This window comes from Xenopus tropicalis, chromosome 4 (assembly GCF_000004195.4).
Source record: "Xenopus tropicalis strain Nigerian chromosome 4, UCB_Xtro_10.0, whole genome shotgun sequence".
Classification (NCBI taxonomy): domain Eukaryota; kingdom Metazoa; phylum Chordata; class Amphibia; order Anura; family Pipidae; genus Xenopus; species Xenopus tropicalis.
Window position 1 is genome coordinate 86,257,601 of NC_030680.2, and position 117,472 is coordinate 86,375,072.

A 117,472-nucleotide genomic window follows, 5' to 3' on the forward strand; every position below is an offset into this window, starting at 1 on the left:
CTATAAATAATTATTAGAAATTTGTCATAGAACTGCAAATTTAGGGCATACTATAGAGCGCCTGTAGTATTGATTGACTAGGGAAACTCTACCCAGGGGCAGCTGTCTGCACAAAATTCATATCATTTCAGGGGTTTAGTCTATAGGTACAAAGAAACCTGCGGCAATGCAGGAAGGCAATGTGCAAAGTGCAAAAACTAGATGCACCGCCACTCTTGAGATTTTAAAAGAAATTGATTAATGATGTCCTGCCCAGTCAGAAAATTATACACATTAGAGTTTAGGCCTAGATAGATTTAAAACCTTTTAAAAAGAGCCCTTTAAACAGTGGCCAACAAGGGCACAGGGCAGGTAGTCTCAGCAATACATTTCATTGGTTAGGAACATTTAGTTGTTCAAAATTGTGGTTTAATATTTATATAAACCTAAAAAAGTTAAAATGAAATCCCTTAAGTCAGTCAGTAAATGTAATACTACCATATGTCACTAGAACTAAGCAGATTTTATTTGGTCCCTAATAAAAACAAATTAAGTATTTGTACCAAAACAAAATAGTAAACAACTTATATGTATTACTGAGCTTCAAAAGCTATTCATCTAAAAGTATTTTGTTACACTTGGGTAAATGTTATTATTGTAAAAGTTAAATGCTGAAGGATGGGCCAAAATATCTTAATGTTTGGGAAGAGAGTCCATAACTGACTGATCATTTTACTGAACTATTTTACAAGTTCCAGTGATGTCAGGCAATGTCCTTATAGTCTTATGAACCGGTACCTAAGGCCAAACCTTCTAGATTAACAAAAACAAGTTTTAACTATATGAATTACATCATGCATCAGTAACGCTTACATAGTGTTTGAATTCGGCCAAATACTGAATCCTCCACAAAATATTTGCCTGAATACAGTACCAAGTCCAAGACCTAACTTGTATATAAAAATTTTACACCAATAAAAAAAGCATCATCCATGAACAAATTTTGTTGTATCTAGTTGTCCAGAGTTTAAAGTTCTGGTAATATGATGAAAAGATGTAAGAGGTCTTTCTCGCATCTTTGCATCAATTGATTTTTTTGGGGGGAAAAAGACTCTTTTTGGGGGAAAAAAGCTCTAAACTCACATTTTGATAAATCTGGCCTTTAGAGTCTAATACATAAAAACTTATCCCAATTCTATACATTCCTATGGGATTTCTAGGAGTGTATTTATCAAGTTACAACTCACTATTTGATTAATGCCCTACTAAAAATCCCATAGGAATGAATAGAACATGGGTGAGTTTTTATGTATTAAGCTCTAAACTCACATATTGATAAATCCGTTCTTAATTGTCCAAAAATAAACTTAATTTAATTGTCTTAATGGACCCAAAAACAAACAATAACCACATACAAACCCGGCAAAAAAGTAGTGCTTTCCTAGCTAATATTTATATTATCACAATAATCATTTTCCCATGATGTGTTTAATTCATTACAAATATGTAATGGTTTTTGAGTTATTTGTGTATATAACTGCTATTAAAAGTAGTGTTTGTCTGTCCTTTTCTATTCTCTGCCCTGGTGGCTCCGGCTGTTAAAACGTTCAGCAAATGCTGCTTTCAATAGTAATTACATTGACAAATAACTTTTAAAGCCCTACAAATGTTTTTAAATAAATGTATATTGAAAAATTGCTTAGATTATGCTTTCTTTTATTAGACAAAAATTATTTTTTGACTTCACATGTCCTTTATAGAGATTCTGTCACACAAAAAGGAAGGTTTTTTAATGCAATCAGTTAATAGTTCTGCAATATAGCCGGGGCTTTACATATGCTTAGTTTCCCAGTTGCCGTTAGCCATGTGACTTGTGCCCTAATAAACTTCAGTCTCCCTGACAACTCCATTCCTAAAAATGCTCCCATGCCCAACTCGTAGATATAAGAATAGCACTCAATGATATACAAATCCACAATATACAAAGCAAATATACCTGATCAGTGTCTCAGGGCTGTCTGAGTGAAATAGACACTGAGTGAGGTCTGGGAACTGGATGCATAAAGATCTATATGTCTGACCACACACACACACTACTGTCACTGTGTTATTTTTGATGTTGCATTACTATTGAAAGTTATTTTTTGTTGTTCTTGGAAAAAAAAACTGGCTTAATTTTTATATGTTGCTGCTGGCTGAATAAAAGCCAACAGAATTTTTTGTTGTCCTGGCATTAACTCTGTGTGAACCTGCCACAGTGAACTATTTATTATGTCTTGTATTTGTATCCCTTAGGCTAAGGGCACACGTGGCACAGCTTTGGCTTCTTTCTGTTTGCTTTTTTGCAGGCAGAGAGAAGCCAATGCACTTTCATCTGCTCTGCTGACAGTTTGTAAGACTGAGGGTCATTCTAATAATGTTTCTCTTTTTCCCTGTCATATATACTTTACTGTGTTATACAACTTGACTTTTCTGTTAGTAAAACCTAGGTGATTCTTATCATCTCACAGATTGTAGGCTGTACAGGACAGGGACTTTCTTTCTCCAAGGTCTTAGGTGGAGACATTGGCCTGTTTTAAATGGAATAAAAACATTTTGATTTTTAATTTAAAAATGTTCCTGGTATACATACTTTAAACCCATCTCTCTTCCAAATCTACTAGGCTGAGTACTACAGCAGTATCAGATCAAAAGTACACAGGGAGCAACACAAATCTTTTCATGACCTCGGAATTCATGAATGAGTGTACTTCACTGAATACAGACTCAGACTTAGTGAAAAACTAAAAACATGTCCATTCTTTGTGGATCTAATAAAGTCAAGCAGCATTACCACCAATCACTTGTTGACAAAAACCCATAAGCATACCTGGTTTATTGAACAATTTGCTTTTCTGCTCACTTTCTGTCACAGTTTTTTATCCTTTTCTTTAAGGTATGCGATACAAGTTCTTCCTCTGTTCTGTATCTGGTTTAAGTTTCCTTGACCAGATAAACTATGAAAGAAATTTAGAGTGCACAATAACTTGCAGTTAACTTTTCCTTAGAGTGTTCAAATTTATTTTGTTAGTTTTACTACAATGCAAAAGCTTTTCTGGCAACAAAAGACAGATTTCGTAATATAAATAGGATTAGTTTCCCACAGGCAAGCTGAAATATAAAATTCACATACAGTAGCCATCATCCCTATATTTACCTTACTTACATGCACAACCATATCTAAAATGAATACTAATTCACAAGCAAATACAATTTCTTTTGACAATCTTCTTGTGCAATTCTCTGTTTGTAACTGCAATTTAATAATATCCAACCTCCCATGTAAATGTACAGCTCTGTAGGTAAAGTGGAACCTTTAACTTAAGCTACAAATTCCCTTCTGCAGACACTTGGGTTAGAATGCATAACTAATTGCCATAGATTACATTTGCAATTCTCACTTGGAATGTTATTTTGGAAGCTTGGAATTGTTATCTGCCTGAATCAGTAACATCTGTAACTCCAGGGCAGTCTGAGTGGGAATAGTTAGAGGGTTAGACACATTTCCTGCATTTATGGCTCTTCCTTCTAAAGATGTTTAAAGGAAATTACACCTAATGTGTTCGGCTCTTTAAACTGCCTCATGCTTGTATATGTAGCCAATATAAAGAACTCTACTGGTGTTTTAACCTTCCAAGCACGAGGACGAGTCTGCAGGGAGAAACAGCAAATCTTCTGCCAGGTATGTGTGTTATACTTTGAGTCTAATTTAACTTAGAAATAGTACGGTGATATGCATGTCTGTGACTTGTATAAAGACTTGTATTGCTGAGATCTGATTCTGTGCCCTGCTGCAAGTGTGTAGGATTCAACCCTTTAGGTCTGTGTGGGACACCAATATTTGCAGATATTTTTTGCATGCTTTAACTCTTTCACAACACACACAACTAACACTACAGAATTTCCCCTACAGCTGATCTCTATGTATTCATTGATATTGCATTGTTTTTGTATAAAACAACAGGACATTGAATGATACCTTTAAAATATAAACTATACATAAAAGCAAGAGCTATGAATGTTTTCATACAATGCAGCAGTTAGTGACCCCGGAACACCTTCTATACACAAAACACATTGCCTAGCATGGTTATAATGGCTGTTAATTTTGTGTACAAAATATAACATGGAAGTTAGAAGGATTGAAATACTGTGTGGGTTTGTTAGAATGAATCAAAATAGCAGTAATAACACTTTCTTAAGCATTTTGGCATCCGACAAAACTATCAACATTTTTTGTAATAAGGCCAAAGAGTTAAAGGTTAGTTAGTTACTAAAACAACTCCCTTTGATAAATCTGCCCCTTGTCTAGGAGATAAATACCTCTTACCAACCTCTAAAAATTATAGGAATGGTATGTGAATGAAATTCTCATTTCAAGCATCCACTTATTGTTTTGCCATTTAAAAAGACAGTTATAAGCTGAATTATTTGAATGACACATTGTACAATTCAATATATAAGTACAAATATTGCAAGCTTGCTTTTAAACAGAAGCTACTGTATTAAACAGGATAGCAATAACAAGGGGAAATGCAGAACTTGAATTCTATAAATATAAATGAACAGTTATGGCAAACAGTTCATTTCCATAAAAAAATATAAATGCATATAAGAAGCCCATTATTTGGCTTTATTGAATTTATCATTCTAAATACTGTATTTTTTTTCCAGAATTCAACTTTTCTTTATCAAATCAAATGGACTAAAAATTACAAAAAAAGCAAGAACATTTGAAATAATAAAAATATGTAACCTCTGGGTTATTCCTGCTGTTGCAAAGATAGCAATATACTTTATAGTCCAATGAAGCATCTAGGGAAGCCAGACTAATGTACTTTTTTTTTAAATACAAATCACAGTTTGAACAAACTTTTGGCACAAAAGAAAAAAGGTTGAACATTTGATCCATGTTTTTTGTTATCGTTGCTAAGGGAATTGCTTCTATTTTGTGTGGCGCTGGCTTAGCAATGCATTCAGTAGCAGTAATGATGATGGGAATAACCAAATCTGCTAATACAGCCTCTGACAAGAAAGACTGTGTACTCCTTTATTTCCAGCATGATCTTCTATCTGGTTTCCGCACACCTGCATGCTCCAGGCAGTCAGGTGCTGAAGAATTTGAGGCATGCTGCATACACGCAGAGCTTATCTCTGGCATCCCGAGCCTATTAACATATAATATTTACAAGTACTTAGAAGAAAAAATGTGATTCTCTCTCAAATCAGTGAAATGCAGTGTTAAGTTTTATTAAAGGATCAGTGCGCAGATGGAGTTCTGTGACGGCTGCCAACTGCACACTGCGTAAATTTACAATTTTCTGACATTTTGCAGCTGTGATTTGCCTAGCTCTAATAAGGAGAAAAAAACGATCAAATAAAGTCTGTTTTTATCTCTATTTTATATAACTGCAAAAAAATAGGATTTAGCATATTGGATATTAGAATCTATTACTGAAACTTTCAGTCAACAACGTATCTGAGAATATCAAAGAAACTTAATAACTGCAGAAAGGTAAATAGGTGGAGATTTACAGTAACATTTACTTGCCAGATCACATTTTTCCATTGCCTTAAGAAGCTTAGGGATGGGCAGCTCACTAAGGCAGGAATTACAGTGAAACTGTTAAAGCTGAGCTGCTACAGAACATCTTAGGAATCAAAGCTGCCAATGAATAGACTCTTCATTAATTCATTTCCTTCTGTGACCTTTAAAAATAATTAAGAATAACTACCTCTAGGTTTTCTGGCAGAGACCAGAAAATAATAAATATCCTCGAAGAGGGCATTCTACTATAGTAGAATACTTGTTCCACAACACTAATGCTTGCTCAAATGAACCATGCATTACCAAATAAAATTCAAACTGAGCAAAGACTTTTACAAGAGTTTTTAAAGGGCCAGTAACACATGGAAATGAAGACTCCCTAAAGGTATATGCATAAAAAAAATGGCAGAACACAGCAGTACCTTTAGCAAATGTGCTGCAATAAAAAATTAAATTTCAAAGAAAAGATGTTTACATGCACAGGATAAAAATAAATAGTACGTCTGGTCAAACTACTTGTTTTCAGCTTTGGTGTTACTGGTCTTTAAACTAATTAAAAGGATTAATTATCTGACATAAACATAAACATATTTTCTAAACAGTCAGAACTGTTTGTGTTATTTTTAAGATAGCACGGAATATTAAACTTGGTAATCTGGTTGCATGGGTCATTGTGTGTGATTCAGAAACTTTAGAATGATAGCACACCACAATACCCTTAAAAATGTTTCAACAATACAATGTTCAGAATTACATTCCATTTTCTTGCCAATTAGGGCTTATTTACAATTCCCAGATGCAAAGCTAGGTGCTAAAAAGAGAGAAGAAAAGACCATCATATTGCCATCCACTAACATGTGCCTATCTACGGCCCTCTATACTTGTACTGTACAAGTGCCTGCTTTGATACTAAAGCTCAAGGTTAAGCACTTTTGTGCAAAGAAGCCCTTTAATTTAACCTGCCTTAAGCGGGCAATAGCTACAGGGATCCCTTTGCATGCTGTGCCCATGTGGGAATTTAGTAATTAGTAATGCCTATAAAAATGTAATGATAGACAGCAGTAGTGAAGTGGCCCTCAGATGCCTATATGGTAACTAAAAACACCCCTTCCCTGCTGCCAAATACTTTCCTATCAGATCTGGAAGCAGAAGTGGGGGTAGGGGGGGTTCCTTGGTGACGCTGGAGCAGAAGTGATGCATGCACTTCTAGTGATGTCACTGCACATGCACCAATAGGGCAATCACTGGTTCCGTGTCTAGGGCAGCACCAAACCAGAATATGCTACTGGTTCAGGGCTTTTACTGGCCATAAAATAAGAGTTATTTAAAAATATATGCACAATTAGCAGCTGCTAATAGGTATGCATTTATAATAGGTGTTTTGTTTTTAAAAATAACCCCACCTAACATATTATTGGAGTATGCACTAGTGCACTTAGCATACCTTAAAATATTCTGTATATGTTTTCTGTTAAATCTATCCCTAGCGCTCTTAGACATCCATGTTTTTCCTGAAGGTAGTTGTTGGCAATTCTACTTTCTACCTATGAATACTGCAATTTCAAACCATTCATACAAAGCCAGATATATAAACTCACTTGCTGCATGGGTAACTAGCACAAAAATGTTAGATGCATGATACAGACTACAGTGGTTTCTATTCTACCAAACTGAGTACCCCTAAATAAATTGCAAGATGTTGGATCCTTTTAAAAGGATGAGATAATTACCCTACTCCCAGACTCCTGGGTTACTATAAAACCACTGTTTTTTTAACTTTTATTTTATGTTAAATGACATTGTATTGATACATACAGTAAGTAACCAAAAATGGCTAGTTGCATGGAATGTCACAGAAGATATACTTGCAAGATATATTTAGGCAGTTGTGGTGATTACGATATAAATGTCTGGTTAAGATGAACCTTACTGCAGTAAGAAAAAGGAGAAGAAAAATAACACATAATTAAAACATTAAAAACATGAGCCTGGGTTCAAAACTTATATCTGCTACACCTTGATAATAAAAATATTAAATCTAATGAGATACTCTGTAAGAGGTTATTCTGTTGAAACTGGTCATCCGGTAGGGGGATGCCATTGTGCCCACACAATTGTGCCCATTGTGCCCAGACTTTATCGAATCCCCTGAATTTTTTTAGAGAATGAATGGAGGCCTATGGGTTGAATCTTAGTTGAATGGCTGCCAGTCTGCTTAACAGCACAGCTCTATATTTTTCACCAAAAAGTTAAAACCTAATGGGGCATCCCATTCCCCCACTCTCTCACACAGTTAAAGCTTTCAGATTTCATACCATTTTCATAGACTGGTTCCAAGCTGTCACAATGGAGATATTTACCCTATGCCTATATGTAACATCAGTAGTGAATCTGGATAGTGGATGTAAGGGAATAAATCAATAGCATCGCAAAGTGTTAAATCTGCTTAGTGATAGCAGGTACCATAAAAATGTGTGAATATGGGTACATTGTGCTAAGCCACTGCACAGCTATGCCCTGTAACTACCACAAGCTATGAACTTCCAGGCATGTCAGATATTATTTCTCCCTATGAGAAACAAGTGGCATCCTTTTATATATCTGTATTAATGCAGCAATAGATGAGAATATTGATGTTGCTGTACGGTACTTACTGCATGTTTTTCCATTGTGGATTATACTAGAAGTGCAATAGGTGCAATGACACTGACATACCTACTTTCCTACAGCTGTCCAGGGTCTTTAGTGACCCACAGGAGAGTTCTTAAAATGCTATTGGCAGCACCCAGTAGGTTGTTCCCAGAATGTTTTTTTATTCCCAAGAAACAGCTGAAGCTTGACTTTCACAATGAGATTTTTATAGTCTGCATAATGGCTCGTTTTAAGTTAATGCCTTGATCAGTCTGAAAGTATGAGGCAAGTAAAAATTACAAATAATAGGCTATTCAATTTAGCCTAATCATTTCAGACAGCACGGCACTTATGCTCTAAAACAAGCTGGTGAGTCCAAGGCAGGTTTTTCAGTGGGACAGAAAGAGACCTTTTACCAATTAAGCAATTAGCTGACAAGCAATTAACCCCACTACATACCAAAAGAATGGTGCACAAAGTAAGAACAATATACATCACAGGTGGATATTAAATTGCTAGCCTTGACTTTTTGCTATATTTATCACTTATTCAACCTATATAACAAATTCAAATTAAGCAAATAAGCAGTCACATAAAAAAAAAAAGTCCCGGTCAAATAAAAAAAAGACACGTGTCAAAAAAGTTGTGTTTTCCCTCATCACTACTACGGAACCATGTGTTAGGGCTCATACTCTCGAGCATTACTTCCTGCACTTCCTTGTGGTGGCGTTCTCCTGTGTTCTACCACAGGGGGGCGCAGGACGAAATGCATCCCATTCTTACTTATGGGGCTGTAAGCATGTAAGTGCCGAATGTAGATGTAAAATAAGACAACACTCTATGTTATGCTGCTATTCACTTTAAAAAAAACATCAGATAGGGCTTTGCTTGTGTGTCTCACAATGCCTGTTTCACACTAATTTCTTTTATCTGTTTTTGAAGACAAGATCCCAAGGATGACTATAACCTTTAAAGGGGTGGTTCACCTTTAATTTAACTTTTAGTAGGTTATAGAATGGCCAATTCATAGCAATTTTTCAACTGATCTTTATTATTTATTTCTTATAGTTTTTGAATAATTTTCCTTCTTATTTCCTTCTTTGCAGCTTTCAAATGGGGGTCACTGACCAGCAGCAAAAAACCAATTGCTCTTTAAGGCTACAGTTTTATTGTTATTGTTACTTTTTATAACTTTTTTTCTGTTCAGGTCATCTCCTATTCACGTATCAGTCTCTCATTCAAACCACTCCATGGTTGCTAAGGTAATTTGAACCTTTGTAACCAGATAGCTGTTGAAAATCAGAACCAAGACCAACTGGAAATTGTTTTAGAATATTACTCTTTACCACTGGCCCACAGGGATACCAGGAATATTCCCGGTTGGCCCAGGTGTCAGTGGGCCCTCTTGCCTCTAGCCATTTGGCCTAATTCATGGTCATTATTTATTTATTTATTTTTTCTATGGGAACTAGGCAACTAAATATTTAGAAAAATAGATTACAGTATGTAAAGATAAAAAACTAGAAAAATATAGAGACTGAGTAAGAAGTGGATGAAAAATAGTTTGGAGAGTGGGCCCATGGTATAAGGTTTTCTGTTGGCCCCTGGGTCCCAGTCCAACGCTGCTCTCTACATCATACTAAAAGTTAAGTCAAAGATGATCAACCCCTTTAAAGGAAAACTATACACCCAAAGATGTAGTTCTCTATAAAAATATAAATTGCATAAACAAGCTCATATGTAAAACTTCATCTAAATAAACCATTTTCATAAAAATATACTATTTTAGTAGTATATGACATCCTAAACAGTTAGGGCTGCAGTATTTCCTGTCATGTGATCTCTGAGGGAGCACACAGCCCATCACTAAATGGTGGATCAAGGGAAAGTATTTAAAAGGGAGATATTTACTGATATATACACTGTATATTCCATTTTGGCGAGATTCTTTAATAGGTCACTTAACTTAATATAAACTATCTGTTGGTTAAGTAGTCATTCTAGGGGTAAGGTTTTCCTTTAAGTTAGATTTTAGTATGTTATAAAATGTCTTTTCCATTTTAAGTCAGATAGGGGTGTTCGGGGCCCACCAGGACTGCCACCTTGGCGGCCCACCACCCCAGTCACGGACTTCTCAACATGAAGGGGCCTCTCACAGCTGGGGGTCACTGACCACAACAGCCAAAAATATATTGCTCTGTGAGGCTACTATGTTATTGATATTGCTACTTTTTATTATTTCAATTTCTATTCAGTCCACCTATTCATATTTCACTCTCTTATTCAAGTTACTACTTGGTCACTATTGGACCTTAGCAAACAGATAGTTGCTAAAAAAAGCTGCTAAAAGCTGCTAAATAAAAAGTGAAATAATTAAAAATCACAGTAAATGAAAAATGAAGACCAATTGCAAACTAAACTGTTTTAGAATATCACAGTCGATTTTTCTCATAAATAAAATTAGGAGAGGGGGTGTAGACGAATTACATTACAATAACTGAAAAACATATGTTATATTATTTTAATGCAGTCCTTAAACTTACCTATATATGAATGGAATTTATTGATCCATTTTTTTTTCATTAATTAAAGAAACAATAATAAACATAACATACATTGTAATGTTTTGGATAATGGGATTCTATATAATAGATCCCATACCTGTACAGTTTTTGATGGTTTAGTTGTTGCAAAAGTAATTACATTATTAATATAGTGTTCGTACACAGCCTTACAGTTGTGACTGCTATCTACTGCAATTAAGCAAAACCATGAAGAGAATGATGAAGTGTAAGTGATTTCTCAATACACTGTTTGCTTTAAAAGAAATCCTTTTTATAGTGTTGAGGACAGTGCTCGACTAAGGAAATAGGTTAACGTAAATTATTCATTTGTTCTGTGTTCAATAAACAGGCTTGGGGGTTCGGGAGATCAATTACTAACACTACACCAAACTTCAGAAAAAGAATAACACGGAAAACAAAATCAGGGATCCAGGGTACAGACTTGTGATAAATAAATAATTAGTTCATATATCCACTGAAATTCCATGCTAGGGAAGTGGACTGCCAGTGAGTGCCAATGAGCAATGCACATCTTTTCCATTCCAGCTGATAATGTAACTTTGTGTCTGAATTATTTCCAGAATTGCTTGCACCCAGGGTGCACAGGGAGAAGTTAAGCCAACATTTCATGTCAGACAATTAACACAGTGGAAGCTGGTACTACCAGCTATGTTTAACTCAAAGATGTATGTATGCATATTTTTGTTCAAATAGCGCTACTGTGTACATAGCACTGTACAGCAGAACAATAAATAAACAGAACAAACAGGGGTCAATACAATATTAAATACACATAAATACAAAGTACAGTTACATTAAAGAAACCTATACCCCTAGAATGAATACTTAATCAACATGTAATTTATATTATATTTAGTGGCTTATTAAAGAATCTTACCAAACTGAAATTTAAATATACAGGTATGGGATCTGTTATCTGGAAACCCATTATCCAGAAAACTCAAAATATCCAGAAAGACTCCATATTAATCAATTCAAATACATTTTTAAATATTATTTTCTAATAAAACAGTACCTTGTACTTGATCCCATCTTATGCATAATTAATCCTTATTGAAAGCAGAACAGTCCTGTTCGGTGTATTTAATGTTTAAATAATTTTTTTGTAGACCCCTTATCTGGAAAACCCCAGGTCCAGAGCATTCTGGATAACAGGTCTCATACCCATATTAGTAAGTATTGCCCTTTTTACATCTTTTACCTTTTTTTTTACATCTTTTATCTTCTTAAGAACTAAATGCCAAAGAGACAAGAGGAATGAGGTCCCTGTCCTGTAGGGCTTACAGTCTAAGTGGGTGATTAAATTACAAAAGAACTAGAACTGAGCCAGAACTGGGTCAGGTGTTATGCACATGCTCCAAGGAGAAGTTTTTTAAGTTTTTTTTATGTTTCTTGTTGACTTCAACCACTTGGTTGCACAACCCCCCCTTCACACCTTAAACCCTTCAGAACTAAACTCAAAGTCTACCTCTTGGAGCCCTTGTATAGTGCCTGGGAACTGGCACTTATTTTGCAGTGTCACCCACTTACCCAGTCATTTAGATTGTAAGATCTATGGGACAGGGACAGTCCTCCTTTTGTTTCTTTGTCCCTTAAATCTGTGGAATCTTTAATGCAAAACTGTACTTTTATTTATTTGTATTTATTATCGTACTTTGGATTTATTTATCCATTATTGTAATAACCACTGCTTGTTCCAGTGCCGCTTGCCTAAGTAGCCATATATATATATTACAAATATATCTACATACATACAAGTCACTAAGGGAGGATTCTTTCCAGAGGAGTTTAGGGATACCATTCCAAATATAAGATTAAGGTACAACCAAGTGCTAGCTCTGAGAGGGGTGGAGGGACAGCCAGGGATGTATAGAGACATAAGAAAAGAGATGTAGTGAGGGGCAGAGGAATGAAGGGCTTGGTGGCACTTGCACTTCTACTCATGGCAGGCAAAAACTGTGCTCTGTGTCATGTACCAGATTGACAAGGCAATACTATTAAGGGCTCCCTTGTGCTATGTGTCTGTTGCTGACTTTTGGGTCTTGAATGATGCGCAAGATACAGGTGTGCCAGATGATGCCTCTTGACCTACCTATTCCCTGTGCAGTTTCATTAATTTTTCACATATTTTCCCCCATTAATTTGTTACTGGTATGGGATCCCCTATCTGGAAACCCACTATTCACAAAGCTCTAAATTATAGGAAGGCTTTATTTAATGTTTACAAGATTTTTAGTAGACTTAGGGGCAGATTTATCAAAATGAGAATAGAGTTTACCACAGAAAATTTTCCCCACTTTCTATTCATTCCTATGGGATTTTTAGAAGTGTATTTATTAAATGGCGAACTCTAACTTTCACCCATAAAAACACTTCTAAATATCAAATAGGGATAAATGGAAAGCAAGTGAATTTTTCTGTAGTAAACTCTTGGCTCACAGTTTCATAGATATGTCCCTTATGGGAGATAGCTCTTAGTACAAGTTAATCCAGGTACCGGTCCAATTGCCATCTTGTCAGGATGGAATTTTTTTTCCCTCTGCAGCATCGGATGGGGTTTTTTGCCTTTCTCTGGATTAACTAGCAGTTAGACAGGTTATATATAAGCATTAAGGTTGAACTTGATGGACAGAACTGGATGTCTTTTTTCAACCTAATTTACTATGCTACTATGTTAAGGTATGGTGATATAAATTACAGAACAATCAGGTCCCAAGCATTCAGGATAATAGAACCTACTGTATATCTGTATTTTTATTTTATTTTTTTGAAAGTTTACTTATTTATTCAAATATTTGAATACAAAAAAACTCAATGGAATTAAACCTTGAGAAAAACTAGAAATGCATTTTCTATGGCAATTTTAATTCTTAGCCAGTTTGCTCATACAGTATGACTTTCTATTCATTGCAGAAAGAAACAGACTGGATATGCTCGGATATACATAATGCCATCTAAACCACCCAGTGCCAAAGGGACTTTTCAGTGAGACATACTGAATGGAACTTACATCAATGCAAACTCAACATATACCTGAAGATATTCTGCAATTGAGTAATAAAATTTAAGTATAAACTATAGTTATAAAGCAAAATTGTATATGGATTGCATTTATGCATCTTAACAGACCCTTAAATATCAATTATATTGTTAAAATATGGGTACTTGTTGCTACTTTTTGAAGATCTTCCTACTTGTTTACATTCCATTGTATGGTTTTGTAAAAGCTTCAACGCTGATCATAAGAAATACAGACATAAAGGTTGGAAGAGGACAACATGTTTATATTAGTGAGAATGAATTACTCTTCAACTTACCCCATAATAAAAACACATGCAAAGTTGAAGTTGTTCTGAGTGAGCCAACAACACAAATAGTGGGAAGACTTTCTCCACAGGTAGGTGTCTTTATTAAGATTTTTCTCTATATGTATGTATATTTTTAAACAAAACTATAGATTAATAGAACAAATGGGTCAATACAATAATAAATACAAAGTACCTAAATAAATGGGCCTATTTACTAAACAATTTTGAGATATATTCATATTTTTTCTAAATTATAGAACATTTCGGAATGTATGGGAAAATTTCGTTAAAATTCCACGAGTTTTTCGTGATTTTCTGAAAATTTCCATGAAAAAATTAGTAGTAATTTGCGCAAAGAATATGAACATTTCGGAATTCGTTAATGCTTTGGTTACACTTTCATCGGGACTATATTTTTGCCAGGTTTGATCTGTCGAGTGCTATTGTTTCCTATGGAAGGCTTCCAAAGCCAGACATGGTTTTTGTGGCGTTTACAAACTTCGGGCCGAAAACGTTGTGATTTTCGGAACGCAATTGCGATATTTTCCTACGAACGATAAAAGCATTGTCGAGACATTTTAGAACTATAGAAATGATCATGGTTACTTCTAAATTATACCATGTTGCGGCCATAGGCCAGAAAAAAACACATCTAAGTAAATGTGCCCCTGAGTGTATAGAGACAAAAGGAAGGAAATCCCTATCCTGTAGAGCTTACAATCTAAGTGGGTCTGTATCTATAAAAGCAGCATAATTAATGTAAACAATTTTAACTGTGTCTTTACATAAGTAGCGTGATGTTTTAAAGCACTGATGTACATGATTTGTATAAATGGAATAAATGTTTTTTTTTCTCTTAAAAATAACAAAAAAAAGCTAAAATTCCCCTCTTAAAGCTTCCAGAATGTTTTATCACAGAAAACAGGTAAAAGTTATCATGTTAAAAGGTCTTCTGGCTAGATCTGACATGAAAATATTTCCTGCAATTTTTTGGCACCACTACTAAAAATTTCCCATGCTTTGTGCCATTGATGGGTCCAAAAGTATGCAAAATAACATGAAGGAAAATAAGCCTTATAAAAATTCTTATCACGGTGTATCTGCTTACAGGTATTTGATTGCCACTTTTTGTCAGAGGAAATCAAATATTCTCACAATGGCTCACCATTGCTGGCTGAGGATTCTGTCATGCTCAGAATTTACAGGTAAAATGCTATTCTGCTTCATCCATCTTATAAAAACATATACACAAAAATGCCTTCTCTTTATAGTATCTTATCTTTTAAATAAAGTAGGAACTACCATGTTGCTTGGCAATTTTCATTGACCAAAATACATATTGTAGGGCGCTATTTATAAATTTACTCATGCATGCTTATATTTGCTGAGAGAAGCCATGTTACAGATGCTACTGAGAAGGAATGGTCAATAATATTCTAGGCTAGTGTTGGTTTGTTTAAAGAAAAATATATTTAAGATAAACCTATAGTGTGAGTTTCCTTTTGATGCTTTCATTAATTATACAGTTATTTAGATTATTTCCTTCTAAGAGACACGAGCTCGAGTTATGGAATGTTCCAAGACTATAACAAAATATATTGGGTAAAATCACTTTTCTTGAGATTCAAGTCCAGCATTTTTTGTTTGTCTAGGTATATACTGTAAGTGGTTCTGTATTGGGTCCACTTTTATTTTCATTTTAAGCTGTTTATAATGACCTATGGAGAAATTTTTACTTACATTCAAGATCGCTGTAAAAAATGTGTTCTTGAATATATGCTCAGTCTTAGCAAGATGCTATAAAAGTCAGTGGGAGGTATATCTTCAGAATTCAAGTGAATAAAAAAGGGTATCACAGAGGAACTGAAGAAGTGATTAATCTTCTAAGTAGTATGGAATGTTTGTTATTTGGGGATTATTAATACTTGAGATAAAGTCATTAAGGAATATATAGTTATCAGAGCTGCTTCTCCCACAAGGCAAGGTTCCCTAAAGTGGCAGTGTGTGTCAGGTTAGTAGGTCATATAACAAAGTCTGATGCTTTAAGGTCAGAAAAGGGTTATTTTACAATGAGACCAGTGACACTGTGAAGTCTATGCCTGAACTGGCTGTATTGGCAGATGTATTACATCTTTTTGAGAAAGGGCTGTATGCCTCTTCTAGCAAGTGAGAAAATACAAGATTACTGTATTAAAATTAATTCTTAGAACAAAGTTGATTCATGGAGAAGCCCTTGACCTTTTATACTCAGGAAGGATTTTTCAGAGAGGATTTATATGGAGTGTACTGCTTGCCTTCCTATGCATCAGCTAGAAGATGACAGATTTCATTGGGCCATAAGGTTGATCTTGATGGTTGTCTTTTTTCTATCTTCTATATAAGTATGTATGTTTTGTATTGATCATGTAAATAAAAGAAAATTACACACTACTATATAATGATATTACAATGGCAGATTTGCTTTCTAACTTTTCTTGATTCCATAGGCTGAAGCTGCAGTGAAAACATAGCAGCCAGTCACTTACAAAAGGACCACCGTTTTGCCTTGTATTTGGTTATATGACAAACATACCTGGAACAATTTTTCTGGCAATAGCCATATATCTAGTTCCCTGTCAGACTGCATTCAATGTGCAGATGAATCTGTGGAATAGAATTACCTGGCATCAGTGCAGGGTCAGTCCATGGGATCACTGGCAATCTGGTCAACCCCCTATGTCACCAAATGGTCTACAATTCATTTTGACCCAAGGGAAACTGCAAGGTTTGAGTTGTTTGTGGCCATTTTCATTGGGAGAGAAGTACAAATTTTGCTTTTCTTCAAAGCTATTTCAGTGATTGATTTTTTTAAATAGCAATCTAATTAACTAAACTCTGCACATTATTTAATGTTATAAATGAAACACTTTTCTATTGATGATGGTACAGTCATCTCAGTAAATGTAGCTACTGGCAGTATAAAATGTTTTTATTACTATTACATTGTACACTCATTTTAATCTCCAATAATTATGTAAAAATCAGTTTCTCAAAAGCCAAAAAATAGGGAATTATTTATATAGCCGCGCAAGCCCATCTGAGTTAAAAGAAATTCCAGGATGTTTAAATAAAGGAATTTCCGTTCTATCAAAGCTGTTTAATTTCCTCCAGGCATATGCCCTAGAGACTCCCTCTGAATTGCTATACTTGTGATGCAGGTATTTTATGTTCAGTTCTAAATCTGCAGTTAAAGAGAAGCTTTTATGAGCCACTAATGTAAGGTTTTTCAGAAATAGGCAAAAGTGTTTTTGATGAATAGGAAACATATATTAGGAAATAAAAGCAATTATGCTAAGTCCAGTGTAAGAATTATCATGTCTGCTTGGTAAGATATGTTTATGTGTGTATGCTTCTTTTTTTCCTCAAGGAGCCCTTAAGACACTGCTGAAGAAAACCAAGAACAAAGTTAAGCGTAGATTGAGAGGTTCTTACTGCAGTAAGACCTCTTTGACAAACCAAGATACCTTTTGACTAGTAATGGCCAAAATAAATCGTCAGGCATGGATTTGCAGCAAATTTCCACATTCCGCCATTGACAGTTTTTTTTTTGCGACACAGGTGCCAAAATTTGCAGAGGAAACATTTGTTGCGCATCAAAAAAAATTGGGCATACGTAAAAAAATAAGACGCATCAAAAAAAAATAGTTGTGCGCAACATTTTTGCCGTTTCGCAAATTTTTTGCCATTTCATTAATTCATTCTCTGGCGAAGCTAAATGGGGCAGATTCGCTCATCACTACTTTTGACTTAAAGGACATATAAACCCTTCATTTTCCTACCATGTAAATGAGCTGGAAAGATCTCCCCCACCCAAACTACACCTTTTATACTGCATATATCCCTTCCATTTGCCAGCACCACCACATTTTCCTAAAACAAATAGCAGCTTTCATCCGAGGACCATTTTTCCTCTGATACATAATCAGTTACATTTAAATCTGTTTAAATGTTCATGCAGTGAAGAATGCAGGCTTACCCAGGCAGAATTTACTTTGATAAAAAATAATGCTTAGATTCAGCACTGTAATAGTTAAGCTGAGCTTAGGAGAGGAGATGAAAAAAAACATGTTTCTCCAGCAGAGTGCACAGCTAGAGCAGAGTTTCTATGCAAACCAGCATTGCCATCTCCTCATTGGCTGCTAGACTGGAGGGCGTGTTTAGCAATCTGAAGAACTGAGCATGCTCAGTAGCCAACACTCAAGTCAATTCCTAAGGGAGGGGGCCGAGTGGGTTGGAGGAGGAGAAGGAAACCTAACTGATTAATAGGAAGCTGCAGCCTTACTAATAAACTTTTAACAACCAGAGTGACAGGTATATAACAATGTTTTGTGTGGGTGGTTTACAATACATCGTGTTCTTCCTATACAAGATGTTCCATTAAAGGCTGTTCCATCCAAACATAATAATATGTTTAAAAATGAAATATTGTTGGTTGCTGCAGTGGTCAATTCAGATAAAATGCTTCTTTTGTTATTCACTTTTGTCCTTTTGAATGTGCTTCATTGGCCATTGCTGAAGATTGGGCTAATATACTTAGGGAAATCTGAGGCATCTATTATTATTACTGATGTATTTATATTTAGGCTATTACGGAAAATTGCATTTTTTGTTAATTTTGTTTTCATATTTTATTCTCTCTGGTATCCAGACTGTTTTTGTTGTTATTATTAATTGGGATTTAATTTTACTGCAGGTTTTCTGAATTAGAGACAATTGTAGAAAATGTTCTGATTAAAATACACATCACTGATCCAGTGGGTGGCATTGTTCATCTTGGGCCTGAATCTTTAGAAGTCCCTGAGTTTTATGGAATATCAACTAAACCAGTGGATAAAAATATATTGACATTCAAACCTTTCTGGGAAAAGCCAGGGACAAGCTGTGTGGTCCGAACACTCTTGTCTGAAGTACTGCTTCCCGCTCACGGCCAGGTTGTCATCGAGGATACAAGAAGCGCTGGTACAGATGTGCGTGGGCCTTCACTCCCACACAGAGTGAGAAATTGTGAGTCTAACTTGATCACTAGTGCATAATTACCTGCATGAATTAAGCAGATCATCATGGCTGCAGAGGATGTAGCAAAATATCCATATATCCCATTTCAGAAAAATTACATGTAAATTAGGGAAATACTGCATCTAGTACTTTAATAGTGACTGGTGGCCTTCCAAACAGTTAATCCATAATATAAATAATAAAATTGCATATTAAAACACGGGATAGTCGAAGCAACACCACTGAATATTTCTTCTAAATGTATTTTATTGTTTCTATCAGACAGGCAAGAAAAAATGCCATGCCTGGGTAACAAGGCATGCTATCCCAGACTGAAGGAAATGAGACTTATAAAAGCCAACTGCAAAGACTTTATGGAAATGGGAGTAAAGTATCAGCATCTTAGCCCTCCATCACCTAACACTGATTACATTCCACTTCAAGTAGCATTACAGGGAGGTGAGAACCGAAAACAATTACAGGTTAGTAAAGGCAAAGTTAATTGTCCAGAAATGAGGGGATTATCTGTGCACTGATACTCTTATTATCTACCTCACAAGGAACAAACACGGAGTAGCTTCAGTTTTGTTTCTGTTTGCCCTGTTTAGCTCAAGAAATAACAAAAACCAATAGGCAAAAAATATGTTCAGCACAAGCCCTGTTCATTGTATTTATGTTGAAAATGGGTGTATACTGTATAATCTATCTAATTAATGAGTTCTAGTGATTTTTTGCCAGTTTCTAGTGATGAGTGAAATTTTTTGCAGTGGTAAAAAAAACTTATAGATGCCAATGACTCGGAAAAAAGTTGCGTTGTAACATGGTGACGTTCTGTGAATTTTTGCCGTTTTGCAGATTTTTCAGCTAAATGGAACAGATTTGCTCATTACTATTTTTAAAAATGATTGTGAAAAGCTACTTTAGGCTGAGCCGTTAATATATTATACAGGTATGGGACCTGTTATCCAGAATGCTTGGGACCTAGGGTTTTCTGGATAAGGGGCATTTCTGTCATTTGGATCTCCATATAATAAGTCTTCTAAAAAAATAATTTTAACATTAAATAAACCCAATAGGATTGCTTAGCCTCTAATATGAATTAATTATTTATTAGTTGGGATCAAGTACAGCAGGGGTCTCAAACTCGCGGCCCGCGGGCCATTTGCGGCCCTCGGTACAATATTTTGTGGCCCGCACCAACGCCTTCTCAAAAGCAATGAATGGATCGCGATTTTTATTGCGATTCAAGGGATAATGCAAGGCACAGCGGGCGGGAGCTGCTGATTGCGGAAATGACGTTATGCCATCATAACAGTTATTATGGGAAGACGTTCTCTGTGCACAATTAGCTGCTAAGGCAGGGGTGGGCAAACTACGGCCCGTGGGCCACATCCGGCCCCTTGGCCTTTTTAATCCGGCCCGCTGACGACGCCAAGTCTCATCACGCGAGACTTAGTGTCATTGGCGGGCCGGAATTAAAGAGACGAAGGGGGCGTAATGCTGGCCTGGCCCGGGGGTGAGTAAATGTGGCCCGTGAGCCAAAAAGTTTGCCCACCCCTGTGCTAAGGAGCTAATTGTGCACACAGAACATCTTCCCATAATAACTGTTATAATGGCATAACGTCATTTCCGCAATCAGCAGCTCCCGCCCGCCGTGCCTTGCATTATCCCTTGAAAGCCAATTTTTTGTGAAATCCCTTATGCGGCCCAGCCTCATCCTGACTTTGCCTCCTGCGGCCCCCAGGTAAATTGAGTTTGAGCCCCCTGAAGTACAGGGTACTTCTTTATTGTTACAGAGGTTTATTGAACCTGATCAGGAAACTTTCCTTGAGTTTTCTTGTTAAAGGGGCTTATTCATCAGATAATACCCATGCATTTTTAATTTCACTAATATTATTTACAGCCTGAGATTTTATACATTTAAATTAAGTGCTCACGGGCCATTTTGTTGGTCCTAGGAAAACCCTATGCCAGAGGGCAGCCAAATGCTAGGAAATACTTTGTACTAGATGCATTTAAAACGATCTGCCACAGCCCTTAGGCATTTAAAAGTTTTGCCATTTTGTCTGCTCTGCCTCAGCTTATCATTCTTATCACTTTTACTCTGCTAACTCAGTCAGTAACAGCCATCTTAACCATAGTGCTGTAAATGGATAACATATAGTGCAACTGAGATTTATTTTTTGTAAGGCTATAGTGACGTGCAAAGCAGGGTCCAATCACAATAAAGGGCAAAATCCACCATGTTTTTTGTATTTTGCAACCTGCCCTGCACAATAAATATACAGTATTGCCACAGGTCTTTTTGCTCAAAAACGGAGCATGGAGACCTGCATCTGCTCCCTTAAATACAGAACTACCTGGATTCAGCAGGTAGATGTATCATCCTTTTACTCCCTGCCCATCCACTCCCTGCCACTACCCACCCCTAACTTGCATTCAGTATCCATGAAATATCCAATTTCAGGTTAATTGAAACCAGTAAGGTTGGGATGGTGAGATAATGGAGTAAAAATTATTTAAAAGCAATCAAAACTGAAGGTGTTTATGTGCCTTATTCTAAATACATAGCCATGGTTTAAAAATTAAAATGATTTAATACTTAAGGAATAATTTGTACAAACATAGATATAGGAATATGCTAATAATATGTTGTTTGGCATCTGAAGATGTTAAAATCAATGGTATTTACTAAGACTACAATGAACCTTTCTGTTAAATGAAATCGGAGAAATGGGAATCAGAAAAAAACAGTACAGTGTAAATGTATTACTTTTAGCATTAGTAAATGGTGACATCAACTATTCTGTTTTCTTAGACACAGAATATTTGGATTCCTGTAGTAATCGCAGGTGCTATTCCAAACACTCCTCCTCGAGCAGCATTTATGCCCATGTTTATACTGGAAGTGGACCAGTTTATTCTTACCCCAATCACCACAGCAACTGTAGATGCAGAAGATGATGAAACACCAAAAAACAAGCTGGTATTCAAAATAAGCAAGCCGCCACCAGCAGGATATATAACACATGTTGATGACCACACCAAAGCTGTTACGTCTTTTACATGGCAGGATCTGCATGATATGAAAATTGCTTACCAACCACCCGGTACTTCACATAATGAGAGACAGAATTATGAGGTAAGAATCCAAATAAAGCAAACATCCAGGAAAACATCTCACATGTACTATAAACATCCCATTTATATCTATGTTTTTATATGTGAATTTATAATTTTAAAAGCTGCGTATATCTCAATGTTATGCCCAAAGGTGGAGCCATTTCATTTGCACTAGGATTCACAGCTATAGTGCAACAGCTAAAGTGCTGACAAATTTGATATTTTTACATTTTCCTTGAATTTGGGCCAAAACAATATTGTTGTAATATTTTAGGTGTAGTGGAGCTGGTTTATGCCTACCTTTATTTAAAAACAGTGTTGCAGATTCATAGGGTGTTGTCTTGAACAAAGGCCACTCTAAGGCTTATGGTACACGGAGAGATTTGTTGCCCGAGGTTAAATCTGAACTTGAGCAGGTGACAAATCACCCAAGAATGCTTTCCCAAGTGGATCACCAGTGGGAAAACATATATCAAGTTTGTTTTCTCACGTTGCCTGAAGTTTTCTGGTGGGGAAACTTTGGGTGAACACGAAGTACTGCATATGATTTACTTTATTGCTGTTGGGAAACCATTTTGAGGAGATCCGTCTCCAGCGGTAGCCCAGATTACGTGCCATTGACCTAAAAGTTCAGTAACTGTAGACCATATTTACTACAGTAGATAACAATGAGGTGTGCTTATAGTGCAATCAGTTTATCATGCCTAATGCTAATTAATAAGATATTTCTTCTGAGTTATAAAATGTTACCCCTAGATTTTTGCGGGTTAAATATTAAATAAAAATCTGACAGTGATATGTGTTCCAATGTACATATGAAAGTAGAAATAGTTGTTCCTGTAAGAAGCCAATCCTTTGATTTTTAAAAAAAAATAGTATATGATATGATCAAATTGGTCTAAATAATAACAGTGCGAGAATACTGGCTGTGCACTCATGTAACTGCCACATGTTATGTGACTCAGGCCTGTGAAATGTAAGTAGGGGGTCAGCTGTGCTCTGCAATGTAGCCATCAGATCATGTGAGAGCTCAGCAATACAACTGCAGGAACAATGGGATCCAGCAACCACTAGTTATGCCCATGTAAGAAAAAGAGTGCTAGCGAATATTCTAGGAAAATGTCACTTTTGCATTTATGCTTTATGTTGCCTACTAACACTGTAAAATTTAAAGGGGTTGTTCACCTTTGAATTAAAGGGGCAGTTTACCTTTAAATTAACTTTTAGTATGACATAGACAATGCTCTAGTAAGACAATTTGTGGGTAATTTAAACTTACCTTCAGCACATCAAGGGAGGGAGACAGGGGGCTCGGCGGGGATCGCATCAGGGCCAGCGGGGCCCACCAGGTTTTTTTCCTGTTGCCCCAGCAACCCAGTCCAACCCTGAAATCATTTAAAAACTATACAAAATAAATAAGGAAGGCAAAATGCAAAGTTGCTAGGAATAGGACATGCTATAACATACTACAAGTTAATATAAAGGTGAACATTATAGAATGCTATAAAATGGCTTTGTAAAAATGAATCATACATACTTTTTTAGCAAATAAAAAATGAATTCCTGCTTTCTTTTTCAGGTTGAATTTCAAGCAATAGACAGTTTTTTCTTGGTCAGTGCTCCAATAATGGTCCATATCTCAATCAGGACATCAGAAACAAATGCTCCCAGGGTAGCATGGAACATGGGTAGGCGTACCTTCCTTTGTATATTACATTGCTAATAACAAGTAAATTGATTATGTTTCTTTAAAAATAGTGCTTCTATTTTGTCACTATGCTGCACAGAGAAATATTCCCACAGAGCTTTCTATGTAAAAGTGACTTGTCTAAGGAAGTTACACAGGATTTGATCCCAGGCTTTTCTGTATCTGTTTGTACCACAAAGGCTTACTTACTGAGCCATTTCTTCTTAGTCTGAATGAACATTAAGCATAGTGTTATGTGTCACTTGTCATATTTGCTATCCGTATGCCAGACAGTTATGCAGAAACTGAATACAATAAACAATGCAATATGGTATTATTTAAATCAATGTGTCACTTGGACCGTATTGCTTTGTTTAAAGGAAAACATTCACATAAAATAACTTGGCTTTAACACATGCAATATGGTCTAGTGTGCATTTCATTTTTTTTAATCATTTGTGCTAGTCCTTGCTAATTTATAAAGCATTTACTATTTTGAGATTTTTGATTCAGCGGATTTTGAAACAATCTGATATATAAAATAAGTAAGACTAAAGACCAAACAGATTAAAGAATTTTATATGTGTGGTTTGAATCTGCCATTAAATAGTTGGGTTGCAATAAAATTCAAAAAGTTCAATTAGTAAAGTTCAATCATACAGTTTTATTAATTTTCTAGATAATCTAAAGAAAATAAAAAATCAGAAATGCTATTCCTTTAGAATGAAAAATCAGTCCTGAAAAGTGTTTTTCTTACCAATGCCTTATATGTTGCCTATATCTCTCTAAGCACCCAAGCTTGGTCATAGACTCCACAGTATTTTTTGTATGAATTCAGCATTTCATTGGTATACATTACTACCTCCTGACATATGGCCACTGTATTTTAATAGCACTGCCTTGTGCACTACCATGTGGGATGTGACCATGTGATGTAGCTTGCACCAAGGTGAAATAAGATGTGTTACAGAGAAATAGAGTAGGCAGTTTTGGAGTCAGGGTAAAGCTGGTAGACAAGTTATTAAGAATTTCCTCAGTAGACTGAATAGATCAGCTTTATTCAGAAATGCACATGTGAGATTCAGTGTTTCCAAAGTGATATGGTGATGGTTATAGTGAAAAGAATAAGATTCATAGTTGAGTATGTTGGTTGGAACACATTTATCATATAGTGCAAGCAGCAAGTTAGGATTCAGGTGATATGAGTGATATTGGCAAAGACTATTTAGCCCATCCATCATCTTGTCTGTCAACAGTATTATTCTTGTCAAATGCATTTCCATCAATATTGCTATGTTACTTTAACACAACATATAACCTTTTACTGTTAGTGTAGATCTAAATGATAACCGCCAAAGTCTTCAAGCTGTTATTGCAACTCACCTTTAAGCACCAATGTTTTGAATTTGTAGGTCTGAACTTATTGGAAGGACAGTCCCGTCCTATCTCATGGGAAGTTTTTCAGATAGTAGACAATGATAATCTTCATGCAGTGCGCCTTGTCACTGTGGATGGTTTGCTTCATGGACGCCTTACAATTAGAGGTAAAGTGTTATTATAAAATATGTTTAATATGTAGTAATATTTAGATATCCAAATTATTTCCAGTTCCTATCCTTGAAAATAGATACAGGTATGAGCTCTTGTCTAGAAACCTGATATCCAGAGAGATGAGAATTATGGGAACATCATCTCCCACAGAGCTCATTTTTTTTTTTTCAATTTCTTTTATTGTGCAGATATATCAGGAAAAATAAACATTGTTAATGTATTGTTACAATTCCCCGTTGCATTGTTGTTATACATTTTTTCATTTAAATTTTTCCACAGAGCTCATTTTGAGCAAATAATCCTATTTTTTGTAATGATTATCTTTTTCTCTGTAGAAATAATAATACCTGTACCTTCTACTTAATGGTAACTAAGCTGCATAAATCCATTTTAGCAGCAAAACAATCCTTCTTGTGTATTTAATGTTTACATTTTTTAAATGTAACACTTGCTACTCCCTAGTGTGTCTATAATAACGCAGGAAGCTATTAATTAGTATCAATTCCTCTGTAGAAATAGAATTAAAAAGAAACATTTGCTTGCTTGGAGTTACTATTTCATACATGTATAACTCTGTATAAAGAAATACTTAGACCAGGTAAAATTATCTGAAATCAGGATATTTTAAAATCCTATAAAAAGATAGTTTGGAGTTGCTTCATATTTTCTGGCAAAGGGGAGAGTTACATTCCTGCACAGTAAAACAGCCATATAATGTTAAGATATATTTTGTCTTTATGAACAAAGTTAAGACTCAATTTTGCCTTTATAAGTCAATTTTTCCCCACAATTGATTTTTAGTTCATAGCACCATTTATCTCATATGTTTCAATAAAATTAATCAAACTCAGTTTAGCTTTTTGTAATTCTTACTGTTATTATTTCTATCACTGTGGTCCTCGGCAGAGCTGTAAAGAAAGGGGAAAAGTAATGATAATATACTTACAAAGGTTTTCTAATCATGAGAGCTTATGTAAGAATTATAAAGTTCAACGCTTCCTTAAGATTTGTTTCCTGTAAACAGGAAACAGGACTGCATTTTCCAAGAGCACTTCCTGCTCTGCTACTGCAGAGGGAACCAAAGTGCACAGCTGAGGTAGGAACTTTTACTTGATGCACCAGCTCTGTTACATACAAACTAATTTTTTTAAATGATTTGTACTTGTACAATTTGTATTTGTACTTGATCCCAACTAAGATATAATTAATCCTTATTGGAGGCAAAACAATCCTGTTGGATTTATTCAATACTTAAATGGTTTTTACCAGACTTAAGTTATGGAGATCCAAATTACGGAAAGATCCCTTATCTGGAAAATCCCAGGTCCCTGGCATTCTAATAGGTCTCATACCTGTATTTGCTTTTAAAGTGCAATGTATTGTCATCGTCATATTGTCATATTCTGAGCATTGCAGTCCGTCTTTCCGGCATCAAATACAAGAGTATAAAAGAAACCACAACCACACCATACATACTACTATTTGGGCTACTAATTGTGTTGCCATGCAACATTTTCTATTATGCACATATAAAGTCCTTATACAGGTATAGGATTTATTATATGGAATGCTCTGGACCTAAATTTTCTGTGATTTGGATCACAGAAAAATATACCCCCAATATATCTATAAAAATATACTGCATAAACAAGCTCTTATGTAAAACCCTGCTTCATCTAAATAAACCATTTTTTATAAAAATATACTTCTTTAGTAGTATTTGCTATTGGGTAAATTTTAATAGAAAACTGACATTTTAAGAATTAAGGGCCACCTCCTGGGATCATAGGATTCACAATGCACACAAACAAGCCAAGGCACACATACATGCTAGGCCACATCAGCCAATTAATGGACAAAGTTCTGCCTTGTGCTCCCACACTGCTTCCTGTTACAGTTAGAGCTGCATTATTCCTGGTCATGGGATCTCTGAGGGAGCACACAGCCCATCACCAAATGGTGGATCAAGGGAAAGGATGTAAAGGGCAATATTTACTAATATATATATTCCAGTTTGGCGAGATTCTTTAATAGGTTACATTATATAAACTATCTGTTGGTTAAGTATTCATTCTGGGGATATAGTTTTCCTTCAAGTGTACAAATACATTTCAATATTTAATAAACCCAAAAGGGATGACTTTAGATTTGCAGGCCACATTTTGGGGCACTATTTTTGCCTACTAATATTATTTTACCTGTGTTGCTACAGGTCTCAAAGCATTTGTATTTACTGTAAAGGATATCAAAGATGAAGTTGTTCGTTACCATCATGATGACAGTGACACTACCAAGGATTACATTGTTTTTAGAATTTTTGATGGAAAGCACAGTATTCGGCATAAGTTTCCAATAAATATTCTTCCTAAGGATGACAGCCCACCATTTCTAGTGAACAACATTGGTTTTGAATTAGTAGAAGGGGCAACCATCCTTATTGAGGGGCACATGTTAATGGCTTCTGATCTTGATTCAAGTGATGATTATATTCTATACAATATCACAAAGCCACCAAAAGCTGGAGAGCTGGTAAAGAAATTTTCCACAGAAAGCTCAGGTAAGATAAATATTACTTAAAAGTCTTATTATTTGTATCTAAAATGTATTTGAATGGTGCTAGTGGTTGTACATCAGATATCTTGACAGTGCTGTTAGAGAGTAAAAGCTAAGAAGCCGGAAAGTTATACTTTATGAGTATACAGTACATGGATAATTTTAAAGATGAATGCAAGAGGTTTACAGCTGGGTATAAGGTATAACATTATTAATGATTTTATAGCTGTTCTTATTCCATTTAGGTATCCCAATTTCAACTTATTTGCAGAGGGATCTGTTCCGTGGTCTCATTTATTACAAACATTTTGGTGGGGAGGTCTTTCAAGACTCCTTTGAATTTGTCTTGTCTGATAGTCATGATCCTCCAAACTATTCTGAAGAACAAGTAAGTACATTTAAGTAGATAGATAGTGTTCTAATACAAAGTGTCACCTCTCACTAGATTCTGCCTCATATATATATATATATATATATATATATATATATATATATATATATATATATATACACATATATCAGTATCTTTCATGTCATAGCAAAAACGCTTGGATGATAACACCAAGGAGGACTTGGTTCTGATATGACAAGTAAAACTTTCCTTTTTTCTGTGTATTTTTTTCATTAGGATTAAGTAAGTATGCAATGTATTGTAAAGTCCTTTGAGAGTGCTGAAGCTGAAATAGATACTCACTTTTTTCTACTACATCTTACTGTTTTCTGAAAATATTTTTTAAATCAGGTGAGAGTTGTTACTAATGATCACAGTCAAAAATAAGTCCAATGAATGCCATCAATTTTTAGATTGTGACAATTCATGTTACTCCAGTCAAAGACCAACTTCCCAAAGAAGCAGAAGGAACAAGACGGCATCTTGTGGTAAAGGAAACTGAGATTACCAGAATAACAAAGGAACATTTGCATTTTATAGACACTGAAAGTCCTGACAATCATCTCATTTATACTGTAACCAAGGCATGTTTTGCACCAGAGAATCCACGGTGAGTTTACAAAAATAAACTGGAAACTGTAATCATTATATACATGTCATAGATAATAATCAAACATTTTTTAAATCTTTATATTACTAGCCTTCTTGATGCAGGAAGACTTATTTTTGTTGATACCACAAATACTCTAGAAAAGGACCCATCTATCCCTACCCTAAACTCTTTCAGTCAGGTAACTATTTTTTTTACTTATGTTATTTGTTTTACTTACTTATTTACTTTAATGCGCCATAAAGCTTTTATTGGTTCACAATTCACTTTGGGTATCTCTCAGTAATACTGTATTACTTGTGAAGTTAGCACCAAATTAGTTTACTTATTTCTTATTAGATTTCATGATTTTAACAATTTTTTACACCGCAAATATTATAGAGATTTTACTGCAGGAGGAAGCATCTCTTGATTTTCACTGTTTCTGTTCCATTCATCCTGTAGCTACTTATAAAGTTTCTTAATTCCACTCTCATCTGAGTGGCTTCTTCCAAATTGTCCATCCCCTCATATTCCTGTACCAATTATAGGGTATCCTCCCTAAAATGAGTAGCAATATATCTATGTAGATGGAAGAAGCCACTCAGATGAGGGGTGAAATGTTTTCAGGAAAAGTCCAGTTGTTTTAGACTTAATTCTACTAGATACTGTGTATATCATGACCTGGATGAATGAGAATCTTCATAGACATACTGTTAAAGCTCAAACTAAAACATTAGTTTAAGAAATCAACAAAATATTTATGGAATCAACCATCCCTAAGCCATTAATCTGTCTACCCTTTCACCTACACAGTGACAATTATTTTCTTCTTATTGTGGCCCTCTCTAGCATGCAGTCACTCATCTAAAAGCTGCCTATATGCCACCACAGAGAGATATTGGGCCTGCTCCAATACTTGTACAGTTTGCATTTTCTGTAAATGACCAACATGGAGGACAGCTGTCTGGACTAAACTTTAATATCACAGTAATGCCAGTGGATGACAAACCTCCCGAGGTAAGTAAGATAAGTTTTATCTCTCGTTGACATATTTTTCCTCTTTTTCCATCCTTCACTGGGGTTTATTATAAATACTGGGCAAATGTGCTTCTGGGCAGTAACCCATGGTGACCAGATGTTGCTTTCATTGTTCTAACTGCAGCTGGCTGAAAAATGTGAATCTGTGACTCATTGCAATAGGTTATTGGACCAGGTGCAAATTTGCCAGTATTTATATATGAGCCCCCTATTGTTTTTTACCCTATTCCACCTTCCAACTTGCATAGGGTAGGAGCACCCCTGTGGATATCTGGGGCAGTAAAAAGCAGCTCCCAGTAACTTATTAAACCAGAAATTTGGCTCCTCTAGCATAGAAAGCTCAATTGTGTTTTCTGCACTAGCGATGGAGTCCCTCTTGGCCCCCTGCAGTAAAGTAAAGGTAAGCGCTGAGGGGTGAGGGGAGTTGGTATTTAAGGAGCTGCCTCTGTGTGGCTCATGTCATAGAATCACCCATATACAGTATAAGTATGTTTTATTTGGTTAATCTTGAGTTATTATAAACCCATAATGTAGTACAACTTTAACTATGTTGATATTTATACAAATGTATCTCTGTTTTTTTTAGATTTTCACAAATGCTATAAAGGCAGAGGAAGGTTCAAGTTGTTTTATTACTGGAGAGAATTTGCAAATTGCCGATATAGACACAAAAATAGAGCATCTGAAAATTGTACTAAAAACACGTCCACTGCATGGGAGTGTAGAGGTTCATGGTGTTGCCATGTCAGAAGGAGATGTTTTTAGCATGGAAGAGCTGACTTCCTTTAAAGTCAGGTGATACTTAAATGTCATTGTAACTGAGCCCAAAATTATTGTAACTTTTGGTATTTCAACTGTTAACTGAACCCCCACATTCCTGTTTGTTTCTGTATAAAAAGATAGCAGTATAGTGTATATAAAATTACAGCGAATGAAAGGTATAAAATCCTGAAAACTTGTAGTCCTGAAAGTTGTTGATTTCTAAAAATGTGGTACACTTGCATGAGCTAACTACAACTCCTGAGACTCCTGAGAGTCACACACCATGTTGGATTCTTACAGATGTACAATTCCTTTATATCTGCATCGAAATACTATAACTTTATACCTTTTTCACAGTAGAAGATCTTTTTCATGTGATTAATGAGTCTTGGTTTTATGATGACAGATGCAGAATAAAGTGATAGCATGGCATCAAAAAGCTGCAGTGGATTATTATAGAGGGAGATGGTATTGGTATGAAACCTGCTGATATTCAGATGTCCTTGGCATGAATTAACTAACCTTAGAACATTTCAGGTTACAAAGTTGGGCACTAGACTAGCATCTCTATTGGTTTGTAAATTATGAAATAGGTCATTGGTCATTGGCTCAGATGCACATTCCTAAGGGGGGGAGGGAGTTCTTAGCATTTTTGAGGGAGGGGGGAGCAGGAGAGGGGAGAGAGGAGAGAGCTGCGTGTCTCTGGCAGATGAAACCAGACACAACAAATCTTTTGACAGAACTCAGTGCAGCGTTTCTGTGAGTGCTTATGGCTGTATTTACATAGACCTTTCTGATAAAGCTTACTTAGTTTTTACCTTTCTTTCTCCTTTAATCACACTAGTGCAGGCTAGAAGGCTATATTTACTGTATATTATGCAGAATGATTTACCATACCTGAGTAAAAAGCCCTAGGAGCTACAGTATCTCTGCTTGTTTAGGATAGCAGCTGTCATTTTACTTTTCCCTGACATCACTTCCCTGCCGGCATTTCTCCTGCTGCCTGTAACTTTCGCTGCTGAGTGGTGAAGGGAGGAGGTAAGGAGAGAGTAAGCTGCGCAGGCTCACGCCATGCCCTGAAGGCTTTTGCTGAGATCAGGAAGTCTGACACAGAAGGTATATAGAAGTGAAGGAAAGAAATAGGGTGTTATTTCACATAGGACTCTGTGAGGAGCAGCAGTTCTGTATTTACCTTTCAAATAAAACTTAGTTTTTACCTTTCTTTCTCCTGTAAAGACAATAAATAAGCACATAAAATTAGGTTAAAAATGTATTTAAACATTTCTATATAAATAATTAACAATGTCTACTGCTTCACAAGCATTTATAAATAAAGGGCTGTGCTAAACTGTGACATCAGGTTGTTAACAGGTGCACATTGCTTGCACCACATATATTTCCAGGGATCATAAAATGGGTGGTTTCTTGGGCACAGAAGGATTGTTAGCAGTTCACACACCTCAAAGCTCCACTGAAATTATGCCCCACATGTGGTACCTAATCAGGGGACGTTTGTGAGGAGGATGATAGACCCAAGGGTATAGATTGCCATTATGATAAATCTCAAGTGGGAAATAAAAAAATATCCCCAAAGGACAAAAATTAATGTACTATGTGTATAATTTGTTGACATGCTGCAACTGTGCAAATATCCTTCAGCTTAAAAACACTTGTCAATATGTTAAACTGTTTTGATTAAATTCAAATGACCTTTGACAGCTAAGCTATGTTTAATTATAGTATATAATCTAGAGCAGGGGTGTCAAACTCAATCACATAAGGGGGCCGAAATCTAAAACACAGGCTAAGTCGCGGGCCAAATTTTTTTTAAGATACTTAGTTACTATGTAGCTTCTATGTGAGAAAAATGGAAATCGATCATGCTGGATGGTCAGGTACACTGAGCAAGGGCCACATAAAACAGCCAGGTGGGCCGGATTCGGCCCGCAGGCCTTGTGTTTGACATATATGATCTAGGGTATGCAAGGATACAATGCAATGCACAGCAACAATTAATCAAACAATACATATTTTGCCTTGTGACACATAAGAGCAGGAAAAGCAGTAAGCAAAGTGGCAAAGTCAACATGTATATATACTGATATGCCCTCCAAACTAGGCTTAGATGGCAAACAGAGCTGTCAGATACAGCTAACCCACCCCAGGGAATCAACAAATTATAGAGCAATTTCCAATATGTATCCTTCTTACAATCTCAAAAGACCACAGTTTTCATTAGTTGCTTACATATCTATTAAATATTGTGTTTATTTTACATTTTAAGGTATCAGCATGATGATTCGGAATCATTTGAAGATACAGTTGCCTTTACAGTAACAGATGGATATAACACTGCAGATGGAGTGCTGAAAGTGCAGGTGATTTTAGCATTTTAACCAGATTGGAATAAAATTAAAGTATCATCACAAATAGAACATTTTTATGTTTTTTTCTCTGGAAATGCACAGTAAACAGAAGAAGATACTTACTTTAATTAACCTTCAAGACAGTCCAATTATTGTTTTTAAAGTTCTTAGTTGATTGCAGTTACAAGTACTGTATGTTGTAGTATAACCAAAGGTCTATTTTTAATTCATTGTTTTTTTTACAGATACTGTATATTTAGAAATAAGCCTTTTTTGTCTTCTGTTAAAGATAATGCCAGTGAATGATGAGCCTCCAGAGCTGAAGGAAGGACTTAAAACTTACATTAAGTGTCAAGAAGGAAGCTCTGTTACCATAACCAGTGAGAACCTCTATGCCAATGATCCTGACAGTGAAGACACAAAACTTACATATATTATTGCTCGTATTCCAATGTTTGGATTGATACAGAGAGGAGGTGTCATGGTGGAAAAATTCACACAGCTTGATATTACTCAAGGATTAATCTCTTACATACATACTGGTAAGTACAAGTTTCATACAACATCAATAAATAGCTAGAAACCAAATCTTGACAAAGCAATCCATTAGCAAACTATTACACAGACTTTTCCTGGCAATTGGATGACTATTATTTATATAAGATGTCCATTAAACATCTAGACATAGTTGGGTGGCATAAAAATCTGTTTTCTCTCGGGCTTGTAGTTACACAGGTCAAACTTGTACAAACACAATTTGTAGACAATCTGCATCCTATATATAAATAACAAATTCCATTCAACCTGCACGGCATAAACTTGTCGTTAGAACTAGATATTGTTTCATTTAATGTAATGAACCAAAATATAATAAATTATTTACTTAATTAGTGGTATATCTATACCACTAATTAAGTATATCATTTATTATATTTTGGTTCATTATTTGGATCTATGCTGGGATTGAATATGTAGTAGTGATGCTTTGTACATTTGTGACCTGGGTATGCAGAAGTCATGTTTTGGAAGTATTTTTTAGGGTGACAGGTCCCCTTTAAATAGCTGAAAAGAGTGCAAAGATGTACAACTAAACTGGTAAAATTAATGGAAAAAAAACAAGCAAAGTGAAGTTTATGGAGATACTGAAGGGCTGAATCTGGTAGTTGTCTTATTTCAACCCAAATTAACTATTTAACAATATTAATTAAAAAAAAAAAGGGTCTACATGACCTCAACAGCTTTTAAATGGCGAAGTTTTGTAAAAGTGTTTTTCATGGTTTTTATACTTAACAGATTACTCATTTTTGTGCCTTTGAGTAATTAGCATAATCCCCAATTTTTAGTTCTAAAAATGATTTGTGAAAATGAAAAAAATATAAATGTTAGTAAATGGGAGCCCAAGTGTCAATACATTTCATATTTTTTTCCTCCAAGGTGGTGAGATTGGCCCAAGTCCTTGTATGGACACAGTTACATTGATTGTCTCTGATGGTGAAGCTGGAGCTGCTGGCACCTGCTGTTCTGTAGATTCTCTCCCCCCACCAGTTCCATTACATTCCAGCCTTCCTGTCTATGATCTAAATATCACTGTCACACCTATTAATAATCAGCAACCCGTTTTATATATTGGTAAGTATCAACAAATGAATATAAGATGCACTGAAAAGCATTACAATAGTATTTATACAACAAACATAGAAGTTAATGCATGGATATCAGTAGGCATGATCATTACCAACCAGTGCAGATATGGTTAGATGCTCCCATTAGCAGCAATGTTGCTAGCCACTATCCCACCACCTATGTGTGACGTTACCTGCTTAATTACACTTTATGGTAACAGCCCTTACATCATTAGCAATATGCTAGGGAATGAAAGTCACTCTTTATAACGTATGACAATGTCTTCACATATTAACTCTGGTATACACTAAAATAATTGCTGAAAAAGTGTTGTATTGGGGTTGGCAGGGGCCCTAAGACCTAGAATACTGAAAACCACTAATTTAGTACGTAAATTGGCTAATATATAATATTAAATACAGATATGCTTTATATCCATAGGGGAATTGTTCACTGTTTATGAGGGATCATCATCTGCTATTAATTTAAACTATCTAAACGCATCTGACAAAGACACATTTTTGGAAGAGTTATATTTTAATATAGAGACACAACCAAAGTATGGGTACCTTGAGAGCACGGTACCACTGGATGGCTCAGAAAAGGCTACATCCAACAAAAACATAAGTAAGTTTCAAACCAGTGATTGTCTGTTTTAACTATATTTTGTATGGCTTTACTTAACTGTATCAGCAGGCAAAGCAAATTTCTTAAGGCTTTTCTCTGCATGATGTCCTACCTCTAACAAGGATACCTTTGTTGTAGTTTAAAAGTATTAATACAAGGTACAGCACTAAAACAGAATTATTTTGCATGCAATCTTTTTTAAAGGTTTCTTCAGTCTCTGGAATGTAAGTTCTGGATATATCAGATATGTCCAGTCACAGCATGAACACAAAGAGCCCACAGCAGATGTCTTCAAGGTTTCTGTCAGTGATGGTGTTCAGAAATCAATGCCAATGCCTTTCTACATTCTTATTAAGCCAACAAATGATGAGATGCCTCAATTACATGTCAAGAATATTACGGTAACCTTAAAGACTATTTGAGTTTTGGTAAACAATGCTGTACCTTATAGATAATACAATATACTGTATTTGTTTTACTTATTTGCTTTTATGAATTTGGGATGCTTTTTACTGGACCAAATAGGATATTCAAAGAGAAATTAAAAAAGATTTTTAGTCTGATAGGTTTTATTACTTATACCATGAAATTAGTAATTTAAATCATTTTGTTATTTCACATTTATAATGTGTTGACAGCCATGTAGAATGAGGGGCAGATTCATCAACATTCAACATTGAGTTTTTATCACAGTTTTGAATTTCTTTCATTAATAAGCTAATAAATGAGCTTATGATTTGTTTTAAATTTGAAAATACTCAAAGCTAAATTTTAATACATCTGCCTCCTCCAGTAGGACATATGCAAAACTATATTGCTTATATAGAGAGTCCAGTGCAAGGGGAAAAGAATGCATGTTCATTACAGGTTAAAGCAGGGTTTGCCAAACGCTTGAAGTTTTACTATTGGCTAGAACTTCTTTCAAGTCCAACTAGTGGTTAGGGTACCCCTTGGCTCATGAAATGGGCATAGATGTAGAAAAGTAAAGGCTTATCAGTCATTCAGACATAGTTCAGCAAATACCTATTCACCCCAAAACCCCACCTTCCCACTAATCTGACCTTTAAGCAGCTGCATTAAGAAGATAAATGTAATTTCTCCCCAAAAAAACTCGAATATGTGGATCCCCACTCTGACAACTGTCCTAAATGCAAATCATATTGTATTTCCTGATTCCATAACCAGTCAGATTAGCATCCACATCAGGGTGGCCAGTAAAGCTGGCCATAGACGCACCGATAATATCGTACGAAACCCCATTTCGTACGATATTCGGTGCGTGTATGGCAAGTCGGCAGGAGGCTGCTGATATCAGTAGACTCGCCAATCGCCCAGGTTAAAAGATTTTGATTGGGCGCCATAGAAGGCGCCTGATCAAAATTTGCCTTCAGGGCTGAATCGGCAGAAGGAGGTAGAAATCCTATTGTTTCTACCTCCTTATCTGCCGTTTCAGCCCTGAACGGTTAGTGGCCGATTGTACGATCTTTCGTGCGACCGATGGTTGCACGAAAGATCGGAGATTGCCACGTGTGTGGCCACCTTAAGGGTCAGATTTGAGGGCAATTCACCTGTTAAGGTGAGATTTGGGGTGAACATGTATTGGGTGTCTTAGATATATCTACATTTATTGCAAGATAAATTATAAAAATGTTTTTGCAAATCTTTAGCTTTTATGCTCAACTGAATATTGGTGATGGACAACTAGCAACAATAAAAATAATACTGAAACGTCTATATTGCTTCTATACAAGAACATACGAGCTTCTCTTGCTGAATATATTCTTGGTTTTCTATTCTTTTTGCTGAGTATGTATATATTGTGTGCTTAGCTTCTTATATAAACTGTTTGGTGTGGCTTCCTCTGAGAGCACCTGCTGAGCAGGGATTGGCTTATTTATTCAAGACATACATGCCTCGAGACAGCTGCTAATGATTATCTGCATTGATTTATAATACTTTTTTCTTTGGACCATTTGTCCATGTCACTAAGGTTTTACCCGGTGCTGACTTTAATATGAGACTCATACTTTTATCTGCCTAGTTATAGGTCTTTTTGTACCCCAAGTAAATTGTACAGATCACCTTTGTACCTTGCTAGGAGGTTTCCTTTACTGGAATAGACAGGCCCAAAAACAAATATGAGATCATGGGCTATACATGAATCCTTAATACATTTTCCTTAGACCTCTTGTCCATGTCACTGTATCATTGTCACTGTAAGATGTTGGGGTCTGCAATAGCTAGAATAATGTTATCTGCATGTAAAGTTTATATTTCTTGCATTGTATCTTGCAATTCTGGTTATTTTAGATCAGTAGAGCTGCTTCCCCTATTGAGCTACTTTATTTCTGTCTGAATCTAGGTGTTGGGGGCTTCAAACAAGCCTGGCATACAATTAAATTAGGGATGCACTGACAAGATTTGGCCTTTTTTAGCAGGATTCGGATCCAGCCAAATCCACGTGCCTGGCTGAACTGAATCCAAATCCTTAAAACCATGTGACTTTTTATCACATGAACACGGATGTGTTTTTAACTGAGTGTGTAGTTCTTTTTAACCCTTCTGTAGCCAAATTTGCATATGCAAATTCAGATTCGGTTCAGTATTTGGCTGAATCTTTTACAAAGGATTCAATATTTAGCCGAATCCCAAAATATTGGATTAAGTGCATCTCTAAATTCAAGGTTTCTAAATATCCTAACACACATTATAATAATAATAATCAGCAAAAGACCATTTGCACAGAACATATAAATTAATGATAAATGTATATTATTTTTGTGTTTTGCTATTAGCAGGTAAATTCTTTAAGGTTAACTGTGATACCTTAAAACGTACGCCCATACTGTGGCTAACACTATGTAACATATAATAAATATAGATAACACTATGTAACATTACGGCATTATTTATCATAATGATAGTCTTCCTTTAAAATCAGAAAACAAGTTATGCCTCTAAGGCAGCGGTTCTCAACCTGTGGGTCAGGACCCCTTGGGGGGTCGAACGACCCTTTCACAGGGGTCGCCTAAGACCATTGTAAAACACACATTTCCGACGGTCTTAGGAATAATTTTATGGTTGTGAGTCACCACAACATGAGGAACTGTATTAAAGGGTCGCAGCATTAGGAAGGTTGAGAACCACTGCTCTAAGGGGATATATCCATTCAATCCCACCGGTCTGGACATCAACAGTAGCCACAGAGGGTATGCGGCACTGAGAGAATATTTAGCATTATATTTTTATGCAGATAATGAGTGTGTGACCTGTCATACTGCTTGATCTGACAATATGAATGCCATCAATAAAAATGAATTTAAAAGTGTCATGAAAGACCACATTTTATGGGAAGAATCTAGAATGAACACATTGTAATAACTGTTGAAAGCTGAATTTCTCAGAGATGAAATAAAGCACAAATATAATTATAAATGTAGAGATGAAGGGAGTGCAGCAGATTAGAAGCAGGATCACGCTCCTGAGGTGAGAGAGGAATCCTGTGTAAGGGCCTCTTGTGGAATGTATAATATTTAAAATAATAAATAGAATAATTTATTATTAGGACAGATGGAAAAAGAAGAGGGAGTTTAAGACTGAAAAACTGAATGAACTAAAATGAACTAAATTTCTGCTTTTGTGATGATTCATGGCCTTCAAATCACACTTTTTTTTTGCATCAGCGCACAGATGTTTCATGGTTTGGGTAAAAAGAACATGAATTCAGTCTCTGACATATTGCATTTAATAGGCTGTTGTAAAACTAGGATGATCCTGTAAAACTAGGATGATTTTCTGCTGTAGACTAGTGTGAGTGTATGAGGCTGGGCGCAAAGGGGGGAATGTAACAGAAAAAACATTCACAATGCAAAAAATGATTCCTTTGCACAAACAACTTTTACTTTGTGCAAATTTACAACTTGCTGAGATCAGGTAGACGTCAATGGCAGATTTCCCTTCTCTGGAGGATCCTTTTGCTACGAAACTATAGAGGTTTCAGATTTTTAATGCTGTTTTTTTTGTGTGACAATTACTTTTATGACTTTTCTGCGAGCCAAAAGTCTTGAGCAATCATAAATCTGGCCTTAATTGTTTAAATGATTTTTGGCAGACTTAAGGTATAGAGATACAAATTACAGAACTACCCCTTATACCATACAAACAAGGTCCAGAGCATTCTGTATAATGGGTCCCATACCTGTACAGGTGAATGAAAATTGCCAAAAAAAGCAAATGAGGGGCTAGAGCGGTGATCCCCAACCAGTGGCTCAGGGGCAACATGTTGCTCACCAACCCCTTGGATGTTGCTCTCAGTGCCCCCAAACCAGGGAGTTATTTTTGAAATCCTGACTTGGGGGCAAGTTTTGGTTGAATAAAAACAAGATTTCCTACCAAATAAAGCCCCTGTAAGCTGATAGTGTGCATAGAGGCTGCCTAATAGCCAATCTTAGCCCTTATTTGGCACCTCCATGAACTGTTATGATGCTTGTGTTGCTCTCTGAGTCTTTTTACATTTGACTGTGGCTCACGAGTAAGAAAGGTTGGGGATCCCTGGGCTAGAGGTTTTGAAAGAGGAGGAAGAAGACAAGGAGTTAACAATTATTGGCTTTTTAAAATGCTTTTATTATTAGAGTTAATTAATTAATTAATATTACAGTTTTTATGGAGGTTAGGGAAGTTAATCAACACATGATTAATATATATTTTATGTTATTATGTAAAAAATGCTGATGCTAACCAGGAAAATTTCATCAAAAAAAGATACTTATTTTATTTATTATGTTATTATAGTAGATACAGTTAGATGGGATGAATATTAGAATAGGGAGGTAGCCCCAGACATTAAAATAGAGTTTACATTAGCTTACAGTTAAATTGAGTATGCTGTTGCCAAACTCTAAAATGATCAAATTCCTTAGTCTTATCACATAAAATTACCCCCAAGTACAGGATGAGAAAAAAATACTATTTTTTCTTTATCTGCTGATATAATTTTATGAGGCAAAATATTTATTTTCATTTTGTTTAGAAGCCAGAGAAATAACCGCTATTCTTTGCAGCTGCAAAGTATGAGTGAATATAATCTAATACACTGCCATGCTTGGAGATGAATTAAGTGTGTGAAATCGAGATGAGGCGTCTCCATTGGCAAGTTTGGAGATGGGATTGCATTTGATCATCATTGGTCCCCTGTGAAATGTGTAGACCACAAAGTGTAAACACAGCACATTAAAATAGAACATGTCTTATTCCAGATTTTCATGGCACAGGATAAAGGCATGCTAAATCTGAGCTTCCATATGTGGTTCTCAGCTGGTGCAAATCCCAGAATCAATGGCAAATGAATAAAATAGAATCTGCCAATGCCACACACATAGAGTCTAAATTTAGGATAAAAATGTTTATAAGGCAACAGAGATCGAAGCACAGGGAGACTTGAATTACCAGAAATGATTCTTTAACATATGCTGTTTTTCTTTCCCTTGGTAACATTGGTGAGCTGACAATGGTTGCTTTGTCATTAAAGGTCTTGCGTAATAAAGCTTGAGTAATAACTTGCACAACCACTTTACTTCAAATTTTCAAGTAATTGGTAATTTATTTCTGCTTCTTTCTAGTAACCCCTATGTATATTAAAGGGGCACACAACGGTATTGCTAAGCACCATAGAGCACTCTCTAGCATATGCATATTAGTCATGCTGTTGTCTTATTCTGGACAGTTTTTTTTTTCAACTATAATTAATTATGTAACTATGTTACTGTATATCTGTTGCAGTCTCCTAAGTCCATCTTGGTCCATTAAATATAATCACACTTTACTAAACACTTTACTTTTCCATTTTATTAAATATTTGGAGACACTCTAAACCAAGGGTGGAAAATATAGTCTAGCTTGTGATGAAATTTAGGAAAAGAATTGCCAGTTGAAGAACTGTCAGTTGACAGTGCCATCACACTGCTGCTGGAAGGTTCACCTCCTGCATGTAGACATAGTTTCTTCTGATTGACACATGCTTCCAAGACTTAAGGCATGACATGAGTAACGTTGGATCCTGACCCACCCTTCTCCCAACCAACACCCCCCTTTTACTTCTTTACTTACCATCCCCAATAAACACACAAACACCAATTATTGGGATAAAATGGCCGCAGAGAATTTATTAACAACAAAGTTTTAATTTAAAACATAACATAAATAACAAATGTGAAACAAAACATCTCAAACATAACACAAATGTTTGTATAACAAACAAACCAACTTTTAAATAACCAAACACTGTAACAATCCAATAACTGCGCAGCGCAACTGGCGCTGCCAGCTGCCCTTCTAGCCCGGAACCAACTACCCAACAAACTCACCTCCTAATCCACTTTCTTAGCCCTGAGGTTCCAAGCATGCCAGCCCCAATTAACTATAACTCCCCTCCTAACCCAACCATTGTTTTCCCCCAAGTCAATCACCCCGCCCACAACACTCCGCTATCTCCATCTCTATAGGGAGGGAGGGTGGGCGTTTTGCTATGCTGACTAAAATGGATTGAGAAGCGGGAACGGTTCCCCAGCATTTATACCCCTTATGAATCAGCGAATCACCTGCAACTGGGAGTGGCTAAGTCTGTCCAACGTATCTGTCATGCCCCTGCTTCCCTACATTTCACTACGGGTCATTGGGTTACTGGAGGATGATTTTCTAGAGGCAGCATGATGATGATACCAGCTAATACAGTTATTTTCATGAATGCTATCAAGGTCACGGTAATCTAAGGAATGTAGGGAATAGGCCCAGTTCTTATAATAGGGGTGGGACAAAAGGTTGCATTTTTGCTAAAACCACAAAGCCTCCTGATAGGGACCTCACTGCCCATTCTGAAATATTGTATATAACAAATAAAATGATCCATGAAACCTTGGTCATTATGATGTCTTTAAAAATCTATTTGTGTTTCTTTTCATGACATTTCTAATCAATGTCTTTGCTCACACCAGTCCCCATTTACCACAATTACAATTTTGTTGCCTTTGTAAATTTGCATTTTCTTAATCAGATAATTGAAGGTGGAATTTGTGAGATTGGTCCAGGAACACTAAATGCAGCTGATCTGGATATCCCTCCTGATGTACTGCAGTTCTCCATAGTAATCGCTCCATCTCATGGGCTAATATTAAATGGGGAGTATGGAAGAAATATCAGTCAGTTTAAACACCTGAGTCCTACTGCACTTCACAAAGACCTACAAATTCGCAGCTTTACCCTGGATGAACTGAAGCAAGGTTTGTTTTAAAATGTGCTTGTTTGACTCCTTTATTGCCTCCGCTGTCTCCCTAAAATATGCACTGTGCATGTTCCATGTCACTGGCTCTCTGCTATATCAATCTTTTGCTTTGCCATTTTAAGGCCTGAAGTTAGAGCAGTCTTTCCACATCCTGCTGTGCTTTGAGTGGCCTTTTTTTTGTCTGTTGCCAGATGAGACTCTTGGGGCACTGGGATCTGGTCTGTGTCTCTGCTTGTTTTCAAAATTCTACTTGCCTGCTAACCATCACTAACACACCTTCACTCTGCTTAATGATATATGGACTGTGAATGTCCTCTGCTGGTGACCATAGGCTACTGCAGGCAACCATCTGAAAGCAGATCACTTCTTGGCTAAGGCTAAAACTTTAGTGCAAATGAAAAGGAAAGAGTGGTTGATTGTTCATTTAAAATGTTCAGTAAATATTATTCTGAAATGAAAAAAGAGTTTATTTTATTTCTGGAGGTCAAATAAAAGTTTATAATCATGATAATATTCTGTATGTAAAGTATACAGGCATGCAATTTCATAAGTGCAGATTATCAGTTGCATGCAGTTTTCAGCAGTCAAGCAGAGTTTGCTATATGCTACAGCAAGAGAGCAAAATTATACCTGCAGATCTAAAAATGTTTAAACAGAGACAAATGTTTAAATAATAAGATAACAGTGATGTTGCAGTGTCTTAGCAGTTGTAGTTATATAGAGAATATACAGAGAGAATATTCCAAAGCTTATTTAAAGTTACGGCACTGAAAGATAATGTATTCTTTAACAAAGGTGATAAACTTTAAGATATGCAGTAAGCTTAAGTATGGGTATTGGCTCTGTTAAATAGGTGGAGAGATAATAGAAAATGCCATATAAAAGAAACTTAAGAGTCTACATAGTATAAATTGGTGAAGATTAAAGACAAAAGTAAGCACAAGTGAAGCATATAAATACATTCTTAACTTCCAAGAAGTCATATGATAACTAAAGCTACTACTTCATCCCTGAGCCCACTGAACTCAAGGGATTGTACCATTTTAATCAATGTTCTCTGTTAAATTGGTGTGTAATTAAAGCTTTCTTTGCATATCCTGTCTGCATTTATAAGAGTGAAGCTGCAGGTGGTGTGTAACAGAAACATGCACCTACAATGCCTTTTCATTGGTGTAGAAAGGAGTAATACAAACTACTATACTGCTTTTTAGAAAAAATAATTTTTTTAAAGTGCAATAGTTAAGGGACAAAGGGTATTTATCAGTGTCTGCACTGTGTTCAGACTTCTGAAACCTACAATTGCAACTCACAGTTGGACTAAACAAACTTGTGGCAGTAAATACAAGCATGTTGTTTTCCAGTCTTTAGGGCAACATTTTTGACAATTACATACATATTTATTCTTTGCAGTAGCAGGTTTATTGTCTTTGATAATTTGTTCTCACATCAGATCATTACCAGGTTCCAGGGTTAGGACTACCTTACTGCATCATTTTCAGTATGTCTTACCTTAAAGATTGTTTCTTACTGTATTCTGTGATAGTAACTTAATAAGTACAGTTTAAGAAAATGTCTCTGTATATAAGAGACACCCCAAAGAAATATAGAATGGAGGAGATAAATAGAGCATTTTAATTAATCTATAAGTTATTTGGACATTTATATCTGCCTTTATTTATTTATATTGCATTTCCCAGTCATTGTTTTATTGCTGAACCAAAGCATTGCTCAGAAGCATAAACAAAAAGCATTGCTCAGAAGCATAAAGGAAACAAACACAAAATAGCTGGCAAAATGATTGCATCATCAATGGCAATTCTTTTAATTGGCAATAAAAGTACAACAACTTATTTTCTCTCTCTTAAAATAAAGAGTGGTCATTATTAATTAGATACAAAAAATGTACAGAACAACAACATTCTGAAGCTGATTAAATTACATGGCTTCTACATTTTATCAGTGTAGGAACCACACTACAACTTGGAAAATGAAAAAAATATCTTGTCTGCTATGAATAACTACAATAGTGCAGTTTAGCAACTGTACTAATAAATCAACACACACTTTCTATTTGATACGTCTTTAAGAACCATTCTTGATTCTTGCAGCAATGAGAGTCAGCAAGACATATCTTGTGAGATTGTATGTCTGTCGCTGTTAATAGTCATGCACAGCAGCTTTTTAGTCTCAGACTAAATCATTCTATATTCTGCATTCTGAGGCATGTAAGATGTATATGTATTGGACCTATAATCTTAAACAATTAGGACCTGTGGTTTTCTGGCCATTTACAGTAATTTGTATCACCATACTCTTAAGTCTATAATAAATATAAATAATAAAATGTTTCAACATTACATAAACCCAGTTTTGCCTCTAATAAGGATTAATTATATTATAGTAAGGATCAAGTACAATGTATTGTTTTATTATAACAGAGAAAACTCATTTTTAAAAATGTGAATTATTTGATTATAATGAGGTCTATGTGAGATTATCTGTTATTACTGTCCCTTGACTATCTACTGGGAACATACAACTGAATGGAAGTGCTATTATTTTGGAGAGTTGATAATGAATGTGATGACTTATATTGGTGGAATAGCACTGAGACCTTATCTAGTATAAAAATCCCTAATCTACATGTATTAATATATAGAAGTGCATTTACTATACTTGGATGCCATATATAAAGCAATATCTTCATTGTGTGTGTGTGTTCATTGTTTATTTTGCCGTTGTTGATTTATTTTTGACATTTGAGTGCCCTCAAATGTCAAGAACACATTGAGTGCCCTTGTGTTCTTTCTTTGGTCTTTTTATATTGCAGATTAAACATGCTGCAATCATATTTGATGAAGGAAAGTGTGAGAAAATGGATTGGCTTGTAGTTTAATATACAAAACTTCTATCAAGGCTTAATATCCATGAGCTTCACCTATTCCTTATGTGCCACCGATCTACCATCTGCTTTTTCTGTAGCATATTGTGCTATTATTAAATAGATCAATAATGTACAGTTTTTTTTCCTTTTTCACTTGCCCTTTCCTTCTTTTGTTGAGTTTATGCCACCCATGTGCTATTTATGCTACCCATATGCTGTCTGGTTCCCATGCTCTGTGCAACAGCTCCTGCACAAGTCTGCCTTACATTATGTGCCATTGCATACACAGGACATATTTATAAACTTGTGAAAAAAGGAGGTGTTAAAAATTAAAATTAATGTTAATTAATGTTGCCACTTTGATGCCATGATACACCATGTAAAACCACATGTATTTATTAAGCGGTGTAATGACTTCAATGTCAATTGTCAATATGAAGACAAGTGTAAAATTCTGGCATAAAAACAGGTGCTAAAAATACCTGCTTAAAATCTGGCACTGAGACACAGCAATTTACACCACCTGAAAGGCTTTGTCACTCAAGTTCAAAATGTTAGCTTTAATGGATTATGTCATGTCTGAGGTTTACTCATAATATAATATGTAAATAATATTTACATATAATAAATCTCACATATGATGGCCATATAAGGCTGATGCCACACGTGGCGTTTTTACGCTGCGTATTTTCTCAGCCTAAAAACGCCGCACAAGCCACACATCCCCTGACTATGGCGTTTTTCAGCCTAGAACTGGTGACGTAAGCAAATACAACAAGTTTATTTATTACACATATTACACACTAAGTTAAAGTGCATTTTAACCAATAACATGGAATATACATGTTATACCCCCATCAGGTTGCTGGCCAACTAAGAAACAATCAGCCATGGCCACCTTATGCAGCAACGTCAGGAGGGCAAGTAATAACCTCCTTCCTGGGACCCTTGTCTAAGTAGGTTACTATCCACCTTTTACACCCATGTGCAAAACACTGGCACCTAGTCCCCACCCAATAGCAACCTTTTTTGTACAAGCTGTGACAACATAGTGGTGCTCCTCATTCTGTCACCGATCTCACTCAAAGGAAAGGTGGGAAAGACAATGCTCCTTGCCTCCAGCAGGTAAAGAGACCTCCTCTTCCTTTTCCCCACTAATATCTTTCCCTATCCTGACCTCACTTCCTTTATGACTCCCCCTCTCCTACCAATGCTAATCTACTCCTTGTAAACCCTTTTTTTCTGACTGCTCTTCCTAGCACCATCAAGGCTCATGCCGTTAAAGGTACAGAGCCCCCCTTCTGCATGGTTGCAGCCATTCTGATGCTTCTGATGCTGTGTTTATATGGCAACCCCCAGCACTTTATGCATTTGGCTCTAACAAAGGAACAGTGTATAATATCAAATCTAATAAAAAATTATCAGTAATGCATGACATACAGAGCCCTATTTGTTGCACATTGTTATTGGATATAAATTAAGCAATTGATATAAACAAACTTTTACAGATTTTTCCATCTTCAAGCTTTCTACATCATTTCTCTGTCCATTACTATGTGTGAGGACTTAAACCAGTGGGTTGCTGTATGTTTGCTGTCATTCATCACCTACAATTTATGGTATTTTTAGAAGTTTATGGATTACAGATATCCCAGAGATGGCAGGTTTTGTTGTCTGCAATGACTAAAAATAACAGTTTCAATAACAAGGGCCTAAGCTTATCATTTTAGCTATGTATATAGTGCACTGATAATAGTGACATAATTTAGAATGCATTCAATGTATATCTGTGAATATTCAGAGCCTAATTAATCCTGGAGAGGATAGACAGTAAAGGCATTCAGACTTAATTCTATGTAAGAGTGTACAATTCGAGAAAGCTCAGGGTTGGAGAGTTGGGTTAGGGTCTACAAGTCGACTGAGATAAAACCTGCATCTTCCCCTTGCTTTGAATCTTTTATTTGGTTAACTAATAAGCTTGTTGGAATTATCTTGCCCTTGTCTCTTCTCATGTCCTTCCAGATCTTGGATTTCAAAACCTCACTAATATTTTTTTTTGTTTTTACACCCTCTAAAGTTCTAGTCTACCTCTAGTGTGAAGATTTGTAGCTCTTTTCATGGTTAAAGGGATATATTACATGCTCAAAAGCTTCATACGTGCTTTGAAACAGTATTTTGAATTTGAAATTAGGCTCAGTTCTTTTAAATTCTTGTTTAAACACTTTATTTTATGTAATGGACCATTTGTTGCTTTTCTTTGCTAACTGATTATGTAAAAAGCTTGGCAATTTGTGACTGCTTTTGCTTCAGTCTGTTTTGCTTGTGTTTTGTTTTGGCCATAACACAAATGGGAAGAGCTATGCAAAAGTCATTGCTTGATAAAGATGCCCATATAGTTTACAGATTAATTACATTCCCCTTTTACAATAAAATTGTATTGTCATCTAAAATTAAAGAAAAATTTCCTTTTTATCTCACAGTTAAATATCAGCAAGGATTAAGGTGGCCATACACGGGCCGATTGTAGCTGCCGATATCGGCCCCTTGGACCAATTTGGCAGCTTATCAGCTTGAAATTGGCCTGAGATTTGCTCGCTTGGCGATCTTCATGTGTATGGATAATACCGATACAAAAACTTCACAAGGATAACACAAAGATTAGTTATAAAATAAAAGCCAATGAGCGTGTTGGTAAACAATTTCTATGTACAACATATTTATGGCAGCACATTAATAAGCAAAAATCATTATCTAGTAAATTATCATGACAACAAAACAGATCACATGATCATATATTTTGTTGAAATATCAATTTCTTGCAATATTAGACTCAGTAAGCCTCCAGAAGGTGTAAATATATTTTTTTTTTAAACCGTAGCATTTGGAATTTTCACCAGAATTAATTCTTTGTATAGTTTCAGGCTGATGTCTACTGTAATAATCTGACAATTTGTATGATTTTGCTAAAGCTAGACTAAATGTGCATAAATCCTCTGTGTATGAACTGAAGTTTACAATTGATAATATATATATATATATTGAGAAAGGCTGTGGATGCAGCCGAAACGTTAGATGTTGATTTGAATAAAACTATATTTTCTTAAGACCTGTGAGTGCGGACTCTCTCTACAGCTATTCCATCTATTATTTTGGGACTGCACCCAGGCTCCCTTGGACCTACTTATACGTGAGTGCCTGTCTTCTTGCAATATATATATATATATAGATATATATATATAGAGAGGGAGAGAGAGAGAGAGAAAATTGCAAAAGCACAGACAATGCCAGCATTGTTTTCATTGAATTGTGTGTCTTGCAGGAATGGAGCTTGTGTACTTGCATGATGACACAGACACTCTACATGATAGCTTTGCCATACAGCTGACAGATGGCAAGCACACAGTCCAAGAGACACTTCACATCTATATCATGCCACTGAATGATGAAAGACCACATCTTATCAGGTTAAGATTATGGCCAATTAGCACTGCTAGGTTTTTTTTGTTTCTCACAAACTTCTATGAATTACTTTCCAAGTCAAAATTAAATACATGGTGTTTTTAGAAAATAACAGTAATGGGACTTTTATATCATAGATATGTAAGAAGCAGGATACCATTATACTGAATGTGTAAGGAGCAATGTGTGTATTATATGTATCCACTTTCTAAGTATGTCCTGATTAAATATGTTGGTTGATGCCTGAGAGATGCTTACTTAAAGTAACTGCTTAATAAAAAATGATTATGATATTGTGGCCATTAGGTACACTTTTTACCAGAGTCTGTGGCTGGTCTTTCTTCTTACCATAGCATAAAGAGAAACATATTCCACATACAGTATTAGTGATTACAAATATACAGCAAAATATGTGCAATATTACTAATGCAGTACTGTACTTTTTTTTGCTATAAATTAATGCTTAACTTTAACATTTACAGAAAAATAAAGCTCAACAGTGCTAGGGGCTAAAAGCCCATTTATTGAAAGTGCTCAAAAGAGATGCAAAAGGTGACACTCTGTGCAAGTTCACATGCAGTGTCCACTCCAACGCATGTACACACTTGTTTGTTGTTTTATGTGATTTACACCAGAATACTGCAATGTGCTTTGTTGCAATAAATCACCTTGATTGGTTTGTCCCTTTCTGTATTTAGAAATGCTGGTTTAGAAGTTGAAGTAGCTGAAAATAAAGTTATATCCAGTGTGGTGTTGGAAGCAGAAGATAAAGATTCTCCCAGGAATGACATTCATTACATCATCAACAATGCACCAAGTTTTGGAGATCTTAAATTGAAGGTTGGCAAAGTGTTTCATTATATCCTTTTATGTAATCTTTTGCCTAACACAGTCCATCTGTGAATGATCTTCCATTGCAAAGTGTATTCAAGGTTCATTTATTCCATGATCTCCCAAAACTATGATTCCACAGCAAGAGGTGATAAAGTTTGATTGCAAGTCTCAAGTTTTGCAATCAAATTTTATAGGGGAATACAAAACACAAGGGCAGTGCAGAATTGTGAGCTCATAGCCCTTAAGTAACAGGCAGCTGTCTATCCATTATAGAAGTACATAAGCACAACGATTTCTCAGAATTTTTATAGGCCCTACATGAAGTGTTAAACAACAGTCTGCCTGAATGTTATGAACAATGAATGATCTAAGCTACAAATAAAAGCATTATAGCTGTAAAATATAATACACTGGAATTACATTTAAAAAAACTTAAATGGTGTTTGTTTAAAAACATTACCCTGGGGTCCTTCAGATCAGAGATGTACAAGAAATTCTATAACAATCAGTGGAGGGATATATACTATTAATATTGTGTTACATTGATGTTAGAAAGAATAGGGTTTTTGATTGCTATATATATATATATATATATGTATTAGTTTCTAATAACTGACAAAAGAAATGGGAAATGTACAGAGTAGTATCAAATGTTCTTGATTTGTTTTAGTTTATTGTCTACCCCTGATATAGAAAACAGCACTTTTTATTGATTTATCATTGACTAAATAATGGCTATAGTAATGTAATAGAATAAAAAAAACAGTTAAATTGTATGGGTATCCATCCAAATGACCCCAGTGCATAAATATATCCAAATACATATACAGAAAAAAAAAAAAAAAAAAAAAAAATGAAGCAAGAAGGGGTGGGAACTTTATTATCACGGGGAGGTACGTTGGTTGATGAGAACGGGGAAAAAGCTGAAATTTTGAACTCTTATTTTTCATCTGTCTATACATCTGAGGAGCCAGATAATGAAGGCTTCCCTTTTAATAAACCCAGTGCTAGTAATTTAGCTACTGGCGCATGGGTCACTCAGGAGGAAATTCAAAAGAGACTTGAACATGTAAAGGTAAACAAAGGTCCAGGACCGGATGGGATTCATCCCAGGGTATTAAATGAGCTGAGCGCTGTGATTGCCAAGCCTCTTCACATAATTTTTCAGGATTCATTGAGGTTTGGCATGGTGCCGAGAGACTGGCGGATTGCTAATGTGGTGCCGTTATTTAAAAAGGGATCTCGTTCTCAGCCTGAAAACTATAGGCCTGTTAGTCTGACATCAGTAGTAGGAAAGCTTCTGGAAGGGGTAATAAGGGATAGGATAGTTGAATACATTGCAGTTCACAATACTATTAGTTTGTGCCAGCATGGTTTTATGCGTAACAGATCTTGCCAGACTAATTTAGTTGCCTTTTATGAGGAGGTGAGCAGGAACCTTGATGCTGGAATGGCAGTTGATGTCATCTACTTAGATTTTGCTAAAGCGTTTGATACAGTACCGCACAGAAGGTTAATGATAAAATTGAGGAATATTGGCCTAGAACATAATATTTGTAATTGGATAGAAAACTGGCTGAAGGATAGAGTACAAAGAGTGGTGGTAAATGGAACATTTTCTAATTGGGCCAGTGTGGTTAGTGGAGTACCGCAGGGGTCAGTCCTTGGTCCTTTGCTTTTTAACTTGTTTATTAATGACCTGGAGGTGGGCATAGAGAGTACTGTTTCTATTTTTGCTGATGACACTAAATTGTGCAAAACTATAAGTTCCATGCAGGATGCTGCCGCTTTGCAGAGCGATTTGACAAAATTGGAAAACTGGGCAGCAAACTGGAAAATGAGGTTCAATGTTGACAAGTGCAAAGTTATGCACTTTGGTAGGAATAATATAAACGCAAACTATCTACTGAATGGTAGTGTGTTGGGGGCATCCTTAATGGAGAAGGATCTAGGGGTTTTTGTAGATCACAAGTTGTCTAATTCCAGGCAGTGTCATTCTGTGGCTACTACAGCAAATAAAGTGCTGTCTTGTATAAAAAAGGGCATTGACTCAAGGGATGAGAACATATTTTTGCCGCTTTATAGGTCCCTGGTAAGGCCTCACCTTGAGTATGCAGTGCAGTTTTGGGCTCCAGTCCTTAAGAAGGATATTAATGAGCTGGAGAGAGTGCAGAGACGTGCAACTAAACTGGTAAAGGGGATGGAAGATTTAAGCTATGAGGTTAGACTGTCGAGGTTGGGGTTGTTTTCTCTGGAAAAGAGGCGCTTGCGAGGGGACATGATTACTCTGTACAAGTACATTAGAGGGGATTATAGGCAGTTGGGGGATGTTCTTTTTTCCCATAAAAACAATCAGCGCACCAGAGGTCACCCCTATAGATTAGAGGAACAGAGCTTCCATTTGAAGCAGCGTAGGTGGTTTTTCACGGTGAGGGCAGTGAGGCTGTGGAATGCCCTTCCTAGTGATGTGGTAATGGCAGACTCTGTTAATGCCTTTAAGAGGGGCCTGGATGAGTTTTTGAACAAGCAGAATATCCAAGGCTATTGTGATACTAATATCTACAGTTAGTATTACTGGTTGTATATATATAGTTTATGTATGTGAGTGTATAGATTGGTTAGTATAGGTTGTGTGCTGGGTTTACTCGGATGGGTTGAACTTGATGGACAATGGTCTTTTTTCAACCCTATGTAACTATGTAACTATGTATGTAACTATCTATACACTCAAATATATAAAACTACATATACCAATATTTCTACTAAACTAACGTAGATCTTGAGATCACAATAGGTTTGGAAGATTATTCTTGTTCAAGAAAACATCCAAACCCTTCAAATGAAAGTTCAGTTCCTCAAGCCTAAAGGGGTGGCCTTTGGTTCTTTGATCTTTTGTATGTCCCCTAACCACCCCCACCTCCAGGGTTCCCCTGAATTAGTTGGAGCACATGATTCATCCAAACAGACTGGGTGGGCGCTATGGTGCTTGGCACCAGTAAGTGCAAGTGCAAGAAATGGATTTGTATGCAAGTACGTTTCATGAACAGTGTTTATTTGTTGAAAAACTGCAGTCATTTCTGCCTGACTGCAACTGTACTTTTGTCTGCCTGCACCAAATAACTCAGCATCTCCAAGACATGTGTGGATTGTACAGGCACAAGGTAATCATCTTTATGCTATTTCACAGTCTGACAGATTGTTTCAAGAAAAGATCTGTTGAATCTTCACAGCAGCTTGTGTAGAATGATGTAAGGCAGATGAAGGCCCAGCAAATTATCTACATCCGATATCATAAGTGAAAAACTGCAGCCACCCAGTGGTCACTTAGTATTTTGTACTGGAGAAGTGTTTACAAAAGGCTGCTGGGAAGTGCATTGTGGGGGTGGGGTTGTATTTTGTCTTAAATGCAAGTTGGCCATTTTAAAAGCATACTTGACTTTATATGGTTTACATTAGTAAATAAAGATTGCTCTGGAGACATTTTCATCTACATTAAAAGTTAAAGGTTACTTGGCAGATAAGAAAGAAAAACACTAATTTAAATAAGCATTTTCCCATAGTTAATGACAGCTAAGAAATCGATGTGTTAACATCACTAATTTATGAGTAATGTAAGATTTTGTTTTCTTATACATGTAATCAATTTAGTTAATTGTTGAACACGTTTTAGATCTTATGGAAAGTCATTCAACAGATTATGATCTAAAACAGTTCCAATACATCACATTAAAAGCAACAATGAAGGTATTTATAGGTATCTCTCTATGTTATAGTAGGTTATGAACTCATACCAAGGGAGTGCCAGCGTAAAGTAGATTTTTTGTAATAATAAAAATAGCTAAATTACTCCTTGCAAGCATCAGCAGTATATCTGACTAAAAGATAGTCCAAAAACAGCCCAATTTAGGGAAATGTTTTATTTGCATCTTAAAGAGCTTGTTTGCCTTAAAAATAACTTGCGGTATGATGTAGAGAGTGATATTCTGAGAAAATTCACAATTGGTCTTTAATTTTTATTTGTGTTTTTTTAATTATTTAGCTTTTTGTTCTGCAGCTCTCTAGTTTGTGATTTCAGCAGCTCTCTGGTCTACATTACCCTAGCAACCAGCCAGTGGTTTGAATGAGAGACTGGAATAAGAACAGGAGAGGGCTAAACAGAAATACAAGTAATAAAAAGTAACAATAACAATAAAATTTAAGCCTCACAAAGCAATAGTTTTTTTGACTACAGGGTAAGTAACCCCCTTTGTAAAGCTGAAAAGAGGCAGAAGAAGGAGGCAAATAATTGAAAAAAATATATACAAAATAAAACATGAAGACCAAATGAAAAGTTGTTAATTGACCATTCTATAACATACTAAAATTTAACTTGAAGGTAAACCACTCCTTTAACACTCCTTTTCACACTATAATGAATGTAGTTATTACCTGCATTATACTTTTTCAGAACATATTGATTATTATATTTTTTGATTGCAAAAAAAGCTAAAATAAATGATTTTCATTTCAGGTTAACTATAACCTGTAACTATAGCCTGAAATGATGTCCCAACTGGAGCCACTGGCCATGTTTATTACCTTAATAGTTTAGGGATAAAACAACATTCTGTATACAGTATAAGTAATGCTTAAGGCAAAAAAGTAATTGGGAAAAGGTTCTAAGTATATACAAATATATATATATACTGTATATATATATATATATATATATATATATATATACTGTATATAAAGTCCCATTTCTTATGCAGAATATGTATATATAGTTGCAACAGTGTAGTATGTCATAGTTTTTGGTCTCCGTTTAAAGAGAAACTGCCTGTATAATATAGGCTGAAACTCTAATAAAGATTATTTTGTAACATTCTGATCTGTGAATGTGTAACCCTTCATCCTATAGTCACCATGATATCCAGGAATACAGGTAGTTCAAAAGCAAGCACTTGCACATAATGCAATACAAAATAGTGCAAGGAAGCACAGAAAAGAATAATACAGGTATGGAATCCCTGTATTATGGGAAGGTCATCTCCCATCCCATTTTAAGGAACTAATTCTTAAAATTAATTTCTTTTTCTCTGTAGTAATAAAACTGTACCTTGTACTTGATCCCAACTAAGATATAATTAATCCTTATTGGTGGTAAAACAATCCTATTGGGCTTATTTCCTGTTAAAAATATTTTTTAGTCTTTTAGACTTATGGGGGCTGATTTACTAACCCACGAATCCGACCCGAATTGGAAAAGTTCCGACTTGAAAACGAACATTTTGCGACTTTTTCGTATGTTTTGCGATTTTTTCGGATTCTTTACGAATTTTTCGTTACCAATACGATTTTTGCGTAAAAACGCGAGTTTTTCGTATCCATTACGAAAGTTGCGTAAAAAGTTGCGCATTTTTCGTAGCGTTAAAACTTACGCGAAAAGTTGCGCATTTTTCGTAGCGTTAAAACTTACGCGAAACTTTGCACCTTTTAAGTTTTAACGCTACGAAAAATGCGCAACTTTTCGCGTAAGTTTTAACGCTACGAAAAATGCGCAACTTTTTACGCAACTTTCGTAATGGATACGAAAAACTCGCGTTTTTACACAAAAATCGTATTGGTAATGAAAAATTCGTAAAGAATCCGAAAAAATCGCAAAACATACGAAAAAATTGCAAAATACCGATCATTACGAAAAAAACGCAATCGGACTCATTTCGACCCGTTCGTGGGTAAGTAAATCAGCCCCATGGTATGGAGATCCAAATTACGGAAAGTTCCCTTATCCAGAATACCCCAGGTCCTGAGCATTTTGGATAACATGCCCCATACCTATATAGTGTTATATATAAAGTTTCAACAAAAATATCACTTTCATTGTGGACCATATTGGCCTGGTGTAGATGAATGCTTTGACCTCTTCTACTCAGGTGGCTTCTTCTTGGATCACACTTTACCCTGGAATGAATTTTACACAAGAAGATGTGGACATGAACCATGTCTGGTACTTTCATTCAGTAATCCTTGGATGCAAAGGGCATGATAGCTTCCGCTTTATTGTAACAGATGGAGAGCACACATCAGCGTCAGAAATCTTCTACATATCAGTTAAAAATCTTGAGAAAGGTAAGACACATCTTATGATTCATGTTAACTTTCTCTTACTGCAAGTATACTGTTATGTATACAAGGCAAAAGCTAAATACTAAATATTTCTATGTTATATTTTATATACTTTGTAGTTCAATTACTTAAAATGAGAGTATAATTAAATATGTAAACTGATTGGTTTTCAAAAATTCGGGATGATTTACAGAAAATATCCAATTCAGTTTCTAATGCTTTCATCCTTTTTAATCTTAAATCACCAGAAAGGAGGGGGTTGGCCATTTAAAAAAATATTGTTTTGGCTGTAGCTTATTCATGGATGGTGGCACTGTTCTATTTCTCTCTATAAAGGGGATATAACTACCTATTGCCGTATACTACCAATGGGGCAATCTCCTATTTAAATGGCTTGTGAACATTTTCGGCTCCTGGACAATGGCTAAAAACTGTATTAAGCTTGTCATTTGCACCGCATACCTCCCAGCAGTAAATAAGGTACTTTGCAAAAACCCAAAAAATCAATTTGCATTATGTTGTAATGGCTAGATTTAAGATATTTGCTGCAATACTAATAATCCCAACAAACTAAAATAATAGCATTCCTCTGATGTTTTTCTTTCCTAAACATAAGCACTGTTATTATATAGGCAAAAGCAGTACAAGATTCTGGTGTGACATTTTAAACAAGAACAGTGAAATTTCTTAACAATACAAATAATTATTATTCAGCTATTACACAAATGGAAATAATAAAGTCACATGCGCTGTCACTCAATCTTGAATACAAAAGCTAAATGTGATGAGGACTCCTGTGAACGTTTCGTTTCTGTAGAATTTAGCCAGGTGTCTGTAATTTATTGAATGTGGGTTTATGGAATAGAGTCCCTGCCAGTGAGAAATTGGCACCAGAGACTCAGGGACAGCTAATTCTCTGGGGTTCTCCCTGGCAAAACTCTTTGTTGATTTCTATTGCTCCTGTGCTCATAACTACTCAGAACTCAGAGTGCCATCTGCAAACTGTGATTCATAAACACTTTGTCAGCCTGCCATGTACCCTGACATCATAAAAAACAAGAAGCGACATTGTAATAAAGAGAGGTGGTTCTGCAGCCTACCAATTAAATGCATCTAATTTATTTCTGTTACAGCTGAGGCTTTATTTATTAGTAAACAGCTGCATTTGTTACACTTTTGGCCAGATGAGTGCCTACTGGCACATCAGTTAATCCATTAATTCAAAATAATCATCAGGGTGCTTTGTGCATCGTGGAAAATGGAAAAAAGAGAACAAAAACAGTTTCCCAAATTACAATAATAAAAATAAAAATTCTATTGGTCCTTCACATGGAAAGAGAGAGAGTTCCTGTTCTATTCATAACAAAGAATTCAGCCTAGCTTACATGGGAACAATCTAGTCCAACATCACTAACCATATCTCTGGTTCTGCTCATTCGTATGTCACATACATAGCTCTCGTTGCACAAACAACACATGTTTAGTTTGGGTCCTGGAAAAGCTTGTGGTTCTGCTCTACTTAATCTGCAATTTCATGTCTGTCTTCATGTCCTCCCACTTTCTGTTAAAAAGCCTAAATTATGATGGCTGACAATACGCAATCAACCATATTATTATAATTATTTTAAAACGTTTTTTAACCTCATTTAAAATGGAAGTACAATAAAAATTATATTACATAGCCAAAATTATTATTTCTAGTTTTGTAAAAATAGTATATACACACACACATCCATACATACATTCACAACTGAGCCTGGCTATATATACAGTACCTTGTATAGACTTGGATATTATGCTTGCCCAAGCCCCCTTTAAAGGCATTAATAGAATCTGCCATCAGCATCCTCACATCCACAACTTCACTGCCCTTGCCATGGAGGACAATTCGTGTTGCTTAAAGTGAAAGCATAAATACAGGTAAATGGGTGCATAACTATGACCATACATTTATCAACACTTAGGGCCACATTTACTAATCCACGAATGCTCCGAGCATTCATTTGAATGCTCCGTGTGTATTTTCAGCGACTTTTTCATACTTCGTGTGACTTTTTCGTACTTGCCACAAAGTTTGTGTGACAAAATCGTATTGTTGTGCCAAGTAGGAAAGTTTCGGATTCATTCAAGCTTCGTTGACTTTCCTTGGGCCAGGTTGGAGCTGCAGAGTGCCATTGAGCCCTATGGGAGACTTTTCTTGGGCCAGGTTGGAGCTGCAGAGTGCCATTGATTCCTATGGGAGGCTTCCAAAATCGTGCACGGAAGGATCAAAGTAGAAAGGTTTTCCCGCTATGCTTTTGCGGGCGACTAAAGAATAGCCGTGTGACAAGAGAATAGCCGTGGGCAACAAAAGAATAGCGCGCAACAAAAGAATATCCGCGGGCGGCAATTTTTTTGACACGCAACATTTTCGCAGTTTCGCGAATCTTTCAAAAGAATTTTTCGGCGAAGCGGGACAGATTCGCATATCACTAATAAGGACCTTTTACAAAGACAAGTATAGTGTTCAAAGTTCAGTGACTATGGGTGGCTACAGTTGTGCTGTTTAGAACTTATGGTATGTTGTTCAGTAGCATTTCTTATCTATTACATTTGTAACAGGTTTTAGAAAACAGACTACTTGTTGCTATTTTGTACCTGTTAGTATTTTTGGCCAGAAGCAACTCATGCAACTGCCAGTAGGGCACATGTTACATGTGACTCTTCTCTCTCAGATGGGCCTTGCAGTACTGTTAAAGGAAGGGTTAACCAAACTGTATTCTACCATAAAACAGATCTTCCAAATAACTTGAGCGCCACTGGTTCTTTTTAAAATAGGTAAACTACTTTAAAATAGGTAACTCCAGGAATATTGCTGAACCTGACAACTTAAGCCCTATACTGGCAGTATTGATGCAGCAGGGTGCTAGTGGTAATGAATGCTCCAAAAGGAGAAGTTATAAAGTAAATTGAAATGATCTTTTAACTTTACTTTATAATTTTCTACTATTTTTGAGGAACCCATGTTTTTTTTCTTCTTTAAACCTTACTAGCCTCCTTGATGGAGCCTCTAACTGCTCTACTAACTACCCTGATCCTGCCTCTCACTCCTAGGGGCACATTTACTTAAGATTCACACTGTGGTCCAGTGTTTAACCAACCTTGTGTTAATGTGGATCTGTGTTTATGGACCTTACAGCTAAAGCAACCACACATCTATGAGATTGTTCCCCATGCTCCCCCTGTTCTATATACAGATTGGGTTATGAGCTAATGGGCTGCACAGAGCAATGTATACCCACAGGCAGAGCTCCACTGAGTTTTTTTGGGTTGTGCCCATCTAGTTCAGTTGGTTTCAGATGTTTTAAGGTAGTGAGTCAGGCCAAGCACAGCTTGCAGCTTTGTTTTTCGTGTGTTCACAATCATGTTTAAAATAAATAGGGAGCCACTGCCAATACGAATAAACATTGTCACCAAATAAGGCTGGTATCTGTGTAAGTATATTGTGGCTTGGAAGCAAGAATGCATTAAAAGACATAAATCAACACAATACTAGTATCTAACACATAAAAAAGAAAATGTTATATAAAATATATATGTTTAGTTTTGCATATATTAATTGTTAATACGATACTGCATTCTTACAGAAGGCTGTAATAAAATGTGTGCCTATATAGTGTAGCCTTACTATTTTAAATAACAAGCGAAAATGAAAAAGAAGAAAAACTGCATCACCCAGTCAATGAGGTTAACACTCCTTTTGGTCCAAACTTTAGTACTTGAAAACATTATTGTAACAGACAACAGCTACAGTTTTGCAGATATCCAAGAATACAGCTGATCATTAATCCCATTAATGGGCATTTAGCAGGGACCTAATGGGCACTCAGGTAGGCATTAACAATAACTTCTTTGATTCCCTATAGTTGGGCCAGTATCATAGTTTGGGAAACTATGGTATTGGGTCTATGTACCAAAACCAATGTCCAATGAATCTGGAGTGCTTATCAATTAAGTTTGTGTGTCATCACAAAAATGAGTTTTGAAGTGTTTCATACATGTGATGTGTAACATGTACACCATGAATTCTCATACTGATTGCTTTTATACCTGGGTGGTCTTGGGTCACTAGAGAAATGGCAACAGATATGGCAAGTATGCACAGTGTTACACATATACATTGGTACATGTAGCAAGTATGCACAGTGTTACACATGTACATTGGTACAACAGCCCCATGTAGCAAGTATGCACAGTGTTACACATGTACATTGGTACAACAGCCCCATGTAGCAAGTATGCACAGTGTTACACATATACATTGCTACAACAGCCCCATGTAGCAAGTATGCACAGTGTTACACATATACATTGCTACAACAGCCCCATGTAGCAAGTATGCACGTTACACATGTACATTGGTACAACAGCCCCATGTAGCAAGTATGCACAGTGTTACACATATACATTGGTACAACAGCCCCATGTAGCAAGTATGCACAGTGTTACACATATACATTGGTACAACAGCCCCATGTGTACCAGAGTTTCTAGTACTACTGACTGGTCACAGCTATGTAGCAGTATGACTTGAGAGGGTCAGGAAGGGGGTTTAAAACCAGCACTGCATGCATCACTGAGCATAACCAGCATTGTTTTGGACCCCTTTGTGTGTACTTCTATCAAGATGACATAATTTAAATTATTTAAGCTACATATTTATTGCCCCAGCTTAAAATGTAATGTTAAGTTCACTTTAACCTATTTGGTGTAGGTGAACTAATGCAAAGAACACATTTCCTTTGTTTATAAAAGGCTGTGCAGATGCAAGACTTCCTTTGTTTTGGTTGGCTTGAAGTATTAAATAAACAAGAACATGGAAAAATAATCTCTAAATGTAATGGGATAGCTATGAATATGTAAAACTGCAGTCTGCACTGGTTGTAAAACAGAGGATAAAGCAACCTATTTAAATAGCTTAAATGATCAGATTGTATTTCTTAGACTGAATAAGTATTTCTAGTCTTTCAGTAAACACAAATATAAAAAGAAAGACATTTTTCAGAACAAAAAAGTCACCATTCACAGCAGACTAGTTTTACGACTACTAATACTATTTAGCACATTCCATGCATTAGTGGAGGATGGTGACATTTTTTAGGGGTGGGCTACCAATACAAGGCTTGTTTCAAGGCACTGCCAGTTCTATGATCCTAAATGTATATCAAATGCTTTTGGCATAAGGTCTAGACAAGCCCAATGTAACCTGATTGTTGGCCCAGGGACCAAGCAATCATCTCCATCAGTCATCTTTCAACCATTGAGAGATGCACAGGGAATTCAGGAAATGCAACTTTCTCTCTCAAGCCAATCTGTCAAATATGGAGTGGGATTGAGAAGGGCTGGAATAAGTAATTTCTTGACAAGGGAAAAGTTAGAGAGACCATACTAATTTCATGGATATGGGCAAGGCATAGATGATTTTAACCATCTTTGTTTCCAGTTTAGCTATTTGCACCCATGTAGCCTGGAGATAATTAGTTGAGTGGGAGAGATCCTACTTGTCCAATAAGTTAAGACTATCCCATGGAGCACTGTAGGGATGCTGGCTGGCTCCCCTTAGCTCTTAGTAAATTTAGAAGAAAAAGTGATCAATGAGACTGCTGTTTGATCCCACTTTAAAAAGGAATCCATATAATACTAATCCATATAATGCAAAATATTGAGATTGTTGGTATGTATAACCCCTTTTCTTGCCTTGGTTGGATCTTTGATCTATGCTGCTTGCTGCCAGGTAAACAAAAGCATGGCATAAATCAAAAATCTGAATGGAAACATAGAATCAATGGGTACAACATTTGGTGGCACTAAAACTATTAATACATTTGAGTTTACCTACTACTAACCATTCTTTGGTGGTCTACAATGTTCACATTTGTACACAAGCGCAGTCTGTCTTTCCTGGTTGATGTTTGTAGCAAGATAATACATTTGTCATGCAGAAGCCTACCTACATGAAAACTTCATGTTTTCTATCACATTCATATCTTGCACAGGTAAAATGATACTTGCAAATGAAGGAAAATGTAAATGTAAACTCCAATCCTTAGTAAACAGAACTTTTTGTGTTAGTACTAGAATAAGCTTTACCATTTGATTTGTGATTGCTCTCATAGTCTCTGTGGAAAAATACCAACAGATAACTGCTATAAAGTAGTAATTTGGCTTGTTTTTATTACTGTGCCTCAACAGGCCCAAATACTTATTCCATAATAAACATTAGAAATATGAAAATTAAAGTACAAAAATACACATTTGATTTGTTTAAAATGTATGCATGTATTTGCTTAAATGCAGTCAGTGCTGATGTACAGTACAGTATAAATGATTTATTCTTGAATCTTGCCACAATTAGGCTTCAGAATGGCATCTTAAACTTCCATTACATATTTAAGCAATCTACCTGTTCTGGTGCCGTTAATTGGCACTTTCTTTATTTTACATCTTATCATTAAGTGCTGTAAATGAGAGGTGACTGGCACCAAATGTGATCTGAAATCCAAGTCTAGTAAAGTCTGACTGGACATTCCATTTCTCATCAGTATCTGTTAATGCATCTTTCCTCTACTCCCTGTTTTTCCATAGGTGACATTGTACTATTCACCAGACCTGTAACTTTAACAGAGGGTGACAGGGTGACCTTGGTGACAGATGTTCTTATGGCAACAGATGGCACTGGCAAACCAGAGAAGCTGCTGTATGCCGTCTCTGTGCCACCTGTGCACGGTCAGATTGAGTACATCAATTATCCCGGCGTGCCCATTTCCAGTTTCAGCCAGTTGGATGTTGCGGCCCAGAAGGTTTGCTATGTTCATGACAATAGCCACGAGACTAGTAAGGATTTATTCAGGTGAGAAGGTTTCAGTTGTCTATATTTCTCCACCTCTGGATCTACAGGGTGTTGATCTGAAGTCTCTATATAATATTTGCCCTTGTTACGTTAGATATGGATTATTGCTTTCAATTCATTTTTATTTTAAATTCCAAATTGTGATGTTTTGTAAGTTTCTCCTTCACTTTTAATAATCTGTTAATTTTAATATAACAATCTTTTCTGCTTTGCAAACACAGTAAATACCTTCAACTGCTGAAAGCTAGCAAAATAATGATTTAATGTTCAATGATTCAATGAGTATTGCAGTAAGCTGGTCTGCTTGGGGATGTTTAAAGGAAAACAGAAAAATGGAGATGAGTATATAGAGTAGTGCTTATAATGAATATGCTTTTATTCACCTTATTATTGACATAATGTACATTTAACCATGTAGATACTTAAGATACTTAAGCTTCTGTCTAGGTGCACACAGATAAACTGGAAGACAGTAAAACACCTGGAATAGGCAGCCTTTCAAACTCTTGTTGTTCTAAAACTACAGCTCGCAGTATCCTCTGTTCAGCTTAGACCAACTACTGTGCATGCATAGCCTCAGGTTTGTGTCACTGTAGTCACAATTCACATAGTCAAAATTCAGCAGTCACAGTACAGTCTACTGTAGCCATCTGTTCATATAATCAAAAAACTTCCAAATGTTAAGTTAAAAATACTCAAATATTATAAATATACCATCTAGTTAAGCTTACAGGATGTCATTACACATGGCCCAATAAAACACTTTCAAACACACAAATACACATTTATACAATGTGTGCACATATGTGATCCTCTCCAAGAGGTCTGTACAGACTATTCATGTTATCTTATATTGGGGATGGGTGGTGACCACGATGTGTTGCCTTTTATCAAAATTCCAGCATCTTTGATTGCAGCAATTTTTTTCACACCCCTACTGGAAAAATTGTACCCACTTTAATCTGAGGCAGTGACCACAACGATCAATGTGGGCTGTGGCCATTGTCTTACTTAGCTTTTGTTTTTAATGCTATTCAGTTGGTGCCAAACAATTTGTATGGAGGTGCAGAAAGCTAGTGGGCCTTTGACATAACGGGTGCTCTTTTGGAGCAAGGTTCTTTTGGACCTAGAGCGTTACATTTTGCACAGCTGTTACATTAAATGCAGCTATAGCCTAGGCGTGTTATAGCATCAAGGTTCTTATTAAGATGCAATGAGCATGATACAAATATTTATTATGGTATTATATTGAAATAGTCTAATAAATGAGATCCTCTGCGTGTCACATATTTAGAGTGAATATTTCTTTAAGTCACTAATCAACATCTTCTACTGTTTTCCTTTGTAAGAACTCTAGCATGATTCTTTCTTGGTGCAATTCCTTTTTGTCCTTATCTTTGTAAAGTGGTTAGTGCTTGTCCCTCAGAGAGATCTCTTGCTGGCATCTAGGGAAGCAGTTGTGTCCCTATTAGAGAGAGCACTTTTACAGCTTCCCCTAGTCATGAAAGTACTGTAAAAACTGGTTGTTTCTGTTTGTCTATGTCATTTTTGTTACCTTTCTTGTTAGAGAGCTTTTTTTTACGTTTCTGTTTGCATTTAGAACACTGGGGATCTGTAAAAAGACCAGTATTTGTTTCTGTTTTTTTGAGAAACCATTGTATAGGTGAATGTCTGTTTGAGAGAGGACTTTTTTTGAGGACACTATTTATTTTTTGTTTTTTTTCCTCTTTCTCTTGTGTCTTTTAATGGGAACATTGCATTCTGTGTGCTCTTTGGTGTTAGAATCTGTACAGGCCTTGACTGGCACTCAAAATAGGACCTGGAATTTCAAATACAAAGAGGCCCTATGGCATGTCTATGAAGATTCTCATTCATCCAGGTCATGACATATAGGGCCCGATTCACTAAAGGGCGATAAAACGAGCGCTATTTATAGCATGCAATAACAATTTTATCTCTTCTTATTTTTAGTATTATATTAGTATATTTAGTATTATATTAGTATTATATCTATGCAAGAATTAACACAATGCAAGGTAAATAACTGAATTTATTAACTTAATTATCGCATGCTTTTTAACACAAAAAAGCATGCAATAAGCGTTATCGACCTTTAGTGAATCGGCCCATCCAAGTGGCTTCTTCAGTTCAGAGGTTGGGAATTCCCTGGCATTTAAACCCTTGAGGGTAGTACAGTCACAGAGATCCAATCACAATGGTTCTATTGAACTTATTCAGTTAGGTGTTGGCTGAAACTCCCAGGTGTGAGAAAGTATGATCCAGTCACAATGGTACCATGATTCTCTTTGAGGCAGGTGTTAATCTTTCAATGTACATGACTGGAAATGTGAATTGTTGTAAAACTGCTGGGGTAAGGATGTCAAAGTGACATTGTATGTTGTGGTGTTGTAGGCCCCCTCCTCTGATCAGGGATGTTTTTTTAGTCTGGCATAAATGGACTCTTTCACACCTCTTTCAAGCCTTCTCAGTCCAAAATATGCACATTGCTCTCTTTAAAGGAATGTCCCTTTTCCATGAGATGTAGATAGACTGCTTAGTCTTGTCCTGTTGGGCCATAGGAGGCCATATTGTCTATGGAATCTTACAGCAGCCACTGTCCGGGCTTGTCTGTGTACATGGAGCCTTTCATGCTATTCAAAAGTTTATTCAAAAATATCTGTTTGGTTTTTTGACACTCTTTTTAATGATTGCTGGTATGTGTTCTAATGTGCATGTAGTATACTTCTCTGCTTTTTAGTTTTAGCTTTGTGTACTCATTTTAAGTGATGTTGGTGTTTCATTTGGCATATCTCTTTTCTGAGGTTGTCTGTTTTCAGTCTCTCTCTCTGTGAGTTATATCTGTTTGTATTTCTCTCACTAATTCTTTCTAGTATGTCTTCTACTCTGGAAAAGTGTCTAGCTTTATTTGTTCATGCTTATGTACAGTGTTAGGGGCTGATTTACTAAGACACGATTTCGAATCCGATTGGAAACGAACATTTTGCGACTTTTTCGTATTTTTGCGATTTTTTCGGCGTCTTGACGATTTTTGCGTAAAAACACGAGTTTTTCGGCGTCTTTACGATTTTTGCGTAAAAACGCGCTTTTGTTGTGCAAAGTCGAGTTTTTTTCAAGCGTTAACACTTGCGTGCAAAGTCGCGCCTTTTTCGTAACTTAAAAGGCGCGACGTTTCGCGCAAGTTTTAACGCTACGAAAAAATCGCGACTTTACGCAACTTTCGTAATGGCTACGAAAAACTCGCGTTTTTACGCAAAAATCCTAAAGACGCCGAAAAACTTGCGTTTTTACGCAAAAATCGTAAAGACGCCGAAAAAAGCGCGTTTTTACGCAAAAATCGTAAAGACGCCGAAAAAACCGCAAAATTACCGATCATTACGAAAAAAACGCAATCGGACGCATTCGGCCCGTTCGTGGGTTAGTAAATGTGCCCCTAAGTGTGTACATTGCTCTGTAGTGCTTTATAACTAAAGTCATACATATATTCATACATTTTTCCTTTGCTGGAAGATTTTGTTGCATATATTTAACTATGTTGGAAAGTTATTTCTTTCTTATGGTCGCTATAATTGAGACTGATAGCTTTACTGATCTCTGAGCACCCTCTTGTGATTGTGAACAGCCTCTTACAGTTTTACCTATGTAGTGTTCACATTTCCAGTTGTAGGAAATTAAGAATGATCATTATTGTTCATTTATATGATGCTTGAATGTGATATTAAGCTTTGCAGGGATAGTTCATTACTCCCTTTCTCAGTGGAGGTTGAAGTCTGTACCCTACTGCACATACACAAACACGGTGATCATTTTCATTGGTAGCATTTAGCCAGACTGTGAGATTTTAAAGTGTATAAGAAGACTGGAGTAGTGAGAGGAGTACCAGGTAGGCAAAGGCAGAACATACAAACTCCATGCATATGGCACTGTAGAAGTCAATAATCCCTCAATAATGGGGCAGACATATTACTGATACATGAAGTAAGTGTAATGTCATTCAGCAGAATAACAAGATACTTTTAAATCCACAGCAAAATCGCTTAAAACCTACACCGGCACTGAAACATTGGACCGTTGCCTCTGCTGTCTTCATTTTTACAACCTTGCATATAATTTGATGCTTGAAAAATATTAATATTGCAGTGCAGCAGCAAAGCAGAAATGTAAAATGAAACCACCCCTTTACCAGAATAAGAAAGGTTCTAAAGCAATAATACGATATACGATAATATTTTACATATTGTCTATTATATTGTAAAGTTGTAAATTATTTATAAACACATATAGAACCTCTGAAGTAGCTATTAGCAGTTCTACATTGTACTTATGCTAATAGATTACAGTTCCTGACATGACTAATAAGAATAAAAAATGGTATGTTTTGGAAAGTTGTGCATTCTGCAAAGATTGTTTTCTTCTAGTTGATAAGGTGACATTAACAGTGCCTGGAAAATAATCACAAATGAGCATTCCCATTAATAATCACAATATAGATATATTTATAGGTGTCTGGCATTGGATTTCAGAGGACAGGTTTGCTAGCCAACCAGAAGTCAAAACACGGCATGGGTGCATATGTCACGTTCAGGAAATACAAGTAAACTGTAATGGAGTTAACACCTATGATAGCCAAGTGGTCTTTTTTTTCAATTCTTTTGAGCAGAGCACAGAATATTCTGCTTCTGTTATCACTGCATGCTTCAGTTACAGGGCTTCCAGCTACATTAGGCGAGCAAGTTAATGAACTGTGCTTGTTTGGGTGCAACCATGCAGTGAATTTGCAAGCTGCTCCACATTAATACATAAGGGCAAGTGCAAATATCTCAAAATTGTGTCGTCAAAACGCCATTCAATTAAGGACTTGCTGTTACTTGTGTTAATCCACTTAAATGCTACTGCAACTAGCACGAGATTTATCAAAGTGCTGTAACCATATTTACAAATACGCCCCAAGCTGTGTCACACTGCAACAATGGTTAAAAACCCTGGTTAAATAAAGGTTCTATATTGCATGATTTAGTGCTTTCTGCGACACACTGCCTTTGTAAGTAAACCTTGAAATCTGCCCTATAATCTACCAGGTTCCTAGGCTGATGGGACACCAGGGGGCACATTTACTAACCCACGAACGGGCCGAATGCGTCCGATTGCGTTTTTTTCGTAATGATCGGTAATTTTGCGTTTTTTTTTTTGGCGTCTTTACGATTTTTGCGTAAAAACGCGAGTTTTTCGGCGTCTTTACAATTTTTCTAGTAATGATTGGGGTATATTTACTAAAGTTTGAATGTTCTCCTCATCTAACTTTACCAAAGTCTGCCTCAGTTTTCAAGTGTATTTTTACCACACATCTCATATTTACTAAAAATAGTAAGTGTGCCATTAAGAGAGAAATGTAACAAATTTTCTCCCGGTGTAAATTCTATATCAAAGTTCGCCAGTGATGTCCCCATATAAATTTGCAAGGGAATCTACATTGCAAAGTAATGACACATGTGGGATCTTAGCATGGAGAAGGTTCTGTAGAAAATGAGATACAAAAGTGGATGCTATTGATTATGTACTTTACTTTTTGTAAATTGCCAATTTTTTTTTATTTTTGGTGAAAATATTTCAAAAGTTCACTTTTACTCTTTAGTAAACATGCTGCAGTGTCTCAATTCTTAGACACAAAAGCTGAGGTCAACTATAGTAGCGCTACATAGACAGTTTTTACACCCACTGTACATGAGACCTGCATTTACTTTATTCATAGGCATTGTCTAGCAAGTTATCTTCCTCTGCAAGAATATACCATAGCTTATAACATCAAGCTAGCTAAAATAGTCACCCAGCCAATCCTTATATCCATATACTTAATTCTATTAAGACAATAAAACTCATGCTTTTTTACAAATGTATCTGCTACTTCAGTTAGATAAAGCTTGAATGGGCAGTGGGAATATGCTATTGCTAACTAATAATCTGTAAACGTTATAATTTCACAGGGATAAATGAGATGGCAGAGTGCAGTTGTTTAACCAGCTGAGGTTGCATTCTGTTAAGCAAATGTGAATTGTTGGCTGGTGATAATGGTTGCAGTCTGCACATTACATACATTACATATGTTAGGCCATGTCACTGAACATGATATCATAAGAAACTTCATTTCATTTTCGCTCTTCCTAGTTGTGCATCCTTATATTAGAACAGGGGCGATAAACACCTTGCTGTCCAGTTACAATACTAGCAAGTCTTGGCAAGTCTCCACATTTCTTGCTCACACAGACAAGAGTTGCATCGGCTTACTTTATAGACATAATTATTGGTCATTTATTGTAAACAAATATAGAGTATGTAAAATAATACATTACAAGTTGTTTGCGGCACTTGATTGTATTTATTATATATTGTCAAAAATCCCTTTATTGTTTTATTCTTAAATTTTCCAACTTCCATTTTATTAAACTATATAGAGGCATGATCAAGGAGGCTATGATCAGCGCCATTAGGAACAGCCTTTGCTGACTCTTCTTTAGCTTCCAGAAATAATGCTGCATATAGGGCGCTGCCTTAGTCTGACAGTCCCGAGCTAAACTCTGGACATGCCCTACATGTGCAGAGGCAGATTATATGACAAGTAGCTGCCAGGGATGGTGCCATCTGCGCAGCATGTTCAGCACCCTTTGTTGGTTAATGTGAGAAGCAATCACATTAACCACCATAAAAGATTAGCAACCCCCATGCACTTTCACCCAACAGCTAATGTGTCTGCTCTATAGCCATCACATTGCAGAAAGGCCTAAACAGAATCTGCAGCTAAAAAGAAAAACACGAAGACTTGGAATCTTGTCAAATAAAATTCTAGGGCTCGGATTGAATGGGTTAAAAATGCCTCATTATTCTCTAACACAGCTGAGGCTTCTCAAAATGTTTATCTTGTTTTGTAACTGGTACCTTCTGGTATATCCTTGTGCCAGCTTCCCGCTCCCTTACAGTTCCCTGCTATATTTCATTCTCACTATTTTTAGAATTGAGCTGCTGGTTCCAGGTGATTTAATAAATTGCTTTTTTGTTGTGTTCCTTTTAACTTACCCATCTGTTCAACACATGCGTAACTTCCAATCTGTCAGCGGTTTGCAGAAAGACAAACTGCCAGAACTGTACGCTTTTGACAACTTTGTTCCCAATTAGATTAGTGGTGATTTTAACAGATTTTTGGGCAGTCAAAGCTAAAAAAAAAAAAAAAATACACAGAGAGAGAAATAGTATTAAGGCAGAAGTTCAAAAATGCAATTGAAAAAAAAAATAGACAGCCAGTCATATTTTAACAATAAATCATAGGCAAAAGAAAAAAAACACTCCTATAAATAAAATAAAAACTGTATATACAGGTATGGGACACATTATCTAGGAAGGACATGAAGGCCATCTGTCATTATAAGCAAATAATTTAAATTTTTAAAAACTTGATCCCAACAAACATATAATTAATCCTTATTGGATGCAAAACAACCCTATTAGGTTTAATGATGTTTTGTAGACTAAGGGCACCGGCACATGAGGAGATTAAGCACCCACAATAAATCTCTGCTACAGCAGGCAATTTATCTCCTCGAAATGCCTTCCCACCAGCAAGATGTGAAGTGCCAGTGGGATGGCATATGCTTTGCTTTGGTTTTCCGAAGTCGCCTCATGAAGTAAACCGAACTTCCAATGGCAACTCGCATTGTTGCCAGGGGAAGGCATTTCGGGAGTTAGTTTCCCCATGTACCAGTTCTCTTAAGGTATGGAGATCCAAATTATGGAAAGATCCCTTATCTGGAAAACCCCAGGTCCCAAGCATTCTGGAAAAGAGGTCCCATACCTGCATAATACGTTTAATATCTTCATTCATTTTGATTTCAGTGCCAAGTAAATATGACCCAATCTATCTTCTATGCTCACAACAACAAGCCAGCTCATTTGTCCCCCTTCTTAAAGCGGCATCAAACATATGACCATGCAGGCATATACACATGTACTCTAATTTTCTGGGGAAGCACATGACTTGTAGGTTTCATGGCAGGGATGCTGAAGGAGGAAGACAACCCAAAGTCATCCAGAAGGTGAACTAACATGGATGGAACAGATGCAGCAGCCCTGTGCATTAATAATCACTGACAATCAAATACAGTAGTTATGCTAACAAGGTACATGTAGAAGTGTGATACCTTTATAAAAGCAACACTCAGTGCAGGACCAATTTTTGTGCTTTAATCCACTGGCATATATATTTATTCCTAAATTAATATAAATATAATTAAGGTACTAATTTTGGAATTAAAAAAAATTGCAGCATTTGAAGGCAATAAGTTTTCCAGAGTGGTCCATGGGCTTATACACAAACACAGACTTTCCCATATTGTTCTGTGTTTTACTTTACATATGCTGTACCTACAAAAGTAGTGTTACGTTGTCACGAGTCTAATGGTTTTATATTGGTTTGTATAAATGTGTTATTAATGCGTATTATGCAATCTGCATAATCAGTGTATACACCCATCTGTATAAAACTGCAAAATATGTTAATGATTTATTACTACATGCTAATATTGTGAATAATGTACCCCCTATTGTAAAATATAAGGATATTAAGTCACCAGTGAGTGCCATGACCATATAAAAGCACAAGGCCAAAGGCTGAGTGCTTTTTTACAGGTCATGGGACTCTGAGCTGACTTCTAATATCCTCATATTTTACAGCAGGGGGTGCATTACTTATTATAAATACAAGTTTCAGCTAGCCATGTGACAGAAATTACATCACTGAGCATTATTATCATTGATGACATTACTAAACACTATTTATAAGGATATAATTTACAGGATATTTATGACTTATGTATTATAAGAAAATAATAGTAATAATACAGCTAGGTCCTGTGCTCTGTGCTTACACTGCTGTAAATTACTGTATGTGAAATCTGCATATCTTTAGGATTCTATAACCTTATTCTTATTTCTATTTAGTTTCACAGTAAGTAATGGTCTAACAGCAAAAGATGGCTCTCTGGAGCTTGTCATTATACAAACAGATCGAATTCCACCATCTATAGTCAACAACAAGGCTGTCAGCATACCAGAAGGAGGAATAGTGGTTATTTCTTCTAGTAACCTACAGCTCATAGATCCAGACAGTTCAATGGACAAACTAACATATACTGTGACTGAATATCCACATCATGGACAGCTGTACTTAAAAGGACATCCCCTCCAGCAGAGTCACTTCTCTCAGACTGATATAAACAACATGCATCTATCCTACAGACATTATGGAGGGGCTGCAGAGTTGGACCGGTTTTCATTTGTTGCTACGGACAACACCAATCAAGGTTTTCTGGTTGATGGTCAAATGAGAAGAGATTCTGTGGCCTTTATTATCCAGGCAAGTGAATTTGAAACTCTTTAAAAATGCAGGATAAAGTAAAAAGTGGCCAAGGATGAAATATTAGTTCATGATTGACATGCCTTATTTATAATTTCAGTAGGAAATTACTATGTCATTCAACCCTAAGAACCATAAAATCGTTGACTTTGCACTGATTTTCATCCCAAAATAGTTCCTGATACCCTCAATTGATGTCAGTTTGTTGATTTTGGCTCGAGACTAGACCTCATCATCTTCCTGCCATATGGAAAAATGTGAGGAAATAGGTCCTACAGGAAATGTTATAAAAAATATTATAGAAGCATTTTTTTTTGAAGTGTGAAATTCACCATTACTTTCTGTCTCTGTATATTTATTGCAGACTGCGAGTTTCTTTCATCGGAAAAGCTCTCTGTTATGTCTAAATCATGCTGAGTCTAACAGAAAACACTGATTTAATTTAAAGCTCCTGTGATCTTACAACTTCTGAATTATCACCACAATAAACTAGTTAGTCTTACTTTGCCATTTCATCTAAACTATGTCAGAGCTTAGAAATTATATGTTCACTTTATTTAGAATAGTACTTTTCCAAATTTGCTCTAGGTATAGTAGCCCACAACAACCAGTCAGCAGGTAGCATTGATCTATTTTCATCTTGTTGATGCCTGCTAAGGGTTAATACAGCTGGAACCAGTTTGTTGATGCACTGTCCCTTTAGAGCTAGGCTGTAGGCTGCAGACTTAATAAACTCTCCCTCAAACTAAACAAATGTACTTGAAAAATATCAGTGATTCAATATAACTATATTATAAATACTAAGAGGCAGAGTAATCAAAATGTAACTCACAGCAGAAAAACTCAGTCACTTTCTATTCGTTTCTATGGGATTTTTAAAAGGGTATTTATCACATGGTAATGAGTAACTTACACACAATGTTAAATACGCTTCAAAAAATTCCCCTAGGAATAAACAGAAAAAGGGTGGATTTTTCTGTGGTGATCTTTAATCTCTTCTTTTGATAAATGTGCCCCTGGGTATTTTTTATTCCCCTCATAAAATACAAATTATGTTTAGTATGCTTTTCAATTTGCTTTTACAATATATAAAGAATGATACAATATATAAAGAATGATACAAACAAGTATAAATGCAATGCTTTACAATACATATGTGACAAATGCAAGATAATATATTTTAAATAATACTTTCATATTTGTATATTTCTAATGCAGTTAAATGGTTATTGACCCATACTAATATTAATACTGGTTTGATATTAATTTACCCATACCCTATTTTTACGGGTATAAATACTGAAACTTCCTTTTCAAGTGTTTGTGACATAACTCAGATAATAAACAGAATCTTTTGGACACATAAAACTAATTTTGTTCCCTAAGTGCAAACATATTTACATAGTTTTTTTATGCAAACACCCATACTGGGTAATGGCACACATGAAAAGCTATTGGTATACGTTTATAGAACTTATCCAGAAGGCTTGGGACCTGGGGTTTTCCTGGATAAAGGGTCTTTCCCTGATTAAGATCATGATACTTAGGCTGATGCCACACATAGCGCATGGCGTATATTTTCGGGAAGTGGAAAAACACTTGCCGAAAATATCGCCATACGCTCCTACCTGTGCCTGCACCAGAATGAAAATGCAAGACTTTGCATTCTCTCACATTTTTATGCAGATATCGGCTACATGTGCCTGCACCCGAGCGTATCTCATTCATTCGGGTGCAGGCACAGGTAGGGGGCATATAGTGCGTATGGCGCATATTTTCGGCAAGTGTTTTTACGCCTGGTGTGGCATCAGCCTTAAGGTCTACTAAAAAAAAAAAATAAACATAAAATAAATCCAATATGGTTTTTCTGTATGTAATAAGGATTAATTATATCTTAATTCTGATCAAGTACAATGTACTGTTTTTAGAGAAAAAGGGCGTCACTTTTAAAAATGTGAATTGTTTGATTAAAATAGAGTCTTTAGGAGTTGGCCTTCCCATAATTTGGAGCTTTTTGTTTAACGGGTTTCCAGATTACAGATCCCATACCTCTAGAAACATTTGAGGCTGATATCAACCTGGAATTAAGAGTTTCCAAAGCTCTTCTAAAAACAAGTAGCTTTAGTCCTAAAATACACTGCCTGCCCAGTGGAAAACCACTTTGCTCCATTATGACTATATGGTGGCTACTTTTCTCAAAATAATAACGCTATATATTTACCAAGATTAATATATTTAGAAACAGGAATCAATATATATTTAACACATTTTTATTTTACCCCGGTGCACCAGGCATCAATGCATCATAAGATGCTACTGTTGTTTTTTTAAATATGCCATTCGCTTGGAACAGTGTATTTGCTAAAGTGCCTACTGGGATCTGGCAGCAACGGCGCCTGGGTAATTCTAAATTCACAGTCATCAGAGAGAGAGGTACCTCTGGCAAAAGTTCAGAAGGCAGTGTTTTGGAAAGATTTGTCTGACCAGCTCCCTTGTGGGTGCAATTACCGCATCGCGGCTGATGAATCTTAAATAACTTAACTCCTAAAATGCTGCTTGTTTCAGAAAAAAATCAGTCAGAAACACATATACACTAAGTACTAAACCCATGAAGAATCACAGAAATTAAAGTTAAAATATTTATTTGATTGGATAATAACTAGGTAGCCAATTTAGGTTGTCTGTAACTTGATTAAATTATATTTTCAACTTTAATACGTTCCTGTTTAAACACTCAACAAATCTATCAATTCAATTAAGTGAAACAAATAATGTTTGACATTTAATCACCTTTTCATGTATCCATTACATCTAAAAGTCTTTTGTGGCAGGGTTTTAGAAAAAAGCATGCTAATACAGAATATTCATTGTACAAAGGGTTAAAAGGAATACATCACTTTTACACTCCTGGCCTAGTTTACTAATCAGTTGTCAGGTAGGGAGCCATCAGTTAGGGCATGCAGAATGCAGTCTATGAAGCAGCTAATTAGTTGGCTAGGAAAATGGAGGTGAGTATCCCTGCGGATGTGCAAATAATCTGAGTCTGTAAAAAACTTTTGATAGGTCAGCATTTGGTATTGCTGTTACAAGCTCTACAGTTGTTGGAGATTCAATGAATTGTATGCAAACATATGACAACTTGTGCTCTACTGCTGGACAGTTTGTCTCATCTTTACACTTTGTAAAACAGAGATTAGCACTGGGGTGCAACCAACAATACCCCTTTTCCCAAATAGCTACTATCAGAAATAAGGGGGGGGGGGGGTAATTTTACAACAGGACAAATTTTGTTGCACAACTATATAGCATTAGTAATGGGGCCAGTCCAACTCATATGTGGCCAAAATCAGCCAAGTACTAAACAGGCAGGTTTGAAAATCCCATTGGGCAATGACTAAATCAGCAGGATACCAGCAAAGGGTGGGTGATGTATCACTTGTGGTCTTGTGTATGGATTCATGAAACAGAGTAGCGGCTCCATCAAACCATCCAGTCTTAACATATTCGTAAATGTCTGTTATATAATAAAGGTGATTACTAGATGAAATATACAGTTCACCAGATTAATATTTCTTTAGGGACTGAATCAGTAAGTTGCTGTGGTATTCTCAGTCTCCACTATGATCCGATAATTGCAACATTAGGGGGCAGATTTATGAAAACACGAGTTTGAATCCTGAATGGGAAAAATTCGGATTGGAAACTAAAATTTCTAAAGATTGCAAATATCACGAAATTGCTTACGAAAAAATCGTATTAGTCACGACAATATCATACTGGCGATCCGAAAGTCAATGAATTTTCGTACTGAACAATTATAAACAGCGAAAAAACCAATTCGATTTTGCGCTAAAAGTACGAAAAAGTTGCGAAACCGTCGAAAAAGTCACAAAGGCTTAATCTGGGTCCCACAAGGAGAGTCTTAGGGTAGTGACACATGGGGATATTAGTCACCCGCATTTAAATCTCCACTACCGTGGGCAACTTGCCTTCTCAATGGCGAATAAATTTTTTGCCAGTGGGAAGGCATTTTGGGGAGAAATTCACTCGCGGTACCCAAGATTTAACTGTGGGCAACTAATCCCCCCGTGTTCCACTGCCCTTTGAAGTCCTGGTTTAAGAGATAGCAGCCAATTCCCATCTGTATTAGAAACAGCTTCAACATACTGTCTATGTGAAAAGTAATTTTATATAAAACACATAGAACTTTTCATTAATATTTAGGAAAAATCTTAAAAAATTTGTTACCTTTCATACTCTTTTGTTAACATCTTAATTTGTATCTTTTATTCTAAGTAGATAGAGCACCTGGATAAATTACCCCCCAAGCTACTTATCAAGGAGATCCCATCTTTAGTCGAGAATTCAAAAGATGGAAGAGCAATGATCTATATTACAGCCAGGAACTTGAAAGCAACAGATTCTGATAGCAAAGATGAAGACCTTAAATTTGTAATCCTGAGATCACCATATTTTGGGCATTTAGAAAACGCTAACACAGGTATTAACATCTGCTTGTTCTAACTCTTCCTTTACTCTCCTTTGTATATGTACACACTGTCTACAGAGTGAAAGTAAACCCTATAATATGGATATAGCATCAAGAGGCAAAAAATAACACTAGCATAAACACTATACTTGGAGGCACTTTGGGTGCAGATTTACTAAAGGTCAACATTTTCTCTACTTCAATTCAACTCTTGGAAACAAGCTTGGTAAATACAAGTCATAATGTAAGCCTATGGGAAACACACTAGCCAAGAACAATCTTCTAAAACTGCATGAGAAAAAATATTAACTTCCTGAAAAAACAACATTTTTCACCTGGTAAATTGTGGTTTTTCATTGCAATTTGAAAGAGTTCCAATAACTTTTTGTGCTTTCACAGTGGGGTGTATTTCTTGGTACTCGTGTGATTGTCTCTGCGTGATATAGGGTAAGAGTCAGAGTAACAATCTCACAAGACACATGGCAAGATCAATGTTCCATTATCTAAATGACTCAAGAATTAATTCTCTGCATTTACTGCACAGTAACTTTACATAGCAAAATGCAAAGGCAAAAGAGGTCATTTATTATTAGGAAGTCAGTGGGCTAATTTATAAACAGTGGGCAAATTTGACCATGAGCAGGAACCCATAGCAACCATTCAGTGATTGGCCTACAGCTACTCTAATGAATACAATGCTGCTTGCATTCAGAAGTGTTGTATTCATGAAGTTGGGGTGGGGGGGAAGCATGTGCATTATTATTATGTGTATTATTCAAAACCGCCAGTTAGGAAGCATCAGAATATACAGGTCTTATGGCTGGCATAATGTACAGGGCTGGCCCACATCCCCTGATGGTGGGGTCTGCACCTTAGGCCGTGTTTTTTTATTCAGCATAAATTGCAGACCACAGATAAAAGAAAATTATTATAGATACATTTAAGCAGAAAAGTGGCAAAAATGGTAAATTGAACCAGAAAGAAAACTCAAACTCTGTCCCATTTCACTGCAAAACTGCTGAAAAATTCACCAAACAGCGGAAAAGCTGCGAAATGCATTTACACAACTTTTTTTTGACGTGCCACTTTTTTTCCTCACTCGCCAATTTTTTTCCCTCAGCAAATTTTTGTGGCAGTTTTGAGAATTCGCAGCTAATCCATGGCTGCCGACAAAAAATTGGCACTTTTTTTAACATATACATTTTTAATCTCTTCAATCTCAATCTCTTCATTGAAATGTATTTTTATCCAGAAAATTTCACATATTTACTCATAATTCTTAACCATGGTTCCACACCTGATAGCAGATTGTATCAGTCTGTTGCATACATCTATACAGCTTGTGAACTTCTGGTATCTGGTTGCGTGAATCATTTCCACAGTGTACAATAATCTGATGTGACCTTTCCAACACTGTGTTTTGTAGGTGGATTTGTGGGGACTACATTTACTCAAAGGGAGATAAATCAGAGAGCTATTCGGTACATCATAAATCCTTCTGTTGAAGTGAATTCCGACAGCTTTGAATTTAAAATCTCTGATCCAGCAGGAAATGAATTTTTTTCTGAAATGTAAGTATTTTAGGCCACTAAAAGAATATATATTTTGACTTTTAGAGCACTAATAGGGAAAATAAAAATAAAGCCATTCACAGGGAGGCATATTTGTCAAAAGCTTGATCAATTAAAAACATTAAAAAAAAAATCAAAGCGAAATCACATTCTAATTATCATTTTCAGTGAGTCTACCAACTTTCAAGAAAACTCTAAAAGCACAGACTGAAAAAAAAATAGCTGAATTTTGAATTTTGATTTTTTTGAGTTTTTTTGGACTTAATAAATCTGTCCCTTAGCAATGCTGTATGCTAAAGTATGTTTCTACTTTTACGCATAGATGGCTAAATGACATGTATGCCCATGTATGGTGACCCCCAACAGGCCTTTCCAACCAATATCTGCCCAAAAATTGGCCAGATATTGATTGGGCAGGTTTAACTTTCCCATTGGATTAGGAAGCACATCGGCTCACTGATGCAGTCCTCAGTCCAACAGTAACTATACTTATCATTGTAATTCAATCATTTGGCACTAGGGCCAAATGATCGAATTATCCCAATATAGCCCACTAAAGGAGGGCATTTTTTGTTTCGCAAAACAATTCGCCAATGGCAAAATGTGGAAATTTGCTGTGAATTAAGGAGTAGATTTATAAAAATGTGTGGTTAGAGTTTACCACAGAAAAATGTGCCCACTTTCTATTCATTGCTATTGGATTTTTGGACATGTATTTATCAATGAGTGAAAGTTAGAGATCATCATGTGTGCTTCTTCTAAAATTCCCATAAGAAATAATACAAAGTGGGTACATTTTTCTGTGGTAAGCTCTGATCTCACATGTTGATAAATCTGCCCCTAAATATACATATGTAATTGGGAGGGAGAAGTAATCCAAATCATTTCCTTGGGCTTTCTATGCTGCATCTGCCCTTTGATAAGCACTGGACCAATTTCAATGGACCATTCTATGTGTTGTGTTTCTTCGAGGACCAATACTTTTATCAATGTTTTTTTCTACAATGGGAAGTATGACTAAACTACTGTACTTAACCATATTTTTTGTCCACCTTAAGATTTTACAAAATGTACCGATTTCTCTATGATCTTGTGAGTTGGGTATTATTAGCATAGGTGCTAATTGTAACCAGTGCAGCTTCCTAAAGCAACCCATCTGCAATTACTTTTTATCCATTTATTTAAAGCTAAAATATAAATGCTTTGGTACTATCTGCATCTATGTTATTTTAAAGTAGGCGCAATATTAGTTTAAGCATATATATCTATTTTGCTATGAATTTTAGAGAAGAATTCTTTCAAAGCATCTAGCTGTGTACGAATGATGTTTAAATACTTCGATTTTCCCATGCCAACTCTTTTGTTCCCAACATACTGATTGGCATGGAGATGAGTGAAACAGCTTCTATCACTTTCAATTTGCAATTCAGCATTAGTGTCTCTTGAATACCACATTTGCCATTAACTATTTCATTAGAACTGTTGGCACAGCTTGAGATTTTACAATGCCTACAAGTTGCCCAGCTCTAGTTCTTTGGGTGATTTGGCTTGGGATGCTTTTGAATGGAAAACTGTCCTAACGTGCCACAATTTGGTTCTTCTTAGATTTGACCTGAAATGGTCTATTATACAATTGTCCCAGCCCCACTACCGCACATGCGAAAATGTTGGGACATTCAGTGTGAAGTTGATTCGAACTGGAAGCAGTAAAGATCCAGCATTTGTTGGCATAAAGGTAACAGTCCATTCATCTTTGGAATCATCTGACCATAACCAAGCAATATTATTTGTATAAAATATCTGAGCATGGTGCCTGTGGTTGCTTATTTTACTTTGTTCTATTTTCATAATATTCTATCACTATTCTGTCACTCTGGCCACATACAGGTCTTTTCTTGCTAAATCCAATACTGGCACTTTAGCCTCAATATTGCTAGGCAAATGAAATGATCCAGTCACACCATGGGCCTAGAAATTGTGGATGGAAGTGAGGCCACCCAAATGTTTAGCCCAGTTAGACTAGCTGTCATCCCCAATTTGCCCCATATTTGGACTCAGATGGTTTATTAAGAATTTTTGGATTGACAGCTTTGTTGTAGTCTTATGGAAAAGTAAGTACATTAAGATAAGAGCACTAATAATATATTAATAATACAATATATTAGCTTTTAAAAAGTGGTGATTTTTTTTAAAAAAAGATATAAACACTTGCCGTGCACTTTTTTTTTTTAAGTTCTGGAGCACTTCCAGTGTTATATATATATAGACAAGATCTATTTACATTCCAAAACTGTTTAATAGCAAGAAGCAAGATATGTAATTATATATAAAAATGTAAAAAATGCTAGCACACTTGTTATCAGCACTTCAAAAATAAGCAATAATGACTCAAGATATGTTACTTTAAAAAAAAAATTCTCTCTGCTTTTACAACTTTCATCAACTTCATCAAAATTGACGTGTATGTCTTTTAGCCTGATTTATAGTCAATCAAGTTTCAAATGAAGCTGCAGTTGATCTGTAATTGCACTATTCAGCCTGTGGCAGGATCACATATACTGAATCAGGCTTGAAAATGTCTCCTCCATTACCCTTTTCTGGTGCTTGGCTCCATCACAAGGGCTTTGGAATAATACAAAAATCACATTTGAATGCTTTGTTAAATATGTTTAAGACAAGTATTAATATTGTCAAGAAAAATAAAGTGTAAGATTATCAAAAAAATCCACTTGGCAGTGTTAAGACACTGTTAGGGGAATGTAATATACAATTGCAGCCAAGTTCCTTTAACATGTTGTTGCGTTATGTCTCTTCCGTTTACTTTGTGTTTTGTTGCTAAGTCTTTGCACTCTAACACCATCTAAAGACAGGATTTAACACTCAAAAAATGGTATTTGGACATGGTGAGACAAAGTGTGGAAAACCGCTGGCTGCATCTGTACGGTAGTATCAGAAAAAACAAAGGGACAAAATGTTAGCTTTGCATCAAATTTTGGGTTTGAATAACAGAAAAATACTGTTTGAAGATAGTGATGAGGGAATCTGTACTATCAGCGAAAAATTTAGCAAAATGCATTAAAGTCATTTGGCAGCATGTTTTTTTAGCTGCATCAAAGTCAGTGGGCGTTTTTTCTCACTTTTACCACACAACAATTTGTTCTTACACAAGCAACATTTCTCTCCAAATACATAGTCAATGGCCATTTTTTTCTTAGCAAATTTTTGCCGCAGTATTGCAAAAAAAATCACCAGTGGTGAAATTTTTCTGAAAACACGCCTATTTTGACGGGACCATGATTATTTTTTGATGCAACCGCAACTTTTTTTGACACAACCACAATTTTTTTGTGGCAAAATTTTTCACCAATGGCGAAATGAGGAATTTCAGCGCAGATCCATGCCTGCCGAAAAAATTTGCTCATCACTATTTGCGATTGCAAATTTTTAGTTTGCACAAGTTGGCAATGTATGTAATAAAACTTCTTACTTTTGCCATCTTCAAGCAAGTATTAAACCTTTGCAATGTAATAAACATTTAGTGGACAGTATTACATTGCGAGCAGCACTAAAGAATTGCAAAAATGCCATTTTACGCACCGCTTGCGATTTTTATTACAATATCCCCCATGTCTATTTGCCCTTGCATTTCACAAAATAAAATGTTTTATTTCAGTTTTGTGTTAGAAAAGAAAACAGAACTCTAGCCTTTTTTTGTGTTTGGAGACATAAAGCACTTTCCAGCCAGATGTCCCATGGTGTGTGACTAGATTTGGTCACTGTTTTTCCTTTGTTCTTTATTCTTTGTTCTGTAAAAAATTCTATTTTATCATCAATTAGTAGAAACCAAGCAAGAGTAGAAACAAAGTAAATCAATACACTTACAACAGCAATAAATTAAAAAAAAGCTTAGTAACTTTACAATACAAAGCATGGGCTCTCAATCCACACAATAATTCTCTCCCTAAAATGCAAATGGGCCTGTGTCTTTGTCAAGTTTTTTAACATATCAATATACACTATATTTCAATAGTGTGGCTATTCAACAAAGAGACTTGTATGGTTCTAGTACTCGTCTGCACAAAGATCCATAAACAAATGCTGCCAATATTCTATCTTGCAAACTTCCCTTATGCGGGTATGGGACCTGTTATCCAGAATGCTCAGGCTCTGGAAAACCTTTCCAGATACTGGGATCTTTCTGTACTCTGGAAATGAACCCAATAGGATTGTTTTTCCTCCAATATGGAGTAATTATGTCTTTACTGGGGTCAAGTTTCAGGTACTGTTTTATTATTACAGAGAAAAAAGGAAATCATTTTTAAAAATGTAAATTATTTCATTCAAATTTAGCCTCTGGAAGATGGCTCTTCTGTAATCCAGGGCTTTCTGGATAACTCATCCCATATCTGTATTAGACTTGTATGTCAGCAGGACCACAGGGCAGGCAGATTGGAAGGTTTGGTATGTAAGAGGGGCTGCTGAAATGGAAGGGAACACAGCACAATGAAAAAGATAATGTAACCTATGAGTAAAACCCTAAAGTTTTACAAGGTGCGTTATTCTAATAATTATGGTCAAATCAAAGGAAAGCATTATAAGGTAATCAAGATTATCATCTAGTTACATAGTTACATAGGGTTGAAAAAAGACCAGTGTCCATCAAGTTCAACCCATCCAAGTAAACCCAGCACACTTAACCCACACCTACCAATCTATACACTCACATACACACACTATATATACAACCACTAGTACTAACTGTAGATATTAGTATCACAATAGCCTTGGATATTCTGATTAATCAAGAACTCATCCAGGCCCCTCTTAAAGGCATTAACAGAGTCTGCCATTACCACATCACTAGGAAGGGCATTCCACAGCCTCACTGCCCTCACCGTGAAAAACCACCTACGCTGCTTCAAATGGAAGCTCCTTTCCTCTAATCTAAAGGGGTGACCTCTGGTGCGCTGATTGTTTTTATGGGAAAAAAGAACATCCCCCAACTGCCTATAATCCCCTCTAATGTACTTGTACAGAGTAATCATGTCCCCACGCAAGCGCCTCTTTTCCAGAGAAAACAACCCCAACCTTGACAGTCTCACCTTATAGTTTAAATCTTCCATCCCCTTAACCAGTTTAGTTGTATGACTGTCACCTGTATGACTGTCACCACTTTTACTGCACCGGAATAAGAGACCATAAGATTTTAAAAGTAGGGTTTGTTTATAAAAATGCTACTTTGTGTATTATTTCTGCATATCAGCATACTAGGCCCTGATAAATTATTATTATTAACACATATATAAGGAGCAATAGCTGTATATTAAAGAACTGTACAATAGATGAGTGTATACTTCGAGGATATAGGTAATATACAAAAATAAATTTGATACAAGAGGTAATAAGGGGCCCTGCCCAATAGAACTTGCAATCTAAAAGAAATATATATATCCAGGTCTGAGTTACTGTGGAAAACCCCTGAAATAAATCTGTTAACCAACATTATTACATATTACAACTGTGAAACAATACAGAGTGACTTCACATATTTTCTGTGGAGGTTTACAAAACTATAATATTCACTATAAGTTGAAAGAAGCAAAGCCAACTCCAGCTAAAAATTCAGTCTTGTGTATTGAGATAGACTTAGAGCTAAGCAAGGCAACATTTTGTGCCCGAGAATGCCTTATCCAGAATCAATGCACATGAATTCAGGTATACAGAATGGTAGTAGCTACTGCCAATATTTCTGTCATCCTATGATAAATTACAGAAGTTTGTGGTCTTCCATAGAAATGCATGGAAACTCATGCAGAAGCAGGGGAATTACAGTTGTGCCTATTTTCCTGTGCCAAATACTGGAAGGTGTTAGAGCCCTCTAAAAGATTTTTCTGAAGAGGACATTGGTTTTGTCTGTAAGGAAATGCAATGCCAGAGATAACAAGCTGGCTAGAATCTGGTTTGTGGTGATAAGCAAAGCTAACATGCATAAGCGGGCACTGAGTTAATGAGAAAGCTTTATTTTGCTCACTGAGTGTTTCAGCCCCTGTAACCATTGGATAAAGCCCTACTGGGAATTGGACAATGACTGTTTTTATTTTCTTCATCATTCCAGTCTTGCCTCTGCTTTGTTTCAGGTTTTATCTCCATTATTATTAGGGGTTCAGCTGAGTATCCATGGCTCCCAGCTGCTAAAAAAACACACCGTATACATATATATATAAAAACAAAATCAGTTTGGTAAACAACAGCATGTTTTGTAGATCAGTATTTTTATGCACATCTTTTTATGGGTACAACATACTAATAAGATGTGTACTGGAATAATGAACCTGATTCAGATCTCTTCTTATGCACCATAGTAACAAACTAGGATTCTCTGAGCTCTGGCCTTGTGTTTTACATACAGTGCTTAATCCAGAGACCCAATCTGAACCCCGTGTTGTCTGTTTAAGACTGCAAAGGCCACTGATGAAGGCATAAATACTAGAGGCATCCTGGAAAGGTCCCCTGAAGCCACCTGCTCCTGATGTAATCGCGCCATACTGTATTAATATTTGCATTTATTTGCAGCTACAAATGTTTGGAATTATGCTTGATTACTTATGTTGTATCTCACTTACATACTGGTACATTAAATTGTTAGAGCTTTTTTGTTTGATTTTTACTCAAAATACAGGTATGGGACCTATTATGAGGAGCAGGGCTATGGATTTTTTCAGAATTTTGGTTTGCCATATGTTAAATATACTAAAAAAGATTTCAAAATTAAATAAACCCAATAGGATTGTTTTGCCACTGACATGGATTCTTACAGCTTAGTTACCACGTACAAGCTACTGTTTTATTTTTACAGAGAAAAATAAATTGTTTTAAGAAATATTTGCTTGAAACAGACTTGGGTGATGGCCTTCCTGTTATTCCGGATAATTGGTTTCCAGATAAGAGATCCCATACCTGTACTGTAATTCTTCTAATTTAACAGTTGCTTATTTGTATATTTATCAAGACTGTAACTATTTCTATTAACTGTTTACTAGAACTTTGTAAAAAAAAAAAAATAATGCATTTAATCTCCTGCTAAAGGTGAATGAAGTCTCTGCAAGAGCTGGGTTGGATTTTACCCACAGCAGCGCAAATCTTGTACAGTTTGATCCAGGTAAACATATTGCTTCATTTCTACCACATACACAGGTCTCTATAAAATATAACACATGATAATATAAATATAAACCCATTTTTATATACATAAATATAACATAAATTATATACATAAAATATAATCCATAGGTAAACAGTGTTTCATATAAATAAATATCCTCTGGCTTATGCAAGGCACTGTGCTCCCACAAATCAGGGGCACACATACAGGTTGGGCCATATAGATAACATCAGTTAATGAATAGATACAGCTGTATCAGGTGATCATTAAGTGAATATACAAAACATCACAAAAATTGGACTGAAGGTAAAACAATGTAAAAGGGAAATATTTACTGACAGGTATGTGCCAATTTAATAAGACTCTTTGGTCAGTTTTCGTTTCAGAAGGAAAGTTCTACGACAGGTTTAGGGCTATGGCACACTATGCACATATATATGAATATTTATTAATACAATGAGGTGTTTATTGGCAAAATAGCATTTGTGGGTTAAACTTTGCAAATTAATTGCTCCCTAACTATGCGACACAAGATGAGACACACTTTGTGGCTAACCCTGTTGTGTTTTTTAAATTATAATTTTGTTTGTTAAGTTTTGAACATGTTTTCTTTGAAATCTTGTCAAGTGGAAGATGTTGATTTTAAATGGAAGTTAGAGATAAAGTATGTTTGTTAGTTTGTTAGGAAGTAAGTACAGGCCCCATCATCCCAACTTCTACAGAGAGCTGTTCTTACTCCTAGGCTTACCCTTCAGTGGGGCCTTCCCTGACTCTTGGCATTATCCACCCTCCTCCAGTATGGTTCCAAGTTATACTTCTCTTCCATCAACACTTATGGCTAATAACACAGCATGTAAAATTACAACTAATTACACTGCATGGGAAATGGCTAAACCCCCTACTTTCTTTAAAACAAATATACATTTGAAATCACCTCGCCCTCAATGTTATCACTTGGTCACACTCTATTGGTATCAATTAATAGATTTGTTGTTTGCCAGAAATTCAGGGAGCAAATGGCACCGCAAAATGAACTTTGTGGGCTGGAACTGGCTTTTAGTTTACTTATGAAAAGACACCATAACATATCTTTTCTAGGCTTTGTATAGTATTCAGTTATAGGCAGTAAGAAATGAATTTCCCTGTATATTGCCTTGGGATAACATAGCATATTTTTAGGGTTGATAAAGCTAGCTTTTGTGCAAAATGTAGTATCAGTCAGAAACATGCCTCTGTTTACACAACCTGAAAAAACATATTGTTAGGCAATACTGTTCAGTAATGTTGACCTAAAAATAGATCGTCATCAATGAATAACCTATTTTTTTGTTGATAATGACTGCAGAAAAAATGATTGCATTTCAAGCAACAGAGAGGAACAAAAGGACAGCAGATGTAAAGCATATGATGACTTTTGGAAATGTATAAAGACAATTTTGTTAAAACAGATACTAATAATAATAATGGTAATAAAACAATACAAACAAAGGAAGCAATAGAAAGCACAGTTTGTTTTCTATTAGGCTTAAAATTAAAGTTAAATACAGACTCACAAAGCCAACACTGATACAAAGCTAAAAGAGGAAAAATTATAAATATAAAGAAGACCTGTTTCTGGCATTGTAAAGCAGATATCCAATAGCTTCTTTCACCAAGACATTGAATCTCCATTAAAGTCAACAGGCCTCACATGCAGTTACCAAAAGCAGAGTAGTAGTTACAGATGTCTCCAGACAGTAGAGTCACACACATCCTTAAGTTTGGCTCCACAGTAAAAGTTTAAACAAATCTATTTAAGTTCAATGCTCACATTTCAGTGCAGAAAAAAAGAATGATTAATACATGAATGTGAAATATAAAAAGACCAAGTTGTATTGCTGATATGCTCAGGCTATGAAAGATTGGACTGTTGAAGGCTGGGGCTGAGTACAGAGCTGAACATATAGATTTATTTACATTTAAATATTAAGGGCTTTTATTCTTGTTTTGTAAAAGTCAATATCTATAAAGTAATCAGTATCCTAAGGGTTCCATAGAGATAGTGTGAAATACCTGTTAAATAAGGTCTGGAAATGTCAGATGGTTAGGACTCCCTAAAATTGCCAACTTCCTGTAATGTTTACAAAATATTTTGCATTCTCAATTAATACAGCTGAACTGCTGAGGTCTACTAGACACTGATCACATCCCTATATACTCCAGATTGGAGGTAGACAGTCCTTTTCTACAGAAATAAAGTTTTTTAAAAATTGCAGGTTTACTTTTAAACAGATTAGCTATAAGGACTTTTAGTTGTGATACATGATGCCAATGAGGTTATTCTTCAGTATGACTACGACAATGATAATTTATATAAGCCATATTACTTTATAACACTACATATTCGCATTATACCTGCTTTATGCAATTTTTTTATTTTGTACATTAAAGAAACTTTATTGCATTAATTTGGCCTGAGGTATATCTTGTGTAGCATATACGATTGCTATTTAAGATTTTCTTAAGAATTGAAGAACTGTGACTGTATCCATATAATAATTTTCAACTTACCACTTTATTATGTTTCCAGAGTAAACTTTAAATAAAAGGTCATTCTAATAATGAAGTGCAACACGCCATGAGTGCAGTGAATTTGTCTGCAGCACTCTGTTATTGGTAGCTGTTTAGTATTAAGAACATTATTCTTTATTAACCATTTTTTTTTTTCAATATGACACACAAGGCTTTGAGTTTCAGCAGGGAACACAAAATTCATTTAATTCATAGCGAGGGGATCACTTAGCTCATCAGGATCATGAAAGGACATCTGTTTTGGTGAGCTGGGGAAATAAGGTGGCGCAGGTGTTATATGAGTGTAAGAATAGAAAGTGCCTACAAAACTATAAAACAAACACCAGGCGAGATACATTATTACTAGCTGGTTAGCCAAGCTGTCTGTAATCCTATTAGTTGCTTGACAACTGAATGCTTAAGCAAACCTGCGTGACCAGTTTAAGTTGCAAAATTGATGCCACCCTGGATTCTTCATATTGTGAAAATTAAAAATCTGAAAAATGACCAGCTCTTTACTGCCATTATCATGACATGCTTTCATGGGTGTCTGAGAAGCAGGCACAGGCTGGTATGATTGTAATGATTTGGGCAAAGGCCAGTGCTGTTAAAGCGGCAGCTGCTGCAGAACATTTTGGAAAGAAAAGATAGCACTCCCAACCAGAAAGGCTCAAAATTACAGAGTGATTAACCAAGCAGTTCTGCAGCAGCTGAGCACCTTCCATCTCATTTTGGGTATTACGTCTTTTCTGTATGAAATGTACAACAGCAGATTATACACATGAACTTAAACCTTAAAGATCAAGTCAACCCAGAATATAATTTTTAGCCTAATAAAAGGAAACATAATGTATATTGCAACTTTGCAATATACATTCATTACAAATTTGCAGTGGTTTTGGCTTATTTATATATATATATATATATAAACTTCCAAGTAAATGCCGGCACTCACGTATAGATAAGTTGCTGTTGCCTGGGTGCAGGTCCAAATAATGTTGAAGGTGCTTGAGAGAGGGCCAGCACTCACAGGACTTATACAAACAAATTATTTTATTAAAGAGGAGACTAACGTTTCGGCTAGCACTCTAGCCTTTTTCAAAGTGGTGAAGACAACAAACACAGTGTCTAAAAAGCACAAAGTGGCGGGAAAAAGTGGAGATTACGTCATCAAACTGGCGATGTTTCCTATAGAGTTCTATTTAAACAAACATTTTTGCCAGATTTTTGCATTTTTGTCCTTTGTCCCTGATGAGAAGGTAGCATAAATTCATACTCATGGCTAAACTATCCTGCTGTTTTTTTTTTTTTACTACATAAATGTTTTTTTAGAGCTTTAAGGTAGGGCATTACAAATTATCCAGAAAACCCTAGGTTCCAAGAATGCCGACTAATAAATCCCACACCTAGCATAGCAATATTTTTAGTGTTTAAACTCTGCAGGTTGGACAGGCAACATATATTCCATTTATTTTGCTAGACAGAACTCCTGCACTCTATTCTTTGCCTGTCTGTCAATCCTTACTTAGCAATGGGGCAATGTTGGATTTCAGACTCACATATGTGCCATTATATAGGAGAACTGTTACTGGTCTAACTGCTTTGCTGCTTGTGTAAGGTGGATTTAATGTATGCAGGAACACATTTATCAAGCTTTGCAGAGTGTGATATATAACCTGCACTTGCCTGTGCATTTCTTTCTTGCTTGCACCTATTGCTCCACATAACTGCTGATCAGTAATTTATAATCCAGTTGCCGGTACATGGTTAATTTATTCATCTGAATGAATTCCAGAAAGGGAAAAAAATCCAGTAAATCACTTACTTGAAGCTCACATAGGGTCAGCGTTCAATTAAATGTTGCGGCTTTAAAAGCCAATTCATTACATGTAACACTAAATCTACTTATCATTTCATAAAATGACACACACATAGGGTAAGTTTACTTACTAAAGCTGGGGAAGAAAAAAAATTATCTTCACTAAGTCCTCAATTCCTAGAAAAATGTTAAGCTTAAGGAATATTTCAGATACACAGTATAGTGCATTGCCAGTTACAGACAGTCACAAGCCCTTTTTTCAGGCCTGTGGTTATATATTGCCCTCATTATGTCTTTAACATATTAAGGAGTTTCTACAAAACACTGGAATATACACATAAAAAATGATGGCTTGGAAGAAAACCATGAAGTACTTAAAATCATCTTAAAAACACCAAGGAATGCTGTACTTGGAAAAATCCATGAAGCAACTATAGAGATCATCGATCTAAGAGCAGGTAAGCTTCCATATTTAAGGACAATTCTAATTGCTGCAATTTTAAAAGAAAAAATCTATAACTGATGGAACATGAGTATTTTTATAGTAACTGGGAATGCCTTTGCTGTGGAAGCACAAGCTCTATATAGCTAATATATGTAGCATACCCACCCTGGAATAACCTGGGGCCCTTTGACCTGTAAGTCAGATAAAGCTGCACGATTTATTTGCTTGAGGTATGCAATTTACACTGTCAAACTTTTTTAGTACATTTCTGTCAGCTATTATTCAATGGGAAATACAAGCGTAAGCATTTTAATTCCTAAAGTATGTTACAACCCATAAAACACACATTTTGGTCCACTCTCATAGATCGTTGTCCATCTATGTTGTCAATTTGTGACTCGTTTCATTCTCTTTGGATAAAGCTCCCTCAGTATGTGTGCAATATCTTTATTTCAACAAGAAATTTACTGAATACCACTCTTATTTTTTGCCTACCAAGACTGCATTGTATATAATGAAAAGGTCACTGGCTATAGGTTTTGCATGCTGTGTTGGGGTTTCAAGGAATAAAATGACCTGCTGTAATAAGAAACATTCAGACCACAATTTGATGCAAACAAATGTGGCCTGTGGACAGCACTGAAAAGTTGAATTGATTGAATTTTTAGTCAAGAGTGACACCCTGTGGTTTTATGCACAATTAGCTGGCAAATATCTCTGCATTTTGCCCACTGGATTTTGCTTAACTGCAATGATAATAGACAAGACACAACAGTAAAGGCACAGCAAATTTAATGAATTAATAGCATGAACTGAGTTGTAGTGTATTGCAATATTTATTCCAGAATGTTAATTCTACAAATATTATTAGTATATGCAACTCGTTCTTATACATTTAATTTATATTATTATATAGCGCCATCAACTGCCACAGTGCAATACAAATATAATGCATAGCAATTTGCACATATGGACAAACCGCCAGAATAGATGCACACTGTTATAATCATATATATATATATATATATTAGTATTAGTTAGTAAACAATAAAGGAGGTCCCAGCTTGCCATAGGTTACATTCTAATTGGGAAAGGAAATGAGACATACACTGAGAGTGGCCAGTGTGGTTGCAGAGTTCCTATTGGTCATGATAGTAATGTAAAGTGTAGAGAGAAAAGTAGAAATCAGTAGTTAGGTGGGTGGTCATTTTTCTAAGGGCTTAGGTTATAGGCTTAAATAAAAAAAGTGATTTAAAGTTATCATTCGAAGCCCTGGAAATTCTGGAAGTGTCTAATGGCATGTGAGAGAGAATAAGGAACATCGGAATACCTTCTCATCTGTCAGTTCCACTGCTTTCCTGCACTTTTGCTCTGCTCTACCCCAAACTACTTTCACTTCACTGCCCCATTTCATTTGATGCCCCATGTAACAAGGTTGTAATACTGCCTGTAAATGGCAGACAATTACATTATGAATTGGATAGCAAGGAATGCATGCTACACTAGAAACCTGATTAGTTATTTATGACATCATGGTTTGTGCCAAATGGTATATAAATATATTAAAATAAGCCTTTCGTAACAAAGGGAATTAGTACTAAATCACACAACAAAAAAACAAATACCTACCAAATATGGCAATATTTCACAAAGAGGTATTAACTGTGCTTTTATCTTTAGGACTATTTAGTGTAACAACAGGCCCTGTAGGTAAGCTATAATGTTAAGTTCCACTGATCATACCAATAAATATATTAAATTGTTTTCCTTTTTATATACTGAAAACAGAAAAAACAAAATATAATCAGCTTTTGGGTGAGTAATTTAAAGAAAAAATTAGAATCAAGTCAATTTATAATCTGCAAAACCTCAGACGACAATATTTATAATGTTGGCTCAGAATGACAAGAAAATAAGGTGATATGTCAGTTTTTCTTTATTATCAGGACAGTGCAGTCTGCAGGACTCAAAATCAAGCGGCTTGAAGTGGAGTTCAGAAAATACTGGGCTTTCTTTGAGGCAACTGACTGTAAATGAACGAATAGCAGCAACCAGCCATATATTACTTTCCAACATAGAAAGGGGGCCTTATAGAGGGCCTCTTGTGCAGGCAGGAGCAGTCGTTGACATGGATCTACCTTCTCAGCATGCAGGACAACAGCCGCAGCCCTTTCAAAGCAGCATACTCGTATGTAAATGTTTCTTTCAGAAAAACACATTAATAATTCTGGCAATAGCTGAGAAGGTATAACTCATATGTAATTGATAGTTCTCTTCCCAGCAAATGAAAAACGTATATGGATTATTGCACAAATTTAATTATCTAATTACTCTGATCGAGGTTTCCTAAGTGGTTAAAATAAATTGAGCTAGCAGTTGACATTACTGCTAAAGAGTGCTTGGGCCTTTGTGGCTATTTAATTAGAACTCTGTGATGAAGATGAGACAGATTCTCTGATGAGATTAAGGCGCTTATTGAGGGGGTTGCTAAAGAGCATATTTAGGAGTTGTGCAATTCAGTTAGGCTTTTTTTTTTAGATTTCAGTTGCCAGCCCCTGAGCATGTATTTTAAAATTCTAATTAATATATTCAATATACATGTGTGTGTGTGTGTGTGTGTATATATATATATAAGTCCAGAGCAACAGGCACTCACATCTAATAAACTATAAGGTGGCCTGGGTGCAGTATCAAAAATAAGTAACAAGCATGCAGAAAATAAATGCCACACTCACAGGACTTAGTGAATAAAACAAAGGTGTTGTTTATTTAAACGTCAATCTAATGTTTCGGCTGCTTCCACACTTCTCACTTTGAGAAAGGCTGTGGGAGCAGCCGAAACGTTAGATTGACGTTTAAGTAAACAACACCTTTGTTTTATTCACTAAGTCCTGTGAGTGCAGCATTTATTTTCTGCATATATATATATATATATATATATATATATATATATATATATATATATGGCATATTAACTTTTATTTTTATATATGTGTTCTCTATCAAATATATTTATATGTCTGCAAGGTTTTGCCATTGTCAGATTGCAAATATATGGCAATTGTGCACCACTTATGGTTAAAAAGTTCTTGAAACTTGGTTTATAAGCAAATAGTTTTTCTGTGATAATGTAGTATTTAAAAAATGTTCCATACTTTGGTAGAGGGAAAATGGAAGCTATAATATGGACCCTCTAGGTGCAACTTAAATACAGGCATGGGAGAGGGGAAGGTGTTACTTAAGGCTTATGCCACATGGGGCTGATTCTTTTTTTTTTTTTTGTAACTTACAATTTTTATTAAGAAATTTGGGGGGTACAGAAAGGAAGAAAGGAGGGGGTTAACAATTTCACATCCACAGGTTGACAGGGCATAGTAGAACATGTTGTATCCTTGGTTATACAGTTGTCGTCTATTACAGTCATGCATTGGGGTGAAGGAAAAAAAAAAGAGAGAGGACACTGAATGGGAAATGGATGGGTGAAAAGGGGGGAGGTACTCAAGTTTAAGTTTGTGTTGGCTGTGTGAGTAGGTCCCAGGGTGACCATATTTTTACACACAGTGGGGTTCTATTTTGTAGCCGGGCTAGATTATATTCAAATTGTTTGTTGTAGTTGATTTTTTGTTTTACTTCTGAGAGTGAGGGGATAACGGTTGTCTTCCATTTGGCTGCAATGGAAATGCGGGCCACCAAGAGTATCTGGTTGACCAGTTTCTGTGCGTGTTTTGTTAGTTGTTTGTATGGCTTACCCAGAAGTAGGGTGGTAATGTCTTTTTCTAGAGGCGCAAGTGTGATCTGGCGTAGTAGTGCCAGAACTTTGTCCCAGTATGGTTGTATCAAGGGACAATGCCAGAAGATGTGAGGTAAGTCTCCAGGTTGCCCGCATTCCCTCCAACAATTTTGTGTTGTTTCCGGGAATAATGCGTGAAGTTTGGCTGGCGTGTGGTACCAGAACATGACTATTTTATAAATGTTTTCTTGTTGCTTTACACATGTAATGCCTCGTTTCATATTGTCCCATATGGATTCCCATTCAGTTTCCTCAAGTTGTCTGCCTATGCAGGTCTCCCATTTGTGCATATAGTTGTGTTTATAGTTCACCTCTGTGAAAGGATTGACTAACATTTTGTAAATAGCGGAGATCAGGCCTCTTTGGGGGAGGCCGCGGACCGCCAAGCGTTCAAAGGGTGAGAGGAGGTCCCTTTTACCGATTGACAGCATAGGCTTAAAGAAATGTTTTAGCTGTAGGTACTCATACCAGGCTAGAGTAAGGCCGGGGGCTTTGTCGTTCAGGGTCTCTCGTGGGAGAAACCCGCCTCCCAGGTGGTCTGTCATGTCTCTTAAGGTAAAAAAAGGGGTATCTATCCATCTCTGTAGGTATTGCGAGGGTAGTGCTGGCTGAAACCTTGGGTTACCCAGGTGGGAGAGTAGTATGGATGCAGGTGATGCCAATTTGAATTTAAATCTGAGTTTCCACCAGAGTTTTAAGGTGTGCTCTGTGGATTTGAGCATTGCTATCTTTGGCTTATCCTTCCCTAGGGTGGACCATATCCAGGCGTTAGGGTGATAGGGTTTGAACTGGCTTGTTTCAATGTTAGCCCATACAATATTTGAGGACCACCTTGACCATGCCGGTATCTGGCGGATGTGGGCTGCTCTGTAGTACTGCTGGAGGTCTGGAACGCCCAGGCCACCTAACTTAGTTGGGGAGGTGAGTGTCTTTTTATTTATTCTATGCCTCTTTTTCCCCCAGATGAAGTTATGGAGTATAGCTTGGGTAGCTTTAAAAGTCGTGGGGGGGACGCAAACAGGTAACGTTTCAAAAAGATAAAGAAATTTTGGGAGGATAGACATTTTTATTGAGGCTATCTTGCCAAACCAGGATATTGGGTATTCTGCCCATTTTTGGAGCTTAGACTTGACCTGGGGCTGATTCTTGATCTGTGGAAAAATGCAGGCCAAGAATCAGCCCCTACACTTACCACTGATTATACATTATAGCCATCCTTTCTTGCTTAAAATCTGTAACTATGACAAGTTTTCCCAATATATAAAACCCTTTACATACTTTTTTAAATTACTAAATGTGAAAAATGCTATACTATGTATAAGGGTCATGAGTGCGGTGTGCAAAGTGAAATTTTTGCCAATTTGTAGCATTTTTCCCTCACATTTCAGTGTAATTGTGACAGTGAGGTGGTGATGCAGCCAACAAAGAAACCTTTGATTGTTAGGATTGATTAGGTTAGGTGGATTGTTCATATGTCTTTATTTTCAGCATACAAAAATTAAGTCTTAACAAACAAATAGGCACTTAACCCAACAATTATGTAGAAGTGCAAGGAAAGGCTTTGTACACAAGAACCTTTAATGAATGCCACTTTGTTGAGCAACAACTGCAGCAAACTTTGCACAATAACAAGACCACTTACTGGTAGTAAATGAGCCCTATAGTGTCATATATTTATATGTTAGTGTCAATATCAGCAGTACCTTGTGATTTTTTATGGTCTGGTGCATACACCACTAATTACCTGCTTCGTATATACTTACTGTAGTACCATGGAATTAGTTCTGTAAAAAGTCCAGTGCAGAACAGCAGAAGAACTTCAGTGCGGTTTGCAAGTGCCCCACCTGTGCCCTTGGGAAGAAGACAAGACTTTCCTCAAGGAGATTCAGCCTTTAGCACACACCATTTACCAGCAAATGCAACAAAACAGGTAACAATCTGCTGACACCTTACAAAACATAGGGGGTCATTTACTATGCAGTAGGCACACACTGTATTAATGAATGATGAAGGGAGGCCAGAGTCAGACTGGGGAGTGCAGGGCCCACTGGGGCTTCTGTCTCAGGGGCCCCTGCACCTCCTAATGGCCCCCATCGGAGCTTTTACACACCCGTTCAACCCCTACCCCCAAGGGAGACCAGGGGATCAACCCAGTCCAACCCTGAGGGAGGCACTAGGTACCCCACCTCCTACCTACCTAATATGCGTGTCTTTTATAATATGTGTGTCATGCAAGTTATACGAATAGAAATAGACATAAGCCATGAATCCATGACTAACTGAGAACATTCCATCTCTGCACAAATGTCTTCATTTCTTTTGCTTTGTTTAAATCTATCAAACTTATTTATTTAGTAAAACTTACTGACAAAAATATCAAAAACACTATGCAAGTATAGTAGCAGTCATTTTGTCATAAAAAAAGACCTACATCTAACAGAAACACCCTTTACAAACCTTTTCTTAATATTTCTATCTTTACCATCATATTATTATATTATCTCTGTAAAATGTAAAAAAAAACAGGTTAATGTCCTAAATCACTCTTGGATCCCATTTGAAGACTTCTATTTTCTTTATCTTGAAACAATCATAGAAAACCTCTTTCAGAATTTTTCTATTGCAGATTTGTTTTGCAACAGTGAGATTTAAAAAAAGACAATAAGTGCAATTTTTTGCAGAGATTTACTTGAATCACAGCAAAACACAAAAATAAATTAATTTGCTCCCCTAGGGTGGGCTGGTAAGTCATAAGAGTTATAGACACAGTTGAAAAATGAAGTTAGTGGCACAGGTGACCCTACAGGACGTCAGTTCAATGACACATAGGTCAAACAGATGAATCAAATATTAAAAAGGCAGGATACACAGAATAATACTTGCATGGATGAATGATTCAGTAAGGTCATAAGATCGCACATAGTGCTTTTAGTTACTGGGCATTTAATGCCAAGAATTTTATTATGCTAATAAAATATGCTTTCTTATATAAGGATTTGATGTTACATAATTATATGTTCTAATACAGGTAAAGGATCTATTATCTAGAAAGCCTGGGACCTGGCATTCCCTATAAGGGATCTTTCTGTAATCTGAATGACTGGACCTTACATCTGCTAAAAATAAATGCAATTTTGTCACCATTATGGATTCATGCAGCTAAGCTGTTATAAAGAACAAACCACTGTTTTATTATTACAGAGAAAAAGGAAATTATTTTTTAAATTAGAATGATTTGCTTGAAATAGACTGGGTTTCTGGCTAAGACACCACATACCTGCTTTGTACAGTTATAAACAGCTCTTTTTCTGATTCTCTTCTAGGATAACAAGTCAGAAAAATGCCCAGTGGGATGGACACTTCATGATAAGCACTGCTATTATATAAATTTAATGCAAAATACAACTTGGGAAGAGGCAGAAAGGACCTGTGTACAAAAGTATGAAAATAATTCACACAAAAGTGGATGTATAACTGTTTTAAACATGTCAACCATATTTAAGAAGAATGAAAAGCAGTATAACCTACTCTTCATTCAGGTTACAAGATGTTAGAGTTCCAAAAATATAACTAAGATTATCAGTAAGTCAAAGTGATACAGTGTCTGTATAGTGAGAAAAAGGTTATGGTTCGATATATTGGCAGGACAATGGGAATGTTTCTGTTTATTTTTAGTGACTGCAGAGCATTCCCCCGTTGCATAACTTTATTAAAAAATAAGTTGGCTGTAACTGTTGTACTTGGTTGGTTAATCAACCTCCTTTGAACCACTATACGGAAGTGCTGTTACTTTTATTGGTGAATGGATTTTCTAAAGTAAGCAGTTCCCAATGTTTCTAATGGTTTTATTAGAGGTACGCTCATGAATAGAAGAAACAATTGCATTCTGTTAGGCTATCCAGACATTAGTGGCTTTTGGTTGCACTTGCTTTATTTAGATTTGACTTTCAAGTGGCAGGTCTTACCAAGGGTCTTGTTGTTTCCCTATGTGCCTGTGCATTAGCAGATATTGCTTAAATCCTGGTTAAATGCAGAAAAATTAGCCTCGGGTAATTTTTCTGCATTCAGCATTTGGCCAGTGTTTATAAAATGCCCCTATATGTAGAGCTACATAGAGGAACAACAGTAGACTTAATTAGCCATCTCCCATCAACTGGACAGATAGCAAATCTGGTCAGTTGATGAGCTGCAAAGACCTTTTTATATCTCTAAATAGAGACAGATCAAAGTCATAAAAGAAAAAGTGTAGTAGCGCAGAGACAATTTCTTCAGAACATTTTAACAAGCCATTAACTTTAACGTCTTGAAGGGTTTGATATTGCTGGAGTTCATAATTATATGGCTTTGCTCTCTGTTGACTTGCATCAGCTAAAATCCCTATGTCTTAAACCTAGGGTCCCTAGATCTAGCTAACTGCCAAAATTCTGCAACGTACAAACAAGGTTTGAATCATGCTGGGAATTGTAGTCCTGTAGATTAATACACAATTAAATACATTTGCCACATTGGTAACTTTAACCATCTCAATTGCGTTCAATTACCCCGTAAAGGAACAGTTCAGTGTGAAAATGAAACTGGGTAAACAGACTGCACAAAATAAAAAATATTTCTAATACAGTTACACAAAAATGTAATCTATAAAGGCTGGAGTGGGCAGATGTCTAACATAATAGCCAGAACTCTACTTCTTGCTTTCAGCTCTCTAACCTCTTAGATAGTCAGTGACTTTAGGGGGGGCACATGGGACATAACTAGTTTTACTAGCTTAGAGAGCTGTAAAGCAGGAAGTAGAGTTATGGCCATTATATAAGATATCTGCCTGCTCCAGCCCTTATGGATTAAATTTTTGGCTAACTAACTAAATTGAAACATTTTTTATTTTTCAGTTTCATTTTTACACTGAACTGTGCCAGACATGCCATTCATATTTGTCATTTCCATTGCATCTATAGTTTTGACATCAGCAGTCAAATTTCTTTATGCATTTGTATTTCTCTTAATATACTGAAAACTATTTTTTAAAGAGATACTGACACCAGAAATGAAACCTTTTTTACATTTGTCATAACATTGTCTTTGCATGCTATTTATAATTTTGCCATAAAAATATTTGTCCAAGCTTTTACATTCCCTTTCTGATCCCCCATGTTCCTCTGTAAGGGGGCTGCCATATTTGTCCAGCACTGGGCCATTAGCAGCTATAACTGACAGGCTGAGAAGGGACAGTCAGGTTGGCAAAACAGTCAGGTTTTGGGATTTCAAGTAACAATTACTTACAAAAGCAGCCCTATCAGCAAAAAATGATCAACACGACCTATAGGCAACTTTTTATGTAGATTCATATTTTAAAAAGTTGTTTTTTCGTGTCAGTATCACTTTAAGTATACGCGACCAAAATCCAACAGTTTTTTCATGTCCTCCTTAGTGGTGCCAAGAAGGAAATTCCACCACTGCTGGAGTCAATACACTGGTCCATAAAAACTCAGATTCTGCCCCCTCTGCTACATAGGTGTGGATATTGACAGCATAGTAATCTGCCTGGATATAAAACAAATTATATTTTTTTAACCTTTCAGACATAGTCACTTAACAAGTGTGCACTCAGAGGCCGAAATGAAATGGCTTTGGAAATTTGCGGAAAAAGAGCCATTTTGGATTGGTAAGAAAGTAATATATATGACAATTTTTAAGATACATGCTAGTTAAAGGGGTGGTTCACCTATAAGTAGACTTTTAGTATGTTATAGAATGTCCCATTCCTAGCAACTTTGCAATTGGTCTTCATTGTTTATTGTTTATAGTTTTTTTTAATTATTTGCCTTTCTCTTCTGACTCTTTCCAGCTTTTAAAGGGTGATCACTGACCCCAGTGGCTAAAAACGATTGCTCTGGGATGTTACAATTTTATTGTTATTGTTGTTATTCCTCATCTTTCTGTTTAGGCCCTCCTCTATTGATATTCTCAACTCTTGTTCAAACCACTAGAATAATAATTATAATAGGTTGCTAGAATAAATTGCAACATAGCAACCAGCAGCTGTTAAAATACCAACCTGAAAGCTACTGAATAAAAATCTATATAACTGAAAAACCATAAAAAAATGAATTGCAAACAATTACAAATTGCAAGTGTCTTAGAATACCAATGTCTACATCATACTTAAAATTAATTTTAAGGTGAAATAGCCTTTTAAGCTTATTTATAAACACGAGTGCAGAGAGCAAACGTGCATTTTAGACACAATTTGCCATTTATTTAACCCACAGTGTATGTTTTATTCCCACCATTTCAGTATTTCAGTGGACATGCATAGATTTGTGACCAATGTTTTATAACCACACATATGTGGTTGCATGTTTTATAAACAGAAGCAGATGTTATCCAGAATACTCAGGACTTTCCAGATTAGGGGCCTTTTCCATAAGTCTACTAAAAATTCAATGAAACATGAATTAAACCCAATTGGATTATTTTGCCTCCAATAAGGAAATCATTTTTAAAAATTTCAATTATTTCATTAAAATGGAGTCTAAGGGAGATGGCCTTCCCATAATTTGGAGCTTTCTGGATAACGTGTTTCCAGATAATGGATCCCATTCCTGTATATGTATATATGTATATGTGTGTGTTTATGTATCAAACCTGAAGCTTTTTCATATCCTTGTTTCCTTTGGATAGGACTGATGTCAACTGCAGAAGGCTGGCTGTGGAGCAATGGAAGACCACTGACCTTCAGTCACCTAAAAGGAGTAGGCCGGTCAAATAAGGCAACAAGTAGAAAATGTGTCTTTGTTTCAAAGAAGAAAGAGTGGGTAGCCAGAAGATGTGATTTGGGGCAGAAAGGGAGATCTATCTGTTCTCTTCCTCTTTTGAACATGAGTGATTTGTCCTCACACAAATTGGGAAATAAATGATTGCTACATTTAACCTCTCAGAATAATAAAGCCAGGGTTTACGGATACATTATATTTTATGGCTCAGGGGCAGTATCCTTAAAATGCACTGCGCTTGCATCTAATGCATTAGTTCCAAAGGCTAAGACTCTGCCAGGAAAAAAAATGTTATGCTATTTTTATGATTACACCACAAAAATCAAAATGAGAAGTCTGAAATGATCCATATCTCTGCCAACTGCTTAGTTACATTAAGCACTTAATCAGTCTGAATTTTAAAATGGGTGTATCTTAGATACTAAACTGCTGCTTGACATAGAGTACAGTTATTTCCACTTACTGAAAAACAAAAAACTGCATGTGTGAGTTCATTCACACTACATATAACGTTAAAACATCACTAGAATCATTACTCCATGTTCAGCAAAGCAGAAATAAAAGATTTGCCAAAGCTTAATGGGGTAATGTAACAAAGACATTTTAAAGGGGACCTGTCACCCTAAGAAATAATTACAAATTGTTTTCTATTGTGTTTGTCAAGCAAAATAAACTTCAATTACACTATATGAATTTTTTTAAACTTATTTCCTTCGGCACTGGAATTCACAATTGCAGAAAACAGGCAGGCTCCATTTTGTGGACACTGTTATTAAGGCAAGCTGTGCATCCTGCTAAAATCTTGTTTCTGTGCCAGTATGGGGGGACCTGATACCCATATCCATGCACTGGTTACACAATTAGATGGTGAGGAGGGAGGGGGAATGTGAGGAGGGCAGTGACATCTAAGAAGTTCTGAATTGAAAGTGAAAGTAATTGCCAGCCCCACCTCTATGCCTAAGGCATAGAGGCGGGTCAGGCAATATATGATTGACAGCTGGGACTTTTAAATGCTTATATGATGGGTATAGATGTGTTAGTAAAAAAAATGACTTTGGGTTACATGTTTAATTTGAATAGGACTTTTATTATACAGCTTTTTATGTCTGGGTGACAGGTCCACAGGTAATCTTGGCTGGAGGAGAGCTAACCTCAGATGTTTTTAATTACAAATACATGTACAAATTATTTTACGATTATTTAAAAATTGTAATGCAGATAGGAATGTTGCGTGCCACCTATTACATTGTAAAGAGCTAAACTGACAAAGTATTTGAACACAGAGAGGAGCTTTAACTAAAAGAATCTGACCACTGATTTAAAGGAAAAAGAGAGGTTAAATGCTCATTATAAATGAAATATATTTCTTGAAAAAGTGAATCAACTCTCCATGTAAAACACCGACGAGCCATTCAACATTCCGTAATGGAAAGTAGTGTACCAACATTACTTTGGCTTTATAAAATAACTAAATATTTACCTAGATTCTTCTACAGACTGTAATTATAACAGTTTCAAATGATCTGCAAAGCTACAGCAGCAAATCTCCTCTTTAGCTTGTAAGGGATTTTACAGAGGCCATAACTAAAGTCATTTCATTGTGTATTCATCTGGGGCTCCTATGCAGATTTCCTAAAGTGGTGACAATGCAGATTTATGCTTGGTGCATTCTGAAAGGTCATGTTAACCAAGAATACAGAACAACCTTAATCTCATCTATCTGACTTAATATATTCTCCAAGTAGCAAAGCAAGACATGAGTAGTGGGCAAAATTCCATATCAAATGTTAAGTATTCTCGTATGAGATTTTGTTTTTACAGAACATTCTAGTAAGCAGTTTTGTAGGCATTTAAACAATAATTGGTTATCCCCTAGTGTAATCTTGTAAAATACAAATTAAAACATACTTTTGAGCTTTTCTTTCTTACATTGTGTGTTACTTGCACTTTAAAAGTACAGTATTATAATGTGACTTGCTTTGCTATACCCTGACCCCACAGGGAAGGGAGAGAGTTGCCTATTCTGCAGGTTGTCTTTATCTACTGACTTGGTTTCATTGATGGCATAACCAGGGTAACATGCATTGAAGTAATTCTAACACTGATACATAAGGAAAATATGTTTTGGATTAATGGAAATTTAGGGCACTTCTTTCTTTAATAACTGTGGAAACCTATGTGCAAAATGTGGGCATTCAGTTGCACCTTTACCTTTGCTGAATGACTGCAGGGGCCTGCGTCCATCCAATAAATACACTGCTATCTGCATAAGGTGTAGGTGGGGGAGGCACATAGAATAATCCTCCCACCACCAACTTGTGTGTCATTGAGAAGAGCAAGTTAGGGTGTGTGTAACCCATGACAGGTAAGAGTGTAACCCATGATCTTCTCATGTTCTTCAGTTTGGATATTATGTAGAACTGCCCCATTTGAGTTGGGTTAAAAATATCAATCCTAATTGTAAAGGTGTTTTTTCTTTTGCCTTGTTCTTTCGGGTAAAATATATTTAACCCTACATTAGGGATATAAACCTGTTCTCATTTAATAGAGCATGGTTGTATTTGCTTGTTACAAGGTCCCACAGTTGGTAATGTGTTATAATGCTTAGTCCAATAATTTTTCGAAAAATTCACCCTAATAAGTCTAGTAGGCATAGCATAAGTGAGCTTGATTGCAGCAGAAAAATTATGTTGGGAGAACTCACAAATAAAACATAATAATTTCTGTGTTGTGAGAAATATGTGTTAAACACAGCCCAGTATATATTTATTAAAAAAAAAAACAGTATACTGTTAGGGAACTGTACATAGTAGGGGTTATCTGCAAACGGCATGCACCCTACGCTGTCATAACTGCCATCAGCCCTGCCTCTGCATTTTAGCGTTATCATTCTGACAAAGTAGACTCCATTGTTTCCTTGACAGTGATAATTGTTGATCCTATTACTTTATGCATAACCTGTATGCACTGCAAAGAAAAAATCTTGGAACCAACTTTATCATTGGGTCACATATGGCAAATTAACAGCAGAGGAAAACAACCGTGCCTGCATTCATGCCTATATATTACATTCTTATAATGGCTGCAGTGTGCAAGGTTAGTGCAAATCTCTGTGCTGCACACGTTTCCTACTGTACATGCCAGGCTGTAAGACTTCGGAGAGTATTTATTAATATTGGTGGCAAACATCACCGGTGATGTTGCCCATAGCAACCAATCAGCAATTAGATGTAAGAGATCACCTACAAGTTAGAAAACAAAAGCAAAAATCGGATTGGATGATATGGGCAAAATCACTGGTGATGTTTGTTTCCAATGTTAATAAATACACCTGTTTATGTTAAGAGCACAGTGTACACGCTAGCCAATTACTTTGCACATTCTATGCCATCATATCTTTCCTATTACAAATTAATAAACTATCGGATAAAATATAATGCAAACCTTTTTCATGTTTTACACCTAGTTAATTACTGTGTTTTGCTTAAAGCGGACCTGTCACCTTAAGAAATAATTTCAAATTGTTTTCTATTGTGTTTGGCAAGCAAAATAAACTTTACTTACACTATATAAATTATTTTAATCGTATTTTCTTCAGCCTTGAAATTCACAATTGCAGCAAGCAGGCAGGGGCCATTTTGTGGACACTGTTATTAAAGCAGGCATTGCATCCTGCCAATATCTTGTTTCTGTGCCAGTATGAGGGGACCTGATACCCATATCCATGCACTGGTTACATAATTACATGGTGAGGAGGGAGGGGGAATGTGAGGAGTGCAGTGACACCTAAGAAGTTCTGAATTGAAAGTGAAAGTAACTGTCTGCCCCACCCCTATGCCTAAGGCATAGAGGCGGGTCAGGCATTATATGATTGACAGCTGGGATTTTAAAATGCTTTTATAATTGGTTTGGATGTGGTAATAAAAAAATGAATTTGGGTTTCATGTTTAATTTGAAAAGGACTTTTATTATACAGCTTTTTATGTCTGGGTGACAGGTCCACTTTAAGGGATTAATATATAAAAGATAATTAATTGCCAGATATGGAGAACAAAGATTGCCTTGTAAGATTCAACAGATGGCTCTTTGACAAATTCTGTTTGTTACATCTATACTGAGCACAAATGTAGTTGCAGAGATAGATGGCTGACTTAAATGCCCCAACCGCTGAAACAGCTCCTATTGAAAAGGGGTTGATTAATTGGGTTCAAAATCATATTAAAACACCTATACCCATGTCTACCTGCTGTATTTGAAACCTATTTTTAAAATATCCCCATTTATTATGTCTAATGTCCCAGCCCCATTAAGCACCCTCATGACAATGGAATCGCATTGAAACAGTAAAAATTGAAATGGCCAGTTCATTATGTTACAGTGTATTGAAAAGGTCACAGCTATAGAGTAACATGCACCATAATCTCCCATTATACAAATCCTTCATACATCAATTGCTGTCTAGTGAATTCCCTGCATTCCCTACACTGTACAAGTTTTCAGACTATAATTTAAAAATAGATGTTACAGTTTGAACTAAGCAATATAAAAGAATCATTCTTTTTGCCAACAATAAATTTTGGGCCCTTAATTTCATTATACTGATTTACAACACCCAAGTGTTGTCAATGTTCTGAAAGAGAAGATGAAAAGCCTATCTTCAGTAAGAAAAGGTATACCTTGCACCTTTCCACTCCCAGACAGAAAATCAATCTGGAAATTCTCTAATGTGCATTCTACTCAGTCTAGTCATCACTAAAACTAGTCATCACAGTCACAATCGGTTCTGATCGTTATTATACATACTCTACACATTAAAAAAGTGTATGGTTAAACCTAGTTTCTATTTAATGCACACAGTCACCCATCTGCCCGATATCTCTTTATAAAACCAGGGGTATTAAGATGAAGTTGATCCCTCTCTTTGCTCCTCAAACAGCTTTTACCCTCTACTTTTATAGGAAGGTTTTCCACCAGTTGTTTGAACATTGTTGGTGGGATGTGCTTCCATTCATTTCTAACAGATCGGCTACTGTTGTTGAATGAATGGGCCTGGCTAAATTCACAGGGAAATTCTGCATTTTGCCATCGTGAATTGTTTTGTGAAACTTCCGTAAAATTTATGGTTGCGTCAAAAAAAGCTCAGTCTGTCAAAATAGGCGCGGGCACGTAAAAAAGAGGTGTGTTGCGGCAAAAAAGTTGCGTGACACCCACGTTTCGCAAATTTTTACACAGTTTCGGGAATTTTTAGGCAAAGCAAAACAGGACAGATTTGCTCATCACTAACAGAAGGTAATTATTCTGCTGAATCAGGAAAGGGTGCCCTCCAAACCTTGGCCACAAGATAGGAAGCATGAAATTGTTAAGAACTACATTTTGTGATTTATCTGCACTTGTGTTGGCAATGATGTGTTTGGCTTAAATATCCAATTGCAACAAACAGAGGGAGTGTTGGCATACTTTTGGGACAAATGGTATAGACTGAATTTAAAAGCTCACTATTTGCCATACAGGAAAGGCAGATAACCCTACAGTTATCTGTACACATCACCACTCCATGGTGGCTAACAAAGGATGAACAGTAAAATTCAGCTCACTGCTTTTCAAAGATAACAGATGAGTTCAGTGAATTAAGTACACAAAACTCAAGTCTGCACCTATTTATATGTAACGTAGTAAGGGAGGATTATATTTTATCCTGTGTATCAGTAAAACCATTCAGATATCCATGAATTATTTGCTGGATAAAATTGCACAGTATGTGTACTTGCATGTATGTTACATACCTTCCTCAGAAAATGCAAGTAATTGTTCACATCGCACTCTTCATTGCCATAAGCCTGGAAATAAAGCCTGCCCTATAAATAATGCACTCAGGCAGGGGCAAGTAACACAAAAATATGTGCAAGTAACACAAAATTGGTGCTGTAAATCATAAACCTGATTCGCCTTACCTGAGTCTAAGGCTTATGCCACTCATGCCGGATTCTCTGGCTGCAGATAAACATAGGATGAGATACCCACCCCTATGCTTGAATCAGTGCTCTTCTGTGACTACACCCAGAGCCAACTGTGCAGGCTGGGTGCTGATACATGGAGTAGATTATGGCTCCAAAATGCATGATTATGTGACCCGCTGAGTAGGTGCTATAGGGGACTGAACATGTAGCAAACTTTTATTAAATAACTCAGCATAGCTGTACTGCTGAGTCTTTCTTAAGGCCTGACTTCCACAAAAATATATCCAAACTAGGTGTTGCTAAGCACTCTCATAAGATGGATACATTGCTTTTAAAGGAGAACCACACCCCCCACCGCTATAAAATCCCCCTTAACTGGTCTGCCTCAAACCCCCTCACCTCTCCCTTATCGCATACTCTGTAACTTGAAAAACTGCCCCTGTCGCAAACCCCAACCTAAAAATGCCTGGGGCCATCTTCTGTTCAATCGTAGAAGCTTCGGGTCTCACCGCCGACACGGACCCTGTTTGAGGATACGCTGTTGAAGCTGATTTCTTGATTGCCCCAACTACACATGCTCAAGCAGGGTCCGTGTCGGTAAGACCCACCATCTATTTGCACAAATACTGGACATACTGTATACATATATGTGTTTTGTTATTATTATTATTATTAGTAGTAGTAGTAAATTCATTCATCTGTTCCACTGCTTCCTGTTGAAAATACTGCATCTCTCAGGAATAGCAGGTCCCTTATTTTAAACAGCTGATAACTCTAAACCATATATGGAGTCATTTATAAAAGGCAGGGCAAGTGCAAACAATGGGCATAATCCACCATATTTTTTGGATTTTGCACCCTGCCCTGCTCCTCTGTAAATTTCTACAAAATGTAATACAGTATTATTGATGAGGCGCAGCAGGATTGAATATTGGCAAAAGACAAAAGACTCACAGCTGTACTTACCACCTTCACCTGCCAAGCAGTAAGGACAGGGCTTCCCTGCGCCCATCAGCACTGTGACCAGACTGAGTTTTTCTGTATTGAGCCCTAATTTCAAAAATCTGCCCCTAAGTTTGCCCAGGTGCAGTAACCTATAGCGTTCAATCAGCACACCAGTATTTTCATGTCCTGTATTCATGTTAATAATAGCAGGTACAGGAAATGGTATCTGGTGACTGGCTGAAATACACAGGCATACAAACACTATTTATTAAGCTCACACTATTTATTAAGCTCACTCAAACAATTCTGTGTAAAAAATGTTAGATAAATAGTACCATTTCCTCCCCAAATAAGCACAGGAAGAATCTTCAAACTACTTACATATTGTACCTTGTCAAGAACTGAACCTAGGATCCCAGCACTGCAAAGTAGAAGCACTTACTCATGCACCGCCTTGCTGATAAGTTCTTACACACATTGTAACCATTCCAATATATGTTTGTGTATACCCTCTGTATTACTCAGTTTAGAGCTTTCTTTTTAGAAATTATTTGTGGTTTTTAGCTGGCAAACAGTTTATACTATGTATCGTGCATAATCATACATAATGATTGTCTCCGTTATCAAGGGCTTCCCTTACCCTCAGGGACACAAGAAACACAAATACTGCATCGCTAACATGGAGGGCCATAATTGCCTTCAAAATCAATTCTTTTATTTATTATCATAAGTAGGTGGCATATCTAAAGGGATTGCTGCCATCTAGTGGTCTTTAAAAGCAAATAAAGAACACTCCAAGACTCTGAAAAGACAGATGTATATTGTATGCTGTATTTCCGTGGTGTTTCAGAGACACGTCTAAGATTGTCTTTTCAAGTCAAGCATAGGTCACTGTGTATTAGCCAAGCTGCCTATAAGAGACTCTACCATCTTAAATATGGTGAAGACTGGTTTGTTTTTTGCTTTGTTTGCGTGCCCTGCCCTGTGACTCGTACCAGACGAATAATCCAATGGAACATACTGCTAGAAAAGCATATTTTAATGAAAATTTTTATTTAGATAAAGCAGCATTTTATGTATGGGCTGTTTTATATGATATATTTTTATTTAAAGGAAAACCCCTAAACATTGCAGGTCCCCATAAAAATATATCACATAAAACAGCCCATACATAAAATGCTGCTTTATCTAAATAAACATTTTCATTAAAATATGCTTTTCTAGCAGTATGTTCCATTGGATTATTATCCTTGTCCTTTAAGGATATTCTGTTTATGTATATCTGCAATTACTGCTGTATGAACTCAAATAAGGCCAGAATGATGTGCATTGTCAATATGTTTGTAAAACAGGTCCTGTTCCTGAAGGTTTGGTGGCCCTTTAAACACATGCCCTGTTCAACAGTAACAGTATTTGTGTAACTCAATTTGCATTAATTAAAATAACAAAAACTATAGCAACACATTAAATGCACATGCAAAGGGTTAAAACATCAATTAATTACATGCAAAACATTCCAGCAGTTTAAAAAGACACTGACACCAGAAATTAAACCTTTTTTAACATCTACCATAACAGCAACAGCAAAGTATTTGCCCAATTCTTTTACATTCCCTATCTGATCCCCCATGTCCCTCTATGAGGGGGCTGCCATATTTGTGCAGCAGGTGTCCGTTAGCATTAGAAGCTATAACTGACAGTTTGAGAAGGGACAGTCAGGTTGGCAAAATACTCAGGTTTAGGATCTTCAAGGATCTTACTTACAAAAGCAGCTCTATCAGCGAAAATAATCAACATGATCTATAGGTTTGATGGGTAGTATTTAGCATCTGCATTACTTTAAACAATCTGGGCAAATGCTTGAGGAGGTGCTAAACTGTGATCCTTACTGTCACCCTTCTGATTCACTAAGGGGGTGATTTATCATTGCTTGAATTTAAGTTTTTGTTGATTCAAATTGACAAAAGCTCTAAAATTCATAAATTGATAAATAAGCCTTCCCATTTATTGTTATATAAAATAGCTTATCATCAGTTGGATATTACACCCAAAGTACATTGTAATAAAGTTGCCTTACTTAAAAATTCACTTTATACTCTGTAGATGTGGATGTTTCCCTTAAGGGCCATCATTTTCAGTTCTATTAGGAACTGTGCCATTTATCAATTATGAATGGCAGCGCCAGCTCCCATTGGCTGTAAATGCATTCTATAACTGCAATTTAACTTTTGCACCATATGCTTGCTACCTGCTGCCACAGATTCCCACCAGCCTAAACATGAACTGACTGACTATAGTCCTCTATGCAGTATAACATGTAAATATGAGGGGTCTTGTGATGAAATTAGTATTATCTATGTGGCAGTAAAAACATAAATACATGAAAAATCTCTGAAAATAGTCTCATTAAAATGTCATTTAAAAATATACAGAAAACTCTGAATCACCTTCAGCTACGTAATATGGAAATTTAGATATAATGTACAGAGGGGAATGTTGCTATGTAGTAAAGGTAAATGAAAAAATTAAAGGAAATTATTTTTATCTATGAGTGTAACATGAGCATATCATAGTCAAAGTAATTTATTATGAAAATGAATAAAACAATGTAAATAACCACACTATTTTACAGCAGAGCCTTTCCTTTGTTGTACAAAAGTGTATCTGATATTTACTTTCCCACCCAGCGTCCTTAGTAACAAGAAGGGAGTAGCAGAAATGCAGGGAAGGGATTACATTGCTCACTGCATTCCACTTAAGCATATGTTTGCTTTTTGCTGAAGAAATGATATAATTTGTGCAAAGCTCATGGATCTCATCTCATGTTACAAGAACACTATAATAACAGCAGTACCTTGAGGCAGCAAGCAGAAAGCAGAGCCCACAAAGGTAGGATGAACATAAACACACAAACACTGTTACAAGTAGTTCTGTAGCCACTGGGGTTTTGTTATGCTGTGTTGCTTAACAGGGGAATTTGCTGCTCTGTGCACATAAATGGTTTGATTTTATTATGGGTTCCAGTTCCTGTGTGATTATATAAACTCTCAAAATGGGGTGAGTAATGGTGGTTTGTTTCTAAAGAGTTGGTTTAGTAATGAAGGCTTTTGCACTGTATGGTAATGCAAAACAAACATTTCAAAATGGCACCAAATTGCCATTATTTTTTTCAGATTTACAGTGTACCTGGCAGAGATAACTGCTGCACATCCATGTCTAACACAAGCAGTCTGCAGGCAGGAAAGAATTCAATGCCTGAAATGAGAGTGAAAATTGTTGGAAGCAAATATATACGCTATAGGGTAGATGAACCAGAGAAGTAAGTGGTGTATAGTATGTTTATAATTAGCTATAATTAGTTTGTTAAAACCACCGAAACTACATTTTCTCAAAATGATCCTCTGTTCTAAAAAGAGAAATATTATTCCAAATTTATAAACTATATTTTATAGTTTGTGTGTTAAAATTACCAGCTGCCCAAACAATGGATCTTCCAACTGCATTTGTATTTTATTTGATCCCCGCAGTAAAATCTTACCAAATCTGCCCAATTTTATTAGACCCAAGTTTCAGAGATGAAGATGTTTTCCCTACTGACCTCATATTTCAGTAGGGTGGGATATATCATGCCTGCAAATGGTACCCTATGCCATAGGCTAAGCTAAAATGGATGGGGGAAATGTAATTGCTTTAATGTAACTGAAGTACACACAGGCCCAAACAGCTTCCCTACAGACCCAAAAAACTGACTGTGAAGCAGCCCCTCTGGTATTCCCCAAGAATCTGCAGATTGCCAGTCTGGGTCATATGATCCTGTCTATTTTTTGATGTCCTAGAATACAGACCACGACAGAAGAAGATGTTGTCTCACAGATAATGAAGAATTTTAGTAACCTGAATGATTTAAAGAGTTTAAGACAAAGTTTCCAAAGGAGAGACCAGGCATCCTGTGGTTTTCTGCCCCCGACAGAGGTAAATAACTTAAAAGTGTATTTTAGCAATATACAGGGCATATTGAAATATTCTGTATTATTGTTTCATCTTTTTCTTTTTATAAAATATAAAAAGTATCTCATTGTAAAGTAAAGGGAAAGGTTAAATCGCTACGGCAACTCAAGTGTGCGACTTTTCAATAATAAAAGCTCTGACCCATGGTACTTAGTAATGAACATCAATCCTTTGGGGCAAGTGAGCTAAGTACATGTTTAGGCAGGCTGACTTAAAGCACAAAGCAACATTTCACACATGGTGAGACTGCATAGCCAGTGGCACACATACAAGGGTTGATTCACTAAAGTGCGATAAAACGAGCGATATTTATAGCATGCGTTAAAAATGTTATTGCGTCTTATTTTTTGCATCTTAACGCGCAATTCACTAAACAGATACTTGCGTTAATTTAGGCGCAATGCTGTTTGCGTTGTTTAAGTAGCAAAGACTATTTTTGTGCGGTATTTGACGCAACGTGTGCTAATTAATGCAGCACACACAAATTTTCACCGCGTGCGAAAAAACACACGCCATATTAGCCATACACGCCATTACTTTCGGAAAACTACTGTTCTGAAAATGACCATTTCCCTGCAAACTGGAGGCTACATCACTCTAGGGCCAACACAGACTTGAATAAATCACACTACAAAGTCCATATTGTGTTGCCAAAAGCTCATGAACTGTACTTTTCTATAATTAACGCCTGCCCCAAGTAGGTGTTAATTTTCGCACAGATGCGATATTTAGCGCGTCTATGTGTTTGTGAATCATGCGTTAGTATTATTTCTGCGAGCTAATTAACCCAATGTGTTATAATTAATGCATTCAGTTGCACGCTACTGTATATGCGACTTAACGCATGCAATAATACTTTAGCAAATCGTGGGTTTTTTTTGCGTCAATTTTAACACAAAAAAACATGCAATAACGCGATATTGACCTTTAGTGAATCAGCCCTTTAGACTGCTAAGGCAATTAGCAACCATTTTGTATAATTTTTTAATTATTTGCTTTACTTTTTCTACGGATCTCAACCCTAGCAACCAGGTAGTCATAAGAAAGCCAATAAAACATGAGGAGAGGACCTTAAATCAAAATCAAAACATAGAATGTATACTTAACCAACAAATAATTTATATCATATTACGTGGCCTATTAAATAATTTTACTAGTAGCCCCATCCATCTGTTGGCTGAATTCTCTGGGTGTGCAGGGGATCCGGCAGCTATCAGTACACTGCACTGTAGGATAGAAACCAATCAGCAGCTAGGCTGATGTGATCTGAAGCCTGTCTTTGCCTGTGTGAGTGGAAGGCTGTGATTGGCTATCCCCCTCCTACTGTGCTTCTGGCAGGGACTGTTAGGACACGCCCACGCTTCATTTCACACAAGGACAGAGAACTGATAGGATCTATAGCAGGGGTCAGGAACCTTTTTGGCTGAGAGAGCCATAAACACCACATATTTTAAAATTAATTCCGTGAGAGCCAAACAATATGTTTGGCCGCGGATGCTTCGGGGCAAGGTAGGGTGGGTCCCAAGGATGCCAGATGCGGATGCGATGCGGAGGAGGGCGCGGCCTGCGTTCGGTGGATAGAAGACGTGTTCTAAGGCTTAGAACACGTCTTCTATCCGCCGAGCACAGGGGCAAGGTAGGGTGGGTGCCAAGGATGCCGGATGTGGATGCGATGCGGACACGCCCCCCGTTATTTTTTTTTTTATTAAAGATTTGTCAGCGAGCCAGATGCAGCCATCAAAAGAGCCACATTTGGCTCCCGAGCCATAGGTTCCCTACCCCTCATCTATAGGGAGCTCCAATAAAGGGGCTATTTTTAAAGCTAGGATTAATGTTTAGCCCAAAGTGAAACCAGCACCATATATTATTCATAACTGCCTGCAAAATTACGGTTTTTCCCATTTATCCAATATGTCTCCTTTAAAGTGGCAATTTTCTATTTAGGTTTACCCAATAGCACATACCACTGAAAAAAGATATTTTTATGAAAATGGTTTATTTAGATTAAGCTGTTTTATGCAATATATTTCACAAAGACACAGTGTACATTGTTCAACATAAAGCCTTTCTTAAAGAGAAAAATAAGCAATAAAAAAGGGATAACAATAAGACTAATTTCTTACAGTCAGTGTGCATTTTGGTTGCTGGGCACTTACAGCCAGATAGCAATTTCTATTCTAAAATGGAAAAAGGCTAAATGGAAACAGCAAAAACGATAAAAAACATATAATGTAGAAAATTGAAAAGTTGCTTAGAATAGGTCTATATCATACCAAAAGATAATTTAAAGGTGAACTTCTCCTTTAAGGCATTACACTTTTCTTTAAAGCGCAGCTGACAGTTCCATGGGTTAAAAGACACACACAAAACTCATAGAGCATGGGGCATGCAGCCTACAGATAGCCTAAATACAGCCCTCACATAAGGCTGTCCAACATTTGTAGTAGTTTTTGCCTTGATCTAACATTGTAGTTGAAGGCAATGTCATGATTTACTAGCATATAGTGGTGTAACTACCAAACAGTGGCAGATACCAGGGGGTCAGGGGGGCCTAGATTGCATGGTCGACTATATGATAGTCCAGTACCCCGCCCATTCTGCAGGTTTAACTTTGCCATCTGCTGCTCACCCACGAGTAAGTGGCATGAGCAGGAACTGTGGGTATCAGGACCCCAGAAATGTATTTTTTGTGGGGGGCCCAGCTTGTTAAAGTTAACTAATGCCAGCTTATTAAATGACCCCCACTGGGTACGATATTTTGAGAAGTGTCCAATTTCAACTGACCGTCTACCAATAAATAGTTAGGTGTTGAATTCTTCCTTTAACTCCTTCTTCCCTCCTTATTCACTGTATTTAATACTTCCTGGTAGCTACATCTTATTTGTTGTTGGTGTGGATATATTTGCTTTGAACACTAAGGAACGTATGTAACATGAACCTGACAACGGTAGCCTTTTATGTTATGTTTTAAACAGACTTTATATACCACCCCCCAAAAAGGCCCAAACTTGCCTGGGTGCAGTAAACCATAGCAACCAATAAGGTGAATGTTGATCAAATTTATTCAACTTAATTCAGTTATTGATGATGGTAAGATGTATTAAAGTTTTTCAATTTTTTTAAAAAATATCAGGCCTGCCAAACATTTTTATATCTGAAGCAAGATGCTTCACAAGTGAGCACTTGAATTCTGAATTTGATTACTGGAGCACTGTCAGATGAAGGATAGTGCTCAATATGGGTAAACGACATAGACTGAACTTTAAAAACAGATACTTAGCTGTTTTTCTTACTGTAATTGAAAGCAATTATGATTTGGGTACAAAACACAGTGTTACATAATATCTATACTATTTAGTTTCAGGCAGTCTGCATATCTCATGGAGCTCCCATTTCCCTTCCACTGCTCAATGCTATTGTGAATAACAACATTTTCTGCAACGAAGGAAAAATACGGTAAATTAAATTATGTCTTGAGCTCCAAATGGAAAAAGGTTTGCTTACACTATAATAACTTGTTTTACAGATGGGAAGCAATTGTTGATTTGTTGCACAAAACTACCGACTCACATGTTAAGCACACAGGTAACTGCAAGTAGTTTAATTCATGTTTTTTTATTGATGGCCAATGATCAGTGAAATGCTTAAATCCATATAATAATTTAAGAATATTGCCAAAATTAAACAAATAATAGGCAAATATAAAAGTATATTTTTTATATAATTTATTTTGCTTACATTTAGAATTATTTTTTTTACTCTAAGAAACATAGGATGAAGTCCTGTGTGCACTGGATTCTATTGCTTTTATAAGCATGGAGAGCTTAGTATGGAGCAGTATGATACACCTGTAAACATAAATAGATAAAGGCAAACAGGCACAAAGAGTATAAATCTGCCCAAAATTTGCTGTCAAAATGGTTTTATGTGTGTGGGAAATAGAAGAATACATGGCATCAGTAAAACAAAATATGAAACATCAATTTTTGGGTACCATGAAAACCATAGAAACTATTAATGTGCCTGCCAGAAATAAATGGGCTTTGCAGTATAATGATAGCAGTGCTGTGATACTGCTAATGGAAAAGATAGCACTTTTTAATAAACTGGAATATATTCAGCTTCCTAAATCTGGACTTGAACCTGCAGCCATCTGCTTGAAGACAAAGCAGCTGCCAAGTGATCTGCAAGCAGGCTGATTATTTATGTAATCTATCATTAAAAATGTATATTGCAATCTGTCATTTCTGCATAAGTCTCACTAATATCTCCTTGGGAAAGCTAGTGAACAGGGAAATTAAAAATGCATTGATAAATAATAATCAATATACTGCCATGTAAGGTGGTCAGTCTTAAAAACAAAAATTCTGCTTGCTCATAACATTTACACAATATATAAAACAGCAGATTGAATGTCTCATAAAAGCATTCAAATAATTTTAATATTTCACTCCCCACACAACATTTTAAGGAAGAAAAAGAGAAGATGCTCCAGCAGTCGTTGAAGGCTCAAATGATGGCAACCAACATAAACCAGAGGTATAGTAAAAACTCCATCTTACTAGTATAACATTTATTTCAACCTATTTATGCATCTCCCAGACACATGCAATTATAACTGGTTGAAATTTAAAAGTTAAGTCACTGGGGCATGTTTTATAAGATTAGAGATAAATATTACCAGTGATGCTGCCCAGAGCACGCTTTATACCCATAGGCGCACCTGTGACTCACCCATTTGCCAGTCACATTCACTCTTTCCCTACCTGGTCTGTCCATTTCCCCGCATTTAATTTATACCCTCCCCATAGATGTCACAACCCACCCCTAAAAAGCAGGACAATATTAACGCAAAAAAAAAAAAAGGCGGCAACCCCCAACTTTCCACTCCCAGTCTCATATAAGCGCAACTAAAGACAGACAGAACATGTGGTAAGGTGAGTAAGTGTACACTGTATCTGTGTAGCAATGGTGTAGTAAAAGTCCTTACAAAAAGACAGTTCAGAGTGCACACTTGTATACCACACTTCAGGCACGTAGTTCCAATCCAGGCTGTTCACCTCATCTGACTCTCTCTACTACACCCCTCTGTAGAGGCTCTTTGGCTTCCAGGTGAGCTGGCAACATGCTCCATTTATGGATGCCTTGCTGGGACAAAACCTCTATAAATGCACAATCCCAGTGTAGAGGTGTATGGAGGTTTTAAGCAGGATCAGTAAAGTAATATACACAGTCCAAAATAATTCCAAACAAATAAAAAAAAATCTTACTTACACTTTGGTAAGTGGCCTAACACGCTTCATGTGTTCGTTACACTTCCTCAGAGGCTCAAACTTTTGCTGTCTACTACCTTCTAGTGGAGAGTCCATCCATTATTTTAGGACGATTTTACTCCATTTTATACACTGTATTAAACAATTAAGTGCCAAATCCACACAATGTGCTTGTTGGTTAGGAGTCATGTTAGGAGGCACCCCTCAACTAACTCAAATTATTGCAAATTAAGCTCCCATTCTTTGAATAGGTTCTGCATTTTACCATGTGTCCAAGGTGCAGCAGACACAAAAGGTAGCACACTGTGCTTTGGCCAGAGGTAAAAATTCCTATTGGTTCACGGTCTAACCAAACTTCCTTATCTGATGTAAAAACACTACTGCATTT

The 117,472-nt window shown here is 36.3% G+C and overlaps 2 protein-coding genes and 1 long non-coding RNA gene across 4 annotated transcripts in view; all 3 read left to right on the forward strand.

Moving 5' to 3' along the window:
* The first annotated feature begins 3,444 nt into the window (after window positions 1-3,444).
* frem1l (FRAS1 related extracellular matrix 1 like) lies at window positions 3,445-101,590 on the forward strand. 2 transcript variants are annotated; one of them, XM_004913949.4, is made up of 35 exons: window positions 3,445-3,700; window positions 13,696-14,179; window positions 15,201-15,295; window positions 18,823-19,133; window positions 19,407-19,606; window positions 21,943-22,266; window positions 23,827-23,935; window positions 25,347-25,478; window positions 27,698-28,042; window positions 28,284-28,426; window positions 28,843-29,039; window positions 29,130-29,220; window positions 29,871-30,038; window positions 30,646-30,854; window positions 33,106-33,199; window positions 33,477-33,729; window positions 34,622-34,816; window positions 35,252-35,437; window positions 35,642-35,838; window positions 42,486-42,711; window positions 48,917-49,061; window positions 49,755-49,896; window positions 55,806-56,001; window positions 62,623-62,887; window positions 71,891-72,305; window positions 76,605-76,806; window positions 78,221-78,365; window positions 79,971-80,100; window positions 85,452-85,524; window positions 90,205-90,354; window positions 92,288-92,529; window positions 95,900-96,061; window positions 97,455-97,570; window positions 99,708-99,790; window positions 100,810-101,590. In XM_004913949.4, the coding sequence occupies exons 2-35, from the start codon at window positions 13,940-13,942 to the stop codon at window positions 101,043-101,045; spliced, it is 6,417 nt and encodes a 2,138-aa protein (XP_004914006.2). In that variant the 5' UTR covers window positions 3,445-3,700; window positions 13,696-13,939; the 3' UTR covers window positions 101,046-101,590. The 2 variants fall into 2 exon arrangements, with proteins under 2 accessions (XP_004914006.2, XP_031756761.1); XM_031900901.1 differs by lacking the exon at window positions 3,445-3,700 and adding an exon at window positions 11,915-11,954.
* An 8,963-nt stretch (window positions 101,591-110,553) lies between these two features.
* On the forward strand, window positions 110,554-111,769 carry LOC116410419. The gene is made up of 3 exons (XR_004222385.1): window positions 110,554-110,692; window positions 110,977-111,122; window positions 111,640-111,769. It is a non-coding gene; the product is annotated as an uncharacterized LOC116410419 (long non-coding RNA).
* A 2,614-nt stretch (window positions 111,770-114,383) lies between these two features.
* The window catches only part of c4h1orf87 (chromosome 4 C1orf87 homolog), a 6,685-nt gene continuing 3,596 nt past the window's right edge, over window positions 114,384-117,472 (forward strand). The window contains exons 1-3 of the mRNA XM_031901332.1: window positions 114,384-114,446; window positions 115,258-115,396; window positions 116,283-116,350. Coding sequence (XP_031757192.1) covers window positions 114,384-114,446; window positions 115,258-115,396; window positions 116,283-116,350 — 270 coding nt within the window. The remainder of the gene's footprint in view (window positions 114,447-115,257; window positions 115,397-116,282; window positions 116,351-117,472) is intronic.

What these genes read in the sequence shown, in the direction of transcription:
- frem1l (XM_004913949.4), top strand. Translation starts at nt 13,940, where the DNA reads ATGGGTACTTGTTGCTACTTTTTGAAGATCTTCCTACTTGTTTACATT. An exon ending in TGGGAAGACTTTCTCCACAG is followed by an intron (nt 14,180 to 15,200) that starts GTAGGTGTCTTT and finishes ATCTGCTTACAG; the next exon opens with GTATTTGATTGCCACTTTTT. An exon ending in CAAACTATTCTGAAGAACAA is followed by an intron (nt 28,427 to 28,842) that starts GTAAGTACATTT and finishes ATCAATTTTTAG; the next exon opens with ATTGTGACAATTCATGTTAC.